Source organism: Hyperolius riggenbachi, chromosome 11 (assembly GCF_040937935.1).
Source record: "Hyperolius riggenbachi isolate aHypRig1 chromosome 11, aHypRig1.pri, whole genome shotgun sequence".
Lineage (NCBI taxonomy): Eukaryota > Metazoa > Chordata > Amphibia > Anura > Hyperoliidae > Hyperolius > Hyperolius riggenbachi.
In genome coordinates, this window is record NC_090656.1 from 63,586,249 (window position 1) to 63,723,345 (window position 137,097).

A 137,097-nucleotide genomic window follows, 5' to 3' on the forward strand; every position below is an offset into this window, starting at 1 on the left:
CAGCTCTGGACAATGGGTGTTATTACAGTTTGGGAGGGGCTAACGTGCACAAAAAGGCAAATCAGCGCATTGAGCAACTGTGTCTGTCTTACCACCAGTTCAAAATTTGCAGCAATCACCTTTTTTTAGAACTGCGGTTTGTGTTTCTTTAATGTTTAATACAGATTTTTCTAAAACAGGATTGGTAAACAGAATCACTATTTTTTTCACTTTTCACCTGATGTTTTTTCATGTAAGACTGTGTACAGAAAGAATAGTTTCTCCTTTAGGCTTTTAGGGTTCAGTAAATCTTACAGCCCAGGTTTACAGGCCATGTGACATGCCTGGCCTGCTAATGGGAGAAGCCATGTGATGTGCTTGGCCTGCTAATGGGAGAAAATCCTTTTATTTGGGGTGTTCAGAGGGCTGAGGAACATAAACAGTGTTCAAAAAGCATGTTATGAACTGCCTGTAAGCCCATAAAACGTAGCTTTGAAGTTAGACAGAGAGGTCTTGGGAAAGACAAGGCCATCCTCTTTGGGGTTAGAGAGACAGTCATGGAAAATAGCTGTGCCAGAACAACCAAAAAAAGAACTCAGTGTCTGGACTCTAGAGATGCAACAGCTGAGGGATGATTTGCATATTCAGGAGTGATGCATTGTGGGACACCCCAGAGCTCACTCCAACCTGAATAATCACAAATACCTTCTGTTTTAAAGGGAGCTTTAATGGAGAGGGATATGGATGTTTCCTTTTAAACAATACTCGTTACCTGGCAGTCCGGCTGATCTATTTAGCTGCAGTAGTGGCTGAATCGCACCTGAAACAAGCATACAGCTAATCCAATCTGACTTCAGTCAGAGCACCTGATCTGCATGCTTGCTGAGGGGCTGTGGCTAAAAGTATTAGAGACACAGGATCAGCAGGAGAGTCAGGCAACTAGTATTATTTTAAAAGGACAAATCCACATCCTTCTCAGTTAAGGTTCTCTTTAACTACTTTCGCCTCCTGAACGTACTAGCTACGTCCAGGAGGCCATGTGCGCGAACTCTCACGGCTGATAGCACGCGCGCTCCCGGCCCGTGGTTCGTTAGCCAGGCAATCAGTGAATCAGGCTATGGTGCTCGATCACTGATTCCTCTCCCCCGCAGAAAAAGTGACAGCTTCTCTTGGAAGCTTTGCTTTTTCTGGCTCTAGCGTCCCCATGCGTCCCTCTAAGCGTACATGTTACGCTTAGAGTGACGTCATGTAAACAAACTCATGGCTGCCATCTTGTGGCCAAAAAGTAAAACTACAACTAAATGTAAAAAAAAAAATCAACACATATATACAGAAAAAAATTACTGTTTACATCCCACCCTCCCAAAAATACCCAAATAAAATGTTTAATATAAATAATAAAAAAATGTAAAAATAAAAACATGTAAATATTTACCTAAGGGTCTAAACTTTTTAAATATCAATGTAAAGATGAAATATAATTCTATTTTTTTTTTTTTTTTAAACTTGTAAATAGTGATGGATGCAAAACGGAAAAAATGCACCTTTATTTCCAAATAAAATATTGTCGCCATACATTGTGATAGGGACATAATTTAAACGGTGTAATAACCGGGACAGATGGGCAAATACAATACGTGGGTTTTAATTATGGAGGCATGTATTATTTTAAAACTATAATGGCTGAAAACTGAGAAATAATGAATTTTTTCCGTTTTTTTTCTTATTCTTCCTGTTAAAATGCATTTACAGTAAAGTGGCTCTTAGCAAAATGTACCCCCCAAAGAAAGCCTTATTGGTGGTGGAAAAAACAAGATATAGATCAGTTCATTGTGATAAGTAGTGATAAAGTTATAGGCTAATGAATGGGAGGTGAACATTGCTCGGATGCATAAAGTGAAAACGGCTGAAGTAGTTAATCTCTATCAAAAGGTAAAGTTCTGTTTTAGGCTGGGTGCACACATAGCAGAAACGCTGCGTTTTATGCAGCAATGTTAGTCAATATGATGCAGAAAAAAAAATGCGGAGAACTGCGTTTTACAGTATGCGTTTCACAAACTGTTTTGTTGCATATTACGCAGAATAGCTGCCAAAATACACATAATGAAAGTCAATGGAAACGCAACGTGCTGTGTTTTGCATGCGTTTTGATTGTTTTTTTTATGCGTTTTTTTTTTTAAATAAAGATTTCTGCTGCGTTTCCACTTTCTGTTGTCCTCCTAGTGATTTGCATAAATATAAAAAGGCATATAAAACACACACGTTTTACATATGCGAACAGCAAATGCATTAAAACACACGCAAAATGCATGAAAAACGCATCTGAGGAAAAAAAACGCAAATGCACCAAAAACTCATTACAAATTCGCACATGCACCTGCATAAAACTCGCCTTTTTCACGATATGTATTATGTGAACCCAGCCTCACACAATATTCACAAGTGAGATTAATTTCTCACCTGTGGGAGCGGTGCTGCTGTGCAGGTACTGGCAATGCAAAGGCTTCTTAAAGAGGAACTGTAGTGAACAAAAACATGCTTATTTATTATAATGCTAATTTATAAATGATTTAGTCAGTGTTTGCCCATTGTAAAAGCTTTCCTTCCCCAGATTTACACACTGAAATTAATCACGGGCAGCGACATCTTTACTCCTGGCAGGTGCAGCTCGGCAGAATGTTGGTTTACTGAGAGTTCTATGCACAGATAGTGTGAGAGACACTGCTTGTTCTTCTTCCTTCTTAGTCGCTTACCTTGCTTTCTGTCGGCGATCACATGTACACATGCTTGCGGACAGCAACTTACAAGCAGTGTGCAAAAATGCTTACTACATACAGAAACGTTTAAAAAAAATGGCACCGCTTTTGGTACAAAAATGGCAGGGAAATGAAGTGGCCACCGAGGAGGTTAAATCTTATCCCCTGCTGATTTCCTAATTACTTCGTCTGGGTGCGTTATTTGGCGTCCTGCTATTGCCGGCAGCCCGGCACCTGAATTACAGTAATTCTAACATGATCCAGGCTGTACCGCTATAGCCATATTTAACATTACGGTCCATGGTTGGCGCCTATACACCGTGTACGCCGAGCAGGTGCCAAAATAACCTGGATCTCTCTGGCTCTGCCAAATCTTTCAGTGACTGGCTGAGGAAACAGAACATCCTCGGAGGTTCTGGCTCTTTAAAACATCAGAAAAATGTTGAGTTCAGACACAATTGAGTCCTAGTTTGCACTTTCCTTTCTCACATTCGCAGTTTGGCAGGACCTGATTAGCCTCATTTTCTGAGGAAGAATTTTTCCTTTTTTTTTTTCTTCACTAGGCTGAATAATCACCACCCGACGAGTCCAGTGACGTCCCCTTGACGACGAGCGTTCAGCGATTCCTCCTCCTGCTTGAGACGTCACACGAAAAACACGACGGCTGCGAAGGGAAGTCAATCGATCGCAGTACTTTGCGCGGAGGCATCGGAGATCTTAAAGATCCGATCTGCTGTGACGGTTATTATCAGCATGCGCCGCTATACGTTGCACACGTGATAACATATTCCCGAGATTACCTAGCACTGGGAGAGACGTCCTTTAGCTCCTCGCTGTGCCAAAATCCCGAGTGGTCGGAACATGCCTATGCGAGCCAGGGCTGGTCAGACTTCCAGAATGGTCCCCGATAAACTCTCTTTATCAATATTTCCAACATTCCGATTGACAAAATTGTGTATTCTAATCAACTGCAGAATCGTTTTAAAATCGATATTCTCCTCTGTGGTTTTTTTTGTACAATTCCATTGTAAAAATCTGAACGAATGATTGCATGCAAAGAAAAAAAAATTGTCCCATGACCTTTAGATTAGACCCTGCCTGACGTGGTTGGCGGTGGGTCCAAACATGGCACTGCTGAGCTGTATAGTGCACCAGAACTCCTGAACACTCAGCTCTAGGACATCACAGGAAATTTTTATGTATCAGTATTTGTTGTGTGAACCTTACAGAGGGGTAAGCAGCTCGGAAGATGTGAATTGCTACGGTATTTCTGCCTTGTCAGAAGTTTATATAATTCAGGCACAGATTCCGCAGGGCAAATTCTGCTGACTTGTCTCTCTAATTTACAGCTTAAAGTACCCCTGACCACATTTTTAGATAAAATGGTTTTTAACGCCTTTTTTATTATCTGTGCTGTGACACAGCACAATCCTCCCCCTTTAGCGCCCAGCCCAGCCCCCCGCTCTGCTGAAATGCAGAGCTCGAGGATGGGCGGGGAGGAAGTGTCAGTACTTCACTACTACACTCACCACTATCAGTTCCTATCTCCACAGCGTGCTGTGGAGCTGCGCTGTGTGCAGTACTGAGGTAATTTAGATCAGAATGATAGTGTACTAATACATACATTTACTTTTAGTACACTATCATTCTGAGCTAAATTACCCCCAAGACTGCACACAGCGCACTGTTCACATAAGAACTAATAGTGGCGAGTGGAGGGGATGTTCCTGATGACGGGCAGAGAGGAGGAAGTACTGACGCTTCCTCCCCGCCCATCATCGATATTCTGCTCAAGTTGAAGATTTCGGCTGAGGCCTGAGCAGAACAGGGGACGGGGGAGCGCTGAAGAGGGAGGAAAGTGCTGTGATTTTATGTCACAGCACAGAAAATAAAATAATAGTGTGCTTTTTTTTAAAGGGAGGTTAGGGTTACTTTAAGTTTTATAACCAGGCCTGGGATGTTTACACTGGGCTAATAAATTTGTGCTTGGATGCAGCCTTTTACTAAAAACGGTTTAGCTGCCCATAAGCAATGACTCTAAGGCCATGTTCACAGCAGTGCGCTGCGCTGAGGCGAAACGGACGCTTTGTAACACAGATTAACGCACTGCCATGCATCACCTATGTGATGTTCATATTGCGGCGGGTGTGTTGCAGTATAGCGTTTGCGGCATTGCAACACACTGCATGCACCGCTCTGCATACCTTTTTGATGCTGTGACTGAACACATTACAACATAAGTTGATGGCGAGGCGCTTGCTCTGTCCCACTCCCATCTCCCTGTGTATGTCTGCACTCCAGCCGAACTGTGCATGAACAGACTGCTCCCACCCCCTGTGTGGCTGCACTCCCGCCCAACTGTGCATGAGCAAACTGCTCCCACCCCCTGTGTGTCTGCACTCCCGCCCAACTGTGCATGAGCAAACTGCTCCCGCCTCCTTTGTGTCTGCACTCCCACCCAACTGTGCATGAGCAAACTGCTCCCGCCCAACTGTGCATGAGCCAACTGCTCCCGCCTCCTGTGTCTGCACTCCCGCCCAACTGTGCATGAGCAGACTGCTCCAGACTCCTGTGTCAGTGTTCCCGCCTAACTGTGTGTAAGACTGTTCCTGCCTCCCTGTAAGTCTTCACTTCCACCCAACTATGCATGACCAGACTGCTCCCGCCCAACTGTGCATGCGATGTGCACTCCAGCCTCCTGTGTGTCTGCCAGAATGCTCCTGCCTCCCTGTGTGTCTGCACTCCCGCCCAACTGTGCATGAGCAGACCACTCCAGCCTCCTGTGTTTCTGTACTCCTGCCCAACTGTGCATGAGCAGACTGCTCCCACCTCCTGTGTGTCTGCACTCCTGCCCAACTGTGCATGAGCAGACTTCTCCCGCCTCTTGTGTGTCTGCACTCCTGCCCAACTGTGGATGAGCAGACTGCTCCCGCCCCCTGTGTGTCTGCACTCCTGCCCAACTGTGCATGAGCAGACTGCTTCCGCCTCCTGTGTGTCTGCACTCCTGCCCAACTGTGCATGAGCAGACTGCTCCCGCCTCCTGTGTGTCTGCACTCCCGCCCAACTGTGCATGAGCAGACTGCTCCCGCCTCTTGTGTGTCTGCACTCCTGCCCAACTGTGGATGAGCAGACTGCTCCCGCCCCCTGTGTGTCTGCACTCCTGCCCAACTGTGCATGAGCAGACTGCTCCCGCCCCGTGTGTCTGCACTCCTGCCCAACTGTGCATGAGGAGACTGCTTCCGCCTCCTGTGTCTCTGCACTCCTGCCCAACTGTGCATGAGCAGACTGCTCCTGCCTCTTCCTGCCCAACTGTGCATGAGCAGACTGCTCCTGCCCCCTGTATGTGTTCACTCCTGCCCAACTGTGCATGAGCAGACTGCTTCCGCCTCCTGTGTGTCTGCAATCCTGGCCAACTGTGCATGAGCAGACTGCTCCCGCCCCGTGTGTCTGCACTCCTGCCCAACTGTACATGAGCAGACTGCTTCCGCCTCCTGTGTGTCTGCACTCCTGCCCAACTGTGCATGAGCAGACTGCTCCCGCCCCCTGTGTGTCTGCACTCCTGCCCGAATGTGCATGAGCAGACTGCTCCCGCCTCTTGTGTCTGCACTCCCGCCCAACTGTGCATGAGCAGACTGCTCCCGCCTCTTGTGTGTCTGCACTCCTGCCCAACTGCGCATGAGCAGACTGCTTCCGCCTCCTGTGTGTCTGCACACCCACCCAACTGTGCATGAGCAGACTGCTTCCGCCTCCTGTGTGTCTGCACTCCTGCCCAACTGTGCATGAGCAGACTGCTCCCGCCTCTTGTGTGTCTGCACTCCTGCCCAACTGCGCATGAGCAGACTGCTTCCGCCTCCTGTGTGTCTGCACACCCACCCAACTGTGCATGAGCAGACTGCTTCCGCCTCCTGTGTGTCTGCACTCCTGCCCAACTGTGCATGAGCAGACTGCTCCCGCCCCCTGTGTGTTTGCATTCCTCCTAACTGTGCACTCCAGCCCCCTGTGTGTCTGAGAGAAACACCATCACAATGTATTTGCTTTATTAATCAGGACACTGGTATAGGCTTCTGTGAAATACAAACAGATTCATTGATTATATTTCATATCGTCAGCTCCTTTCCTCTGCCTGGGAGGCTCTCCGCACAGCTGTAATCCGTTCCCTCTTAGCAGTTTGTAATAATCAGTTGCACATTTTGCAGCAGCTTCCAACAGTCTATTGGCAGCTGCTCCCAAACACCGACAGATTGAAAGATCAGAAGCCACTGAGAGTGATAAACAGGCTTGTCTGTCTATGGATCATGGGCCGGGTCCAAACGGAGCACCGTGTTTCACAATAACCTTCTGTGCAGCAACCTGAGCCTCAGCGCACCATTATGTTCTTAATTAATAGAGTTCATCTGCTCTGGATCCTCTTCTGACCACAGGAAAATCACTAAATTGCAACATTTCTATGAGAGGAGAAAGAGAAGGGGGGGGGGGGGGGGGGGGGGGTGTTCCTGCAGACACGACCGGAACCGGTTTTCAAAAAGAAAATCAAGAAAAAAAACGTCCAGGAGAATGGCAGGCAGATATAAAAGAAACACGCATGAAGTATGGATAACCGTTACTAACCAGGTCAGATATTAAAGACAAATTGTGCTGCCTATTCATTCACAAGAGTGACATCCCTGAGAATGCAGCCTATCCATTCACTAGAGACCAGTGACATCCCTGAGGTTGCAGCCTATCCATTCACAAGAGACCAGTGACATCACTGAGAATGCAGCCTATCCATTCACTAAAGACCAGTGACATCACTGAGAATGCAGCCTATCCATTCATTAGAGACCATTGACCTCACTGAGAATGCAGCCTATCCATTCATTAGAGAGCAGTGACATCCCTGAGGTTGCAGCCTATCCATTCACTAGAGAGCAGTGACATCACTGAGAATGCAGCCTATCCATTCATTAGAGAGCAGTGACATCCCTGAGGTTGCAGCCTATCCATTCACTAGAGACCAGTGACATCACTGAGAATTCAGCCTAGCATTCACTAGAGACCAGTGACATCACTGAGAATGCAGCCTATCCATTCACAAGAGACCAGTGACATCAATGAGAATGCAGCCTATCCATTCACTAGAGACCATTGACATCATAGAGTGCGGCCTATACATTCACTAGAGACCAGTGACATCACTGAGAGTGCGGCCTAACCATTCACTCGAGATCAGTGATATCACTTAGGATACAGCCTATCCATCACTAGAGACCAGAGAATGCAGCCTATCCATTCACTAGAGACCAGTGGCATCACTGAGAATGCAGCCTATCCATTCACTAGAGACCACTGACATTACTGAGGATGCAGCCTATCCATTCACTAGAGACCAGTGGCATCACTGAGAATGCAGCCTATCCATTCACTAGAGACCAGTGACATTACTGAGGATGCAGCCTATCCATTCACTAGAGACCAGTGACGTCACTGAGAATGCAGCCTATCCATTCACTAGAGACCAGTGACATCACTGAGGATGCAGCCTATCCATTCACTAGAGACCAGTGACATCACCGAGGATGCAGCCTATCCATTCACTAGAGACCAGTGACATCACCGAGGATGTAGCCTATCCATTCACTAGAGGCCAGAGAATGCAGCCTATCCATTCACTAGAGGCCAGAGAATGCAGCCTATCCATTCATTAGAGGCCAGTGACATCACTTAGGATACAGCCTATGCATTCACTAGAGACTAGTGACATCACTGAGAATGCAGCCTATCCATTTACTAAAGACCAGTGACATCACAGAGTGCGGCCTATCCATTCACTAGAGACCAGTGACATCACTGAGAGTGTAGCCTAACCATTCACTCGAGATCAGTGATATCACTTAGGATACAGCCTATCCATTCACTAGAGGCCAGTAACATCACTGAGGATGCAGCCTATCCATTCATTAAAGGCCAGTGACATCACTTAGGATACAGCCTATCCATTCACTAGAGACCAGTGGTATCACTGAGAATGCAACTTATCCATTCACTAGAGACCACTGACATCACTGAGGATGCAACCTATCCATTCACTGGAGACCAGTGGCATCACTGAGAATGCAGCCTATCCATTCACTAGAGTCTGGTGACATCACTGAGAATGCAGCCTATCCATTTATTAGAGACCAGTGACATCACTGATAATACAGCCTATCCATTCACTAGAGACTACTGACATCACTGAGAATGCAGCCTATCCATTCACTAGAGACCACTGACATCACTGAGAATGCAGCCTATCCATTCATTAGAGACCAGTGACGTCACTGAGAATGCTGCCTATCCATTCACTAGAGACAAGTGACATCACTGAGAATGCAGCCTATCCATTCACTAGAGACAAGTGACATCACTGAGAATGCAGCCTATCCATTCACTAGAGACCAGTGACGTCACTGAGAATGCTGCCTATCCATTCACTAGAGACCAGTGACATCCCTGAGAATGCAGCCTATCCATTCACTAGAGACCGGTGACATCACTGATAATGCAGCCTATCCATTCACTAGAGGGCAGTGACCTCGTTGAGAATGCAGCCTATCCATTCACTAGAGACCAGTGACATCACTAAGGATGCAGCCTATCCATTCACTAGAGACCAGTGACATCACTGACAGTGTTGTCCATCACCACTCCTCTAGGGCTGAGGTCCTCACACATTCTTGGCACAGCTCACAATAATTGGACCACTCCTCTAGGGCTGAGGTCCTCACACATTCTTGGCACAGCTCACAATAATTGGGACTGAATTAGGAAAGGTGTGGCTCATCCAGTAGAACACATTTCTCAGTCCATGCTAAACACTGGTAAGGATATAGCCTGCAAGGACTGGTGTTGGACAGCCCTGACTAGAGAACAGTGAGCCTCTGCATAGACTATCAATAGGTAGGCGTGGCTTCAGGGGCGTGTAGCGGCTCCCTTCACCTTTGCCTCATGTCCGTGCAGGTGGGTTGAGTTCAAAATGAGTACATGGTAGTTTTGTGTAGGGCTGGGTCACACTGGGGGCGACTGCGCAATGCTAGCCGGGGATTGGCAAAGCGCTAGTGCATTCTTACCCTATGGGTGCATCATTGCAATTTGTATAAAATGGTCTGCATGCAGCATTTTTGACGCAATCACAATGCGAATAAAAATGAAAAGTGCTGTAACCAAAAAAAAAAAGAAAGAAAATCGCAATTGTTAGGTAATTGCATTTTGCAATTATGTAAATCATCCTTTAAAGCGAACCTTAACTATGAAGGGTGAATGGCTGAAAATGTAACTAAGCCGCAGCGGGGGACCGGAGGACACTCGAGATGCTGCGAGGGCACAGCACGGCTGCAGGGGGCTTGGGCAAGCCCCAGGTGAATTAAACTTTTTTCCTTCACAGTTAAGGGCCCCTTTAATGTTTATAACTCGTACCATTAAAGCCGTTCTAACAAAAATAGTTAAAACCGTCAACAGTCAGAAAAAAAGGTTTCTGGAACTGAACTTAAAGGGATGCTTACATAAAAAAACGAATAAATTAGTTTTAGTCACTTGGGGCTTCTACCAGCCCCCTGCAGCCATCCTGTGCCCTCTCAGTCTCAATCGGCACCTCCTGTTCCCCGTCGGCAGCTACTTTCACTTTTGGCGACCGGCCTGGCCACGCGGCTGCTTCTGCGCGTTCCTGTCCACAATAGCGCCCTCTATACTGCTATTGTGGACAGGAACACGAAGAAGCAGACATGTTGCCAGGCCTTTTGCCGAAAGTAAAAGTAGCTAACAGCGGGGGAAAGGAGGATCAGATCGAGACTGCGAGGGCACAGGATGGCTGCAGGGGGCTGGTAGAAGCCCCAGGTTAGTGACTTTTTTTTTTTTACTTAACCGCTTGCTGCCCGCGTCACGCCCGCGGCGGCAGCCCCAGGACCAGCTAACGCCGATTGGCGTAAAGTCCTTGGAGCTCGCAGTACAGGAGATCGCATGCACGCTGCGCATCTCCTTTTAGTGGGCGGAGCAGAGCTCTGCCTTCAGTCTCCGAGCGGCGGTTCCCGCTCGGGAGACTGTTAGACGGCGGAATCGCCATCTAATTACATTGTACAGCGCTGTGATCGGCAGCAGCGCTGTACTGGGAACACCCATGGGACACTAGAGAGCGATCGGCTCTCATAGGCAGAAGCCTATGACAGCTGATTGCTGTTATTGGTTGGCTGTGGGGTGGGAGGGAGGGTAAAACAAAAAGAAAAAAAATAGGCAGTTTTATTGAAAAAGCGACATTTACACAAAACAAACACTGGGGGGGAGGGGGGCGATCAGACCCCACCAACAGAGAGCTCTGTTGGTGGGGAGAAAAGGGGGGAGGAATCACTGGTGTGCTGTGTTGTGCGGCCCTGCAGCTTGGCCTTAAAGCTGCAGTGGCCTTTTTTTTTTTTTACAAAAATAGCCTGGTTTTTAGGGGGGGGGTAAAGCCCATGGTCCTCAAGAGGTTAAAGGAACACTATCGATTTACATATTTTTTTCAATTGAGATGGGAATGGTTTGGGAATTGCTGCTAAGTACTGGTGTATACATTTCACTAGTAACCTCTTTGTTTACTGTTATCAAAATACTTTCAAACTTTACTGACTCCAAAACTGCAGAATGAACCATGAGGGGAGGGTAAATTCCCCTCACATTTGATCAGTTAACCCTGTGTGTAACTGTGTGAGAGAGAGAGAAAGCTCCCAACAGCTGCAGCTTCTGTGTCCTGTGTTTCTGACTGAAGTGTCTGAAGAGAGCAGAGGAAACTTGTTATGAACATTTGTAATTGTCACAGCTTTTCATACTGTTTTTGCTTTCAGAGAAAAATACTCTGTAGTCTGATATGCAACACTGGCTGTGCATTGAAGCAGACACCCCTTTTGCAATTGATTTGTCCCAATATAGCTAAATCCTACACTCAAATTAAAGCTTTTGCCTCTGATATTTAACATGAAAAGTAGGAAAATGTTTACACAGCTACTTAGATATTATTTGTACATTGTCATTTTAGAACACTTGGGTATTAATAGTATTCCTTTAAGTGTCACTTTAAAGCAAACCTGAACTGAAAATAAACATACACAGGTCATACTTGCCTCTTGTGTAGTCTACTTTACTTTTCCTTGTCCTGCATGTACACACTGATCGATGGAATTCTCAGTTCTCAATTTTAGAAATGGCAATGAGCCTGTAACAGCTTCTGGGTCAGCACACTGTTTTATTGTAATATTGTCCACTTGAGCCATTGGGAAACATTGACATTACTTTGCACACTATTTGTCCTTACAGCTAGAAGGACTCTTTTCCACTAGCTAGCGTGGCCGCAAGCACAATCGTGCTGCGTTTGCGATCATGCAAAGTTGTATTTTCCATTATCCGCAACTGCGTCTTGAAGGAAACTAAATGAGATCACGCTGAGAATCGCGCAGGCCAGCGATTATGTGCGGCAAAAGGCTAAATGTACTAATGGAAAATGAGCACCGCGATTTGCAAGTACATCATGGTGCTCTTGCAATCAGTAAAGTGGCTGCGATGCACTTTTTGAAGCAGATTGCAGCTAGTGGAAAAGAGCCCTAACTGACGGCAACCGATATATTTCAGTTCTGCCAAGATCTTGTTCGAAGAAAATATCGAGCTTCTGAGAGGAACCGTTGGCGAGGTAAGTATGCAATATTCATTTGCAGGTACAGCATATGTATTCATTTCAAATAATTTGACTCAGTTCAGGTTCCCTTTAAAGCAAACATGAATCACCTAAGGAGGGAAACCTTCCAGAAGCTTCCCACGCTGTTCTGCCCAGGACCCTCCTGCTGATCGGGGCTGCGTTTCCCTACTGGCACAAGCGAGTCTGTGCTGCAGCCGTGCAAGCACAGCCGCGCCTGCGCAGTAGCCGCTCGTGCAACATCAGCTCCAGCTAACTGTGCAGTACTGCCACACGTGGTTGAAGTGGAGCATGCCCATGATAAAATTGCCGACAAGCCCTCTAAGCAGTGTTCCCCAACCCTGTCCTCAAGGCCTACCAATAGTGCAGGTTTTGTGGAAATCCACACAGGTAGTTAATCCGCTCTGCAGAGAGTGCACGTTTGTGGTTTTCTGCAAAACATGTACTGTTGGTGGGGTTTGAGGACAGGGTTGGGGAACTCTGCTCTATAGCATCCAGACTTCCCTGTTAGCGAAGTATTCTGACCAGAGCTTAGACTTTTGTACAAGTTAAAATGCCTAGTAGTACAGTACAATCTCTTACGTTAAATTTAAAGATACCCGGCCAAGTAGTTTACTACAACAGAATTGGTCATACGTTGTATATCGATACGGGAGCATAGTCGGTACCTGGGGACTGAGTTTATTATAGCCAGAGGTTGAGTATATCAGCATTTAATATGATATTCTACTGTATGTGCCTAAAATACCAAAACAGACTACCGTAATTCCATATTGTATAGAGCCATATTTTAAAGTGGCCATACACTTATGGATTTGCAGCAGATTCGACCGTCAGATTTCTGTCAGATGCCTGTCAAGTCGAATCTGACAGGAATCTGATGTGTGCCACACACTAGGAACATATTTCCAGAAAATGTCAGAATTAAATGTATTGGAAATCTATCTAAATGCATTATTGGACCACAAGATCCAATGCAACTCTATGGCCTGGCAGCAGATCGACCTAGATTTTCCCTCCTGTCAGATAGATCAAATCGATCAATATCAGCCACAGATCGATAGATTTGATAGAATTGATTTGCGATCGATTCCATCGAATCGATCTATGGCTGAAATCGATCAGTGTATGGGCCCCTTAAGCCAGCAGAGGGCTCCATAGATGCCTGGGGCAGTGTTAGGACTTACAGGTGTTGAACTCCAGTTCTGGAGTGCCATATCAATACCAGTGTTTAGTATGGATGGAGAAACATGTTCTACTTGATGAGCCACCTTTCCTAAATCAGTCCCATCAAATAATTTAAGCTGTGCCAAAAATGTGTGAGGACCTCAGCCTGAGAGGAATGAAGTTTGACATCCTAAGTAGCAAATTAGCGGTTAGTAGAGATTGGATCTAGAGGCGTAACAGGCCGGTGTCAGGAGATTCTGTCCCAGTCATGGGGTGAAAAACAGAGTGCGTCACGTAGAACCACCAGCAAGCCATGCCAAACTATGACTCTTACAGTAAGTGGAATTAACTTTATATTTCCTTAAAGAGTCCCTGGCAACTCTCTGCACTGTGGTTGCTGCTCGTCAGCAAGAAAGAAAAGAACCTTTTAGATGGGGTTTCCACTTTTAGCTGTAGAATAACACTGGTGGCATCGGTCTTCTGGAACCCTCTGAATTCTGGAATACAAACAGCCCTACTGGAACAAATACTGTCATGGTCAGCATCCAGGAAAGATTTACTCCTACAATAAATTTGTATCGCCTCCAAGGCCCAACTATTGCTGACCAGTGTTAACGTCTTTTAAAGACTTGCAAGTGTGAATTTGCTGTTAGACATGTGCCAATGCCTCTTTTTGCCTGGCATAAGGCCCATCTCTGCCCTACTACTGCCAAATCAAATAGCCAAGGCCTCTGGTCAACCTGGCTGAGCAGAAATGCAGACTTGATGTCCTGTCATTTGAGCAGTGGTCAAGTGGAACCTATGAGATGGCTCAATGGGACAAACCGGCTGAAAATGCAGATGCTTTTGCCTAGTCTCCCATTTCGCTGCAACACTGAACTTAAAGAGGAACTGTAACCAAGGATTGAACTTCATCCCAATCAGGAGCTGATATCCCCTTTCCCATGAGAAATCTATTCCTTTTCTCAAACAGATCATCAGGGGGCTCTGTATGGCTGATATTGTGATGAAACACCTCCCACAATGGTATGGTCAGCACCTAGGTACTGACACTGTGGGAGCCTTAGCTGTTATTTCCCACAATGCAATGTTTCCAACTGTCAAAAAAAGCAGCATCTCCTTTCACAGAGATCACCTGCCAGCATTAAAATGTCACCATGTGATAAATGTCAGAATGTAAATCAGGGGAAGGAGGATTTTACAATGGGCAAACACTGACTAAATCATTTGTAAATAATAATTGTAAAACTTTTCATTACGTTATTTTCAGTGCAGTTCGTCTTTAAAGGGAGTCCCAGCTGGTAAGGATTCTCATTGGTTGACATCAATGAACCAATGGCTGACCCTGGCTGGGACATTAAAGCGGTATTGTCACCATAAAAATCAGTGCGCTCTACTATTGAGATTTCTGGGCTGTATTGTGGAGAGCACACATCACCAGTCAGGTGACCCCGGAAGCCGCACTGATACCCGCGCAAGCGGCTGAGCGCAATCTGCTTTTCTATTCACAGGAAGACTGCACGATGAGGTAATTTCACCACAGCCTGACACCCGGCCCGCCAACTACTGACGCTACCTCCAGACTGATATTTGGCGTATAAGACGACCCCCCACTTTGCAGAAGATTAAGGGTTAAAAAGTCGTCTTATACGCCGGTATATACGGCTTTTCCGAGGGGTCAATCTATAGGTCAGTGTAAGACTGAATCAGGAAAGGTGTGGTTTAAGTAGAACACATTTCTCAGTCTATCCTAAACACTGGCATGGATTTGGCCATCGGGGACTGGAGTTGAACAGCCCTTGGTCTTTAAAGGGTCTTCTAGAAAGATCTAGTGAGACCATTTGCAAAATACACTTAAAGTGGATCCGAGATGAACTTTTACTCATTGCATAATTGTGTTCCTTACATATAGTTTATAGGGCATTCCTCAAGCCAAATACTTGTTTTGTTTTGTTTTAATACCCTAATTTCCTATAAACTAAATAAGTCACACCCACAGCTTCTCCAGAGTGCCTTGGCGCTTGCAAGGGATTGTGGGATTTCAGTCTGGGCAGGTGAAAAAGGTGTTACTAGCTATAGATTTCAGAGGCAGAGTTTTCACAATCTGAGAGCTGCAGTGCAGATACAAATCAGTTGCCTGTGTAATGGAGGAGATAAGAGTGGAGTTTTCACAGAATATGCAGATTAGCATGCCTAGATACAGATAAGCTTGCCTGTGTGTGTAATTGTGTAATAGTGACAAGCAGAAAAGATGTCTGCTCCCATTGTATCACAGGAGAAAATATTAATATACTGTTGAAGCTGTTTGAAGATAGATTTGCTGTGTAAACTATCTAAACTTTAGATAAGATGTATAGACAAGTCACTTGTTATATTTAGTTTTTCATCTCGGATCCGCTTTAAGATATTCTGCCCTCCTGCAGAAGTTTATCGGTTAACAGTTTTTTGCCCAGTCCTCTAGTACTGCTGCTCTGGCCTCCAACACTGTTTCATGTCATGTGACACAGTCTGATTGGCCAACAGGGTGGAGAAGATATGGGAAGGTAAAACTGCAGTACTGAAGCAGGTAATTATATATGTAGCATAATGCTCCTCGCACGCCCAACGCTGCAGGGAGAAGAGTCCACCTGGCAGGGGGTCAGATCAAGCCCACAGGCATGGCAGTCTCTGCAGGGAGAAGACTCCGCCTGGCAGGGGGTCAGATCCAGCCCACAGGCACGCCCAGTCTCTGCAGGGAGAAAAAGACTCTGCCTGGCAGGTTGTCAGATCCTGCCCACAGGCACGCCAGTCTCTGCGGGGTGAAGAGTCCACCTGACAGGGTGTCAAATTCAGCCCACAGGTATGGCAGTCTCTGCAGGGAGAAGACTCTGCCTGGCAGGTCAGATCCAGCCCACAGGCACGCCCAGTTTCTGCAGGGAGAAGAGTCCACCTGGCAGGGAGTCAGATCCAGCCCACAGGCACGCCCAGTCTCTGCAGGGAGAAAAAGACTGCCTGGCAGGTTGTCAGATCCTGCCCACAGGCACGCCACCTCTGCGGGGTGAAGAGTCCACCTGGCAGGGGGTCAGATCCTGCCCACAGGCACACCAGTCTCTGCAGGGAGGGGTGTCAGCCTGGCAGAGGGTCAGATCCAGCCGACAGGCACGCCAGTCTCTGCAGAGAGAAGACTCCGCCGCCTGGCAGGGGGTCAGATCCTGCCCACAGGCATACCAGTTTCTGCAGGAAGAAGACTCCGCCCGGCAGGGGGTCAGATCCAGCCCACAGGTACACCCAGTCTCTGCAGGGAGAAGACTCTGCCTGACAGGGGGTCAGGCCCAGTCCACAGATACGCCCAGTCTCTCTGCAGGGAGAAGGGGGTCAGATCAAACCCACAGGCATCCCAGTTTCTGCAGGGAGAAGACTGCCTGGCAGGGGGTCAGATCCAGCCCAAAGGCACGAAAGTCTCTGCAGGGTGAAGAGTCCGCCTGGCAGGAGATCAGATCCTGCCCACAGGTATGGCAGTCTCTGCAGGGAGGGGTGTCAGCCTGGCAGAGGTCAGATCATGCCGACAGGCATACCAGTCTCTGCAGGGAGAAGACGCCGCCTGGCAGGGGGTCAGATCTAGCTCACAGGCACGCCCAGTCTCTGCAAGGGCTCAACTGTTTTCTCGGGATGGTATTTGTGAAAGCAAATCTTTAACTGTTCACAACGTATGTTTTCTACCATAAAACGATGCTGGGTGCTCAGATAAATAGTCGATGTACAACTCCTTGTGGATAATGGAGTCACATGATTGAATGTTGGCACACCAATAATATGAAAAAATGTTTCAGCAGGTATCAAGCTGATATTCCAACATTGTAAAAGGTCATACTGGAATCAGCCCTGCATCCATGAAAGTACTCGCCAGTAGGCGATGTTCACGCTAGAAAGGCGTCTGCCTGGGAAAAACTGATGCCTATGTAGCGAGTGCTTTCATGGACACCGGACTGATTCTAGGTCCGACGTTCCAAAACATTGAAATATCAACTTGATGCTTGAATAAACCTGTTTGCGTATTTTTGGTCTGCTGACATCCAATCATGTGACAAGTATCCACGGCTTGTATTTGATTTCCATTTCGTACCAGAAGTTCAGCTGGAGACCCTCTTTGCAAAGAGAAATTTAGGAAATTATATAACTTGACTCAAATTTCACTCAAAAACACATACCACAAAAGTCTCTTTTTAAACCAACTTAGTGACTTTTATTTATTGATGAGCAACAACTTTATACTCCTAAATATCACTAAACTGTGTACGATTAGGAACTGAACATTATAGGAGAGCGAGACCGTGAAATTAAAACAAAGCAGACTGGAAGATAAAGTGATGATCATTGGTTAATCTACCGTCCTCTCTCTCTGAGCTTTTTTTTTAAAATTGGGTGTACACAGAAGCCTTAGTTCTCAGTCGTATGGCAGTTAAAGTTACATCACTCATCTAAACTTACTTTTCAAATTCAGAACCTTTTTTTTTTTAATTTTTATTTTTTTGTAATTTTTTTGTATTTTTTTTGTATTTGCCTGCAATCAGTTTTAAAGCCTCCGGCCACTGGAGGTCGCGGCCGACTTAAAAGGCTGCCGCTGTCCAGCAGGGAAGGAATTAAAACCCATTAATACCTCAATCTTTCTTTACTATGAGGCACCCAGCATTACTGAAAAAAGGAAAAAAAATAAGCCTTATGGATTTTCTTTTTTTAGACAATCTGGTTTTATGCAAGTTAAGTCTTCACTATTTCTAAAAAGCGGAAAGTGACAGATAACTTGGAGAGACGGGGGCGTTAGCCTGTTGGAAGGGACATGTCTATATTTTGCCACGTTTTATTCACATGTAAAAGATTGAATGCTGGTGCACTTTAGTCTTTGGCGAAGCGTGGGAGTGCCCGTAAAAAGGCCACGCAGCCACTTCTAGCCTAGACGCTAAAAAAACAAAAAAATAAAATGTATTCTCTTTATTAATAAGAATCGTCAGACCTCCTCCACGGGGCTGAGTCAAGGTGGTAGCAGCAATTGCCGAACTTTACAAAGTCCTGATTATGGGATCCAGCGGAAAGCTGCTGCTTCAGAATAAACTCAATCGCCTCCAACCCCCTACCCCTAATGAATATAAACCAATACCTGCCCCAGAAGAGGCCATCTAGTGGCAGAACAAGATATAAGCGGTATCATAATGAACCCTGCCCCATCCCTACTGCAGTGACTTAAAAAGGTTCTCCGATTCAATTTATTTACCAGGATGAGACAAAGGATTATTACCTATTAGATTAGGAGGTTATTTATATCTACTTCAAAGCAGAACGTTCACTTTCTCACCCCTGATGCAATAAATTCACATTTGTGACTTTGTAATCCAACTTGTAGAAGTGTGATGCTGTGTAAAGAGAGTCTGAAAAGTTATTAAGGTTATAAAAAAAACGCTTCAGACTCTCTTTAAAGTAAACAAAGTCACACACAAAAAAAAAATTATCTCAGTAGGTGAAAACTCTGTATGGTCCAGAAGCTTCCGCAATCTTCCAACGCCGCTCCGTTCCCGCGCTGGGACCCTTTTTGCCATTAAAGTCAGACTGCTCGCGGCTGTGCTCCCCTCCGTGTGCGAGCGCAGGCACACAGTGGCATGAGTGGCGCCGTGATACTGTGTGGGCTACACAGTATCACGGCGCCACTCATGCATGGATTTTCTCTCTGTCCATGAGTGGCTCTGCACTACTGCAGAGGCACTGCTGTTTGCACACTTGCGTTCATACACGGAGGGGAACAGGAAGAGGGTCTCGGCGGGCAGCAGAGGGGTTGTGGACATCGGGGAGGACTCTGCAGCATGCAGAGATTTCACACGATGAAAGTATGAAACCTTTTTTTAGGTTTACTTTAATAACGTATCTATGGCTTGACACGGAATCTGCAGCCAGGCTAAGCACAAATCTGAGTTCAGTCCGTCAAAGCGGAGAACGTGAACTTTACAAAATCAGCGGGTGAGGGAGGATTAATACATTCAGGTATTGAAGAGGTTTAAAAGACAGGTGCGAGTACGGGAATAATAAAAAAAAAAAGATCTGCTTACCTGGGGCTTAGTCCACAGCCCCTGGCAGCCGATATGTCCCTCGCCGCAGCTCCGGGTTGCAGATGCTGACCTCGCCCGGTCCGCATCTTCTGCGCAGTGCTGCGCTGAATGCTCCAGACCACGTAAGTGCAAGCACCAGCGGTGCGGCTGCGCGCAGAAGATGCAGGCCTGGTGAAGTCAGCATCTGCAATGGAGGAGATCCCAGGACACAAAGGCTGCCAGGGGCTGGAGGAAGGCCCAGGTAAGTAGATCATTTTTTTCCCTGCTCGCACCTGTCCTTTAAAGTCTTACCTACAGTCTGTCTTCACGGAATCCATAAGTGCTTCACAGTCCAATATGGTGGCCCTGCAGTGACATCGGCAGAGCAGTCAGTAACAACGAGTGACGACCTTTGCGGTGTTGGTGCAGAGCCGCCATGGCCTAGTATGGAGCTCTTGTGGATGGTATCAGGGCTGCCTTTCAGCAAATTTTTACACCAGCTAAATACAAGAACGTATTTTGCCTCCCGCACTGTTTAAAGCTAACTAAATCATGACATTTAGGAAGACCAAAGCAAGACTGCGTTGCAATGAAGCTTTCAAAGATTGCAAAGGTAAAACTTTTTGGCTCAAGTTTTGCTCAGCTGAGATAATCCAAGACTCCATTCGCTGATCACCAACCCCACCGCTTTTCAACAGCTCTTCTAGCCCTTTACTGAAAGCCAAAAACTGAAGGCATTTTGTGCATTCAGATGCTCAACGGTAAATTCCATGAGTAACCATCAGAGGGAGCAAAATGCGATGGAATCTATTGGTTTTGCATGGCTTGACTTTGGCATTCAATAAAAGCTGAAAGAAGCTTGGTGTGGGATCATGGTTAGAGAGACGTCCTGGCTGGCAAACTAGAGTAAAGAATCCCAGGAGCAGTAATGTTCTGTTCCTTGGAAAAGCTCCTTGCACCTTAGTATGACAATCCGTGATGTCCTGGATGGTGCGGGCAAGCTTTCCTGCTTCTGATGGCCACACCCCTGGACAGAAAAGTGCCGCTCCATTCAGACCAATGTTGCCATTACCTACGGGATCTCATTCCCCCAGTACTATAAATAAATTCAACTGGAAAACCTCTTTATTGAGAACCTGTCATGCCAGTTCTTGCCTCTCTGATCCAGTGCTGGAGAAGTAATGAAAGCAGTCAGTTTCAGGGTAAGTACGTCATGGGCATGATATGACGTTCCTTATCCCGATCCCACGCTGTAAGACGATGACAGGTTCCCTTCAACTCTTAATTTTTTTAAGTAACATGGTATGCTTTAAAGTTTCAGCATTCCAGGAATGGAACAACAAACCTGATGCTTTGCTGCCCCCAAGTGCCTTCCTCCGAGGAGGACGCCGCAAAGCGAATCCCATTCAACCCTTCCTCCTATTCTACACTAACAACTCAAAAGGAAAAAAAAAAAATCAGAGGAAACAAGTGGAAGCAAAGAGGAAATAGGAAGATCACTCGGAAAAAAAAAAAGTAAAAGGAAGTGAAGAGGTGATCCTTGTGACTATGAAGCAGGAGTCTTGCGCGTGTCGGCGGAGCTCACAGCAGGTCTACGCGGCGGTAATACAGGAGGTAGGCCGTGCGCTCCACAGTTTGTTTTACCACCTGGAACTGGCTAATCACTTTGACTGTTTGGTCGTCGATGCGCAGCCAGCCGTTCAGCCCGATCTGAAATACGTCGGTGGTGTAGTGACCACCAGTGGCGCTGTTCCCGTGGTGGTAAACAACTAAAAGGAGAAACAAAGGAAATGGTAAATGAAGGCAAGAACATAATCAACATAATATATGCAAAACCTGAGACAGTGGCCTCAATTCACGGAGCATTATCAAACACTTTATCAAACGTTTGATAATTTACCTCGTGGGTAAAATCTCATTTTAAATTCACTAAGGTGTTATACATTTATCGAATGTTTTACCGATAAAACGTTCAACAAATATATAACACCAGAGTGAGATTTTACCCATGAGGTAAATTATCAAACGTTTGATAAAGTGTTTGATAAACGTTTGATAATACTCCGTGAATTGAGGCCAATGATAGCAAAAGGATTTTGACCTACCTGGGGCTTCCTCCAGCCCCTGCACTCTGTCTGGTCCCCTCCGTTCTGCCGCTAAGGAGTCTACAATCCAGTTGGGTTGCAGGCCACTGAGCCTGTGCAGTCCTGGCCACACCAACTCGCTGGTCACGCTCCTGTGGTCAGGAGCATTCTGCGCAAGTGCAGTTACAGTCTTGAAGAACTGTGCATGCGCAGAATGCCCATGGCCACGGAAGCGTGATCAGCCTGGACCACGCATGCACAGTAGTACACACCAAGTCACAGACTTTACCATGCGTAAAGCAGCACAACAGAGGGGAGCGGGCGGATGGTGTGGGAGCAGACGGACTACAGGGGGCTTGGAGGAAGCATCAGGTAAGTATAAAGTTTCTATAATTGTCCTTTGAAGTAAACAAAACATCTGGCTTAGCATATGTAGTGCATGCGGCAGCCATGTTGTAAAAAAGGAACAGATTAAAGGGTTGCTTCATTTCGGTACAAAAATCTATGGGAAATATATTATCACTTAAGTCAGTCTGTATCGCATCAGAGTGCCAATACATTATTTCAACTTCTGTCTGCGCCTAACTTTTTACAAACTTGCTGGGAACTATGGCAACAGTACACAGCCTGGTGTAAAGGAAAAAAAAATCCTAAATGGATTAGTTCACAAATCTGCACATAGCAGGAATTAAAATTTACTGTATTGCTTCTCGCGCATACTGTGGCTGGGTTTACTTCAACACTAAAAACACCATCATAGGTTTGAATAATCACAGACCGAACTTCAATCAAAAATGCGTTTTATATGCTCTGTTCAACGCAAGTACAAATTACCCCCAATAGTTTTACAAACCATTCCAAAAGGTGCGACAACCCCCCACAATGACACTGATAGCATGGAGACTCACTTAGCAAACCTCTCCATACTCCCACTTTATTCAATTATGATAGTGGTATAGGCCAAACACCCACTACAGCTCGCTAATCACTATCACGCAGCATTTTTAGTCACAGTCCTTAAAGTGTACCAGAGACCTTGGAAACTAAAGATTTGATACTTACCCGCGGCTTCCTTTAGCAGCAGAAACACGTCTGAGTCACATGCCGTTCTCGCGTGGTCTGCCGTTCAGCCCCAGTAACTGGCTCAGTCGGGTCCAGTGTGGGTCTTCTGCGACTTGACGCGACTGAACCAGTTACCGGGGCTGATTGCGGCTGAACGGAGGCACATGGGAGGCCGGCGTGGGACTCGGACATGTTTATGGGGTGGGAGTAAGCCCCGGGTAAGTATCAAATCTTTAGTTTCCGAGGTCTCTGATTTACTTTAAGGAAATTTGGGGATTTTTTTTTGCCGTTACAGTGTTGCAAGGGTTGTTGCAGTGTTTTTTCTAATCTACTGCAACACTACATTGATTTGTGCTGGGATGCGGGTTCTATGGATGCACCATAGGGATTAATGTTTATCGCCGCTGTGCCAAAGATCTTATTTCCTATTACATTAATAAACACCAAGTCCCCCATTCACAATTTCACGACACTCTTCCCGCTTATGTCAGATTCACTCACCTGCAAATAGACGGTAAGTCCTTTGGCCTTTAAAGATCTTACTTTTTACTCCAGGGGACAAAAGATCTGTAACAGAAGAGACACATACAAGTTAGAGCTTCCTCCATACACCCAAAAGGAGGCAGACTGCACAAACATCTCTAGAGCCTGGCACACACTTTCAATTATGATTGGCCAGTCACTGACCAACTTTAACCACCTCCATTGTTGGATGAGCGGATCAGAGGAGTCTGATCTGGCTTTTCCTTGCCCACAAACACGCTGAAGGCACACACTGAGGAAGCACACAACCAGTGAGCTGATCAGTAGGAGTGGGGAAACAGGCATATGGAAATAGCATGTTGCTGGCAGCAAAACTCAACTTGGCCATTATTTCCTTGGATGTGGTATATTTAGTGAGCAACTTAATACAATATAATTGATAAAATTGCCTCTTTTTTTCCCCCCACAAAATTACTTACTATATATTAGTCAGTGTTTGTTTATTGTAAAAGCTTTCCTCACTCTGATTTACATTTTGAAATATATCACAGTGGTGACATATTTACTGCTGGCAGGTGCATCACTGTGGAATGTTTGGTTACTGAGTGTTCCAATGCCAGTACAAAATATACCTGGTCTCCCCGAATGCTCTGCAGTGCCTCTAGGGAACGGGGATGCCTGGGCAGGAGAGAGCAGATTGGGGGTTTACCTCTGGGGCAGTAGGACAGATGGAGGCAAGGGGCACATGCTGGCAGCAGTGGGGGGGGGGGAGGGGCACATGCTGGCAGCAGTGGGGGGGGGGGGGGCACATGCTGGCAGCAGTGGGGGGGAAGGGCACATGCTGGCAGCAGTGGGGGGGAGGGGCAAATGTTGGCAGCAGGGGGAGGGGCACATGCTGGCAGCAGTAGGGGAGGGGCACATGCTGGCAGCAGTAGGGGAGGGGCACATGCTGGCAGCAGTAGGGGAGGGGCACATGCTGGCAGCAGTAGGGGAGGGGCACATGCTGGCAGCAGTGGGGGGAGGGGCACATGCTGGCAGCAGTGGGGGGAGGGGCACATGCTGGCAGCAGTGGGGGGAGGGGCACATGCTGGCAGCAGTGGGGGGAGGGGCACATGCTGGCAGCAGTGGGGGGAGGGGCACATGCTGGCAGCAGTGGGGGGAGGGGCACATGCTGGCAGCAGTAGGGGAGGGGCACGAGCAGTAGGGGAGGGGCACATGCTGGGAGCAGTAGGGGAGGGGCACATGCTGGGAGCAGTAGGGGAGGGGCACATGCTGGCAGCAGTAGGGGAGGGGCACATGCTGGCAGCAGTGGGGGGAGGGGCACATGCTGGCAGCAGTGGGGGGAGGGGCACATGCTGGCAGGGGCACATGCTGGCAGCAGTGGAGGGAGGGGCACATGCTGGCAGCAGTGGAGGGAGGGGCACATGCTGGCAGCAGTGGAGGGAGGGGCACATGCTGGCAGCAGTAGGGGAGGGGCACATGCTGGCAGCAGTAGGGGAGGGGCACATGCTGGCAGCAGTAGGGGAGGGGCACATGCTGGGAGCAGTAGGGGAGGGGCACATCCTGGGAGCAGTGGGGGAGGGGCACAGGCTGGGAGCAGTGGGGGAGGGGCACATGCTGGGAGCAGTGGTGGAGGGGCACATGCTGGGAGCAGTGGGGGCTTCTGTGGGTTGGTGTGGACACAAACCAGTCAGCGCCTCATCCTCTTCTCCCCCCATAACAGATTGCTGATGTGTAGATATTTCATCTCTGACTCACCTTTGCTAATTTCCAGGTCGACTGGGTAATCGATATTCTTCACCAGCTTCTGGCAGCCGCCAGTCTTCTCGAAGACGAAACGTTTGAGGTGCAGCACAAGGACGGGAGGCAGCTCCTCAAGCGTCACCCTCCGGCTGATCTCCACCTGAAAAGACAGGAGAGGAGTCACTATCAGCTGACCAGTGACATAATACGTTCTTGCTGGGCACCCACTCAACAGATGCAACTATTGGTCTACCCATCCTGATAGTGAGCCTCTGGCAGGGCCCTCCCACAGAGTCTCCAGCTTGATCAGGCACCTGCACTGTCGGACAACCCTCTCTCACATATTAGAACAGACTATGAACTACTGTTAGACATTTCCATGATCTTGTTTTTTGTTGTGAGCGCCTTGTTGTATGTAAACCCATCAATCTATTGTGCAGCAATGTGTAATGTCGACACTTCATAAATACAATAATAAAAGCTCTCCCGCCAAGAGTGTGTGAGGGTCACATGATCAACCCAAGCCCGGCTTGTACCAACATCCCCAGCATGCAATGGGGGAGAACCAGGAGATTGTGTAAAACGGATTATGTAAAGACATGCAGACCAGTTCTGTGCAAAACATATTGGGAACTTTTTTCCTTTTTAATAACTTCAGATTTGCTGTGAAGTTGCCTATTAACGGTGCAATCTCCCAAACTATTCATTGGATTGGATGCAGTTAGTGGTGCTGATCGCCGACAGTCAATCACTCTATCGATCCAAATTTCAGAAAGATTCTTTTTATCTGTTCAGTTTGCTTATTTTCCCCTCCATTTGTGAGCCCATACGGTTGTCTCTGATCAATTGCAACGATTGGACCAGGCAGCAGATCGTTCAGGAAACTGGATCATTAATGGGCACCTTTAATCAAACGTTCAAGAACAGTTTTCTACGTTTTTATAGAACATTATTAGTACTACCTGCATAAAGTTTGGAGGAAAGTTGCTGTTTTTGTAAAATAAAGTAAAATATTGGCACTCCCAATTCTTATATCATCCTCTCCAGCTGCCTGCCCTCTACCTTCAAACACCCGCCACCCCAAACTCAACCGTAAGCCACACCTCCTTACTACAGACTGACAGGCATCAGGCAATCACTAGGGAGGTGTGGCTTTGGGGGGCACCACTTTTTTCCCACCTCATATGCCATGTCACATGTGAGTTTTTCAGACAGTGCTGGGTTACAGAGGATATATGCATCAGTACAGCTGCTATTTTCATTTCTATTTTACAATAAATGCAGTTATGTTTTCACAACTTTTTCATGCAAAAATATTGTAAAATATTTCTGCATTAAATGCACACGAAGCAAAGTTCTGGCTTCAAACAAAGCTCAGAGGAAGGCGGGCCTTAGCTCAATCTGTAAAGAGGCAGAGCTTTCATAAAGGTGGAAGGCAGGGCCTTAGCTCAATCCATAAAGGCAGACAGTTAGTACAGGTGGAGGGCGGGGCCTTAGCGCAATCTGTAAAGAGAGAAAACATTTGTACAGGTAGAGGGCGGGGCCTTAGCTCAATCTGTAAAGAGGCAGAGCTTTCATAAAGGTGGAAGGCAGGGCCTTAGCTCAATCCATAAAGAGGCAGACAGTTAGTACAGGTGGAGGGCGGGGCCTTAGCGCAATCTGTAAAGAGAGAAAACATTTGTACAGGTAGAGGGCGGGGCCTTAGCTCAATCTGTAAAGAGGCAGAGCTTTCATAAAGGTGGAATGCAGGGCCTTAGCTCAATCCGTAAAGAGGCAGACAGTTAGTACAGGTGGAGGGCAGGGCCTAAGCTCAATCGGTAAAGAGGTGGAGCTGTCGGTAACTGACAGCCAGTTAAATGCTATACAGCTTGGACTTTACTGGTCAGTGTAATAAAATAAAATGCTGTCTATAGCAAATCTTTCATTCAATTTTTCTGCACTGCAATAATCCATCAAATACTAAATCATCCCTTACAATACAAAATAAACTACGGGATTTGGTGACAATCTAAAACACCAAATGCGGTATTTTACCAACCCCTTATTTTTTCCCGATCATGTCTTAGTGAATGGAGGGCATAGCAGGGAGGTGAAGTGGTGTGTGCCGTTTATGCAGGCAGTCTCATATCGCACACCGCTGTACAGAGGGCAGCTGCAGACGCTAGGAATGCACAGACCGGCACACAGATCCTGGAGCGTGTTCAGCAGCAGCTTGCGTTCAGCTACAATAATACGAGTTAGTAATTGGGGGTAAGGCTCTCGTCTGCAGCCAGGCCTGAAAGTATTCGCAACACGGCCAATGAAATGACCGGTTTCCTTCTATACAGAAGCTAAGCGGACTTGGTCTTTGGCTGGTAAAAGAACGCTGGTAAGATGCCAGCATGTCAGAGTTACACGGATGGGGCTAGCGGACAGCGATGCATACAAGGTCCCTGTATTCCGGATTTCCTCTCTCTATAAAGTATCCCAGGTCATAGCAATAGAACAGTGCTGCCCCGCCAGGAAGGGAGGAGGAAATTCGATAGCCTTTTATTACTAGAATTGTGTGGTGTTTTTTTTTAACTATATCCTGAAATGCTAATCCTCAGCTTCTGTATGAGTGACTTCTTGTCTCCCCCCAGACACAGATTTCTGCCTTTGTTTTCTGAGGAACAATCATGCCAGGGCAGTAGTTTCAGTTCTGAACCGATTCCGATTTCTTGGCCCGTATCTGCGGTCTGTGAAAAGTTCTTTCATCTTAAGGCTCATACACACATCAGACCATAGTCTTTGAAAAATGAAAGATCACAGACCAATCTTACCACCCTTCATGTAGTATGAGAGCCATACTCTACACAGTCTTTTCTATGGAGCTGAACTCCCCATCAGAAAAAATCTTTGCAAGATGCTGCACACACAGATGCTGTACACACACAAAAGATCAGTATCTGCAAAAGATCCATTCCTGCAAAATGCATTCATAGTCTATGATATCTGCAGATCATCATACACACCTTGTTTAACAGACATTCATCTGCAGATCAGATCCACCAGGATGGATTTTCAGATCTGCAGATGATTGTCTGATCTGCAGATGAATGTCAGTTAAACAAGGTGTGTATGATGATCTGCAGATCTCATAGACTATGAATGCAATTTGCAGGAACGGATTTTTGGCAGGAACAGATCTTTTGCAGATACTGATCTTTTGTGTGTGTACAGCATCTGTGTGTGCAGCATCTTGCAAAGATTTTTTTCTGATGTGGAGTTCAGTTCCATAGAAAAGACTGTGTAGAGTATGGCTCTCATACTACATGAAGGGTGGTAAGATTGGTCTGTGATCTTTCATTTTCCAAAGACTATAGTCTGATGTGTGTATGTGGCCTTAGACACGCAACGAAAGGAAAAATTAAAAGCACGCAACAACAAGTAGGAGTTTGGGAAACTGTCCAAATTCCCCCCTCTTTCAAAACTGGAAATACAAACTGAGCAATAGAACAAAAGTGTGTATGTGTGGTGTATGTGGTGTGGGGGGTGTATGTGGGGGGGGGGGGGTGTATGTGGTGTGGTGTGAGGGGGTGTATGTTGTTGTGGGGGGTGTATGTGGTGTGGGGGGTGTATGTGGTGTGTGTGTGTGTGTGTGTGGGGGGGGGGGGGGGTGTATGTGGTGTGTGTGGGGTGTATGTGGTGTGTGTGGGGTGTATGTGGTGTGTGTGGGGTGTATGTGGTGTGTGTGGGGTGTATGTGGTGTGTGTGGGGTGTATGTGGTGTGTGCGGGGTGTATGTGGTGTGTGTGGGGTGTATGTGGTGTGTGTAGGGTGTATGTGGTGTGTGTGGGGTGTATGTGGTGTGTGTGTGTGTGGGGGTATGTGGTGTGCGTGGGGTGTATGTGGTGTGCGTGGGGTGTATGTGGTGTGCGTGGGGTGTATGTGGTGTGTGTGGGGTGTATGTGGTGTGTGTGTGGGGTGTATGTGGTGTGTGTGTGGGGTGTATGTGGTGTGTGTGTGGGGTGTATGTGGTGTGTGTGTGGGGTGTATGTGGTGTGTGTGTGGGGTGTATGTGCTGTGTGTGTGGTGTATGTGCTGTGTGTGTGTGTGTGGGGGGGGAAGGTGTATGTGGTGTGTGTATGTGGTGTGGGGGGGGGGGGGTGTATGTGGTGTGTGGGGGGGTGTATGTGGTGTGTGTGTGGGGGTGTATGTGGTGTGTGTGTGTGTGTGTGGGGGGGGGGGGTATGTGGTGTGTGGGGGTGTATGTGGTGTGTGGGGGGGTGTATGTGGTGTGTGTGGGGGTGTATGTGGTGTGTGGGGGGGGTATGTGGTGTGTGGGGGGTGTATGTTTGTGGTGTGGGGGGTGTATGTATGTGTGTGGTGTGGGTGTGTGTATGTGGTGTGTGTGTGTGTGGGGGGGGGGGGGGGGTGTATGTGGTGTGTGGGGATGTATGTGGTGTGTGGGATGTATGTGGTGTGGGATGTATGTGGTGTGGGGTGTATGTGGTGTATGTGGTGTGTGGGGTGTATGTGGTGTGTGGGGTGTGTGTGGGGTGTGTGTGGTGTGTGTGTGTATGTGTGTAGTGTATGTGTGTAGTGTATGTGTGTGGTGTGTGCGTGCGTGCGTATTACACGTATGTTACATTTTTCCCCAATTAAAAATTATTATTTTTTTTGAAACCTGGGAAAATTGTTTGGGTGTAAATATTAAGAAATTGACAATCTACCACACACCATTCAATTTTTTATAAAATATGATTAGAAAAAGCTATCACTTTTATTCATATCGAAAAACAGAAATGGGAAATCTGATTTCTTGATCGAATAAAAAAAAAAAAAGCTTTTGATTTTTTGTTTTTACCGAATTGCCATAAAATCGATCATTTAATTGTATAGAGCGGCCAGGTGTATGCAGATAAATGGAATGGGACCGCCCCCTCCAGTGACGGCCTCGTGTGATTGGTGGTCTCACTAGGAAGTGAAGCTCAGCATCTCTGTATTAAGCTTCACTTTGATTTCAGCCATCTGTATCCTGAGGCAAATGTCCACTCAATGGATTCTTGACCACTGCTGAGAGAACCAGACTGAAAGTGACAGTGGTGGGTGTACTGCTCGTGAGACAGCCAGGCGTTTTATCCTGGTACACACATCCAATTTTGATTGGCCAATGTTACCACTTCCGTGATGTACTAGAGCATACCTGTCCAATCTGTTCAGAATATTCAAAATCTGTTGCCTCTCATACTTCATGGAGGTGGTAAAATTGGCCAAACAATCAAAATTGGATGTATGCACCAGGCTTTAGTATGTGTGGCTGGGGGTAGTAAAACATCCTGCCGGCAAAAGCCCATTACCTCCCCTGACCTTACCCATTGGGAGAAGCAATCCCAGAGTCCTCTGGGCTTAGCATGACCCCTTAGTTATGTGGCAGTGATGGTAGCAATTTCTTTTGTGAAGAACCTCTTGAAATGTGATCACTCAGCTTCTCTATACGCCCTCGTTGGACGCATGTGCCGGACAGGCCTCCACAGCAGCTTATCTTTGTTTTCAATACAACAACTACTGTTCCTGAGAACGTGCGCAGAACGCTGGCACCCCGTCCCAGACACGGTGAAAAGGACATGCCGTTTATTTACAGAAGCTGGAACTTTCTGAAAATTCTAACATTCCTGTGATAATTGTGCCTTTCATCTGTTCCGTGTCTCCCGGATCCCGAGGCTGACCACATTACGCAATTCTACAATTACAAACGTAACAGATCAAGAAGCGTCTATCTAAATTCGCCCGATAATTTGGGTTCTGAAAGCTTGGCACATGTGTGTTTTCGGCGCAAGCTGTCAGCACCTGTACCTGCAGCTGTACTTTTACCTCTGGACCTTTCAAATAGCTTTAAAGAGAACCTAAATTAAGAAGGATATGGATTTTTCCTTTTAAAATACTAGTTGCCTGACTCTCCTGCTGATCCTGTCTCTCTAATACTTTTAGCCACAGTCCCTCAACAAGCATGCACGTCAGGTGTTCTGACTATAGTGTGACTGGATTAGCTGCATGCTTGAATCAGGTGCGATTCAGCCACTACTGCAGCCAAAAAGATTAGCAGGACTGCCAGGCAACTGGTATTGTTTAAAAGGTAGCATATTCCTCTCAGTTAAGGTTCCCTTTAACCACTTCATTACTGAAGGGTTTTTCCCCTTTTGTAACAGAGCAATTTTCACCTTTCAACGCTCCTTCCATTAACTTTCCTATAACTTTAATACTACATATCACAACAAAACTATCTATATTTCGTTTTTTCCTCCACCAATTAGGCTTTTTTTGGGTGGTACATTTCGCTTAGAATAAATGCATTTTAAAAAGAAAAAAAAAGGAAAAAAATTTAGCTATTTTTAAAATATGTGTTACCATAATTAAGACCTACACATTTTATTTGCTCATTTGCCTCGATTATTAGAACGTTTAAAATATTTCCCTTGTACAATGTATGGCACCAATGTTTTATTTGGAAATAAAGATTGTTTCTAATTGTGTGTCCATTATTATTTACAAGGCAATATATTCATAAATAACATTAATATAACCCTTTGACATACATATTAAAAAAGTTCAGTCCCTATGGTAACTATATATTTTATTTGTAAAAAATGTTTTGTATATAATTTATTTAGGTAACTATGGGTGAGAGTGGGAAGAAAAGGGTTAATTTTAAATGTAATTGTGGTCTTTTTATTAAAAATAAATAAATAAAGGTGTCATTTTACTATTTGGCCACAAGATGTCCTGGCGCATTATTTCCTATTAGTGAACTATATGTACGTTAAACAGAAAGTAATGCGTGGATGTGTTATTCTGGAATATACGACGCAGGCATCTCATTGATGCTGGCAATCGTTGACACAAGGACTTAGATGAATGAATGGCAGCTGCGTTCCCATTCATTAATCTCCCCTCTGACAGGTGGCGACAAGTACCCGCATGTAAGCGACGGACGTTCGTGGCAATAGACGTGTCTACGCCCATGGGCAGGAACTTAAGTCCTGCGGGGTGTAGATAGTTAAAGGGTACCTTAAAGCAGCAGGGACAGCCATATTATCCCAGGAAAAACAACACGTATATAAGTAGATAAATATTTGTTCTACTTACACAACAGATGTATTGTACTGTCCACGTTTTGATTTCAGTGAATTTTATATACATAGTAAATAAAGAGAATTCTGTTCCTAGCATTTTCGATCTTGATTCCCTCTGACTGAAGCCAATCCTGATGCCATTTCCTCCCTTACTTTTTTCTCCTAGAAACTGCACTGTCATAGCTAGCTTGTGCTACTGCAATTCTGGAGGATCTCATCCTTCCTCAGAGGACAGAACATTCCTGAATAATGACCTTTCAGACTGTCACCTATAACGATCATGGAAGGTAATTTCTAGCAATATGTAGAAAGTCTTAAAGGAAGCATCCAGGCATATTAAAAAAAAAAAATGACATTTACTAACCTGGGGCTTCCTCCAGCCCCTTGCAGCAGCTCCGCCCCCAGCCCGGGGTCCCTGCTGGTGAAGAGACCGACCTCGTAAGGTTGTCCTCTACTGTGCCTGTGCGAGCGCCGCTGTCAGTCACTCGCACGTGGTGTGGAGTGTATGGCGCCTGCGCAGGATGCTCCCAGTGATGTGAGCGAGGACACGCGCGGCCACGGCCCTGCAGTTGCTGTCAACTTGTAAGACAGTAGAAGTGAAAGTGAGCCGCGGCAGGGGACTGGATGAGGCTGGTAGGAGCCTCAGGTAGGTGAAACTTAAAAAAAAAAACACTGAAGACCTACTTTAAAGGAAACCTAAACTGAGGGGGATATGGATGTTTCCTTTTACACCATATCAGTTGCTTGGCAGTCCTGCTGATTTCTCTGGCTGCAATAGTGGCTGAATCACACACCTGAAACAAGCATGAAGCTAATCCAGTCTGACTTCAGTTAGAGCACCTGATCTGCATGCTTGTTCAGGGGCTGTGGCTAAAAGTATTAGAGACACAGAATCAACAGGAGAGTCAGGCAACTGGTATTATTTTAAAAGGAAAAATCCATATCCTCAGTTTAGGTTCCCTTTAAAGCAACACATTTTTCTGCTTACAACAGAGCACTAAAATTCTGAAACATATTTTTGTAGTATTTTACAGACTTTTACCGATTTAAATGTAACTAAAACACCCCCCAAAAATACGATTTTGATTTTAAGCGTTGAATGAGAAAGCGAGGGGGTTATTGATGGCCTGATTTTTAGGCAGAAGGGTGTTTGGAATAAGGATTAAGTGTCAGACCAATAACATTGGGCTCAAAAGATTTTATGACGTCAAAACGAAGTCTGTCTTCACTCTGTTTTCTCTCAGTCTGGCAAACAGTGGTGATATTTATCCAGTATTTTTATCAATACAGCATCATTTTCCTTTTGCCCGCAGAGCGCTCGCAGCAAAGCCATTTGATAAATGGATGAACATGCTCATTTTGTGACCCGTTAGTGAGTTAGGCCTCAGGGCAGTGTACCTCGTAAAAGCGCTCGCTGAAAGTGACCGCTTGTCTAAATGTCATGAACGCAGGTTGCGCAGCGCGCCTCCCACTCTCCGTCATGTCGTCTCAAGCTAAATTATCATGCCTGGCTTTTTTTTATTTCCATCCCAGACATCAAAATAAAAAGCAGACGCGGCCGCTGGTAGATAAACTCAACGCCCATTTCTACTAAACCTGTAATTGAACAGCGGTCTTTCTCCGAGGACCAGAAATGACAGGTTACAAACCAAACCCTTACATGCAGAAATCACAACTTGGCGCTGAAGGTTACGCCCACAGCTGCTCGACCTTCAACCAGCCGAAGACAAATCCACACCGGGACTTATTCCCCTTCTTCTGCGGCTGGGGTTTAACTCACACACTGCCACTGTCTGCATAAAATTATATACAGAGCTGAAAGTGACTGAACTCGGAAAATACGCACAAACACCAAATACACTTACTAAGTAGGCTGAGTGGTCCAGTTTATAAAAACAGAACAAAATAGGCCACTCTTTAGTTTGCGCTTTTCAGAAAAGCACAGAATGCATTAAATAAAATCATTAGCCTGAATTTGATACAATATCTAGCAATGTCTAGGGCAGGGGTGTCAAACTCAAATACAAAGTGGGTCAAAGATTGAACACTGGGACCTTGGGCCAACCTCAATGTCTAATGGCCCTTCCCTCCGTTATAAAGTTCCCTGGTGTCTAATGACTCCTCCCTATACAGTTCCCTGGTGATTAGTAGTCCTCTATCCCCTATACAGTTCTCTAGTGTCTAGCGATTCCCTCCCCCCCATACAGTTCCCTGGTGTTTAGTGCTTTTTACCCTCCCTGATGATCTAAAGTGGGACAAACATAATGCAAAGTAGGGAAACCACATGGGCCAAATTTGATGGCTCTGCGGACAATAGAGGAGACTCTTCCGCAGACAATTATCTGGCCAAAGGCTCTCACCGACTTCTCTGCAGAGAATATATGAAAGTCTGTGGGAACCTTAATGCTGGGGATACATGGTACGTTTCTGTACCGTGTATCGACCAGCTGATAATATTCAGCTGGCCCGATAAAGCCACTGGACCCGCGCCCGCTCAATCCCCGCTGGCGGACAATGACAGGGAATTGAGCGCTGATAAGGAAGCGCCGGCTGGGATGAGCGGCAATCGATCCGCGGGGACGCGGCTGTGGTCGATTAGCCGCCGGATCGACCCGTGTATTCCCAGCATTAGACGGTTTCCTTTCAAGGAGCCATAAAGCAGCCCAGGCACTACGATGGTCTGCTTGAGGCACTTCCGACTTACCTCTTGTTTGGTTTTTGTTGTGTAGCCCTGAACAGACTCCCGGGCCACAAGGCTTTCCAAAGCGTCTTGGACGGTGCGAATCTTCTCCGATTGGATGTCCAGTTGCAGGGTAAAAAATGGCTGTAGAGTCGCTGACTCTTTCGAGCTTTGCTGATAAACGACGGATCTGGAAGAGAAACAGACCGTTTTTAAAGTTCTGTCAAAAACAAAATCCACAGTTACAAAAGAAAACTATTCAACCCAGAAAGGGCAATCAATGACTGGGTGGCGATCTGCCATCAGAGGAAAAAACCATTGGAGGGGTTTCCACAGTACTGAAAGGGTTAACGCAAGCTATTTTGCTTCATTTAGCTGCTAATTCATAAGCTTGCCATTGCCAGCATTTGTTTGAAGTGTACCATGCTACCAGGTAGAAAAGTTTCTGCTGCATCCAGGGGGAAAGCAAAGAACTTTCTCTCCTTTGTTTGCTCACTAATTACTTAGAAGTCTATCTGATAATTTGTCCTTCAGTCAGTAATGATATTAGTTCGCTTCAGTGAGGTGTAAAGAACGTTTAAGATGGACGTCTGCCAGTGTCCATCCTAGCTTAATTGCCAGAATACACATTCCTTCATCCCTGCATTGAGATGAAGGAATGTGTTTAACCGTCCATTGCTCGAGAGCCGCGGTCATGTTTTCCAAGATGCTGTGTGAAGCTTCTAATGTCTTTTGCATTCACAATTCCAAATCACCCTAGGGGCTCAATACAGGAAGTGACAAAGGAATAAGAATAACAGGAACCAATGCTGTTTGAGCACATTAAAACGACCTGCTGGTAGCTTGAACTGGCACCATTAAAATGACATCAGACCAGTCTGTTTCCTATTCATTTTGTACTGTATAAGGTTTTAAATAAAGATGTAATTTTGCGTGTTATCCCCCTTTAAAGGACTTCTGGCATGAAAAATCTTAAAATGTAAACATATACAAATAAGAAGTACATTTCCTCCGGAGTAAAAGGAGCCATAAATTATTTTTCTCCTATGTTGCTGTCACTTACAGTAGGTAGTAGAAATCTGACATTACCGACAGGTTTTGGACTAGCCTATCTCCTCATGAGGGGTTCACAGGGATCTCTTTATTTTCAAAATGCACTTAGTGATTGGCAGTTGCTCCGCCCAACTGCCATGAAAGTGCGCAGCAAGCACAGAGGCTGGCCAGCATCTTAGTATAAATCTTTGTCGGAGTGTTTTAATAAAGAATAAAGGCCATGCTCAGAATCCCCTATGGAGAGATGGACTAGCCCCAAACCTGTCAGATTTGTATTACATAGGAGAAAAGTAATTTATAGCTCCTTTTACTCTGGAAGAAACATACTTCTTATTTGTATGTGTTTTCAATTTTAAGATTTTCACAACAGTTCCTCTTTAAAAATGTATCCTGACCCTTTTCCAAGTCCAGCTCAGACTAAGCAAGCCATAAACATGTACAATGTGAGACATACAAACACAACACTCAGCTCACTCCTGCCTACGTGGAGGCCTCTGTGGTTCACAGTTTACCATCCATTCAGAGTGTGCCAGCAGTGAGGAGCGGCAGCCTACGCACAGCAGCACTATTCATGCAGGAACCGTCAAGTAGAACTCCTCTGATAAATGAGAGGACAAGAACCGTTGTTCCAGACTCGGCCACTGGAGGCAGCAACCAACCTCCCACTTGAAAACCTCTGCAAACATGCAAGCTAGTACTATTAACCCCCTTGGCAGTATGAAAAATACCGCCAGGGGGCAGCGCAGCAGTTTAAAAAAAAAAAAAAAATTTTTTAAATCATGTAGCGAGCCCAGGGCTCAGCGGCATCCCCCCACCCTCTTCGATCGCCTTCGGCGATCTCCGATCAGGAAATCCCGTTCAAAGAACGGGATTTCCTGGAGGGCTTCCCCCGTTGCCATGGCGACGGGGCGGGATGACGTCACCGACGTAGGGACGTCATTGGGAGACCCGATCCACCCCTCGGCGCTACCTGGCACTGATTGGCCAGGCAGCGCACGGGGTCTGGGGGGGGGGGGCGCGCGCCGCACCGGATAGCGGCGATCGGGCGCGCGGCGGCGGCGATCAGGGTGCTGGCGCAGCTAGCAAAGTGCTAGCTGCGTCCAGCAAAAAAAAAATTATTTAAATCGGCCCAGCAGGGCCTGAGCGGCACCCTCCGGCGGCTTACCCCGTGTCACACACAGGGTTACCGCTAAGGAGGTTAAAGTGAACCATTTGTAGCACCCAGGTCATCTCAATAGCACATTTAATATGAATGTCAACAATGTGGCTCATTAAATAAAAAAAATAAAATATGTTACTTCTTTTTACGTGTATACATTTAGCAGAGGGGTGTATTAGCCTACTTCCTCTTATTTCCCAGGCCTGCGCACAGCAGAAATTTCAGGCAGATAAGGACTGCTCTAATTATTTTATTGCACACATTTGCAAGAGCCAACAAAAAGCTTTCATCAACAGGTGGGTAGGTAGATTGTACACTCACATTCAAAGAGTTTACAGAAGTTACAGATGCTATCTTCACACCTTCCCAGTGGATAAAAAAAGGGCAGCTAGAAGGGCAGAACACAGCAGCTCTTATAGCTATTAGAAACCAGGTAACAAAAGTAGTGCTTGGTTCCCTTTAAAGGGACTCCGAGCAGTGCAGAAACTATGGAAAGATGCATATCATTTTAAAGCTCTCTTTCTCCTCTTTCCAATGATATATAAACCGCCGCCCTACGCCTTTTAGTTTTCGCTATTTTCGCAATTGAAATTGCCGCGGCCGCGATTTCAATCGCGAAAATAGAGAAAACTAAAAGCCGTAGGGCGACGATTTAGGTGTCGCCAGAAAGAGGAGAAAGAGAGCTTTAAAATGATATGCATCTTTCCATAGTTACATTGTATTACACAGGGCGACTTTTTCCTAAAGTCAGCAGCTTCATTCTGCTTAATGGAGCTGCTGACACTGGGGAAAGTGTCGTCCTGTGTAATACAAGTAACTATGGAAAGATGGATATCATTTTAAAGCTCTCTTTCTCCTCTTTCTGGCGACACCTAAATCATTGCCCTACGCCTTTTAGTTTTCTCAATTTTCACGATTGAAATTGCGGCCGCGGCAATTTCAATCACAAGTATAGCGAAAACTAAAAGGCGTATGGCGGTGGTTTATATATCATTGGAAAGAGGAGAAAGAGCTTTAAAATGATATGCATTTTTCCATAGTTTCTGCACTGCTCGGAGTCCCTTTAAGTAAAGCTTATAATTCAGTGTCAACATTCTGCTTCTCTCTCTAAGCCCAAACTAAATACCTAAGATTTCACAAAGGCTCCAAAGTTGCTGGGGAAGAAATCTGAAGGCAGCATATTGTGGAAGCAGCCCTAGAGCTTTTGGACAGCTGATATTTGACACCTGAAGTGAGAGGGATATGGGGCTGACATATTTTCTTTTAAACAATGTACATTGCCTGGCTGTCCTGCTGATCCTCTGCATCTAATACATTTTAGCCATAGCCCCTGAACAAGCATGCAGATCAGGTGCTCTAACTAAAGTGTGACTGGATTAGCAGAATGCTTGCTTCAGGTGTGTGATTCAGACACTACTGCAGCCAAGCTGGCCCGCCAGGCTAATGGTAATGTCTAACAAGAAATAAATATGGCAGCGTCCATATACCTCTCACTTCAGGTGTCCTTGAAAAAACAGACACAGCTTTGTGCTGTAAGCTGACTGAACAACGAGGGCCTACTGTCTTCCCACATCTTTTTACAGGAGGGAGAACAAAATGTGAAGAGGACATGAATTACTGAAACGAGGCTCCTAAAATCCACATTATTTCACCCTCACAGGTCAAATAATACAATAATACAATAACATTTCTATAGCGCTTTTCTCCCATAGGACTCAAAGCGCTTAGGCTCTCTCAGATTCAGTAATTAGTAGGATGAAGTATTCACACAACAAAAGTGACCCCTTCAAGACTCCCATAGAATGTAACTAAATCCATTACAATTCATAATGGGTTATTCTGATATAACCTGGCGGGATGCTGTGTGGGCGCTCGGCACGAAGCCCTGACATCCTCACAACTCTTTAGGTGTGAAAACGACTCAAACACTCGATTCTCGGGCTTTTAATAGCCTTGGCTTTATTTCACAAAATTGCCAGCCAAAGGAAAAAACCCAAAGTGGCAAACGCCTTACAGAACAGTGCGCGAATGACAGACGGGGGAACAGGGAGTCCGGGCTCCCAGCACACGACACAGAGAATGAGTGGCTGTGGTGAGTGGATTAGATTACACCACTCCTCACCCACCCACAGATGTCTAACAAAACCCTGCGCACTGTGCTGTTTGTGGAGAGAGCGATACTCCAACCACATCCACACAGATAACCACACACACCGGAAGCTGCCACCTGGACCGCTGGGAACGAGAAACTGGTGAATAACGCCACTTATAACCCTGCGGTTGTCTGCATCCGTAGCATATCACACTCCTACACATTTCCCTCAATGTGTCTGTACAGCTCTCTTTCTCTGAACTGATCCTCTAATGATCTGCTAACAATCATGAATGAGTGTGTATACATAGCCTTAAAGAGGAGCTGTTAGGTATAAGGTCTCAGAGAAAATAAACACATATATCAGTAGCTAAAGATTGGCTGTACTTACATTACATATGCATTTCACTGTCCACGTTTGGATTTCACAGAATTTGTATATAGTATATGCAGAGATAGATGCTCCTGACAGCTCATGGCAGGCTCCATGTTTTTCTGTCAAATGTGTCGTCATGTCCTGCCTGCTTCCTGATCACAGATAAGCTGGTACTAAATAACACAGTGTGCAGTGAATATTAATGAGCCATGTGGCTAGGAACAATAGCTGACTCCTGCAGTGTACTCTGCCCAAGATTTATCAGTGCTAAGCGATTACAAGCTGCTGTAACGTCTCATTAGCAGCCGAGGGGAGAGCCCCAGAATGCTTTGCAGTATGGTATGCGGCTTGCGTCTTCTTAAGAATAACAGACTTGCTGATAAGCACACATCAAAGGTAACTGAGATTTTTATCTTCACTAATTGCTTTTGAGCTTCCTTCTAAACTGTTTAACACAGGAGAATAGAGGTTTAAATTAGCTTCTGCAGCCTGACAGTTACTCTTTAAAGAGAACCTGAAGTGAGAAGAATATGCCGGCTGATATATTATTAAACAACGCAGATTGCCTGGCTGTCCTGCTGATCCTCTGCCTCTAATACATTTAGCCATAGCCCCTGAACAAGCATATAGATCTGGTGCTCTGACTGAAGCTGCATGCCTGTTTTAGGTGTTATACAGACACTACTGCAGCCAAAGAGATCAGCAGGGCTTCCAGGAAACGGGTATTGTTTAAACGGAAATAAGCATGGCAGCCTCCATATAGCTCTCACTTCATCTTCTGGGCGGACTATGCATACACAATCAGGCAGAGGAGAGTAAGGGAGGAAATTACATCAGGATTGGCTTCAAGATAGACACCTAGAATCCTAAGAAGAATTTTCTCTGTTTTTACTATAGAAAAATCACTAAATCAAACCGTGGACAATGCAATACATATGTTATGTAAGTAGAGCAAGTATTTATCGACATGTGTGGTTTTTTTTCTGAGATAGTATGGCTGACAGCTCCTCTTTACATAATTTAAACATTAAAGTCACCTCATGTGTCCTCCGAAGATATCGGTGATGGAGGTCTGAACAAAGTCTGCTTGTCTGGTGACGGAGCTGCGGTTGCGCGGTCCCACCTGCTCCCATTCCTCATCACTTCCTTCCTGTTCTTCGTGGTTCGTTTCATCCTCTTTGTGTTCTGACTGAGTCTCTGGACCATTCGACACAGAAACATCTTTGTGGAAATAAAAAAATAGGAAAAAGAAAATAAAGATTACATCAAAGTGAATATAAGCAACAATTAAATGATTTCAGTAGTGGTGAAAATCTGGCAACTTCTCAACACAAGTGCGTCCTCTCCTGGCTCCACCCCCCGGCCAGAGAAATCGGGTGTGGGCCCCCCCGCCTCTGCTAGCAAAGATCAGCATTTTGTGATCCGATTCCAATCGCTTTAGGATCGCAACGTGCTAGGTACCTGAAAACCAACTGAATCTGAGGCTGTGCAGGAAAGGACATGCCTGCAGAGGAAGGTGAGGCCGCGTGACCCCGAGAGGCTCCGTGCTCAGGTGTCTTGGCCAGCGGCGCTGGGGTGGAGGAACACACGAGAAGCCTCTGGAGTGGGGGTGTCAGCCTCAATCATGTAAGGGGCCACTTTGTTAAAATTTAACAGGAGGGGGTTTCTGGTGGGTACCCTAAAAGGTCAAGTGAAATACTTGAATTTGGCCCCTGCACTGCCGTGGCTCCTCTGAGTGGGAGGCAGCGTGGTATCAGGTACAATACCTTAAAGAGAAACTCCGACCAAGAATTGAACTTTATACCAATCAGTAGCAGATACCCCCTTTTACATGAGAAATCTATTCCTTTTTACAAACATACAGTGGAGGAAATAATTATAAGACTCCTCACTGATTTTGTAATTTTGTCCAATGACAAAGAAATTAAGTCTCAGAACAGTATCATTTCAATGGTAGGTTTATTTTAACAGTGGCAGATAGCACATCAAAAGGAAAATCGAAAAAATAACCTTAAATAAAAGATAGCAACTGATTTGCATTTCATTGAGTGAAATAAGTTTTTGAACCCCTACCAACCATTAAGAGTTCTGGCTCCCACAGAGTGGTTAGACACTTCTACAAAATTAGTCACCCTCATTAAGGACACCTGTCTTAACTAGTCACCTGTATAAAAGACACCTGTCCACAGAATCAATCAAGCAGACTCCAAACTCTCCAACATGGGAAAGACCAAAGAGCTGTCCAAGGATGTCAGAGACAAAATTGTAGACCTGCACAAGGCTGGAATGGGCTACAAAACCATTAGGAAGAAGCTGGGAGAGAAGGTGACAACTGTTCGTGCAATTGTTCGAAAATGGAAGGAGCACAAAATGACCATCAATCGACCTCGCTCTGGGGCTCCACACAAGATCTCACCTCCTGGGGTGTCAATGGTTCTGAGAAAGGTGAAAAAGCATCCTAGAACTACACGGGAGGAGTTAGTGAATGACCTCAAATTAGCAGGGACCACAGTCACCAAGAAAACCATTGGAAACACTACACCGCAATGGATTAAAATCCTGCAGGGCTCGCAAGGTCCCCCTGCTCAAGAAGGCACATGTGCAGGCCCGTCTGAAGTTTGCCAATGAACACCTGAATGATTCTGTGAGTGACTGGGAGAAGGTGCTGTGGTCTGATGAGACCAAAATAGAGCTCTTTGGCATTAACTCAACTCGCTGTGTTTGGAGGAAGAAAAATGCTGCCTATGACCCCCAAAACACCGTCCCCACCGTCAAGCATGGGGGTGGAAACATTTTGCTTTGGGGGTGTTTTTCTGCTAAGGGCATAGGTCAACTTAATCGCATTAACAGGAAAATGGACGGAGCCATGTATCGTGAAATCCTGAACAACAACCTCCTTCCCTCTGCCAGGAAACTGAAAATGGGTCGTGGATGGGTGTTCCAGCACGACAATGACCCAAAACATACAGCAAAGGCAACAAAGGAGTGGCTCAAGAAGAAGCACATTAAGGTCATGGAGTGGCCTAGTCAGTCTCCGGACCTTAATCCAATAGAAAACCTATGGAGGGAGCTCAAGCTCAGAGTTGCACAGAGACAGCCTCGAAACATTAGGGAATTAGAGATGATCTGCAAAGAGGAGTGGACCAACATTCCTCCTAAAATGTGCGCAAACTTGGTCATCAATTACAAGAAACGTTTGACCTCTGTGCTTGCAAACAAGGGTTTTTCCACCAAGTATTAAGTCTTTTATTGTTAGAGGGTTCAAAAACTTATTTCACTCAATGAAATGCAAATCAGTTGCTATCTTTTATTTAAGGTTATTTTTTCGATTTTCCTTTTGATGTGCTATATGCCACTGTTAAAATAAACCTACCATTGAAATGATACTGTTCTGAGACTTCATTTCTTTGTCATTGGACAAACTTACAAAATCAGTGAGGGGTCAAATAATTATTTCCTCCACTGTATCAGGGGGCGCTGTATGACTGATATTGTGGTGAAACCCCTCCCACAAGAAAAGTACGTACTCTTGGCAGTTTCCTGTATGGGAACCTTGCTGCATTGTGGGAAATGGCTGTTTACAGCGGTTTCCAACTTTCAAAAAAGCATGCAGCAGCTACATCACCTGCCAACAGTAAAAATGTCACCATGTAATAAATGTTAGATTGTAAATCAGGGATTTAAAAAGAATTTGCAATGGGCAAACACTGACTAAATCATTTATACATAATTATTGAAAAAATGAAGCACTTTTTTATTACATTATTTTCACTGGAGTTCCTCTTTAACCTATTTTGGTTCCTGGACGTAGAAACTACGTCCAGGAACCATGCGCGCTACCGCGGCCGCGGTAGCCACGGAATCAATGTATCGGGCTATCATGCCCGATCACCGATTCCTCTCCCCTGCTGAAAAAGCGACAGCTTCTCTCTGAAGCTGTGCTTTTTCTGGCTGTTCCCTCCCCGATGCGTCACTCTAAGCGTGTGCTACGCTTAGAGTGACGTCATGTAAACAAACTCATGGCCGCCATCTTGTGGCCAAAAAGTAATACTACAACTGTATGTAAAAAAAAAACTTAACACACATTTACATTATAAATCTATTGTTTACCTCCCACCCTCCCAAAACTACCCAAATAAAATGTTTACTATAAAAAAAAACAAAAAACATGTAAATATTTACCTAAGGGTCTAAACTTTTTAAATATAGATGAAATATTTCAATATTTTTTTTTATTTTAAACTTGTTAAAGAGACTCCGTAACAAAAATTGCATCCTGTTTTTTATCATCCTACAAGTTCCAAAAGCTATTCTAATGTGTTCTGGCTTACTGCAGCACTTTGTACTATCACAGTCTCTGTAATAAATCAATGTATCTTTCCCTTGTCAGACTTGTCAGCCTGTGTCTGGAAGGCTGCCAAGTTCTTCAGTGTTGTGGTTCTGCTATGAACTCCCCCCTCAGGGGGGAAAGAAACACACAAATGATCTTGAGATTCAAAAGGAAGGCTGTATACAGCCTGCTTGTGTATGGATGTATTTTCTATGTGTGGACATACTGTACATCAACCTACTTCCTGTTTTGGTGGCCATTTTGTTTGTTTATAAACAGACTTTTTAAAACTGTTTTTAACCACTTTTAATGCGGCGGGGAGCGGCGAAATTGTGTCAGAGGGTAATAGGAGATGTCCCCTAACGCACTGGTATGTTTACTTTTGTGCGATTTTAACAATACAGATTCTCTTTAATAGTGATAGATGCAAAATGGAAAAAATGCAACTTTATTTCCAAATAAAATATTGTCGCCATACATTGTGATAGGGACATAATTTTAACGGTGTAATAACCGGGACATATGGGAAAATACAATACGTGAGTTTTAATTATGGAGGCATGTATTATTTTAAAACTATAATGGCTGAAAACTGAGAAATAATGAATTTTTCCATTTTTTTCTTATTCTTCCTGTTAAAATGCATTTACAGTAAAGTGGCTCTTAGCAAAATGTACCCCTCAAAGAAAGCCTAATTGGTGGCGGAAAAAACAAGATATAGATCAGTTCATTGTGATAAGTAGTGATAAAGTTATAGGCTAATGAATGGGAGGTGAACATTTCTCACGTGAAAACGACGGAACCTGAATGGGTTAATGTGATCAAAGGTCAGGTATACCGAATACCGGTATACTGCAGTTTGATTGTGCATGGTAATCATACGCACAAACAGCGGCAAGGGTAATCAGATACATTGCCGGGATACAATCGCCACATGTACCCCTAGGCGCCGTTACAGTGAGATGGAATGCAGGAACAGGAAGTAGTAAGTAGTACATGCGGCAAAAGGATCCCAGCAATGTGAGTATCTTGATTACCCCTTGTGCTGCTTCCTCCACCTATACTGAGACACCTATTCCTGGCTACCTATACTGGAGAACCTATTCCTGGCTACCTATACTGGGGGCACTTATTCCTGGCTACCTATACTGGGGGCACCTATTCCTGGCTACCTATACTGGGGGCTCCTATTCCTGGCTACCTATACCTGGCTACCTATACTGGAGAACCTATTCCTGGTTACCTACACTGAGGGCCATCCATTACTGGCTACCTATACTGGGGGCACCTATACCTAGCTTCCATAAAGGCAGCGCCGGGAAATTTGGGCACAGCCGGCGCCGCCACAGGCAGTAATAGCAATTGAGGAATTACGGCTATAGTGCTTCTCAGTAAGTATTTTGGGCTAAACTACTATAAAAACACGAATTCGCCCGCCAGGAATAGCCAGAAACTTAATTACATCTTTCCCCCACTATCCACAGCGACCTGGAGGGGAAATAGTAGTTAATGCCACCAGGACTTTTGCAGGAGCAGGGTGAGCCCTTTTTATGGCCCTTAATCTCCCGGCAGCTTTATCATATGTATGCGAGGGAAAGGGGCACATCTGGTTACCATACTGGGGTGGGGGCACATTACTTAGGCTGCTTTCACAGTAAGACGTTACAGGAGCACGTTAGTGCAGCCTGTAACGCAGCCTAACTCACAGCAATGAAAACTAAATGGGCTGTTCACAGTGCCCACGTTGTGTTACACTGTAACACTGCACGTTCTGAGAAAGTGCAGCATACTGTGCGAGACTGGTTGCCCATGCGCAGTAATTAGCCACATGCTGACGTGCAGTGTTTTCTTCCTGGAGCGGCCGCTTTGTGCGCTGATTGGCTGGCGGGACCACGTGATGCGGAGTGGAACACTCCGCATCACGTGGTCCCGCCAGCCAATCAGTGCCACGGAGACACACAGACACATGGAGCGCACAAAGAGCTGCATAACGCGGCTCACTCTGGCGTCCTGCTTCAACACCACCAGGGGTGCGTTGGGGGCACGTTATGCGACCATGACGTCCCCTAAACCGCAAAGTCTTGGTGTGAAAGTAGCCTTAATGTAAGGGGGGTAAGCTGTCCAAATAATCGTGTACTACCAAATACCATGGCATTTTTTTTAGATGTTTATCATACCGTAAATATTCCATACCGTTGCAACCCTAGTCAGGTGCAATACCTGGATGTGGGCCCTGCACTGGTGTGATCCTCTGAATGAGAGGCAGCATGCTGTCAAGTGCAATAAAAAGAAAATTGAGAGCAGCAACCTGTGCTGTATACTGTATTCCACAAATCTGCTCACAGCAAACCTAAAGTTACAGGCCGGTGGATGGGGTTGAAGTGGAGCAGGTGGCAGCTCCTTTCTCGCTTAAAAAGAACGCTTGCTCCCAGCTTTGTGTAGTATGGCCGGGAAGGGTAAAGACGCCATGCTTTTTAAATGCATGCTGCCATCAGGCACAAACAGTAGGCCCATACAACAAATCACAACAGTAGATGGGGAGGGTGCATGTATTTACTTAAAAAAGATTGCAGACGAGTATAAAGCACAGATTAATTTCATCCTGTCTTAGGTCTGGTGCACATAAGAGCGGTTCTGGAGCGTTTTTTAAACCGATTGCAGGGGGAAAACCGCTTGGCTAATGAAAGTGAATGGGATGGTGCACACCAGAGCGGCTCGTTTTTTCCACAAACGCAAACCCGGGGGCTGCAGCATTTTCTACATTTCTAAGCCGTTTCTGCCTCAATGTTAAAGTATAGGAAAGTGGAAAACTGCTCTGAAAAACTCTAGATCAGAGCGGTTTTCCAGGCGTTTTTGTTACAGAAGCTTTTAGTAACAGCTTTTACTGTAACAATATTTGAAACTAGCCAACCCGCGTCGTAGCATACGCCGCATCTATCTAATACAGAAAGTGCCTCAACCTTGAAGCAAGAAGAAGAAGTAGGCTTTCCATGAGAAAATGTATGCGTGCTCAAACACCAAGTTTAACCCTAGCAAGTCTAGCTTTGCAAATCCGGCCTAATTGGCTATTTATGAGGCAATGCTCATGCAAATATGCATTTGCTTTCGCATGCCAAACTATGCAGGGTCCAAAAACCAATACCGCAAAGCGAACGCCCTGCGGGAATTAGTTCATGCTACATTAGCACTATCCAGGAGCGCCACGGGGAGGCTTCCCAATGCCCCCATACAACCGAGGGGACCGCGGGGTCCCAGGCTCTCTCACTGCCTGGGAACCACAGCGGCACCCCGGAGGGGGAGGGCGCGCAGCCGCCCCCACCCCCCGAGTGTGGTCAGCGTCGGGGAGAGCCGTCCGCACCCACCTCCCACTATTAAAAATAGGCACTCCCCTTAACGTCCATTGCGTTCTGCTACATGCACATTAACTTCGGGGCACCACATTAGAAAGGAGTGAAGCATGGGTCACCCCAAGCTTTAGAGCTCAGGGCTAGCTCACATGCATACAACACTCCAAGGGGGGGGGGGGTGGACAGGCGCAGCCAACTCACTCCAGGGCTCACACCACCAGAGCAAGCCATCCACCACCTGCCTCCAAAGGATCCAACTGGGGGGGAAGGGAAGGAGGGGGTTGGAGGACAGGCGCAGACAACTCACTCCAGGGCTCACACCACCAGAGCAAGCCATCCACCACCTGCCTCCAAAGGATACAACTGCAAAAGATGCTTTCCATGAGAAAAATTATGCGTGCTCAAACACCAAGTTTAACCCTAGCAAGTCTGGCTTTGCAAATCCGGCCTAATTGGCTATTCATGAGGCAATGCTCATGCAAATATGCATTTGCTTTCGCATGCCAAACTATGCAGGGTCCAAAAACCAATACCGCAAAGCGATCGCCCTGCGGGAATTAGTTCGTGCTACATTAGCACTATCCAGGAGCGCCACGGGGAGGATTCCCAATGCCCCCTTTTTATACAACCGGGGGGCCAGCGGGGTCCCAGGCTGTCTCACTGCCTGGGAACCACAGCGGCACCCTGGAGGGGGAGGCTGGGTGGCGCAGCCGACCCCCCCCCCCCCCCCCCCCAAGCGTGGCCAGCACCCACCTCCTAATATTAAAAACAGGCACTTACCTTAACGTCCATTGCGTTCTGCTACATTATTATTATTTAGTATTTATATAGCGCCGACATATTACATATTACGCAGTGCTGTACAGTATATATATATATATATATCTTGTCGCTAACTGTCCCTCAAAGGAGCCCACAATCTAATCCCTACCATTGCCATATGTCTGTATTATGTACATGCGCATTAATTTTCTCATGGAAAGCATTTTGTGCAGTTTGTATCCTTTGGAGGCAGGTGGTGGATGGCTTGCGCCGGTGGAGTTGTCTGCGCCTGTCCATACCCCCTCCCCCCCCCCCCGGAGTGCTGTATGTGAGCCAGCCCTGAGCTCTAAAGCTCGGGGTGACCCATGCTTCTCACCTTTCTCATGTGGTGCCCCCAAGTTAATGCGCATGTAGCAGAACGCAATGGACGTTAAAGTACCTGTTTTTAATATTGGGAGGTGGGTGCGGGCGGCTCTCCCCGGCGCTGACCACACTCGGGGGGTGGGTCGTCTGTGCCACCCAGCCTCCCCCAGCTGTGGTTCCCAGGTAGTGAAAGAGCGTGGGACCCTGCAGTCCCCCCAGTGTATAAAAAGGGGGCATTGGGAATGCTTCCCGTGGCGCTCCAGGATAGTGCTAATGTAGCATGTAGCAGGGTGACCGCTTTGCAGGATTGGTTTGTACATGCATTTGCATGAGCATTGCCTCATGAATAGCCAATTAGGCCAGATTTGCAAAGCCAGACTTGCTAGGGTAAGGCCTCTTTTCCATAGACTGTTGATAGGCAGTGAAATGCCTCTCAAACTCTCACAACTGCTCACTGCTGCCTGGTAACTGCTTGCTAGGCACACAGCTCAACAGTCCGTGGAAAAGAGGCTTTAAACTTGGTGTTTGAGCACGCATACATTTTCTCATGCAAAGTACTTCTTCCTCTTGCTTGAAGGTTGAGGCACTTACTCTTTAATATATATAGATATGCTACACAAAAACGCTCCAAAAATGCTAGGCATGTTTCGAAAACCTCTCTAAACATGCCTAGAATCACTCTGAAATCTGCTTCAAAAACCTCTAGCGTTTTGCAGATCTGCTAGAGGTTTTTGGTGTGCACTGGGCCTGATTAATGTTTACAATCATGCAAATGTGAAGCTCTTTAGGGCCACATAAAATGGTGTGAGGGATACAGCATGGTAAAATAGATGAGCAGTGCTGAAACTGCCTAAACCTCCACCTTGCTCTCCTTACAGGGGACCTGTTTGGGACTCACTGAAATATTTTTATAATCAACCAACACAGAAGAGTAAGTTGGGTCACACCACTTATGTAGCCTACTGAAAATAGCATTGGCTAACTTTCAAAAGAGATTTGGGAAAGTCCAGGGGGGAGGTTGGAAAATGACATGATTGCCAATATGGAGTCAAACATTCAAGCAGAGCCATCACCTTAGCCCAGCCTGACCCAGAAACCAGGTCACAGAATTAGGTCAAGCCACGGACTCTATTGACAGCAGTATTTTTGTCGATTTAACCCAGTTTCCTAAAACTGCTTGGTGTGGGCTTGTTGACTCAGGATGTCTACTGGAATGTGGAGAAGATCCAAGTCTTCCAGGTCCCCGACAGGATTACGGCAGAGCTGCTCTATAAAATGGACGGAACTGAAGAACAGTCAGGAGAAAAGCTGGCCACAATGGAGGGCCTAACTAAACAAAGCCCATCAACTGGGCAGCTCAATGTTCCTCAGATTTCTCAGTATTCTGAGTAAGAGAACATACGCATAACTGTACCCGGAACAACAATTACATTCAATTCTGAAGAACATTTCCATAGTCAACATAGAGAACAAACAAGAACTAATCAGAGTACTGTATACAGAGCATTTCTTTTTAGTCACCAACATATTGAGTCAAATACCGTACATCTTCCTTAACCTATTTTGGTTCCTGGACGTAGTTTCTACGTCCAGGAACCATGCGCGCAACCGCGCGCTCCCGCGGCCGATCGTGCGCGTGCATGCGCACTCCCGGCCACGGATTCGGTAGCCAAGGAATCAATGTATCGGGCTATGGAGCCCGATCACTGATTCCTCTCCCCCGCTGAAAAAGCGACAGCTTCTCTCGGAAGCTGCGCTTTTTCTGGCCGTTCCCTTCCCGATGTGTCACTCTAAGCGCGTGCTACGCTTAAAGTGACGTCATGTAAACAAACTCATGGCCGCCATCTTGTGGCCAAAAAGTAATACTACACCTGAAAAAAAAAAAAAAAAAAAAAAGAATTATCACACATTTACATTATAAATCTATTGTTTACCTCCCACCCTCCCAAAAGTACCCAAATAAAATGTTTACTATAAAAAAAAAAAATCCCTTACAATAAAAAAAAAAAAACATGTAAATATTTACCTAAGGGTCTAAACTTTTTAAATATCAATGTAAAGATGAAATATTTCTATATTTTTTTTATTTTAAACTTGTAAATAGTGATAGATGCAAAATGGAAAAAATGCACCTTTATTTCCAAATAAAATATTGTCGCCATACATTGTGATAGGGACATAATTTTAACGGTGTAATATCCGGGACATATGGGCAAATACAATACGTGAGTTTTAATTGTGGAGGCATGTATTATTTTAAAACTATAATGGCTGAAAACTGAGAAATAATGAATTTTTCCATTTTTTTCTTATTCTTCCTGTTTAAATGCATTTACAGTAAAGTGGCTCTTAGCAAAAGGTACCCCCCAAAGAAAGCCTAATTGGTGGCGGAAAAAACAAGATATAGATCAGTGCATTGTGATAAGTAGTGATAAAGTTATAGGCTAATGAATGGGAAGTGAACATTTCTCACGTGAAAACGACGGAACCTGAATGGGTTAAAGTAACCATGCAGCCATGATTCTTCCTAATAGTTATGCCTCTTGCATAAAGTGGACCTGACACGTTGTAGAAACTAGAAACACAGTGAAGAGTAGTGCCTTAAAGGACATCAGAGGTGAAAATAAACTGATGAGAAAAACAATTGTATCTATCCTCCTCCTCCTCCTAAAATGACTTTTTTTTTTTAGATATCCCAGTTTTATAATTAAATCTAGCTTTTAAGTTTTTACTGTTTCATTGTCTCTGCTCAATGACACCTTCATTGAAGTATGCCAGAGAACAAATCTATGAATTATTGACCTTTTTATCTCTTTCCTGCTCAAGGAAGCCATTTACTGACAGGAAAGTATTTTATGGCTGTAATTACTAATCAGGGAGGGTTATGCTATAGTCTGACCCAGTCCAACCCAGTCAGAAACTGTCACTTGCATAACCGATTAACTCTTTCAGGCGCAGAGAGAAAAACACAGCCTAGTTATTTGTGTGCTAGGCACTATACATACACAAGTCTAGCTCATCATGTCACCTCAGTTGTCCTTTAAACAGAGTTCCCCAACCCTGTCCTCAGGGCCCACCAAAAGTGCAGGTTTTGCACAAAACCACAAACATGCACAGGTGAGGTAATTAGTGTCTCAGCAGAGTTGATTAACTACCTCTCTGGATTTCCACAAAAAATGCAGCGTTGGTGGGCCTTGAGGACAGGGTTGGGGAACATTGCAAAAAGACAACTGAAGACAGAGGTATATGGAGGCTGACATTTATTTCCTGTTAAACAATACCAACTGCCAGCCGGCTGTCCTGCTGGTCTATTTGGCTGCAGTAGTGTCTGAACAACAACAGAAACAAGCATGCAGCTAATCTTGTCAGATCTGACAGTGTCAGAAGCACCTAAGGCTTTTTTCTAAAAGATACATTTTTTTATCTTCAATTAAGAATAACTTTGGAAAAAGTATCAAAAAGTAGGCGTGAAAGTACTATTAAAAATTTTGAGGACTTATTGCTTCCTGGAGGTTTAAAATGCATTTTATTGACAAGTTTGAATTTATCACCTAGGAGAAAACTCCAGAGAAAACGTCAATTGCATACAGGCCCTGACCTGCTGCATGTTCAGGGTCTATGGCTCAAGGTATTAGAGGCAGAGGATCAGTAGGGTTGCCAGGCAAATTGTATTGTTTAAAAGGAAATAAATATGGCAGCCTCCATATCCCTCTCACTTCAGCGGGGTGGAGGAAGAATTCTGCAGCAAGTTAGCCTGCATTATTGCGTAAAGTGTACCATCATGAGGAGAGGGAGAAGACTTATACGCCCTGGGTGTCTTGTTCCCATTCCGCTGCTGTCTGCTCCAGTAAGGCTCGCATCTCGGCTCAGACACGGATTACTGCGCATGTGCGGTCTCGGACGCCCCCCGATCCCGCTTCTGCGGCTAGGACTATTCTGTCCCTGCGCAGTAAACATACCTAACTGTGCAGACGCATCGAGGAAGCGAGTACTGGGGAGGAAGACGGGAGAACGGAGGGGGGACCGGGAGGACGGCGGAAGAACGGAGGGGGGGACCGGGAGGACGGCGGAAGAACGGAGGGGGGGACCGGGAGGACGGCGGAAGAACGGAGGGGGGGACCGGGAGGACGGCGGAAGAACGGAGGGGGGGACCGGGAGGACGGCGGAAGAACGGAGGGGGGGACCGGGAGGACGGCGGAAGAACGGAGGGGTGAACGGGAGGACGGCGGGAGAACGGGAGGACGGCGGGAGAACGGAGGGGGGACCGGGAGGACGGCGGGAGAACGGAGGGGGGACCGGGAGGACGGCGGGAGAACCGGGAGGACGGCGGGAGAACGGAGGGGGGACCGGGAGGACGGCGGGAGAACGGAGGGGGGACCGGGAGGACGGCGGGAGAACGGAGGGGGGACCGGGAGGACGGCGGGAGAACGGAGGGGGGACCGGGAGGACGGCGGGAGAACGGAGGGGGGACCGGGAGGACGGCGGGAGAACGGAGGGGGGACCGGGAGGACGGCGGGAGAACGGAGGGGGGACCGGGAGGACGGCGGGAGAGCGGAGGGGGGACCGGGAGGACGGCGGGAGAACGGAGGGGGGACCGGGAGGACGGCGGGAGAACGGAGGGGGGACCGGGAGGACGGCGGGAGAACGGAGGGGGGACCGGGAGGACGGCGGGAGAACGGAGGGGGGACCGGGAGGACGGCGGGAGAACGGAGGGGGGACCGGGAGGACGGCGGGAGAACGGAGGGGGGACCGGGAGGACGGCGGGAGAACGGAGGGGGGACCGGGAGGACGGCGGGAGAACGGAGGGGGGACCGGGAGGACGGCGGGAGAACGGAGGGGGGACCGGAAGGACGGCGGGAGAACGGAGGGAGGACGTCGGGAGAACGGAGGGGGGACCGGGAGGACGTCGGGAGAACGGAGGGGGGACCGGGAGGACGGCGGGAGAACGGAGGGGGGACCGGGAGGACGGCGGGAGAACGGAGGGGGGACCGGGAGGACGGCGGGAGAACGGAGGGGGGACCGGGAGGACGGCGGGAGAACGGAGGGGGGACCGGGAGGACGGCGGGAGAACGGAGGGGGGACCGGGAGGACGGCGGGAGAACGGAGGGGGGACCGGGAGGACGGCGGGAGAACGGAGGGGGGACCGGGAGGACGGCGGGAGAACGGAGGGGGGACCGGGAGGACGGCGGGAGAACGGAGGGGGGACCGGGAGGACGGCGGGAGAACGGAGGGGGGACCGGGAGGACGGCGGGAGAACGGAGGGGGGACCGGGAGGACGGCGGGAGAACGGAGGGGGGACCGGGAGGACGGCGGGAGAACGGAGGGAGGACGGCGGGAGAACGGAGGGGGGACCGGGAGGACGGCGGGAGAACGGAGGGGGGACCGGGAGGACGGCGGGAGAACGGAGGGGGGACCGGGAGGACGGCGGGAGAACGGAGGAGGGACCGGGAAGACGGCGGGAGAACGGAGTGGGGACCGGGAGGACGGTGGGGGGACCGGGAGGACGGTGGGGGGACCGGGAGGACGGCGGGGGGACCGGGAGGACGGCGGGGGGACCGGGAGGACGGCGGGAGAACAGAGTGGGGACCGGGAGGACGGCGGGGGGACCGGGAGGACGGCAGGGGGACCGGAGGAGGGACCGGGAAGACGGCGGGAGAACGGAGTGGGGACCGGGAGGACGGTGGGGGGACCGGTAGGACGGTGGGGGGACCGGGAGGACGGCGGGGGGACCGGGAGGACGGCGGGGGGACCGGAGGGGGGACCGGGAGGACGGCGGGGGGACCGGGAGGACGGCGGGGGGACCGGAGGGGGGACCGGGAGGACGGCGGGGGGACCGGGAGGACGGCGGGAGAACGGAGGGGGGACCGGGAGGACGGCGGGAGAACGGAGGGGGGACCGGGAGGACGGCGGGAGAACGGAGGGGGGACCGGGAGGACGGCGGGAGAACGGAGGGGGGACCGGGAGGACGGCGGGAGAACGGAGGGGGGACCGGGAGGACGGCGGGAGAACGGAGGGGGGACCGGGAGGACGGCGGGAGAACGGAGGGGGGACCGGGAGGACGGCGGGAGAACGGAGGGGGGACAGGGAGTGGGGACCGGGAGCACGGAGGGGGGACCGGGAGGACGGAGGGGAAACCGGGAGGACAGCGGGAGGACGGAGGGGAAACCGGGAGGACGGTGGGAGAACGGAGGGGGGATCGGGAGGACGGCGGGAGAACGGAGGGGGGATCGGGAGGACGGCGGGAGAACGGAGGGGGGACCGGGAGGACGGCGGGAGGACCGGGAGGACGGCGGGGGGACCGGGAGGACGGAGGGGGGACCGGGAGGACGGAGGGGGGACCGGGAGGACGGCGGGAGGACGGAGGGGGGACCGGGAGGACGGAGGGGGGACCGGGAGGACCGGGAGGACGGAGGGGGGACCGGGAGGACGGAGGGGGGACCGGGAGGACGGAGGGGGGGACCGGGAGGACGGAGGGGGGACCGGGAGGACGGAGGGGGGACCGGGAGGACGGAGGGGGGACGGACGGCGGGAGGACGGAGGGGGGACCGGGAGGACGGCGGGGGGACCGGGAGGACGGCGGGAGGACGGAGGGGGGACCGGGAGGACGGAGGGGGGACCGGGAGGACGGCGGGAGGACGGAGGGGGGACCGGGAGGACGGCGGGAGAACGGAGGGGGGACCGGGAGGACGGCGGGAGAACGGAGGGGGGACCGGGAGGACGGCGGGAGAACGGAGGGGGGACCGGGAGGACGGCGGGAGGACGGAGGGGGGACCGGGAGGACGGCGGGGGGACCGGGAGGATGGCGGGAGAACAGGGGGGGACCGGGAGGACGGAGGGGCGGCCGGGAGGACGGCGGGAGAACAGAGGGGGGACCGGGAGGACGGCGGGAGAACGGAGGGGGGGACCGGGAGGACGGCGGGGGGACCGGGAGGATGGCAGGGGGACCGGGAGGATGGCAGGGGGACCGGGAGGATGGCAGGGGGACCGGGAGGATGGCGGGAGAACGGAGGGGGGACCGGGAGGACGGCAGGAGAACGGAGGGGGGACCGGGAGGACGGCAGGAGAACGGAGGCGGGACTGGGAGGACAGCAGGAGAACGGAGGGGGGACCGGGAGGACGGCAGGAGAACAGAGGGGGGACCGGGAGGATGGCGGGGGGACCGGGAGGATGGCGGGAGAACGGAGGGGGGACCGGGAGGATGGCGGGAGAACGGAGGGGGGACCGGGAGGACGGCAGGAGAACGGAGGGGGGACCGGGAGGACGGCAGGAGAACGGAGGGGGGACCGGGAGGACAATGGGATAACGGAGGGGACCGGGAGGACAGCAGTATAATGGAGTAGACCGGGAAGAAAGCGAGGGAGCTGAAGGACTCTACAGTAGGCTGGAAGACGACCCAGGTATGTAAAAATCCTCTTGTCCTTGTCCTGTCTCTTTACTTTAAACCTCACACAGCCTCTGGCATCCACACACTGTTCTGTAACTGAACATTTAGAAGTTAAGAACTGTGATTGGCTCAAAGCAAAAACAGGACGGCGGGAGGACGGAGGGGGGACCGGGAGGACGGCGGGAGGACGGAGGGGGGACCGGGAGGACGGCGGGAGGACGGAGGGGGGACCGGGAGGACGGCGGGAGGACGGAGGGGGGACCGGGAGGACGGAGGGGGGACCGGGAGGACGGAGGGGGGACGGAGGGGGGACCGGGAGGACGGCGGGAGGACCGGGAGGACGGCGGGAGGACGGAGGGGGGACCGGGAGGACGGAGGGGGGACCGGGAGGACGGAGGGGGGACCGGGAGGACGGAGGGGGGACCGGGAGGACGGAGGGGGGACCGGGAGGACGGAGGGGGGACCGGGAGGACGGCGGGAGGACGGAGGGGGGACCGGGAGGACGGAGGGGGGACCGGGAGGACGGAGGGGGGACCGGGAGGACGGCGGGAGGACGGAGGGGGGACCGGGAGGACGGCGGGAGGACGGCGGGAGGACGGAGGGGGGACCGGGAGGACGGAGGGGGGACCGGGAGGACGGAGGGGGGACCGGGAGGACGGCGGGAGGACGGAGGGGGGACCGGGAGGACGGCGGGAGGACCGGGAGGACGGCGGGAGGACGGAGGGGGGACCGGGAGGACGGCGGGAGAACGGAGGGGGGACCGGGAGGACGGCGGGAGAACGGAGGGGGGACCGGGAGGACGGCGGGAGAACGGAGGGAGGACCGGGAGGACGGCGGGAGAACGGAGGGGGGACCGGGAGGACGGCGGGAGAACGGCGGGGGGACCGGGAGGACGGCGGGGGGACCGGGAGGACGGCGGGGGGACCGGGAGGACGGCGGGGGGACCGGGAGGACGGCGGGGGGACCGGGAGGACGGCGGGAGAACAGGGGGGGACCGGGAGGACGGAGGGGCGGCCGGGAGGACGGCGGGAGAACAGAGGGGGGACCGGGAGGACGGCGGGAGAACGGAGGGGGGACCGGGAGGACGGCAGGAGAACAGAGGGGGGACCGGGAGGATGGCGGGGGGACCGGGAGGATGGCGGGAGAACGGAGGGGGGACCGGGAGGATGGCGGGAGAACGGAGGGGGGACCGGGAGGACGGCAGGAGAACGGAGGGGGGACCGGGAGGACAATGGGATAACGGAGGGGACCGGGAGGACAGCAGTATAATGGAGTAGACCGGGAAGAAAGCGAGGGAGCTGAAGGACTCTACAGTAGGCTGGAAGACGACCCAGGTATGTAAAAATCCTCTTGTCCTTGTCCTGTCTCTTTACTTTAAACCTCACACAGCCTCTGGCATCCACACACTGTTCTGTAACTGAACATTTAGAAGTTAAGAACTGTGATTGGCTCAAAGCAAAAACAGGACGGCGGGAGGACGGAGGGGGGACCGGGAGGACGGCGGGAGGACGGAGGGGGGACCGGGAGGACGGAGGGGGGACCGGGAGGACGGAGGGGGGACCGGGAGGACGGCGGGAGGACGGAGGGGGGACCGGGAGGACGGCGGGAGGACCGGGAGGACGGCGGGAGGACGGAGGGGGGACCGGGAGGACGGCGGGAGGACGGAGGGGGGACCGGGAGGACGGAGGGGGGACCGGGAGGACGGAGGGGGGACCGGGAGGACGGAGGGGGGACCGGGAGGACGGAGGGGGGACCGGGAGGACGGAGGGGGGACCGGGAGGACGGCGGGAGGACGGAGGGGGGACCGGGAGGACGGCGGGAGAACGGAGGGGGGACCGGGAGGACGGCGGGAGAACGGAGGGGGGACCGGGAGGACGGCGGGAGAACGGAGGGGGGACCGGGAGGACGGCGGGGGGACCGGGAGGACGGCGGGGGGACCGGGAGGACGGCGGGAGAACAGGGGGGGACCGGGAGGACGGAGGGGCGGCCGGGAGGACGGCGGGAGAACAGAGGGGGGACCGGGAGGACGGCGGGAGAACGGAGGGGGGACCGGGAGGACGGCGGGAGAACGGAGGGGGGACCGGGAGGACGGCGGGGGGACCGGGAGCCGGGAGGATGGCGGGGGGACCGGGAGGATGGCGGGAGAACGGAGGGGGGACCGGGAGGACGGCAGGAGAACGGAGGGGGGACCGGGAGGACGGCAGGAGAACGGAGGGGGGACCGGGAGGACGGCAGGAGAACGGAGGGGGGACCGGGAGGACGGCAGGAGAACGGAGGGGGGACCGGGAGGACGGCAGGAGAACGGAGGGGGGACCGGGAGGACGGCAGGAGAACGGAGGGGGGACCGGGAGGATGGCGGGGGGACCGGGAGGATGGCGGGAGAACGGAGGGGGGACCGGGAGGACGGCAGGAGAACGGAGGGGGGACCGGGAGGACAATGGGATAACGGAGGGGACCGGGAGGACAGCAGTATAATGGAGTAGACCGGGAAGAAAGCGAGGGAGCTGAAGGACTCTACAGTAGGCTGGAAGACGACCCAGGTATGTAAAAATCCTCTTGTCCTTGTCCTGTCTCTTTACTTTAAACCTCACACAGCCTCTGGCATCCACACACTGTTCTGTAACTGAACATTTAGAAGTTAAGAACTGTGATTGGCTCAAAGCAAAAACAGGACGGCGGGAGGACGGAGGGGGGACCGGGAGGACGGCGGGAGAACAGAGGGGGGGGCGGGAGAACGGCGGGAGAACAGAGGGGGGGGGGCGGGAGAACGGCGGGAGAACAGAGGGGGGACCGGGAGGACGGCGGGAGAACAGAGGGGGGACCGGGAGGACGGCGGGAGAACGGAGGGGGGACCGGGAGGACGGCGGGAGAACGGAGGGGGGACCGGGAGGACAGAGGGGCGGCCGGGAGGACGGCGGGAGAACAGAGGGGGGACCGGGAGGACGGCGGGAGAACGGAGGGGGGACCGGGAGGACGGCGGGGGGACCGGGAGGACGGCAGGAGAACGGAGGGGGGACCGGGAGGACGGCGGGAGAACGGAGGGGGGACCGGGAGGACGGCGGGAGAACGGAGGGGGGACCGGGAGGACGGCGGGAGAACGGAGGGGGGACCGGGAGGACGGCGGGAGAGCGGAGGGGGGACCGGGAGGACGGCGGGAGAACGGAGGGGGGACCGGGAGGACGGCGGGAGAACGGAGGGGGGACCGGGAGGACGGCGGGAGAACGGAGGGGGGACCGGGAGGACGGCGGGAGAACGGAGGGGGGACCGGGAGGACGGCGGGAGAACGGAGGGGGGACCGGGAGGACGGCGGGAGAACGGAGGGGGGACCGGGAGGACGGCGGGAGAACGGAGGGGGGACCGGGAGGACGGCGGGAGAACGGAGGGGGGACCGGGAGGACGGCGGGAGAACGGAGGGGGGACCGGGAGGACGGCGGGAGAACGGAGGGGGGACCGGGAGGACGGCGGGAGAACGGAGGGGGGACCGGGAGGACGGCGGGAGAGCGGAGGGGGGACCGGGAGGACGGCGGGAGAACGGAGGGGGGACCGGGAGGACGGCGGGAGAACGGAGGGGGGACCGGGAGGACGGCGGGAGAACGGAGGGGGGACCGGGAGGACGGCGGGAGAACGGAGGGGGGACCGGGAGGACGGCGGGAGAACGGAGGGGGGACCGGGAGGACGGCGGGAGAACGGAGGGGGGACCGGGAGGACGGCGGGAGAACGGAGGGGGGACCGGGAGGACGGCGGGAGAACGGAGGGGGGACCGGGAGGACGGCGGGAGAACGGAGGGGGGACCGGGAGGACGGCGGGAGAACGGAGGGAGGACGGCGGGAGAACGGAGGGGGGACCGGGAGGACGGCGGGAGAACGGAGGGGGGACCGGGAGGACGGCGGGAGAACCGGGAAGACGGCGGGAGAACCGGGAAGACGGCGGGAGCACGGAGGAGGGACCGGGAAGACGGCGGGAGAACGGAGTGGGGACCGGGAGGACGGCGGGGGGACCGGGAGGACGGCAGGAGAACGGAGGGGGGACCGGGAGGACAATGGGATAACGGAGGGGACCGGGAGGACAGCAGTATAATGGAGTAGACCGGGAAGAAAGCGAGGGAGCTGAAGGACTCTACCATAGGCTGGAAGACGACCCAGGTATGTAAAAATCCTCTTGTCCTTGTCCTGTCTCTTTACTTTAAACCTCACACAGCCTCTGGCATCCACACACTGTTCTGTAACTGAACATTTAGAAGTTAAGAACTGTAATTGGCTCAAAGCAAAAACAGGACGGCGGGAGGACGGAGGGGGGACCGGGAGGACGGCGGGAGGACGGAGGGGGGACCGGGAGGACGGAGGGGGGACCGGGAGGACGGCGGGAGGACGGAGGGGGGACCGGGAGGACGGCGGGAGGACCGGGAGGACGGCGGGAGGACGGAGGGGGGACCGGGAGGACGGAGGGGGGACCGGGAGGACGGAGGGGGGACCGGGAGGACGGAGGGGGGACCGGGAGGACGGAGGGGGGACCGGGAGGACGGAGGGGGGACCGGGAGGACGGAGGGGGGACCGGGGGGACGGAGGGGGGACCGGGGGGACGGCGGGAGGACGGAGGGGGGACCGGGAGGACGGAGGGGGGACCGGGAGGACGGCGGGAGAACGGAGGGGGGACCGGGAGGACGGCGGGAGAACGGAGGGGGGACCGGGAGGACGGCGGGAGAACGGAGGGGGGACCGGGAGGACGGCGGGGGGACCGGGAGGACGGCGGGGGGACCGGGAGGACGGCGGGGGGACCGGGAGGACGGCGGGAGAACAGGGGGGGACCGGGAGGACGGAGGGGCGGCCGGGAGGACGGCGGGAGAACAGAGGGGGGACCGGGAGGACGGCGGGAGAACGGAGGGGGGACCGGGAGGACGGCGGGGGGACCGGGAGCCGGGAGGATGGCGGGGGGACCGGGAGGATGGCGGGAGAACGGAGGGGGGACCGGGAGGACGGCAGGAGAACGGAGGGGGGACCGGGAGGACGGCAGGAGAACGGAGGGGGGACCGGGAGGACGGCAGGAGAACGGAGGGGGGACCGGGAGGACAGCAGGAGAACGGAGGGGGGACCGGGAGGACGGCAAGAGAACGGAGGGGGGACCGGGAGGATGGCGGGGGGACCGGGAGGATGGCGGGAGAACGGAGGGGGGACCGGGAGGACGGCAGGAGAACGGAGGGGGGACCGGGAGGACAATGGGATAACGGAGGGGACCGGGAGGACAATGGGATAACGGAGGGGACCGGGAGGACAGCAGTATAATGGAGTAGACTGGGAAGAAAGCGAGGGAGCTGAAGGACTCTACAGTAGGCTGGAAGACGACCCAGGTATGTAAAAATCCTCTTGTCCTTGTCCTGTCTCTTTACTTTAAACCTCACACAGCCTCTGGCATCCACACACTGTTCTGTAACTGAACATTTAGAAGTTAAGAACTGTGATTGGCTCAAAGCAAAAACAGGACGGCGGGAGGACGGAGGGGGGACCGGGAGGACGGCGGGAGAACGGCGGGAGAACAGAGGGGGGGGCGGGAGAACGGCGGGAGAACAGAGGGGGGGGCGGGAGAACGGCGGGAGAACAGAGGGGGGACCGGGAGGACGGCGGGAGAACAGAGGGGGGACCGGGAGGACGGCGGGAGAACGGAGGGGGGACCGGGAGGACGGCGGGAGAACGGAGGGGGGACCGGGAGGACAGAGGGGCGGCCGGGAGGACGGCGGGAGAACAGAGGGGGGACCGGGAGGACGGCGGGAGAACGGAGGGGGGACCGGGAGGACGGCGGGGGGACCGGGAGGACGGCGGGAGAACGGAGGGGGGACCGGGAGGACGGCGGGAGAACGGAGGGGGGACCGGGAGGACGGCGGGAGAACGGAGGGGGGACCGGGAGGACGGCGGGAGAACGGAGGGGGGACCGGGAGGACGGCGGGAGAGCGGAGGGGGGACCGGGAGGACGGCGGGAGAACGGAGGGGGGACCGGGAGGACGGCGGGAGAACGGAGGGGGGACCGGGAGGACGGCGGGAGAACGGAGGGGGGACCGGGAGGACGGCGGGAGAACGGAGGGGGGACCGGGAGGACGGCGGGAGAACGGAGGGGGGACCGGGAGGACGGCGGGAGAACGGAGGGGGGACCGGGAGGACGGCGGGAGAACGGAGGGGGGACCGGGAGGACGGCGGGAGAACGGAGGGAGGACGGCGGGAGAACGGAGGGGGGACCGGGAGGACGGCGGGAGAACGGAGGGGGGACCGGGAGGACGGCGGGAGAACCGGGAAGACGGCGGGAGAACGGAGGGGGGACCGGGAGGACGGCGGGAGAACCGGGAAGACGGCGGGAGAACGGAGGAGGGACCGGGAAGACGGCGGGAGAACGGAGTGGGGACCGGGAGGACGGCGGGGGGACCGGGAGGACGGCGGGGGGACCGGGAGGACGGCGGGGGGACCGGGAGGACGGACCGGGAGGACGGCGGGAGAACAGAGTGGGGACCGGGAGGACGGCGGGGGGACCGGGAGGACGGCGGGGGGACCGGGAGGACGGCAGGGGGACCGGAGGAGGGACCGGGAAGACGGCGGGAGAACGGAGTGGGGACCGGGAGGACGGTGGGGGGACCGGGAGGACGGTGGGGGGACCGGTAGGACGGCGGGGGGACCGGTAGGACGGCGGGGGGACCGGTAGGACGGCGGGGGGACCGGGAGGACGGCGGGGGGACCGGGAGGACGGCGGGAGAACGGAGGGGGGACCGGGAGGACGGCGGGAGAACGGAGGGGGGACCGGGAGGACGGCGGGAGAACGGAGGGGGGACCGGGAGGACGGCGGGAGAACGGAGGGGGGACCGGGAGGACGGCGGGAGAACGGAGGGGGGACCGGGAGGACGGCGGGAGAACGGAGGGGGGACCGGGAGGACGGCGGGAGAACGGAGGGGGGACCGGGAGGACGGCGGGAGAACGGAGGGGGGACCGGGAGGACGGCGGGAGAACGGAGGGGGGACAGGGAGTGGGGACCGGGAGGACGGAGGGGGGACCGGGAGGACGGAGGGGAAACCGGGAGGACGGCGGGAGGACGAAGGGGGGACCGGGAGGACGGCAGGAGAACGGAGGGGGGACCGGGAGGACGGCAGGAGAACGGAGGGGGGACCGGGAGGACGGCAGGAGAACGGAGGGGGGACCGGGAGGACAATGGGATAACGGAGGGTACCGGGAGGACAGCAGTATAATGGAGTAGACCGGGAAGAAAGCGAGGGAGCTGAAGGACTCTACAGTAGGCTGGAAGACGACCCAGGTATGTAAAAATCCTCTTGTCCTTGTCCTGTCTCTTTACTTTAACCCTCCTGGCGGTTTGCAAAAAAATCGCCAGGGGGCAGCAAATCTTTTTTTTAAATTTTTTTTTTTTTTTTTCATGTAGCGAGACAAAGTCTCGCTACATGATAGCCGCTGCTCAGCGGCATCCCCCCAGCCCCTCCGATCGCCGCCGGCGATCGGAGATCCGGAGATCCCGTTCAAAGAACGGGATCTCCTGGAGGGCTTCCCCCGTCGCCATGGCGACGGGCGGGATGACGTCACCGACGTCATCGACGTCGTGACGTCAGAGGGGACTCCGATCTGCCCCATAGCGCTGCCTGGCACTGATTGGCCAGGCAGCGCACGGGGTCTGGGGGGGGGGGCGGCCGCGGCGAGAGGAATTGCGGCGGATCGGCGGGTAGCGGCGGCGATCGGGCACTGCACGCAGCTAGCAAAGTGCTAGCTGCGTGCAGCAAAAAAAAAATTATGCAAATCGGCCCAGCGGGGCCTGAGCGGTGCCTTCCGGCGGCATAGCCCGAACTCAGTTCGGGCTTACCGCCAGGAAGGTTAAACCTCACACAGCCTCTGGCATCCACACACTGTTCTGTAACTGAACATTTAGAAGTTAAGAACTGTGATTGGCTCAAAGCAAAAACAGGGTCAGGATCCAATGAAATTTGTCAATGTGACAGCAAAGCGAGCGGGTGCAACGACGCGGACACTGACGGGAACGGTGATAACGCGCAGGGAATGATGGAGATCTCCATCCTGGCAGGTATATCAGCTCACAAACAGGGTGTAGATTTCAATCATCAACGTCCAGAAGCGGTTAAAGTTCCAATGTCATGAAAAATCATGAAATTTAAACTTGTGAACTCATACAGCTATGATGTACATTTCTCCCAGACTAAAATGCATTATGAATTGCTTTTCTCGTGTCAACGTCACTCACAGTAAGTAGAAAAAAAATCTGACAGGTTTTGGACTAGACCATCTTCCTCATGGGGGATTCTTAGCATTTCCCTTATGCTTTACAAAAGCACTCCCTGTAAAAGATAAATCGAAAGATGCCAAGCTCTACTCACACACTTTTCTGCCAGTTGGACTGGGCAACTGCCATTCAGTAAGTGCTTTTGAATATAAAGAAAACACTGAGAATCCCCCCCATGAGGATATGGACTGCTCCAAAAGTGTATACACATGCATGCATATACATGTAGTTTACATATTATAATTTTTCATGATAGTAGCCCTTTAAAGCCGGTGTCATCAGCACGCTATAGCAGCACAGAAGAGGAATGGCTGAACAGCAGCAGAAAGCAAAACACCCCCTGCCACATCAGCTTAGGCCAGTGATGGCTAACCTTGGCACTCCAGCTATGGTGGAACTACAAGTCCCATGAAGCAATGCAATACTCTGACAGCTCTAAGCATAACTCGGGGAGGTACAGGCATGATGGGATTTGTAGTTTTGTCACAGCTGGAGCGCCAAGGTTAGCCATCACTGGCTTAGGCACATTAGTCGGTCAACTTCTGTGTGTCAGAGGTCAGTATGACAATTATCTAAAGCAGAATAGGCCTTGGTTGAAAACCAGCACCATACACAGCTAGGGCACTGATCACACTAGCCCAGAGATCAACATAACCAGCAGAGGAGAAGCAGCACAGCATGCTGGGAAGGAAAAGTACTTACTATCATTCTGCGGGTGAAGGAGTTTTTTCAGTGCCAACATTTCCTCATGTAATCCATTCAGAACAAATCCGAGGTACTCCTCCGCATCCTCCTGGCGACCCTGCTGGCAGAATACACACTCTGCGTCAATCACAATTGATACTGTACAGCTGTGACCCCATACTTCACACAGAAGGACCCCAGCACATAAACTGCTCAACCAGTTCTGCAATATCAGAGTGATACAGTTCTACCCACACCTGTACTGTGTACCTCAGGTATGAGCAGCATATTCTGCATGCGTAGGGCCCAATTCACACCGGAGCGTTTTGTCAGCGCTTTGCTGATGGCTGGTGATTAGCATAGCGTTGTGGCAATATATTTCATCAAAACTTTTCACACTGTAGTATTGCAATTTGGATAAACCGGCAATCGGTATGTTGCATTTTTGGAGAAATTGTGATGCAAATCTCCTTCCCTGAACAAAATCACAATCGCAGAAGTCACACAAAAAAAGCACTTCAAAACCGCAAGTGTGAAAAGGCCCAAATTCCATTTTTGTAGCTAGGATGTACATTCACATTAACAAGATAAATATGCAGAGAGCACCGATGACACCAGATGTACACATCTCTAGTGTTCTCAAGTATATAGCAGCACGGTGGGGTAGTGGGCAGCACAGTGGCATAGTGGTTAGCACTCTCGCCTTGCAGCGCTGGGTCCACGGTTCAAGTTACAGCCTGGGCACTATCTGTACGGAGTTTGTATGTTCTCCCCGTGTCTGCGTGGGTTTCCTCCGGGCTCTCCGGATTCCTCCCACATCCCAAAAACATACAGATAAGTTAATTGGCCTCCCCCAAATTGGCCCTAGACCAGCCTTCTTTACCTTTTTACCCTGGAGGAAGCCTGCTGATAACTTTTGGATCTCAAAGTACCCCTGCAAAGTTTTTTAATCTCGAGGAACTCCACTGCCACTCATTATACTGCGCTCATTATTATTCTGACTCCCAATTTAGGGGTGTATATTGTTTCAGCGCCGCTCAGTTCGGCACGGTGAGAGCCGGATGATGGCGTTAAAAAACGATTCCCCCTCAGAGTTGTCGCAACTCGGAGGGAGATGTAATTCGGGGTCTGGCATTGCTGCTAATGGGCGCCCAGTTTCCACGCTCGGCTCTGAGAGCCAAGCGACAAAATAAGCTGATCCGCCAATTTAGTGCTTCTTTTTAAAGTACCCCCTATTATTAATATGCTCTATTATATTTCCCTCACAATGGAACCCCTGCAGAGTCCTCAAGGAACCCTGGTTGAGAAAGCCTGCCCTAGACTGACACACACATTACACGATACATACGGCTATGGTAAGGATTACATTGTGAGCCCCTCTGAGGGAGTTCGTGACAAGACGAGCTATATAAATACTAAATATATATATATATATATATACATATACATATATATACATATATATATATATATATATACATATATATATATATATACATATATATATATACATATATATATATATATATACATATATACATATATATATATATACATATATATATATATATATATATATATATATATATATATATATATATATACATACATACATACATACACACACACACACATATACACACACACACACACATATACACACACATATACACACACATATACACACACACACACACATATATATATACACACACACAAACAGAGAGACTGACTAAGGGCTTATTCCCATTGGGAGCCATGGCTGTATCCGATTCAATCGTGGCTCCGGGCCGCATAAATCTGCAGCATGCCATTCAGAGTTACACTGAGAAATGATCCGTATGGCAAGCCATATTACAGATAGGCAGGGATTCCCATGCAGGTCACATACCGGGAAACGCTGCAAATCTCTATATCGGGCTTTCTCAACCAGAACCTCAGGGTTCCTTAAGTACTCTGCAGGGGTTCCTTGGCATTTTCCCCCATCGTGGGGGAAGTATAATAGAGCACATTATAATAGGTGGTACTATAACAAGAAGCACTAAATTGGGGCAACAGGAGACGGTATAATGAGTGGCAGTGTAATGGGGTAGTGAAATAAACAGCCAAAATAAATAGCCACACATACTGTTAAAGACCACGCCTCCTGCAAAATAAATGCGGGGGTTCCTTGAGACCAAAAAATTGTTTGCAGGGGTTCCTTGAGATCCAAAAGCTATTTACAGGGTTCCTCCATGGTAGAAAGGTTGAGAAAGGCTGCTCTATATAATGGAAACAAGCCGTTAGAGGTACAGACAGCCTCAATTACAAAAAAACTCAAGTTACAACATTTTAGAGATACAAAACTGTCTTCCGTACAAAATATACAATGTATTTTTTGTATTACATATTTTTCTTGCTAAATGTTACAGTATTGCATAAACTGTTATAAATACTTAAAAACACTTTAAAGGACAACTGCAATGAGAACACGGAGGCTGCCATATATATTTTCTGTTTAACAATAAAAGTTGCCTGGCAGCCCTGCAGATCTCTCTGGCTGCAGTAGTGTCTGAATAACACCTGAAACAAGCATGCATCTAATCCAGTCAAATCTGATCTGACAATAATCGGAGACACCTGATCTGCTGCATGCTTGTTCAGAGTCTATGGCTAAAAGTATTAGAGGCAGAGGAACCGCAGCACAGCCAGGCATCTGGTATTGCTTAAAAGGAAATTATGGCAGCCTCTATATCCCTCTCGCTTTAGTTGCCCTTTAAAAGCACATTAAGAAAAGCCAAGATACATTGCATTACAAAACTCCACTTAAAAACTAGATTTACAATCTGCAAGAACAGAACCTGTAAATAGGGGTCATCCTGTACTTTCTACTACATTGCCTGATACAGCTTGAGAAAGGTCTGCGGTTCGAAACAGCGCTGCTGTCGCTGTAATGCCTGTTACATCCTTTTATCAATAAAAGAGCTTTATTACTACTGGATGGTGCTGACTTGACTGCTGATACAAGACGTTGGAGTGTCGGAGTATGCAGAGACACTGCGGGTCTTAGCACATCCTTTTTCCTTCCATGGGTGCTTGCTTCACACTGTTTTACTTCTGTACTTTCTACTACATACAGCATAGTCCCTGGTAACCAGCACTAGCATGCTGGTTGCTTGAGCAACTAGCTGAAAAAGCACAATGACCCAGCCCTTGACAGGACAGGACCTTTATAAAGTCCGTGTCTCTGGAGACCTTGGCAGGAGAGGGCAGAGGCTTATAAGATCCATCTCTCTGGAGACCTTGGCTGGACAGGCAAGATCTTGGTAGGAGAGGGCCTTTATAAGGTTAGGAGAGGGAAGGCGCTTTTTAAGGTCCACCTCTCTGTAGACCTTGGCAGGTGCTTTATAAAGTCTACCTCTCTAGAGACCTTGACATGGGCCTTTATAAGGTCCATCTCTCTGGAGACCTTGACTGGACAGGGCAGGGGCTTTATAAGATCCATCTTTCTGCAGACCACAGGCTGGTTGGGCAGAGCTGAGCTCGGGGCTATACAAGTCACAGAACATCTCTTACCTTCTCTGACAAAGGCGATTTAGAAACAGTCAGCATGCGGTAGATATAGGTGGGCTCAAATGGCGTTCCTGGCCGAATGTCTCGGGCAACTTTATCACCAGGAGCTGAGGGGGGAGAAAATTTACAAGGTTCACAGAAAGCAGAAATTTACTTGCAACACATGAGATACTTAAGCCTATCTACATACATACATCCAGTGTAGTTGTGGAGAGTACACCACCAGTTTGTTACTAAATGAGGCATATGTGGTATTTTAACCGTGAAGAGTTGTAGAACACATTTTGGTGTGTCTTAAAGAGAATCTGTATTGTTAAAATCGCACAAAAGTAAACATACCAGTGCGTTAGGGGACATCTCCTATTACCCTCTGACACAATTTCGCCGCTCCTCGCCGCATTAAAAGTGGTTAAAAACAGTTTTAAAAAGTTTGTTTATAAACAAACAAAACGGCCACCAAAACAGGAAGTAGGTTGATGTACAGTATGTCCACACATAGAAAATACATCCATACACAAGCAGGCTGTATACAGCCTTCCTTTTGAATCTCAAGAGATCATTTGTGTGTTTCTTTCCCCCTGCAGTTCTCATGCACTGAAGTTTCAGGCTGCTCTTTTCTTCCTGCAAACAGCTTTGCCCTTGTCTGTAAATCTTCAGTATGTGAAAGCCCAGCCAGCTCAGAGGATGATTTATCCAGCTTGTAAAAGATAAGAGAAGAGAGAAGCTGCTCTAATCCTAAATAACACACAGGCAGTGTGCATAGAGGGGCCTGGAAGGGAGAGTTCATAGCAGAACCACAACACTGAAGAACTTGGCAGCCTTCCAGACACAGGCCGACAAGTCTGACAGGGGAAAGATACATTGATTTATTACAGAGACAGTGATAGTATAAAGTGCTGCAGTAAGCCAGAACACATTAGAATAGCTTTTTGAACTTGTAGGATGATAAAAAACAGGATGCAATTTTTGTTACGGAGTCTCTTTAAAGCTTGGGGACATGTCACATAAAAAATGGGTAGGGACAAACAAACATAAAAAAAGTATTTTTTGAAATTATGATCACATTTGGAAAATTCTTAGCAAAACTATAAGACATATGTGGTAACAATTTAGCCCTGATAAGTTGTAGAATGGAGTTTAGAAAGTTTTAGGGTTGAGGCCCATGTCTTGTGTATACTTTTTAGACACAAACTGAATCAAAAGCAATTCCATTTTTTGCATATTCTCCACCAAAATAAAAAGGCCTGTAAAATGAAAACAAAGTGACAGAATATAAGAGAAAAAAACATGTACTGTTACATTAGGAACTTGGCTTTTTAAATATGTATACCATGAGGGTATATTACTGTTATTTTTGCAAATAAGGGCTTGTAATCATCGATGGTGTACAACGAGAAAGCAAAAAAACACCTTTATTTCAAGATACAATATTGTCACCATACATTGTGCTAGGAACATAAGCTAAATGTTGTAATAACCAGGATGGATAATCAAACAAAATTTGTGGGTTTAAAGAGACACTGAAGCGAAAAAAAAAATATGATATAGTGAATTGGTTGTGTACTATGAATATTTACTAGAAGATTAGCAGCAAAGAAAATATTCTCATATTTTTATTTTCAGGTATATAGTGTTTTTTCTAACATTGCATCATTCTATAATATGTGCAGATTACACAACACTCAGCATTCAAAATGAGTCTTTCAGAGCAGTCTGTGCACTAATGACCTCTCCTCTGGCAGAGGAAAAGAAACCAGTTGAGATAATAAAAGTCAGATAACAGCCCTCTCCATGACTTAAGCTGGCCATACACTGGCCCGATTTGCGCCCGTTTCGACAGCAGATTCGATCACTGGGATCGAATCTGCTGCCAATCGTTCACGCTACACGCCGAATTTCGATCCATTTCGTCCGATCCCGTCGATCGTGCCGTGCGGAAAATAACCGTCGATCGCCCGCGGGTAAAGAGCGCATCGCTAGCGGCGTTCGAGTGCCCGACGACCGACGCAATAGAGCCCGCATACATTACCTGCTCCGCCGGCGCGACTCCAGTCTCCCGGTCACCGCTGCTCTGTCTGCGCTCTGGTCTCCAGGTCCGGCATGCCTCACTTCTTCTAGCCCGGCAGGAAGTTTAAACAGTAGAGCGCCCTCTACTGTTTAAACTTCCTGCCGGGCTAGAAGAAGTGAGGCATGCCGGACCTGGAGACCAGAGCGCAGACAGAGCAGCGGTGACCGGGAGACTGGAGTCACGCCGGCGGAGCAGGTAATGTATGCGGGCATGCGGGCGGGGGCAGCAGCAGCAGTACCACCACAACAGATTGTGAACGGTTTCAGGCTGAAATCGGTTCACAATCTGTTTGCTGTAAAGGTAGCCATACGATCCCTCTCTGATCAGATTCGATCAGAGAGGGATCTATCTGTTGGTCGAATCTGATGGCAAATCGACCAGTGTATGGCCACCTTAAACTTATTGGGAGAGTTAATGGCTTGTTTGCATAGAGATAACAACTGAAGTTTAACTCTTCCTGTACTGGAAACAATTAGACTGATGTATCTGATCTTAATGTTTTATTTCTTAGCTGTACTACACATACAAATCATAATATCATTTTTTTTTCGCTTCAGTGTCTCTTTAACTTATACTTAGCACTGTTTATTGGAAAGTTATAATGGATGTAAATGGTAAAAGTGTTTTTTTTTCTGTTTTTTACCTTACTTTCCTTTTAAAATGCATAGAAAATAAGGTATTTACTAAACAAAATTTTCACACACTAAAAGCCTAATTTATCCTGAAAAAAAGAATATATAGATAATTTAGCTGTGATAAGGAGTAATCACATTATTGGCGAATGAATGGGAGCAGCGTTGATATGCTCTCGTCCTGAAGTGGTTAACCACTTGACTACTGCAGTGTTGACCCCCCCCTAACGACCAGGCTGTTTTTTGCTGTACTGGGCTGTGCAGGCTTTTCAGCCTCCTGCACATCCCAGCTATGGAGCCCAGCGATCGGACTCACCTTGTTTTGTCCCTAAGATGACATGCCGCCTGAGGTGTCCGATCGCTGTAGCCAGGTGGTTGTTTTGTTTTTCCTAGCCTCTATGAGGCTCTCCCTCCCTCCCACCGTCTTGTGAATTGGAACAGGACCGCAATCCGTCCTGTTCCGCCTCTCATAGGCTGACGGCGATCCCCAGCCAATCAGAGGTCCCTGGCAGTGCTTTACGGATGTAAACAAAGGGGATTTATTTCCCCTTTTGTTTACAAATAGCCTGCTAGCCGCTATCGACGGCTAGCAGGCTAATCACGGAACTCAGTTCCGTGAAGTGGCAGGGAACGATCGCGCATGCGTGCCGCCGTTCCCTGGGACACTGCGGCCCCAGGACTTGTCGTTGGGCGGTCCTGGGGCTGCCACCACGGCCACACTATCGGCGTTAGGCGGTCCCCAAGAAGATAAAGGGAGTCTGAAGTGAAGAAAAAAACAACAAAAAACAGATACCTAAGGGGAAGGAAGGCTCTGGGTCCTATAGAGTCTTTCCTTCTGGTCCCGTCATTCCTGCGCTGGCTCCCCCATTATAGAAGTCTCCAACTGATCGGTGACTGCTCTCTGCTGCTGTGTGATGCTTAGGTGGTATTTGGGAGCCTGAGTGCTTCCGAAGACAGGCCTCTCTTTACTGTGCATGCACAGTATGGAGCCACCCATTTTCGGGTGAACTGAAACTCCTAAAGACTTCCGAAGCCTCCCGCGGTGGGTGATTTGAAACTGGGATCCAACGCTGGAATGCAGGGACTGTGAGAGGAACGAAAAGGCTCATTAGGTCCCAGATCCATCCCTCTCAAGTATGTTTTTTTCTTTTATAATCGCTTCAGATTTACTTTAAAATTTCTGTGTTAATGCAAATTATATGTAGATGTACGCATGATGTTGCGAAAAACAACAACCAAAAGCTGCATAAACGTGCAGAATCTCAGAATTATTTGCATTACTGCTTAGAATTTTCAGTATCAATTTGCAACCAAAGTCTTCAGACCACAGCAGCTTTTATTTATAAAAAAAAGTTTTTATTGCTTAGAATTTTTTAGCGTGCATGAAAAAAGGGCACCTGGAAAAAAGAGCCAAAGGGCCCGGTTGGATAACGAAATGGCGCCGGTGGACAAAGAAATCTTATACAGATAAACATCATTGTCAAACTTGGTTAATGATAAATACCGTTTTAAAAACAGACAGGAAATAACGAAAAGATATTAACATTAAAAGTCGTTACGTAATTCAACAATACAGCTTAACACAACCCTACTCTCTCACAGAACCCTCCTCCTGGTGGTGCCTAACCCTAACCTCCCCCAGTGGTGCCTAACCCTAACCTCCCCCAGTGGTGCCTAACCCTAACCCCCTCTCCCCCCACAGTGTTGCCTAAAACGGCCGCCCAGGTGGAGCCTAACCCTAACCACTCCCTCTGCAGACGCACCCTTTTACATATAGAAACGATAATCTTTAATAACGTAAAAGCTGCACATACAAACAAGATATGTCAAAAACTACGAGGTATAATGTTGCAAGCTTCGAAAACTATAACATTCTTCAAAAACTTTAATGTTCTTTTGTTAACAATATTTATTGGGCACCCTTTTTTCTCCGTATTAACGATAACTGCATTTGAGTCTATGGCGGCATCCTTTATTCTTGCTAACAATTTTTTTATTGGATACAATACAGATGTTTGTATTGAATCCAATACAACAAAATTTAAATTTTCCATGATGCTGCATATGGCCGACACCAGAAGGGACACACAGCGTCAGAGGGGCGTGATTGCCGAGGGACAGGAAACGACGAAGGAGGAAGAATAGATTGCCGCCGGGGATTGCCGACAAGAAGACGGGAACATACAGCCATCAAAACTGCAGGTATTTGTAATTACTGGACAAGCCGGCTCGTCCTTCCTATTCTAGCTATTTTTTTTTTTTTTTTTAGGACGAGTCAGGCTCACCTTCCACGCTGGGAAGGTTAGGAACTCTGACAAATCCATGCTAATGAATCTCATTTTAGGGTCACCAGTATCCACTCATGTGCTCTATACACAACTGCAACGTGCTGTGGTATTTCTGACCTCACATTAGGCGCAGATTGCTCTGCAAGGTGTTACACAGGGGAATCCTGGGAAAAGACTGAGAAGTTTAAACAGCACTAGGGAAACCTGAAGGGGTTCCTAGCGCAATATTTGAGCAGCTTCATAGGGGAAAGAAGGTTTACGAGACTGAGGAATTCTCCAACCTTCTGCAGCAGTGCGTGAAATAAGAGAAGCATGTAACAAGGAAGAGTGCAGAGTACCAGGAGGGGGTTCGGTCATACCTTGCTTTGGCTTGGGTACAGCCGGCATGCTGGTGAATTCGTTCATCAGTCTCACGCTGGAAGACAGGAAAGGACAGAGTTAGTCATGCATTGTGCAGCTTTTCCAGCCGCTCATTTTCCCCCAATCCTGTAAAATTAGAAGCCGCAACTGAACGAGTCTCCAGAGCCAAAGTTCCTCCAAAACTGCAGCTGAAAACTGAGTTTCTCTAACCACTGGCAGTGCAGCTTTTCAGTGCAGCAACCTTAACCCCCACTCTGTACTGCTCCTGTCTGAAAACAGGAACACGTGAGGTATGAGCGGATGTGACGCTACCCAGGGCCGCTATTATCCGAACAACCTCCCATATTTACTACCAACGGGAACCTTAGCAGAGAGCCTTGAGGTGCTCGTTAACAGTAAAATATTTAGACCCTCTGAGGTAACTTTTCAACAATGACTTACAATGCACCAGTGACATCAAAGAGGATGCAGCCTATCTATTTACTAGAAACCAGTGAAAGTACTGAGAATGCAGCCTATCCATTTACTAGAGACCAGTGACATCACAGAGAATGCACTCTAGCTATTCACTAGAGAGCAGCAGGGCTGTGGAGTCGGTACAAAAATCATCGGACTCCTCTGTTTATGAAACCACTGACTCCAGGTACTCAAAATTGCTACAACTCCTTAGTCTAATTTTTACAAAGGTTGTGGATTTGGTTAAAAACAGGGCTGTGGAGTCGGAGTCGTGGAGTCGTGCAATTTTGGGTGCCTAGAGTCGGAGTCGGGAAAAAATGCACCGACTCCGACGCCTAATGAATTTGTAACTGTAATTAAAATAGAAAATATGATAAAATGTTCTATTTCTCAGATAATAGTCATTAAAAATAATGTATATATACAGTATATATACAGTAATAGCTGTGCTTAGTCCACAAAAATGAAATAAACCAATCAAAATTAGTTACTTGTGCTGCTTCAATAAAGCAGTCCCCGTATTTTTAAGGTCAGATATACAGATCTGATTGTGACTGTATATATGATGTGTACAGGAATCTCTTATATATACTAAATAACATCTATGCTGTAAGAATAAAGCCTGATGTGTAGCCGTGTCACTAATAGAGATGGTCAATGAGATGGAAATAATTCTGCACTGATGCTGATTTATGCAAATGTATGCACTCCCTTTGCTGATGAATTTAAATAATTTGATATGTTAAAATTTGGTTTGGTGACGACAAATTAAAGGGTACCTGAGACGGATGAAAAGTAAAGTTTTATACATACATGGGGCTTCCTCCAGCCCCCTTCAGGCTAATCAGTCTCTCGCTGTCCTCCACCACCCAGATCTTCTGCTATGAGTCCTGGTAATTCAGCCAGTCAGCGCTGTCCGGCCGCATGCCGCTCCCACAGCCAGGAACATTCTGCACCTGCGCAATAGTGCTGCACAGGTGTAGTATGCTCCTGGCGGTGGAGTGTGTGCATGTGCACTATGCCCGACTGGCTCAAGTACCTGGACTCATAGCAGAAGATCCAGGTGGTGGAGGAGGACAACGAGGGACTGATTATCCTGAAGATGGCTGGAGGAAGCCCCAGGTCTGTATAAAACTTTAATTTCATCTGTCTCAGGTTTACTTTGTAACACAGTAGTACTATACTCTACATATGCACTCCCCACAGAGCTGCAGGGAATCCACTGAGAATGCTGTGCACATTGAACACAGAGGTGTTGTCTGTCACCCATAAACCTTGTTCAGATTGTGCATGAAGAATGTGTAATAGAGGAAGAATCTCCTCATTCCCCTGCAGAGTACCTGCACATCATTCTTACATGCACCCACACTTACATTGCCTAGGGCCTGATAGATGTTCTTTGTTCCGGTTTGTACCTTTTACAAGTACTCTTACCAAGGAGTAGTTTTAGTCTAAAGGGAATAAATATAGTAGTCTACATATCCTTCTCACTTCAGTTGTCTTGTAAAATTCCTAAGTGTTGGCAGTTAAGAGACGAATTTCATGTTACATACTTAATCAACAAAATTGTAATATGCAAATTAGAGGAGTCGGAGTCGAGGAGTCGGTGGAATCCTAAACTGAGCAGTCGGAGTCGGTGGATTTTTGGACCGACTCCACAGCCCTGGTTAAAAATATCATCCGACTTAGACTCCTCCATTTATTGAAACACTATCTCTGACTCCAGGTACCCAAAATTGCTCCGACTTCACATCCTTGCACTAGAGGCCAGTGACAACACTGATAATGCAGCCTATCCATTCACTAGAGACCAGTGATATCACAAAATACAGTAGTCCCAGCTGTGATTAAAAAAATAAATAAAAAAATAGGGGTTTGCAGTTTATGCTGAGTCACACAAAGTGTACTTACAAGCTGTCAATCATAGGTGTTGATGTACACGGCCTCTCTGCTTTGCTATACAATGGAATGCATCGCATCAGATGGTACATGGGGGGACATGCTACTAGAGCCTGCAGTGTCTACAAAGCACATGTTAAGGAACTTAACCAGACAAAAGCACACACAAAACCTGTAAACAAAGGCCAGATTAAATTTAGTTTAAGCAAAGTAAGGATGTAATGTGTATTAATCCCCTTGGCTTGCATGAATAAAGGATACAGCGTTGATATAGCACCAGTTTCCTTTGTTAATTAATCCTCTGGGCTGTAAAGACAGTGGTTTATGTACTAGTTTCACCTTCTCCAACGCCTCTGTAAAAATAAAAACACAGCAATAGGTTAAAGAGGAACTCCAGTGAAAATAATGTAATAAAAAAAAAGTGCTTAATTTTTACAATAATTATGTATAAATGATTTAGTCAGTGTTTGCCCATTGTAAAAGCTTTCCTCCACCTGATATACATTCAGACATTTATCACATGGTGACTGGAAGGATGCTGCTTGCTTTTTTTGGCAGTTGGAAACAGCTGTTATTTCCCACAATGCAACAAGGCTCCCACAGTGTGATGTCAGGACCTCAGTGCTGTGAGGCGCTGACATCACACCGTGGGAGGAGTTTCACCACTAAATCAGCCATACAGAGCGGCTTGATGATCCGTTTGAAAAAAGGAATAGATTTCTCATGGGAAAAGGGGTATCAGCTACTGATTGGGATGAAGTTCAATTATTGGTTATGGTTTCTCTTTAAAACAAAGGTCTCAAGAGGCCGCACACCTCAGCACACAAGTGATTCTTGCCTCATTTTCTTCCACTAAGAGAGCCTTCTGTTGGTGGGGTTTGATCGTTCCCGTTTGTTTTTTTTATAAATATTTATTAATCTTTAAATAAATTTACCTTTTTTTTTTAAATTTATTTTATATTCCCACTCCCACACCCCACCAGCCAATCAGGGTGATTGGTTGTCAAAGGCTTAAGCCTATGACAGCCAGTCACTTCTCTGCCTACCGAGGGAACAGCCGTGTCACACAGCTGTCCCCAGTACATCGCTGCCTTAGATCACAGCACTGTACAGGGTTATTAGACGACTGTTTCGCCGTCTTACAGTCTCCGAACGTCTGGGAAGCTCCGCCTTCCAAGTGAAGATGCACACGCATTAGCGCACACGATCCCCTGCTAGCCCCATTGAAAGCCATTCACGCCGAACGTGGTGGAGCGGTCCTGAGGCTGCTGCCGCGTTCACACCAATCGGCAAGCAGTTAAAATATTTAAACAGAGCAGAGCTAATGGCCCTTCAAACTCCCCTGCAGTAAAACCTTTTCTGAAGCTGCCTTTCACTGTTTCTTTGATGTATAAGTGCTTCAGAAAATAGGACCATTTCTGTCCTGAGCGGTTTTGCATAGATCACTGAAGTTTCTTTACTCTGCCTGTACTGGAAACAATATGAGACTCATATTTGTGCTACTAATGTTCTATTACTTAGCCGTACTACACATACAATTTATTATATCATACGTTTATTTCCGCTTCAGATTCCGTTTAAAGGATCACTATCGCAAATTAGACACTTAAAAACTGACAGAACCAACAGGTTTTGGGCCAGTCCATTTCCTCATGAGGGATTCTCAGGGTTGTCTATTTTCAACAGCATTTCCTGAACAGCAGTTGCACAGTCTGACAAAATAGTGTGCGAGTGAGTAGGGAGGCTGGCTGGTATCTTACTATTTAGGAAGTTAGCCTCCCTGGCGGTCTATTAAAACCTTAAATGGTATGCAGTTAAATGGTATAAGAACAAAGCCCTTGAAAAATAGCACCTCCCACAGCAAAATTTGAAAAAGTATAACAAAAATCTTTATTCAACATTAGGTATAATAATATTCACAATATTGATGATTCAATAAAGAATAAAACCATTTAAAAACCAAGCAAATATTGCAACATGATCCCTGCTTCATATGAAACAACCACTCTAAATGCAATATATTGTATAATGACATAATGCTGCTGTCAGATATAATACCCAATATTGATGGCGGCGCAGCACTTTAATTTTTTTTTTTTTTTTTTTTAAACCATGTAGCTAGCCTAGCGCTAGTTACACGATGGCCGCTGTGCAGCGGGCATCCCCCCGCCCCTTCCGATCGCCTCCAGCGATCAGAGCAAACAGGAAATCCCGTTCAGAACGGGATTTCCTGTTTGGCTTCCCCCGTCGCCAAGGTGACGATCGGGATGACGTCATCAACGTCGTCCATGTCATGGTGTCTGGGGGAGTCCCGATCCACCCCCTTAGCGCAGCCTGGCTATGATTGGCCAGGCTGCGCAAGGGGTCTGGGGGGGCGGCCCTCTAACGCGGCGGGTAGCGGCAGCGATCGGCTAGTAAACAAAATAAGGAAAAAGTGTGCAAATCGGCCCACCAGGGGCTGAGAAATCCTCCGCGGCGGCACACCCCGAGCTTAGCTCAGGCTTACCGCTGAGGAGGTTAAACTGCTGTTCAGGAATTGCTGGGGATAAAAATATAAATAAAATAAGCATATTTAAAAAGTAATCAAATATTTGTAAAAAACAAAACAAACTGCACCACCAATCAAAGACCGCCAAGAGAGAGCTCTGTTGGTGGACAGAAAAGGGGGAGGGGAATCACTTGCGTGCTGAGGTGTACGGCCCTGCAGCGAGGCCTTAAAGTGACTCTGTAACAAAAATTACAACGTTTTTTCTACCATCCTACAAGTTCCTAAACCTATTCTAATGTGTTGTGGCTTACTGCAGCACTTTATACTATGACAGTCTCTGTAATAAATCAATGTATCTTTCCCCTGTCAGACTTGTCGGCCTGTGTCTGGAAGGCTGCCAACTCTTCCGTGCAGATCTGTTCCTCTATGCACACTCCAGTGTGTGTTTTATTTACATAAGCCAGCAGCTTCTCTGCTATCTTATCAGTGATAGAAGAGAGCTGGATAAAAATCCTAGGCTGTGAAAGGAGCTGGAAGGTCACATACTGAGGAATTAACCACATAGGCAGAGCTGTCTGCAGGAAGCCTGTCACTTCAGTGGGTGAGAGCTGAAGGGGTCAGAAGGTAAACACACACAAGTGATCTCTAGAGATTCAGAAGTAAGGCTGTATACAGCCTGCTTGTGTATGGATGTAATTTCTATGTGTGGACATACTGTATATCAACCTACTTCCTGTTTTGGTGGCCATTTTGTTTGTTTATAAACAAACTTTTTAAAACTGTTTTTAACTACTTTTAATGTGGCGGGGAGCGGCGAAATTGTGACAGAGGGTAATAGGAGATGTCCCCTAACGCACTGGTATGTTTACTTTTGTGCGATTTTAACAATACAGATTCTCTTTAAAGAGGAACTCCAGTGAAAATAATGTAATAAAAAGTGCTTCATTTTTACAATAATTCTGTATAAATGATTTAGTCAGTGTTTGATCATTGTAAAATATTTTAAATCCCTGATTCACATTTTGACATTTATCACATGGTGACATTTTTACTGTTGGCAGGTGATGCAGTTGCTGCATGCTTTTTTGGCAGTTGGAAACAGCTGTAAACAGCTATTTCCCACAATTCAACAGGGTTCACAGACAGGAAACTGCCAGAAGTACCACGGTACTCAGAGCTTCTTGTGGGAGGGGTTTCACCACAATATCAGCCATACAGCTCCCCCTTATACTTGGTTTGTGAAAAGGAATAGATTTCTCATGTAAAAGAAGGTACCAGCTACTGATTGGGATAAAGTTCAATTTACGGTCGGAGTTTCTCTTTAAAGCTGCAGTGGCCCTTTTTGTGAAAAATGGCCTGGTCTTTAGGGGGGGTTTAAGCCCGTGGTCCTCAAGTGGTTAAGCAATCAACTTTGTGTGGATGAATGCTTTCTTAACACCCCAGAATTACCAGAATAAATTCTAAAATCTATTCACAATTTATTTTCTAACACTGACGATTTCTTCCACTTACAATAAGCAGAAATATCTGTGAAATGCAGCTGAATCCCCTCCGGGTACAAGTCCTGCATGAGCCTCTGAGAGGAATCATGCAGGAAATCATTCTATGCAAGACAATGCAGCATGAATCTGCATTGTGGGCACTCAGCACCACCTAGTGGTTAACTTCCAAACTGCTTTGTATGAGATTTACAGTACGTTTTACACAGCTTTAATTTCACCTAGCTTGCTTCATGGGACAATTTATAAAACACCCAAGTAAACAAATCTGTGCTTTACTACCCCTAAAAGCTATTGTATTTTGTTGTTTTTACTTAACATTTTGCTTCTATCCATATGAACACCAAATTATAAAATGGATTTTTTTTCCAGAATATTTTTAAAATTCAGATGCAAGGACATCTATAAGCTTTACAGCAACTCTAGTGGGCTTAGCCTACAATAGGAACACATGGTAGGACTGGATTGTGAGCTCTGTTGATGTGACAGGACTATATTACTCTAAAGCGCTGCAGGAGATGTCAGTGCTACATAAATACATAATAATAATGTGATAAGACATTATACTAGGACTATGGTAGGATTAGATTGTGAGCTCCTCTGAGGACAGTCAGTGACATGACTATGTAACTCAGTAAAGTGCTCCAAAACATGTCAGTGCTATATAAATATATAATAATAATATGGTAGGACATTAAGACTACCACTGTGGTAGGATTAGAGTAAGCTTCTCTGAGGACAGTCAGTGACATGACTGTAATCGGTTAAGTGCTGCAGATGTCAGGACTATATAAACATCTAACAGTAATAAGGTGATAATACAACTCCTATAATATTAGTAGTTATTTTCCCCTGCAAAGTAGTAAGAAAGCCAGAGGTATCCTTTCCAACTCAAAATACACCTTCCCAAAAAACCTACCAACTGCATGAAGTGTAGTGCGGCAGCCTCACTTCTCACAGATTTAAGCCTGGTATACTTTCAATTATGACTGGCCAATCACTGACGAATTTTCACCACCTCCATGTAGTAAGCTGTTTATCTACACAATCTGCTAATAGTATTCAACATCTGTTGACCCTCATAATAATGGTAAAAGTCAGTAATTGGCCACTCGTAATTGAAAGTGTCCTAGGCTTTACCCTGAGATAGCTGCAAGAAGCATCTCATATGTAGTGGTATTGAACCCGCAATACTTACAGGAGGGTGTAACATCCAAAGATAGTGACCCAAAAATATATGTAGACCCCTTTTTCTAAAATAGGTTCCCCATTTTTTTTCCTCGTTTGGGAGCCTTTGCCTAACTGCAGGAACTGTTCAAAGAAAGCAGGATTGTGGTACAGTAGGTTTTTTTTTAGCTATAGTAACAAGCTTATCAGCATGCAAATAACAGAAAGCTTCCTATTTCGGGGAAGATAAGGACACTATGACCAGAAGGTAATTGAAACCCCTCAAGAGTTTACACGGTGATGCAAGCCAGTTGTAGAGGTGATACCTGCTGTTGGGACAGTAAACTGTGGCAAAGGGAGGAAAAAGTAACACTGAGCTGAGTTGAAAAAAAAAAAGGGCAGAAGTGATGTCACTTTTGGCATCAGAGAAACAAAGATGGAAACCCAACAAATATTTTCTTCATATCACATTTCTTCTAAATCTGACAAACACTAAAAACAACATAAATAAGCAATCTTTATTGATTTTTTTTCTTCTTAGTTAATATGGAGCTTTGTCCCACTTTAAGGCGGAAACGCAATACAATGAAATATTTTATTTTCACATTTTTTTCATAAATAAAAACCATCAGTTTTGGAACCAGAACAATGGTTTTACTTTTTTTCTCCAATCAAAAAATGTGAACTCCTTCCCATGTTTTTAATCAGGCGCGTTGCAGAATTCAGATACATTTTCCAGTATGTTGAACAGCATAATATAGCTTGTAAATTTCTTGATTAATACACCCAAGTCATTTTCTGGGAGTGATCATTTATTTTTCATAACTGGGGAAAAGCACAAGACACATTGGGAACACCAATGTAATACATTGGTCAGAGTTTTCACAAGTTACCATCGGAAAAGTTGAGAATTCTCAAATCGAAAAAATAAAATAAAATGTAAAAATGGTGTCGTGTGTGCCCACTTTTAGGGCTCATTTACATGGAAGGCTGAACAAGCGCAATTACATGCAGCCGAATAGCAGCGCTTGGTAACTCCGTGTGTCATTTCTGAGACACGGCAACTTTACCAGGCGTCTAAGGACAGCAACCGGTATGCTGAGATGCAACTCCATGGGTGGACCACCTGCGCACCGCCCAAGCGCTAACATGCACTTGGTTGGTGACTGGAAGCAGCTGACAGGTGATGAAGCCTAACAGATCTGCTGGGGTATAGCAATGAGAGGGGGACAAGGTTTACATCTGTTAATTGGTTGAAGAAGAAATGGTCACTCCCCTTGCCCACCCCCCCCCCCCATTGGAGCAGAAGGCGCAGCTGGCAGTACTGGTACTAGCACGTGTTTGCGCAATTTCAGTAAGGGGGAGGGGAGACAGTAAAGATGGGCACATGCTCCAGCAGGCATGGAGAGTAGTGCGGAGGATGATGATACAAAGTCTAATGCTGGGCATACATGGGTCGATCTGGCGGCCGATTAGCCGCCGGACCGATCCCCGCAGGTGCTCCTAATCAGCCGCTTGATTCCCTGCTATTGTCCGCCGGCGGGGATCGAGCGGGGAATCTATCCGGCAGGTCATCGGACCTGTCGGATATTATCAATCGAGCCATCAGGCTCGATTGATAAGCCTGCCCAGTATGCCGTGTATGACCAGCATAACGGTAGGTTTCCACAAGCTCCGGCCGAATTCAGTGCTTCAGAATTTTTTCATGAGCATAAATCAGAAAAATCCAATGGATTTCAATAGGCTGGGATTCCGGATCAGCACGTGTGAAATCGGGCACAAACAGCCAGAGTGGAAATGGGCCCTTACTGTAAAAAAAAAAAAAAAAAAAAAAAATGTTTGTAAATGCTTTTCTAGACCAATTCAAGCCGCTGGCAAGGAGTGACTCACCACTTATATGTCATTATTAAAAACTGGCGAAGCAAAGCAGAGATCTTACATTTAATGACAGTATTTATTCTCCTAATATTGGACGTGTGCTGGGCATTGTGAAATTGGTTCTGCAGGCCCCAGGTGTCACACAAAGTCTTACAGGGCCCATCAGCGGACTGGGGAATTATGAGATGCAATAGCAGCAGCCTCAGCAGTTTCATATGAGACTCCACTAAATTCATGGAGAGCAGGAGACGGTCAGAGCCGGCGGCTGCAGAGAGTGGACATTGCGTACCAGCCCTACACCCTGCTCTGCTATAACTCTGCTCAGTCCTCTCACTTCTCAAAGTTATACAAACACTATTCCTACACAGATCTAACCCCGGGGAAATATTCAGCATGTCCAATATCCAGCTAAGCCACAAGGAGGGGGGATTCACAGCTATAAAACATCTACTCCTAACGTGCTGCAGCTTATGACTATAAAGCCTTGTACACAAGATACACGAGCATGTATATACAGAGGAGTACAGTACAAAGGAAGTCCGAGACAGGTAAAAAGGAGCGTCGGACATTTGGGTGCAGCCATACCTTAGTATGAATTACAGCTAATGGCGCTCAGTATGTAATTTGGGTGCAAGCAAAAGTCGGAGCCCAAATTACAGGAAAAAACAAAACTGTCTAGAGGAGGAATCTTCGCAGCCGGGAAATTTGCAATAGTAGGATGAGCAGTTTTTCAGCTTCACCCTGCGCCCTTTTTATGTATGCTGCCTAACAGCACTGTACAAGTGCACAGGATATGCTATACTGCACTCAATGTGAAGACACCATAGGAATGTCATTGCAACGCGTGGATACTGTGTGCTACAATGGAACGCCACAGGCCTGATGTGAAAGGAGCCTAGGGGACCATTCACACTTGCAATAGTTTTGCGCGGGTGATTTTACCGCGATTAATGTGGTAAAAATCACTGACCACTCACGCAATTCAGAGTGATCGCGCCCAGCGCTTTGTTAAGCACTGTATTGCGATCGCTCTAGAATCGCAGCAAAATGCTGCAGGGACATTTTGCGATTGCCACTAATCGCAAAACACTCGCGATCGGCGGCAATGAGATCACTGCCATAAGGTTAATGTTGCGCTAGCGCTTTAAACAGCGTTAGCGCTTCGGCGATTAGCGGGAATCACCCACTAATTGCCCAAGTGAGAACAGGCCTAAGGAAATTATTTCACCCCCTGGCTTTCCTTAAAGTGTCCCTGAAGGAAAAAAAAAAGGTGCCCCAAATGGGTACTTATCTCCAGTGAAGGGAAGCTGCTGGATAATCTAGTAGCTTCCACCCGCCTCTTCCGATCCACCAGTGCTGGGGCCCCCAAGCAATTGCTGCTATTCTGGAGGGGAAGGGAGGAGAGGGATTTCCTGCTTAAACGCCCACTAGGGGCGATCCTGCAGGCCTTCCAAAGCTACCATTGGGAAGCTCTCCCTAGCCGCTGCTCTATGAGAGGTCCAGGGCTCACCTGTATCTCCCTCTAGGTATCGCCTGGTGGTTTAGGGGTCTCGGTCTGTGGCAGATTCCGGGACCCGACTGTCGTGTGAACCAGTGTTTTGTGGTTTTACATTTCGCTGCTCTTCCAGCGTCATGACCCCAGGGGCCAGGAAAGTGAAACTAAAGGACTGCAGGCAAACGGAGCAGCCGAAAGCGGTGTGGATGGTGGCGGCCTCTTCATCTTTTCATTTTTAAGTGAAGACAATATGACATTTACAGATAACAGTTTTCACCGTATTACTTTGGATGACTGCGTCCAGCACATCCAGCATACAGAAACAGTCCTCACTGGCTGTAATACTGTAACTGGAATCTGCTCAGAATGATAGAAAGCAGAAATATAGCTTCAAATAGTGTATACATAACTTATCAGCTGCAGCTCTGTGTGTGTGTGTGTCTCTCTCTCTGCCTGGCAGTGCAAAGTAAACAGAGCCAGGAAGAGCTCATTTTGAATGGGGGGGGGGGGGGCATCCAAGAACAGGAATAAAGTAAGCCTCCTTCTCTTCAGATCCTTCTCGGTATTTAAAAAATACCTCAGCTGTTCCCATATGATCTGTCAGAAAGCAGTGTGTGTGTGTAAGCATGGTAGAAACAGTAAATCATTCCTCTGAAGTGACGGACAAGTGGAACCCATTTACATGGTAAAAGCTCTAGCCCGATGCGGACACAGATTGTTACAAACAGCTGGTAAACAAAGCATTTTTTTCCACACAGGTTGTGCTGAGAGACTTCTGAAAAGCTTTTTAGTGTTGCTGGCTAAAAACTCTATAGGTATGTGGGGCTTACCGAAGAACAGTTTATTTGATAGTAGTTTAATGTTTCATCAAGTGACAAAGCAGAAAAAAATGCTGATATAATGACTTGTATGTAGTACGGGAAATAGAAATTAGTAGCAAAGAAAATTTAGTCTCATTTTTTTTTTTAATAACTTTACATCATTCTCTAATATTTGCAATTTACACACTGCACTCAGCATTCTAAATGATTTCACAGAGCAGGCTAGTGAACTTTTGAGCTTTACTCTGCAGAAAAAGCAAAATACAGTGACAGACACTTGAGATAATAAGCTTCAGAAGACAGAGCTCTCTGTGACTTTGAAAGTCGTGGAGCTCAGATAAGTTTTTTTGCTTAGATAACAACTGGAGTTTCTTTACTTTTCCTGTACTGGAAACAATATTAGACTCATATCTCTGTTGCTTATGTTTTATTTCTTAGCTGTATTACACACACAAATCATATCATAAGTTTATTTTCACTTCAGATTCACTTTCAGCTCCGATACAGACAAATATTGAACTACTAACATTCCCTCTGTTCCCTGCACCCAAAAGTGTTCCTAGCCATGCAGGAGTTTATTTACCTTTAATTAGTTATGAGCTACACTATGGACTGACTGCAGAGAAACTCATTCTGAGCCCCGAACTCTTACAGCAATAACACAAGCGGGCTCTATGTGGGACTGTGGCTGTACACACACGTACGTTCCTCTCATGCTATTTGCCACGTCAGGTACCCTTTAAAAAAGACCTGAACTCAGAACGTCCTCTCTACTCTAAAAGATAAGCAACAGTATAATAACCTTTACTTCCTGCTTTCATGGAAGCAAACAAACAAAACATCTTGTGTTTACATAATAAATGTGTCTGCTGAGGAGTGCCAAATTTCTGTGCTGACATAATTGAACGATCAAATTACTTTTGTGATTAGTTGAAGATGAGGGGGAATTAAGACAGGCTTTTCTCTCTAAAAACAGAAGGTGCACTTCTCCGTTTTCCTTTTGTCTTCTGCAATAGTTTAGGTCCACTTTAGCACTTAACAGAAACTTTTCCCCCCATAATTACAAGTATAAATAGCTCTCCACGATGTACACAAGGTAAGGTAGGTGAACTGCCATTAATTCTTACAATATGTAGGACTAAACTGAAGGATTGATTTTTTTTTCTTGAGAGAAGCTTCACTTGATTTTGATGAAAGTTAGGGATGGTGAATAAGATGCACAGAATTCCAAGTCGAAATGAAATTTTTATGCTAATCCTATGCAGATTTATGCAGTTTGAAAACAGGCTAAAATGCCACAGCCGCATAATACGCCTCCTACTTCTGCTGCACAGCCGGATAAGACGCCTCCTACTTCTGCTGCACATCCGGATAAGCTGCCTCCTACTTCTGCTGCACAGCCGGAAAAGATCGATTTTCAAGCTGCATCAAGTAGGAATTATTTGCATCTCATCGACCATCCCTAATGATAGTCAGTGTGGCTGTACTTCTGTGCTGGATTCAGCAACAAGGTCTCTGAGGATTGTGAGAGGGATTCTGGCTGTCAGAGGTTCCTGATAAGCAGCCGAGCGTGGCAGCATCACGTGACCACAATGATCATCAACAAAAACCAAACGCGTACACATGCCTGATTCATTAAACCAACGGGTCGTCACACTGCGGGGCAGCCCTTCTAGCGACAGTTTGTGTGTGTACAGTCTGTTGCAGGCTGATAAGGCTGGTTTTGACGGATCCGCAGAGCGTTCGCCGGAATCCGGCGTGTGTACGTGCCTTTAGGCAACTTTTAGTAACTTACAGCAAGTGATGTGGGGGAGGGGTTACTAAAGAACATTTTAAAGTATACCCAGAGCAAATAAAATGAAACTAGACACCTAAGAAGAGGGAAGCCTCTGGATCCTGCAGAGGCTTCCCATATCCTCCTAGTCTCCACCACTGTATGCAAGCAGACCCTGGGAACATTTCCGACAACAGCTTGCCAGAAATGTGATTGTGACCACGCTCCTCCTCTTGCACAAGTGTGACCATGGCCAGGCCTGCACAGTAAGCTGGAGCTGCTCATACACACAGCCGCTCCTCCTCTTGCACAAGAGTGACCATGGCCAGGCCTGCACAGTAAGCTGGAGCCGCTCATACACACAGCAGCTTCTCTTACACAAGAGTGACTATGGCCAGGGCTGCACAGTAAGCTGGAGCCGCTCATACACACAGCCGCTTCTCTTACACAAGAGTGACTATGGCCAGGGCTGCACAGTAAGCTGGAGCCGCTCATACACACAGCCGCTTCTCTTACACAAGAGTGACTGGCCAGGCCTGCACAGTAAGCTGGAGCCGCTCACACACAGCTGCTCCTCTTGCACAAGAGTGACCATGGCCAGGCCTGCACAGTAAGCTGGAGCCGCTCATACACGCAGCCGCTCCACCTCATGCACAAGAGTGACCATGGCCAGGCCTGCACAGTAAGCTAAAGCTGCTCATACACGCAGCCGCTCCTCTTGCACAAGAGTGACCATGGCCAGGCCTGCACGGTAATCTGGAGCCACTCATACACCCAGCCGCTCATACACCCAGCCGCTCAGGCACAGTATTGCCACGCTTGTGCAAAAAGGGGTGTGTCTGCATCTTCCAAAGTGTCCGAGGCAAAGGCAGAAAGGGCGAGGTGGACAAGAAATCTCTGGAGGTTTCTTGTGTCCACACAAGACACTCTTCCTAGGCAAGAATCTCTTTTTGGTTTAGTTTTTCTTCGGGTACAATTTAAAAACAATTGAAAAACATACTTATGGACAGGGAAGGCTCTGGGTCCTATAGAGCCTTCCCGTTCCTCTCAGGGTCCCCTCGTTCCAGCGCTGTCACCCGTTTGAATCTGCTGCCATGGGAGGCTTTGGGACCCTGAGTGCTTCCCAAGATGGGCGGTTTCATACTGCACAAGTGCTCATGCATGCGCAGTACAGAGCAGCCTGTCTTCAGGAGTACTCATGCCTCTAAAGCCTTCCATGGCAGCCCAGACCAGTGTTCGACTTATTGGACGAATACTGCTAACGGGAGTGACAGCGGTGGAACGAAGGGACCGTGGGAGGAACGGGAAGGCTCTATAGAGCTCAGACCCTCCCCTCTCCTTAGGTGAGTATCTGTTTTTTTTTTTTGTTTTGTTTTTTAACTTCAGTATTGCTTTAAGTGTAAAGGCTCTTCAACTTTAAGAATAACCATTAGACCATCAGTGCTAAACATGGATTAAAAAAACTGAGAAATGTACGTACTACAGTGTAATACTGACACTTCAGAATCAGCCTATATACCTGCTATCACTATGGCTAATGGATCTTCAGACACGGGAACCGCCCCCTCCTTCTCTTCACATGGTTTCTCCACTGGCTGAGGACTGGTGGCGGGAGGGGAATACTTGGTCTCCACATAGGCCACCAGCGGAGATGTAGAGGGCTTAGAGTTGTGGAAAAGACTAGCCCATGACTTAGCTGGTGGGTTGAGGGAAGGAGGAGGAGCGGTGGCCTGAGGAGCAGGCTGAGGCGGTACGAGGTCCTCCGGCTTGGCTGGCTCAGGGGGAGAGGCAGCCTCGACATGGTCATCCACCCCGTTTGAGGTGGGCACTTCCTCTGTAGTTTCAAGTGTTTGTCCGTTACTTACTCCAAGGGTTTCAGTAGTAGTAATAATAATATCGGAGTCAGCCTGTGGCTGCTCCCCAGCTGTCCTTACTGGGCTCTCCCTTCCGGCCTCCGATGGGCTGCAAGGTGGCAGTAATTCAACAACACTGCATGTCTCAGGCTGGCCAGCAGTCCTGTCATTGTCTAGTGCACTAGGAAGGGGAGACACCTCGTCATTGGCGGTCTCGCTATTATAGTCCACAGAGTGATCTGGGCTGTTACAAGTCCTAGGAGATGGGGATGATAACGGTGCATCCTCTGCCGCCTCAGGCTCATCATTGGCTATACTATTAAATCCTGTCACGCTGGCATGGCCATTTAGTAAGGTCTCTGACTGGGCGTTGCCATCAGCAACCCCTTCTAAGTAATTATAATATCCAGGTGGCCTTTTTTTCTTCTTTTTGCGCTCTCTCTGGCCTAATCCGCTGTTCCCGTCACTGTCCGCGTTCCCGCTGCCGTCGGGAAGGGCGGCCTCGGGGCACTGCCCATCCACGTTGTCACAGTTGTTTGTGTGAAGATCATCTTCAGAACTCTGGGCTGTAGCGCAGGCAAGTATAAACTCCGGGGCCTGAGGGTTCAAAGTGCTTGAAATACTGTAGTCGGAATTGTTGAGGAAGCCCGCATCCGGATCGATCACTTCGCTTACGCCAAACTCTATGCGCTGATAGTCGTCACCTGAAAGATTAATAAGAAGTCAGTTACTGGTAGCCGTGTGCGTTTCAAGATACCACTGTGCTACACATAGCGGAGAAGTCCACAGAGTTGTGAGGAAGATCAGATGCAAAAATCACAACCTGACTGTCCATAACAAAAAAACAAAACAAAAAAAAACCCTACGTCTGCTAGACCTACATGCTCGCCACTTACAAGACTTCTCCTGATCATTTCCCCTCCTCTGGAACTCCCTTCCTGAACACATCCGCCACTCAACCTCTTCAGGCACAACCTGAAAACTCACCTCTTCAGGCAAGCGTACTCTCACTTGGGACATTTTGGCCACTGACCACCACTTTACCATCTCATAAGGCAGAATTCCACTGTTGAGCACTTTGACATCAGTCTACGATGCATTAGCGGTTTGAAAAACATACTCCCATTAACTTGAATTGGAATCACGGTGAAATTGAAACCTCACTACAATTTAGATGTGATTCTAATACAAGTCAACGGAAGTGCGTATTTCAAAACACAAACGCAGTGCGGACGGGTCACAAAGAGCTCAGTAGTATGGCTCAGCCCATACACAGCTTCCATTCACCTACTGTCCTATCCCTGAACCCATGAGACAGTGGCCTCAATTCACGGAGCATTATCAAACGTTTATCAGACACTTTATCAAACATTTGATAATTTACCTTATGGGTAAAATCTCATTTTAAATTCACTAAGGTGTTATACATTTATCAAATGTTTTACCGATAAAACGTTCAACAAATATATAACACCTTAGTGATATTTTACCCATGAGGTAAATTATCAAACGTTTGATGAAGTGTTTGATAAATTACTTGAGAACAATTTATAGCCAGCGCAACTAGTACTGTTGTTTATAAGTGTTTGATAAACGTTTGATAATGCTCCGTGAATTGAGGCCTAAGACTGATTGGCCAGGGCTGTCTTCACCTTCTGTCTCTCAATGTGGTGTGATGGGTGTACATATCTTACACCTCTATATAAATATCTGTAGTTGATTTGTTCACTGCATCAGCGATAATCCAACATTGTCCTGTATTGTTTATATCGTACCATCATACCTTGTATTCTGTTGTAAAGCACCATGGAAGATGTTGGCTGTGTATAACTTAAAGAGAACCCGAGGTGTGTTTAAAGAATGTTATCTGCATACAGAGGCTGGATCTGCCTATACAGCCCAGCCTCTGTTGCTATCCCAAACCCCACTAAGGTCCCCCTGCACTCTGCAATCCCTCATAAATCACAGCCGTGCTGTGAGGCTGTGTTTACATCTGTAGTGTCAGTCTCAGCTGCTCCCCCGCATCCTGCATAGCTCCGGTCCCTGCCCCCGTCCCTAACCTCCAATCAGCAGGGAGGGAAGGGATGCAGGCGGGGACTGGAGTTCTGCATGAGGCGGGGAGAGCAGCAGACTGACACTATAGAGATAAACACAGCCAGCTCTGACAAGCTGTTTGTCAGCAGCGTGGCTGTGATTTATGAGGGATTGCAGAGTGCAGGGGGACCTTAGGGGAGTTTGGGATAGCAACAGAGGCTGGGCTGTATAGGCAGATCCAGCCTCTGTATGCAGATAATATTCTTCAAACCCACCTCGGGTTCTCTTTAATATCCTCAACAAGAGATGCCCAACAAGATGGTAATAACCGTAGCTTGCACACAAATTTGATTTTAACCATCATCTGTGCACTTCTGAAGACTAGCACAACCGTACTGCGCACGCAAAGGCTTCCGAAGGCCCCCTGGACACCACTGAAGCACTAAACCACCTAGCCGGTTAGAGGAGTTTAATCAAGCACGGGGCAGGAACGGGAAGGCACTATAGTATCCAGAGCCTACGCTCTTCCTAGGTAACCAAATCTGAAGGAAGTTACCTCACTTTTGTTTCACTAAATTTAATGACATTGTGCAATGATATTGCGGCCTGATAATACTCAATTTCAAATAGACAGGTTCTCTTGCCTTATGCTTTAGAATGGTCTAAAATAAACGTTCTGTCTGTAATGAGGGTTTTCTTTTCGTATGCTAAATTAGGAGCGAGACTTTGGCAGCCATGGGATGAAAGGATGGGTGTACTCATATCATGACACATTGGCAGGTTACCAAATCTGGAATTTACATCTATTAAAAATTTAGAAGCCTTTCATTTATTTCCACCCCCTATTGTGTTAACACTGATAAACAGCCTCTTCAGTGATTATATTCAGCCCTTTCTCGCCGCATGCACTTTAAAATGTAAATGCTCATATACACACACACACAAAAAAAAAAGCCGTAATTCAAATGAGACGCCGAGCTGTAGCGTGCGTCTGCTCGGCAACTCGTTCGAACGACATAGCTTTCTTTAATCAACGCCAGCCAGTGCCACAGCATAATCTGAGGAAGGCGTACAGTGTTCTCCCCAGAAATATTTTGTAGCCGGGTGGCACGAAAAAGTAGCCGGGTGGGGAAGTAAGGTCACGCTGGGTGCTGCTGGAGAGGGAGGGTCACACTAGATGGGGAGATTTCTAGATCGTGCTGGTTTGGGGGAAAGGGGGGGGAATAACTTGTTTGAGAAAAAAAAAAATCACATTGCGAGCGCTTCCAAAATGCTGTATATGTATGATATTTTCATACAAATTGCAACTGTAGTGTAAATGCTACCACAGGGCAACTTTGTCATAGTACCTCTGTTTGCTGGCATTCGGTAAAGCTCTGGACATTCCCTGAAAAGCACCCCAGTGTGAAAGGGGCCTTAGTGCCATAGCCCCCATCATCACATATATGACCAGACATCATTAACCACTCCCAGCATGCAATGTATGTGACTCCTGCTGCTGTATAGGAGTGCTGACTAAAATCACACAGGCAGGTGACAATCATGGTGAGAACTCCAGAGAAGACTGTAAAAACCATGCTACAATGATTTAGTATTCTGGCTGAACTGGATGGCTGTAAATCTTCTGTTCAACCTAAAACTGTAACTGCTGAGCAAAGATACGTTAAACATGCTGTACTGAACGTTTTGCCATTCATTTGCCCATACTGGAAGCTGGATATCTCAGTGATTTGACTGAACACTTGGGGGTCAGTTTGTGATGAAGTGCAGGAACACAGTAGGCAGAGTGAATGCAGCACCAGGTTCAGGTTACAGATCCTGTAAACAGCTTGTTATCTGTATTATCAGTAGAAAAAAGGAAATGTGTTGATTAGCCAGTATTTGAGGTTTCTGGACATTGCAGGGAAAGGAGAGTGTCTGTGCACTGTAGTAGCTGGGGGAGATCAGGTGACTCACCAAAAGGAAAGCAATCAAGCTGCAGATTCTATTCTGTGCCTGAAGTCTGGACTGCAGCTGAAAGCTCCCGCGGTCTGACTCATCTCTGCTCTGTGCTAGGAGCTTTCCCCGCCCCTCCACGCTGCTGATAGGAAGGAGCTGAGGAGGAGGAGGGCGGAGATTCTAGGAGGAGGAGGGCTAGTGATTCAAAACTCCGTGCAGAGGAATGAATCGAAACTCTGCACAGGGGAATGATTCAAAACTGCAGAGAATTGATTCAAAACTCCGTGCAGAGGAATGAGTCTCTGCTTTAGATCCTAATCCTGATCCTTTAGAGCCTAATCACAGCAGCCGGGCGGGAACAGAGACCCAGGTGGGCGCTCCGCCCGGCTAATAGGCTCTGGGGAGAACACTGGCGTAGTGATGCTGAAACGGGCAATAACGCGGCAGGCACATTCGGAGTAGGACCCGCCCACCGCCAGTCTTGCCAAAATCCAGACACCAGCGCTGCTGGCCACAGTGTGAGGAGACAAGAAGCAAAGATGTGTGAGAGGGGCTCTGACTCCACCGTTTTTAACAATGATCCTGTAAGTAGAATTATTTTATTGCGGTTACATAAATGGAAGTTAATGCACTATAGAGGGCCCGTTTTTCACATACAGATTCTACTTGCCCAGAAGTTGCATTTGGATACTTTTCTTTCTTGTTTGAGCGCATGAACTATCTTGAAACTTTGCTACACCTGATCTGCATGCTTGTTCTGGGGCTATGGCTAAAAGAATTAGAGGCAGAGGATCAGCAAGACAGCCAGGCAATGTGCATTGTTTAAAAAGAAACAATATCACTCACTTAAAGCCTCATCTACACAGGTAGATGAGGCAGCGATTAGGCGGCTCGATTAGCCGCCAGATTGCCTCTTCCACGTCCCCGCTCGTGCGCCGCATTCGATTCCCCGCTCGTCCCCGCTTCTCTTCCGCTAGATTCCCTGCCATTGTCCCCTCGCGGGGAGCGAGCAGGGAATCGGCGGAAGCAAGATCCGTCCTGTCGGATCTTATCAATCGAGCCGCATCAGCGGCTCAATTGATAAGAAACATCGCGGCCGCATCTACGCGTGTAGATGCGGCTTTGGTTGTCCTTTTAACACACTTCTGCCGCAATCTGAGCACAATAGAGGAGCAGAAGCAATGACTGCTTCCATCTGTTCAGTGAAATTATCTGTCTTCCAATTGGGCAATCATCAAAGCCAACTTCTACAGCTAGTAAATCTTGAAGGAAAAAAAAAAAAAAAAGTCAAATTTTGAAGGACAAGTGACCTGGGAACGAAATGGACGCTGGCAACAATACCAGTTGCCTGGCAGCCCTGCTGATCTTTCTGGCATCAGAAGTGTCTATCATATACCTGAAACAAGCATGCAGCAAAGGCAGTCACACTTCAGTCAGAGCACCTGATCTGCTTTCTTGTTCAGGGTATATGGCTAAAAGTATTAGAGGCAGAAGGTCAGCAAGACAGCCAGGCAATGTGCATTGTTTAAAAGGAAATATATATGGCAGTCTCCATATCACTCTTACATCAGGTGCCCTTTAAAAACCTAGACCAATGGCACTTCACGGAGTTCCCCTTTAAAGGCTCCAGAAGCATTTCCAGGAAGAGTTTACTGCTTTCATTTATGAAGTAACTGTCATTAAGTAGCCCAGAGTAAAACATTGTTACCATGCAACTCATGCAGCCGTAAGATTCCAGTGTATACATTCCCCTCAGCAAAGCTCCCATAGTAACCCATCACAGCATGCCTCTGTCCATTGTGTAACGCTGGATTACAAGCTACAGTGCCGCGTACATCAATCATCAGCCCTTCTCTCAGTCCAAACAAGCCAGAGCAGTCATCATTCACACACTGCAGGAACCGTTCACACACTGGATCCTTACCATCTTGTAGATCGCTTGAAGACTGAGGCGCGTATAAAACGTTTTCATTAAAAGGTGGTAACTACAGAGAAAGAAAAAAGGTTTTATAGCATTAGTGGGAGATTCATTACTGAAGAGCTGAAACATCACATGGAACAGAGCAACATTGGCAGGCTATGGTCAATGTAAAGCAGGTGGAACACCTTCAATGAAACATCCACATGGAACACAGCAGCACTGGCAGGCTACTGCCAATTTAATACAGGTAGAACACTGACAAAGACACAGAACATTTACTCAAAGTGGCAGAGCTGCAGCCCAATATATAGGCCTTAGCAGTGTTAGGGAGACTTGCCCAATGTCTCCTTACTGAATAAGTGCTGGCTTACTGAACAGGAAGAGCTGAGATTTGAACCCAGGACTCCTGTGTCAGAGGCCGAGCCATTAACCAGTACACTATCCAACACTTTCAATGAATATCAGTCTAATGTTAGCCATACAATGATTTTTTTTTTTGCCCAATTAGACATTTGCTTAAACAAAAATATTTGATTGATTGTATATTGAAACAGAGTTTAGTATTTACAATTGTAATTACAATTTATATTAAAAGGTCCTCTGTCACGAAAATCTTAAAGTACATGTAAATATATACAAATAAGTATGTTTCTTTCAGAATAAAATGAGTTATAAATTACTTTTCTCCTATGTTGCTGTCACTTACAGTAAGTAGTAGAAATCTGACAGAAGCGACAGGTTATGGACTAGCCCATCTTCTCATGGGGGGGGAGGGGGAGTGTTCTCAGAGTTTTCTTTATTTTTAAAAGCGCTTAGTATATGGCAGCTGCTCCCTCCAACCGCCAAAAAGTGTGCAGCGAGCAGGGAGGCTGGCCAGCATCTTTGTATACATTTTTTTTCAGAGAATATCTTTATAAAGAATAAAGAACATGCCGAGAATGCCCCATGAAAAGATGGACTAGCCCAAAACCTGTCGGTACTGTCAGATTTCTACTACCTACTGTAAGTGACAGGAACACAGGAGAAAAGTAATGTTTGGCTCATTTTACTCTGGAGGAAATGTACTTCTTATTTGTATGTTTTAAATTTTAAAGAGAACCCGAGGTGTGTTTAAAGAATGTTCTCTGCATACAGAGGCTGGATCTGCCTATACAGCCCAGCCTCTGTTGCTATCCCAAACCCCACTAAGGTCCCCCTGCACTCTGCAATCCCTCATAAATCACAGCCCTGCTGTGAGGCTGTGTTTACATCTGTAGTGTCAGTCTCAGATGCTCCCCCGCCTCCTGCATAGCTCCGGTCCCTGCCCCTGTCCCTTCCCTCCAATCAGCAGGGAGGGAAGGGATGCAGGCGGTGACTGGAGTTCTGCAGGAGGCGGGGAGAGCAGCAGACTGACACTATAGAGATAAACACAGCCAGCTCTGACAAGCTGTTTGTCAGCAGCGTGGCTGTGATTTATGAGGGATTGCAGAGTGCAGGGGGACCTTAGGGGGGTTTGGGATAGCAACAGAGGCTGGGCTGTATAGGCAGATCCAGCCTCTGTATGCAGATAATATTCTTCAAACCCACCTCGGGTTCTCTTTAAGACTTTCATGACAGTGCCTCTTCAAGGTTGAAACACTAAACCACAATATTGGTTTGTGACCAGTCAGTCATAACATTGATCGTAATAGCTGGATATGGAGGCTGCCATATTTATTTCCTTTTAAACAATACCAGTTACCTGGCAGTCCTGCTGATCCTTCATGCACCAATAGTGTAAATCAAACACCTGATAAAAACCATGTGGATAATCCAGTCAAACATTTGACTTCCATGCTTTTTCCGGGTCTACGGCAGAAGATCAGCAGGACAGCCAGGCAACTGGTATTGTTTAAAAAGAAATAAATATGGCAGCCTCCATATTCCTCACTTCAAGTGTCCTTTAAAGTAAACCTAAGACGAGGGCTGTAAGAGAATTTTTATTTACCTGGGGCTTCTTCCAGCTCCCCCCTGTAGTCTGTCAACAAACTGAATCCTCCTAGTTTGATCCGCAGTACTGCTGATTTAAGTCCACAACCTGGCCAGGGCACGGGCTACTGGGCATGCACTGTTCCATCTCCCATGCACAGAACACTCACAGGGAGCACGATTGTGGTGAGGGCTGGGATAGCGCATATGCAGTAGCACGCGACTCAGCTACCCACAGACTAATACGGACTGAACATGGAAGACACAAAGGGAGCTGACAAACTACGGGGGCTGGAAGAAGCCAAAGTGAGTAATAAACGTCTTGTCCCCTTCGTCTCAGGTACACTTGAAGGTGTCTAACCATTCCCCAGTTTACCCTGGTTGTGAAATAGAGTAAATAGAGTTGTGTAGGCACAGCGTACAGATGGTGTACTCACTGTGTGAGCACTGTCAGCTACATGAAATGACTCCCGGGCAAAAGTGAGACTAAGGCCTCGTTCACATCTGCTGCGCTGAAAAACGAGTTAAAGCGCATGGTAAAAAACGCATGCGCTTGTGCGCGCTTTAGTCCGCGTTTCTGTGCGTTGCGCTGCGCTTCTTTAAAGCACGTTTTGCTTACTGTAGCAGCAGCAGTTGTCAATAAAACTTTGTTTTTGTATGTAAATGTATTTTTTTCTCCAATTAGGGGTAAAAAACGCATGCGCTTCTATGCGCTTGTACGCGCTTCTATGCGCTAAAAAAGCGGACCCATTCACTTGCATTGCTGTGCGCTTTCCAGCTCAACGCACAGAAATGCCTGCAACACTACGTTTCTGTAACGCTGCTCAGCGCAGCGCATAGATGTGAACCAGCTACATTTAGTTACATGGGAAAATGAATACCTTGCTGATCGCACAGGGCAGTGCGCTGTGGAAAGCGCACAGAAACGGCCCTGATGTGAACGAGGCCTAAGTCTTATTAACCATTTCGGGCACTTCTCTTTCTGATTACACCAGTGTGGAAAATTGTTAGATAAAAGGAAGCAATGTGACAGCAATTCTGCTGGAAACTCTGCTAAACATTTTCACAATTACAGACCACTAGCTTTAACAAATAGAATTACATTTCACAATTTGCAAAGAGAGGTACAGAGACTAACCAGCAAGCTCATGGTGAACCAGAACTCATTGGAGTGTGTGAGGGGCTACAATGGTCCTAAAAGCCCCCTTAAATGGCATAATTAATCCATGCCATGCACGGATGAGGATCAAACAATCCGAAACAGTCTGTATGCATATTGGATTATTATGGCTCTGTACAAATTAACAAGCTCACACATCATTGCATTCCAGCGGTTCTGGAGGTGTGTTTAGCTTCTAAGGACAACAATGGTTAATTTGGATATATTCAGCAGTGATGCACTGGGAGACATCTCGGAGCTCACTCCAACCTGAATTATCGCAAATTCTTTCTGTTTTAAGAAAGCAAACTCTTGCTTTCCTTAGTATTTTAGTAAGGGGGCTTTTAGGACCATTGAAGCCCCTCACACACTCCAATGAGTTCTGGGTCACCATGAGCTTTCTGGATAGTCTGTACCTCTCTGTGTTACAAGCCCTACTTCACAGAGCCAAATTAATCCATGCCATGCACTGATGAGGATCAAACAATCCGAAACAGTTTGTATGCATGTTGGATTATCACAGCTCTGTACAAATTAACAAGTTGACACATTGCATTCCAGCGGTTCTAGAGGTGTGTTTAGCTTCTAAGGGCAACAATGGTTAATTTGCATATATTCAGCAGTGGTGCACTGGGAGACATCTCAAGCTCACTCCAACCTGAATTATCGTAAATTCTTTCTGTTTTAGGAAAGCAAACTCTTGTTTTCCACAATTTGCAAAGATTTCGCATTTTCCCTCCAGGTGTTTTATACACCAAAACTTTCAGGCAGGGTGTACATATGGCTGTGTGTGAAAGGGCAAGTTTTCTGCCATTTTTGTGTGCAGGTTTTTAGTGCGTTTGCCGGGTTCTTTTTACCGCATATGCATTTTTCAAGCATTCTGCGGGCGTTTTTATGAGTTTGCGGTTCACATATACAAACCGCTTATGCGTTTTACAATTACGTTTTATGCAAATCTCTAGGAAGACAACGGGAAGCAGAAATACATCAGAAAATAAAAAACCCATATAAAAGCACATGAAAAAGGCATACCATTGACTTTCATTGTGAGGTTTTGAAAACTATGCAACAAAACCAGAGTTTTTAAAAACGCATATGCGTTTTTTGATGCGGCCCATTGACTTGAATTAGCGGCAAAAACGCAGCATTTTCCACAACGCTAGCATTTCTGCTGTGTGTGTTCCTAGCCTCAAGTCAGTTTTCAGGATGCGCGCTCTAGAGCCTGTGACTGGCAACTGACACTTAGGGACTGAACACACTGCTGCACTTACGCTGCGCTTTCAAAATCGCATGCGTTTTTTAAATGCAAGGTCTTTTGAGAAATCATGAAAATTGTGAAGACCTGTACACACTGGTGTGATGCGTCTTCTATTCTCATTAAGGCTTTGCGATTTAAAAACGCAGCGCAAGCGCAGCAGTGTGTACAGGCCCTAGTAGTCCGAATGATGACAGCCTTGTTTTATTTCATCTAGAGAGGCTGTAAGCCTGCAGGAACGCAACCTCTTGTTGGAAAGGCTGACAAACATTCATGAATCTGAATACTTACCTCCACTGTACATCGAGCACTCACGAAAAACTGCTTAAATTCATCATCCGTAAACTCCCCAAAAATATACTGCAAAAGACAGAAAAAAAGAACATAAGGAAATGCACAGTGTAAGGCATCAGTTAAACAGTCACTCACTGCAGGCATTTGCTCATAACTGCTTATAACATATCAAACACAGACAAACAAACACAGAACATTTATATCGCGCTTTTCTCCTGGCGGACTCAAAGCGCCAGAGCTGCAGCCACTAGGACGCGCTCTATAGGCAGTAGCAGTGTTAGGGAGTCTTGCCCAAGGTCTCCTACTGAATAGGTGCTGGCTTACTTAACAGGCAGAGCCGAGATTCGAACTCAGGTCTCCTGTGTCAGAGGCAGAGCCCTTAACCATTACACTATCCAGCCACCACATATGCAGTCTCTGCTTCAAAATCTTCCCTTATGTAATCCAAGATTATCTACATCCCGCACGACTTCAGTTCCTGTTCAGGGACGCAGATAATCGTCTATTGCGGCAGATGGCCGTCGCTTGCTCCCACGCAGGTACTCGAGAGGAGATGAATGAATGGGAACACAGTTCCCATTCATTAATCTAAGCCCCCGTGTCAATGATCGCCAGCATCAATGTGATGCCTGCGGTCATTGTAACAAACAACATTAGACATCCACTCCTAACTTCCTTTTATGTGCGAGGACATCTTGTGGCCAAATAGTAAAATTACACCCACTTTTATTTTTGTTTTTTTTGTAAAAAGACCTACACAACCCACACGTGTACCATTAAAATTAACCCCTTACATCCCACACTCTCCCATAGTTACCCAAATAAAGTAATTTCATTAAAAAAAAAAAATCAATAATTACTTTAGGGAGTGAACTTTTTTTAATATGTATGTCAATAAGTTGTATGATGAGTAGTAATAAAGTTATAGGTATACGCTGGGAGCGTCCTGTGCAAATGCAGCACAGGTAGTCCCTGACTTACGAACGCCCCTCCGATACAAACAGCATGGATTCTCTGTTTCCATGGGAACAAGCCAAAAAAAAAATTTCAAATTGGACTTGTTTTTGAGAAAATGGTTTAAAAAAAAAAATCAAAGAAAAAATGGCTTTTAAACTTGTATAAACAGGTACAAAGGGCAGAGGTGACACTGGAGGCACAGAGGAGGTGTACAGGAGACAGAGATGGCACACTGTTCCGACTTAAGAACAGATTCAGGTTAAGAACAAACCTAGAGTCCTTATCTCATTTGTTAACCGAGGACTACCTGTACGGGAAAATCGCTATTGCGCCGGACACTCAGCGACAGGAGTGCGTAGAGGACTTGCACAGACGCAGTGGACAGCGACTGCAGCAGGGGACTGGAGGATCATATGGTAACGGCATGGGCACAGGGCAGCTTCAAGGGGCTGGCAGAAGCCAAAGGTAAAGGATTTTTTTTTTCATACTTCAGGTTTCCTTTAAAAGATACCAGAGCCACAGGACTCAGGTTAAATAGGCATATGTTATGGGCAGGGTGGTAAATGTTCATACTTCTTCCTTCTGTCAATTCGCCAATCTCCTGCAGTAATCCCCCTTTCTTTTGGTCGACCCGCAAAACCTAGGACCAGAACATACAGCACAACACATGCAAAGCATGCCCTTTTTTCTCCCCTGTGTCACCATACAGAAGCTTGTGTACATGTAGCCAGACGGCAAGCAACCAATCCAGCTGGATCAATTCACACTACTTTGATATTGAGCAGTCAGCCAGTGTGTACGTCATTCAAATGACATTGTTCCAGAGCATGCGCACAAATAGCTTAATATGTCACTTGCCACCTGCACGCGCGCCATTTGGAATATTGATGTTTGGGGACAACACAGTTTAAAATACTTGGTTGTTCTAGCTGGAGTAATGTTGTTGGGGTGACAATAGTCGTCCGTCTGCTGCAATTCTTATTCAGCATGTGTACGGAACCTTTAGGTCTATGGATTAGAGCTCTTTCAGCAGCGCTTTGGGATCGCCGGTGATTCCAAAAATCGATATGCCAATGAAAGTGTGACGTTTGGCCAAATCACAATTGCGGGCCCTGCAGCATTTTGCAATCACAACTCAATACAAAGTATAGGATCACTGAAAAATCTCTTTTGAATCGCTATACAAAATTATTTTTCAGCACTTGTACTACCCCAGAAACAACCAGCTTATCTCAAATCTTTTGTAGAACCTGATAACCTAAACCACTAGCACCAAAATAAAATCGCTACAAAAACCGCTTTACAAAATGCCAGCAAAAACGCTGAGCGATTGTGACTACTACCAGAGCTGAACTCAGTTGGAACAACGAGGGGAGCAGGCATGTATACTGCTGTCCTGATACCCAACCCCCCCCCCCCCTTTCCCCCTTCGCTACCTAAATGCCTCCCGGCAGCATATTCCAAGTCGGGCATTAATGCACAGTTACTGGCCCGACTGCGCACGTCCTACGTTGCATGCTCGCAAACACACTGCGCATGTCGTCACAATTAAGTCATGCGTACACGCAGAGAGTTCCTGTCCGCAGACACACGATGTGGGACGCATGCAGCCAGCCCAGCGCACTTCCACCTGACCCACAAAGTAGGGAAACTGAGATCAGGGAGAGTGGTGGGCATGAGAACAGCTTCCCATACATGCATGTTCCCCCCTGTTTTTCTGACTTCAGTTCTGGTATCCTGAAGGGCTAGTTCCCATAAGAGCCGATTTCGGGTTTTTTAGCGCTGAGTTTCGCCTTAAAAGCGATTGTGCAATGTTAGCTTATGTAAGTGCTTGCAAACATGGCTCCTGCACCATTTTCAGAGCGTTTGCGATTCAATAGAAAGGACAGGGAAATCGCTAAGCACTTGAAAAAGTGCTTTGAAAAGCAATTTCCCGAATGCCTTTAATGAATAAATACATTGTATTTATTCATTTCCGAGGCAAAGAGTTCACTTCCTGACTGATGTCAGGAAGTGAAAAGAAACTACACTAAAGTGCTTTTCTATGCAAAAATTGCTCTGAAAGTGCTTTAAAAAGCGCTTTCAAAATCACTCAGTGCTTACAATAGCGCTGGCGATTTATAATATGAATAAGGCCTTAACCGCTTGCCGACCGCGTCACGTCGATGGGCGTGGCTGCGGCAGCAGCCCCAGGACCGCCTAACGCCGATTGGCGTAAAGTCCTTGGGGCTCGCAGTGCAGGAGATCACGCGCAGGGTGCGCGCGCATCTCCTGTTTGAGGGGCGGAGCTCCGCCCCTCCTTCAGTCTCCGAGCGGCGGTTGCCGCTTGGGAGACTTTTAGACGGCGGAATCGCCGTCTAAATACATTGTACAGCGCTGCGATCAGCAGCAGTGCTGTACTGTGGACAGCCGTGTGACACGGCTGTCCCCCGGGACACTGGAGAGCGATCGGCTCTCATAGGCAGAAGCCTATGACAGCCGACCGCCATGATTGGCCGGCTGTTGGGAGGGAGGGAGGGAATTTAAAGAAGAAGCAGGTTTTTTTAACAAAAACAAAAATATTTATGTAAAAAAAAAAAAATAAACACAGAGGGGGCGATCAGACCCCACCAACAGAGAGCTCTGTTGGTGGGGAGAAAAGGGGGGGGGGGGGGAAATCACTTGTGTGCTGTGTTGTGCGGTCCTGCAGCTTGTGTTAAAGTTGCAGTGGCCTATTTCATTAAAAATGGCCTGGTCACTGGGGGGGGGGGGGGGGGGTTAGCACTGCTGTCCTCAAGAGGTTAAGGGGTCCTCATACACATCAATTTTCCCATTGATTTCTCAAAATGTCAGATTGATTAAATTTTAATAAAAAAATCGAAGTAACCTATTGATCGAAGAGGACGGAAGATTTAGGTTGATGGGGGCTGGACGATAACTCTGCAGTTCAACCGAATTTCAATAGATTCCCTGCTGGAATCACTAATGTGCAGTGTGTGATAGGAAGTGATTCTTTTCAGAAAGGAATCGATCCTTTTGAATCATTGGGTAGAGATCTATAAGTGTATGGCCAGCTTTAAGCCTCGTAGACACGCATGACTAAAGTCGGCCGAGTCGGCCAATAACCACCTCAGCCGATAGCTAGGCTTGTGTCCAATGGCCCTCTGAACGCTGCTCCGCAAGTGATCTACCCAGTGGAACAACTTATACGAGTTATGCTGCACGCCGCTCCACCGTGTGATGTCACATACATGCCGCTCAGTCGTCCCTCCGCATAGAAACAGAACGCGTTGTCAGCTGACCCGTGTCTGTACAGGCTGGCCCAAGGGTAACAGCTCCCGATCCCCAACGGGTGACATCAGTCAAAGGTATGGACGCAACTTTAGAGTAACCTTGCAAGTGTAACATGAATTGACACCTACAGCTGAATAGAGGTAACAGCACTATAAATCCTCATTCAGAGAGTAAATCCACCCATACTGCCAGCTCAACCCAAGTAGGCCTGTGTGCGAAAGGTAAAAGAGTCACAAACAGCTTCACCTTTATCCCCCCTTCCCAATTTAATAGTGGAGTAAAGCTCAAAGCACAGAGCAAAGGTCTCAAAGCAAAAGGTATGACCCCTCCCCCTTAGCGGGTTCCCATCTCCACAGCCCGTGCAGCGCTGCTTCTGTTCTGCACAATGTGACTTAATCCTGAGGCAGCGGCTCGCTCCGAATGGTCAGAGAAAAGTGCAGGCCCAGCATGTGGAATTCTTTGTACGGGAACAGGGAGATTGCTGAAATGGCATTAGTCTGACAAATGGCAGTAATCCCCGGGCCCTACACCAACAAATCCTATTACAACACACACACACAGCTTCCTCACTGCTGAACCACGGGGCAGCAATATGGACCTGCCTGAAGCGATGCAGACCATCTTCAGGAAGCACAACGCAAGAGGGGGTCAACCCAGCAAAGACTTCACAGTTTAGGGTTTACCCTGACTGGTTGTGCTCGTCTCCATGGAAACGTAACTGTAGTAACTGAGGAAACAAAGACAATTGCCAAGTAAACCAGAGCGTTTGCTCAGAGAAACAAGCCAGGATGCGGCCCGTTAGGCCGACCATACACAAATTGATGTTTCCAGCCAATCCCGTTGATAGACTCTGCCGCTCATCTATTGCTCTAACGCATCCAATCGATCCACTTTTGATTGATTTGGTGCAGTTCATTGATTAAAAGTGTAATGAGACATGGCGGAAAATTTCTGCATGGCACGGAGGGGGAGGAGCAGTAGGGGACGGAGGGCTGTATAGAGACGCTTTTACACGATTGGCTGAGCTGCACATTTGTCGGGCAGTTCAGCCTCCTGACCACGAGCACCATTTGGCAGTAAATACCTGCAGCTGAATGGCAGTGTTTGGTGTGCGTCACATTTGACATGCGGCGGCGTTTGCCGGGGTAAAAATAGTTTCATGTCCCATCTGAGGACGGCAGCAGCCATGCTCAGATGCAACTACTACATGGGGCACCAAACCGGTGAATACGCGCACCTGACAAGCAGTGAATTTACCAACTTGAGCGGCCCATGGAAAAAGGTGCCATAAGCCGCACTTCACAGTACAACACTTCCACTTTGACGGATGCTTAATACATGTTTGCTATAATCTACAGAGACTGAGCGTGCCATGAAAGGCAGACATCTATTGGAATTTCATCGATTGGCCTGGCTCAATAAGAAGTGTGTGGCTAGCTTAAAGAGGAACTTCAGCCTAAACAAACATACTGTCATTAAGTTATATTAGTTATGTTAATTAAAACAGATGGGTAATATAATCTCTTACCCACCCTGTTTTAAAAGAACAGGCAAATGTTTGTGATTTCATGGGGGCAGCCATCTTTTTGGTTGAAAGGAGGAGACAGGGAGCATGAGACAGTTCCAACTGTCCTGTGTCCTGATCACCCCTCCCAGTTGCTAGGCAACAAGAACAAAGGAAATCCCATCATGCTTTGCACAGCATCAGGGGGAAAATGCCCGGGCAGTTTTCTTTGGTGGGGTGGAGCTTAGCTTCTGTGAAGCTAAAAACGAGAAGAAAAACAAAGTTCTGATGCTGTGAAACTGTTAAAAGAAACACCAAGCCTTTTCAGTGCTGCTGAGTAGATTTTTAGTCTGGAGGTTCACTTGAACATGAAATAGATTGTGACTGCTTGCTAACGGGTGGGTGCCCTATTTTTACAGCATCTTGATAAATTGTGCTGCATGAACTCAAGGTAATAAAATATGGCAGCCTCAGCATCCCTCTTGCTACAGTTGTCCTTTAAATGGAACATGAAGTGAGGAGGATATATGGAGGCTGACATTTATTGTGTTATCCTGTTACCAGCAGTCAGGAGAAGGAGCCCTGCTATGGATAACCTAGAACTGACCAGACCTCACAACTAACAGATCACAGATATAGGAGTCAGATTACAAATACAGAAGTAATAAGATTGCAGCCAGGAGACTAGTAGGAGGCTGCCCAACCAGCCGGCAACAGCCCTGCTACATGTGTCACAGGCAGCTTTTGGGTTACTGGAGTGAGTTGTAAAGTAATGACACCTGATAAATTGTGTATGCTAAGCAACCCCCAAAAAATGTATGATGTCTCCTTTATTCCGGGCTAATTTGTCCAGCCCTGATTTAACAAGTTTTAGGCTAGCTTCACGCTGTGGAGTTGTGTTGGGTTCCCAGTAAAAAGATTGCGACATTGAAGAGAGGAAAAATTCACACTATGCATAAGGTCTGTGGAGTTGGTACAAGAATCATCAGACGCCAACTCCTCATTTTATGAAACCACCAACTCTGACTGCAGGTACCCAAAATGGCTCCAACTCCTCGACTCCGACTTCTTAGTCTAACGCTTACCAAGGCAGTGGATTTGGTCCAAAAATCATCCGACTCCTTTGTTTACGAAACCTCCAACTACAGTTACCCAAAATTGCTCTGACTCCACAGCCCTGCTATGCATTACACGTACAGTGCGATGCATATGGTTAATGAATAGTATGTTTCATCACAACTATGCACATGCACATTATGTGCTACTGCGCAGCACACCTCACTCCACAGCACTGCTTATACACCAATGAGAATGTACTGCTCTATTCTCCTTCCTATTTTCTAATTTACTCCCGACTACCTAAACTTTGTATCTGCCTGCATAATTCTGGCTCTGGTTATTGCCGCTGCCCAAATCTGTCAGAGTTCCACTATATCCGTTATTTCCATTATGCCTAGGGCAGTGCCCAAATCCAAGCCCCGTTGCTGTTCCCACTTTTGCTGTTGCCTAAGGATTCGGTATAGAGGATGGGGCCCAGCAGCTCTACCAGAGCAAGTCACCCAAGTGGGGAACCGATTGGGGGGGGGGGGCCTACTTAAGAGAGTGTTTGAGCGCGTACTTAACCCTTAGACTGCCAGTTATTTATTTTTAAAGTTACCTGCCAGTGCCAGCTAGGGCTGCACGATTAATGGTTTAAAAAAAAAAACAAAAAACGAAATGACGATGTGGGGCACGACAATTTCAAAATCGCAATATAATGTATATTTTTCCCGCCACGTTCTATGCATATAACTATAGCGCAACTCACCTTCCGGTCCGATCCCCTGCAGCCTCTTCCTACTTCCTCTCCCAGGCGTTATCGCGTTGGTAAATGTGCCCCGTGTTGACATAACCGCATGTTAACACAGGGGGTGTTGGTAATAACGCGAGGGAAAGCTGGGAGAGGACGAAGATGGCGGTGTCATCCCAGAATGTAAGTTGTTACTATACCCGCTCTCTCCCGCCACTACACCTACACTGCCTGGCTACCTACACTAGGCACCTACCTAGCTAGCCTTTACTAGTAGCAACGATACTGGCTACCTATAGTGGAGACACACACCTAGCTAACCATATAGTGCAACTAAATTGGCGGCACCTACCTAGCTAGCTAACCTTTACTAGTAAGCATCTATACTGGCTACCTATACAGGAGACACCTACCTAGCTAACCTATACTAAGGGCAACTATACTGGCGGCACCTACATAGCTAACCTTTACTAGGGGCAACTAAAGTATTACTGGCTACCTATACTGGATACACCTACCTAGCTAACCTATACTGGCGGCATTGTGAATTTAGTGCTAAAGCTTGATTTGAAGAAAATTGTGAAGAAAACGAAAACCGCAATTTTTGACGGGGGAAATAAAATTTAAAAAAAAATAAAAATCGCACATTTTTTTCCTAAAATTGTGCAAGCCTAGTGGCAGCTATGCTTGTTTTATGTTTATTAGAGGTCTCGCTCAAATTTATAAGTACCAAAGTCCACAATAGTCAGTAGGGATGTCACTGAGGAGCAAAAAAAGTTTGAGATGATTGAGAAATATGCTACAAAACTATATCAATTATGAAAATCTAGTGTAAAATGGACTAATCAAATCTTGCAGTGAAAGCATTTCATTGGTTCATTTTCAAGCTGCATAGATTTTCAGTAACGTGCCTAATTCTGCATCAACTTACAATTAGTTGCATATTTCAAGCCAAGTGGAAATTTGGTACAGAGCCAGCACAACGTACTTATCTGCTTTTAGACGTCCGTGGCACCACCTATAGACGTCCGTGGCACCACCTATAGACGTCCGTGGCACCACCTATAGACGTCCGTGGCACCACCTATAGACGTCCGTGGCACCACCTATAGACGTCCGTGGCAGGCGGAAGTCATTTTGCACTAAAATGCCTTTAGACGTTCATGGCGAATGAATGCGAAAACCGAGAAATGCCTAAAGACGTCCACAGTAGTCTCAGGGCCCTTTCACACCGAGGTGGTGCGGTATTTTTACAGCACCCTGCTGCCGGGCAATGAAAGTCTATGGAGACTTTCATACTTCCACAGTATGGTGCGACGGAAGTGACATTTTCGTTGCATCCTCAACGCAGGTCCAAAACTACACTAACGATGTGGTGATGCGTCAACTTGCAGCGATCTGCGTCGGCCCGGAAGTCATGTCAGTCTACGGCGACACATGGATTTAGAAAAAATTACCTCTGCGACATGTATCCGCATTTTAACAATATGCTTCCGCATACCCGAAACAGGAAGAGACGGCAAGCGTGTCACGTGCACGTCACTTCTTGCTTGGCCGGTGGCAATAGTACAGTGTTCCCTGAAGGCCTGTTTTTGACGGTGCGATGAACCGCATCACCAACACTGGTTTATAGTGTGAAACCTGCCTCAAGGTTAATACTCATGGTTGGGACAAACACAGCCTTATGCAATCAAGTGGATGGGACTCAGCAGTTCAATGTGCCTACATGCAGCCCAGCTCCTTCACTCAATAGAACTGGGCGAGACTCAGCATTCTAAGCAATGTGGAATACTGCACGTTTGCAGTAAGAAAGAGCTCTTTACTACATGGATTAACACTGAATAGTGGGGGATTAGGAGGTGAATGATACAACAAATACTGTCCAACGGTGCTCACACACCCTCACAGCGCATGCTTCTCACATGACGAGTCCATCCTCCCTGGCATGTACACAGAGCACCACAAAAGCAGAGGTATACACCTGTACTCACACACCCTCACAGCGCATGCTTCTCACATGACGAGTCCATCCTCCCTGGCATGTACACAGAGCACCACAAAAGCAGAGGGCTACACCTGTACTCACACACCCTCACAGCACATGCTTCTCACATGACGAGTCCATCCTCCCTGGCATGTACACAGAGCACCACAAAAGCAGAGGTATACACCTGTACTCACACACCCTCACAGCGCATGCTTCTCACATGACGAGTCCATCCTCCCTGGCATGTACACAGAGCACCACAAAAGCAGAGGGCTACAACTGTACTCACACATCCTCACAGCACATGCTTCTCACATGACGAGTCCATCCTCCCCGGCATGTACACAGAGCACCACAAAAGCAGAGGGCTACAACTGTACTCACACACCCTCACAGCACATGCTTCTCACATGACGAGTCCATCCTCCCCGGCATGTACACAGAGCACCACAAAAGCAGAGGGCTACAACTGTACTCACACACCCTCACAGCGCATGCTTCTCACATGACCAGTCCATCCTCCCAGGCATGTACACAGAGCACCACAAAAGCAGAGGGCTACAACTGTACTCACACACCCTCACGTGACAAGGCAATCCACCGAGCACTACAAGACAAGACACTACAAGCACCACTGGGGGGGTCCTTTGGATTTGGCGCCACCGGGGTGCCAGAATATTGTAGCAATATTCTACTAGCAGCAATCACCTGTGCCCTTTTTTTCCAGGTGCCTTTGTTACATGTATAACCCTGCGGCTACCTAAAAATGGATATCCATCTATTTTTTTTAGGTTTTCTCCAATTGTGGCCATACACATTTGCCCACGCGACATAAAAACAACATAACAGACTAATGGATAGTAACAAGGTCTCTATACATCAATCCCTCTCTGATACTAAAGCCGTCAAACTAAATTTTACTGGATCTCCATTTTAATATTGCTAAAATGTCTCATAAAAAATAACTTGCTGCACTCTAACAACTCTGGAAAAAGTAAACTGACGTTCAGGACTTTTTATAAGTCTCAGTCTCCCTGCTAGTGTAACTACTTCTCTAGTTTTCCCAGACAACTGCATACAGCAGGTAAAAAGTTCAGAAACATCAAGCAGAACATCAATGAGTTCATCTGCATGGCGGTTTATAAATAAAAAATGGTGCGTTCCTCTGCCTAGGCACAAGTGCACTGATGTCAGTGAGATATATGAACATCGTTTGTAGCAATATCACAGCTCACAGGCAGCGACCGGAGGGGAACGGATCTCTGATTTCTCCCGCTTTCCATGAGTCACTGTGACTTGCAATAATCTGCCTCTATATTACTCTGCTGACATCAGGTTACTTCACCCAAAACACTACTGCAAAGGCCAAGTGACCTTATAGAACAAACAATCAGTCGCATCGTCCTGATAAATAAGGCTAGTAAAGCACTTGAGTTTTTTTGCTGATGACTAAGGATGCCACAATCCCCTATTCTGAGGAGACCCGAGGACCCTGTGTGATCGCTGACACAAGGCTTCCCTGCACTAGCAGAAATAAGATGCCTGTAGCTGCACAAGACAAAAGGTGCCCATACACTGGCAGATGGGCCACCAGATAGATCCCTATGATCTAATCTGATCAGAGAGGGATCTATTGCTACTAATGTAGTGCACACAGATTTCAGCATTGTGTAACCCCCCACAAGTGTTGTAGGCCCCCACCTGTTCGCCGGCACACCTCCTCCTGTGTCCCGCAACTTTTGCCATGGCTGCCAGACAGCTGTACCACATGTCCTCGTCACATGAACATGATCAGTAGATGCGGTGGTGTCACATGGTACAGACACCCCAATGGCAATGGAGTCGGTCAGGAAGTTGAACGCTGCTCACACAACCAAGCCCTTTAGAGACAGATCTATCCAGCATGTTTGATCGATTTCAGACAGAAATTGCTCAAAATGACGATCAGGTGGCCAAGTTGCAGAAATGACAGGCGCATCCCCCTGCATCTCTTGAAACAGCGGCATACCCGCTGCGATACCAGAGCTCCCTCCTCCTCTCCACTTGGATCCGCTTCTGGGTATAGTATTGCCTCTTCCTCTTGTACACTCTGTTAGTGACTCTGGTATCATAGTCGCCTACTTAACAGCACTTGGCCACTTTACTGTGATTTTTTTTGCACATCCTTGTTCATGGTTGATATTATATGCACTGTACACATGAACAGGTTGTTTGGTCTGCTAGGACCCTCCTCACTCTACAGTATAACGTTGCACAATTTGGTACAATACTATAGAACCCGGATTCTCCACCTGATGCTACCATCTATATGAGCACCTCAGGTGATTGCAATATCCTTGCTATATCTATTCTTTATATGATCATTATTTATGAATGACATGATATTATATGACATTCTATTATGGTTCTGGTGGAGAGGACAATTTTAAGTGTTTTTACCTATAGTGATTATTGGAATATATTAATAAAATTGTGAATATATATAGATAGATAGATAGATAGATAGATAGATAGATAGATAGATAGTGTAGTGCTATTTTGGGGCTATATAGTTTTACTTCCAGTGATTGTTATTGGCTCTAGCACACGCTGATTGCTGGGCACCGAGATTTGTTACTTGCATGTTGCAGCAATGATCATTATGATCGATTTGGATACAAATCAGGTAATTTGCGGACACCCTTAGAAGAACACAAGTATGATGTGGCTGCCTTTCCACTTGCACTCTAGCAAGCAGGTGCCACGAGGTCCTCACCCAGGGCTCAACTCGTTACTTCCTGGTCTGAGGTTCACCAACGTATTGAGATAGACACATGAAAGATCAGCTTAATCTTATCAGCGTGGCAGCGCTCTAAAACATGGCTGTGTGTAATTTGTAATTATAAATTTACCTAGAAGTAGCAGGGATAGCCAACTGCTTATGCAGCCGTATTCAGAACTGTGCCATTTATCTCACCTACTGATGCTTTTATCGCATAGATAGGGTGTATCTGAATGGGATTAAAAAACGAATAATCACATTGCAGCTGTCCTTCAAAGACCTCCTCACGTGACAATCTTTCAGCTAACGAAGCATGAATCAACAAGAAGTGATCGCTCGGGGAGCAGCAGATCTATGTCCTATCACCAGTCTATTTCCATCACATTTCAACAAATACCTGATCTTATGGATGGAATTGGTGCACTTACTATTGAGGGTATGACTTACTGCAGTACAAAGCTATGCAACTGCTCCTTCCTCGCTGCTCCTCCACCTCCTGCTCTGTTAAGCCCCATCTACACCATGCCATATTGCAGCGATCCGGCGGCTCGATTAGCCGCCGGATCGCCTCTTCCGCGTGCCCGCCGCATTCGATTCCTCGCTCGTGCCCGCTTGTCCCCGCCGGCGCCGCTTATCTCCCGCACGATTCCCTGCCATTGTCCCCTTGCGGGGAGCGAGCAGGGAATCGGCGTTGCGGAGATCCGTCCTGTCGGATCTTATCAATCGAGCCGCATCAGCGGCTCGATTGATAAGGAGCATCGGGGCCGCATCTACTCGTGTAGATGCGGCTTTAAAGATGCACTCTTCCAATCGAACTAAGCATCAAATATATCAGTTACATTCTGCTCAACAGATTTGATCTAAGGTGCCCAAACACTGGCAGATGGTCTGCAGATTACTCAATGAATCTGATCAGAATGGGATCTATTGCTGCCACACACTGCAGCTTCCTCCGCCAGCCAGGACCCCCAGGCATTGTGTACCCCCCGCACTTCATGCATCTTTCTCCATGGTGGCCTGTACTCTGTAACCCTGCCACATGTACTAACGTCACATACATGCAGCAGTGTGACGGTGTACATAAACCCCCCCCCGTGACAATGGAGGAAGACAGGGGACAGCCCAGGAGGTTCACATTTTTACATAGGGAAGTGAGGGAATGGCTGGAAGTCAATTGGGAAATTGAACGTCACTGCCGCCACAAACCCAAACGAGCCCTTATGAGCGAGATCTTTTCACCGCGCCATATTGTTTTGATTGACTGTGGGCGGAAATCAATTGAAATGACTACCGCCAGGTGGATTCATCGCTTTGTTCTCCCGTTCACCCCGCCAGCCATTAGACCAGACAAACGCTTTTCTCCTGGCGGACTCAAAGCGCCAGAGCTGCAGCCACTAGGACGCGCTCTATAGGCAGTAGCAGTGTTAGGGAGACTTGCCTAAGGTCTCCTTCTGAATAGGTGCTGGCTTACTGAACAGGCAGAGCCGAGATTCGAACCCTGGTTTCCTGTGTCAGAGGCAGAGCCCTTAACCATTACACCATCCAGCCACTGTTACATCTGTGCTGCCCTGTCACACTGAGACAAAACGTGTTACAATACAGGCTAACTATGCATCTGCACAACCTCGGGACCAGCGTTGTCACCCGAGGGATCCGGTCCTGATCCCCGTCAGGCAACATCCATCTATCGTATATGGGCATTAACTTCCTAGCAAACTTGCAGAAACTACTGACAGCAGTATATGGTCTTGGGTATATTAAATACAATGAATTCTCTTATTTCTAAGTCACTGGCTTAAAAGTCCTTGTCCACAAATTATTTCTGATCAACGGCATCTGCAAACAATGTGTCTCTCTACTTCCTGTCTTAACAGGAAGTGATGGAAATTCTCAAAGAAGGTAAGCAGCTAAAATCCCAAAAGGTTCACGACTGATGCACGAAAAATCAGCAGGGCTGCCAGGCAACTGGTATTGTTTAAAAGGAAATAAATAGGTCAGCCTACATACCCCTAAGCTCTGTACATGCTCTATCACCAAGAAAAATAGTGAACCCCAATGGGTGGTGAAGAACAGACAGTGGAGCACGGGTGAATTCAATGATGGCACAACGATGGTTCACTGATTATTAGTAGAAGCAAGGAGAGGTTGCGAAGGATCAGGGAAGCCACTGGTGGATCCAGAGGCTCCCCCTACTGGGGTAACTTTTCTTACAACACAAAGAACGAGAAACTTAAAATGGCAGGCTGTCAATTAGGCCTGAACAATTTTAGGAAAAGATTGAATTGTACGATTTCTGTCAGAAATTGTGATTTCGATTGGATTTATGCCGCAGTACAGGTTAGCCAGTGTATAGATGCCGCAGTACGGGTTAGCCAGTGTATAGATGCCGCAGTACGGGTTAGCCAGTGTATAGATGCCGCAGTACAGGTTAGCCAGTGTATAGATGCCGCAGTACGGGTTAGCCGGTGTATAGGTGCCGCAGTACGGGTTAGCCAGTGTATAGGTGCCGCAGTACGGGTTAGCCAGTGTATAGGTGCCGCAGTACGGGTTAGCCAGTGTATAGGTGCCGCAGTACAGGTTAGCCAGTGTATAGGTGCCACAGTACAGGTTAGCCAGTGTATAGGTGCCGCAGTACGGGTTAGCCAGTGTATAGATGCCGCAGTACAGGTTAGCCAATGTATAGGTGCCGCAGTACAGGTTAGCCAGTGTATAGGTGCCGCAGTACAGGTTAGCCAGTGTATAGGTGCCGCAGTACAGGTTAGCCAGTGTATAGGTGCCGCAGTACAGGTTAGCCAGTGTATAGGTGCCGCAGTACAGGTTAGCCAGTGTATAGGTGCCGCAGTACAGGTTAGCCAGTGTATAGGTGCCGCAGTACAGGTTAGCCAGTGTATAGGTGCCGCAGTACAGGTTAGCCAGTGTATAGGTGCCGCAGTACAGGTTAGCCAGTGTATAAGACTGGAAAAATGTTGCCTGGTCTGATGAGTATCGATAGAGTCAGAATTTGGCATAAACAGAATGAGAACATGGATCCATCATGCCTTGTTACACTGTGCAGGCTGGTGGTGGTGGTGTAATGGTGTGGGGGATGTTTTCTTGGCACACTTTAGGCCCCTTAGTGCCAATTGGGCATCATTTAAATTCCACACGCTTCCTGAGCATTGTTTCTGACCATGTCCATCCCTGCATGACCACCATGTACCCATCCTCTGATGGCTACTTCCAGCAGGATAATGCACCATGTCACAAAGCTTGAAACATTTCAAATTGGTTTCTTGAACATGACAATGAGTTCACTGTACTAAAATGGCCCCCATAGTCACCAGATCTAAATCCAATAGAGCATCTTTGGGATGTGATGGAACGGGAGCTTCGTGCCCTGGATGTGCATCCCATAAATCTCCACCAACTGCAAGATGCTATCCTATCAATATGGGCCAACAATTCTAAAGAATGCTTTCATCACCTTGTTGAATAAATGCCACATAGAATTAAGGCAGTTCTGAAGGTGAAAGGGGGGGGGGGGGGGGGAGAGGGGGTCACACACTATTAGTATGGTGTTCCTAATAATCCTTTAGGTGAGTGGGTGCCGCGGTACAGGTTAGGTGCCGAATTTTGAGGCGGTTGACTGCATGCCTCCCTTTGGTAGCCATTAACAATACAGCAATTCCTTAATTTTCACAAATTGCATTGCTGCTGACAGCCAATGTTTTAGGTAGCCCAGACCCCTTCTTCAGGGCAAAACAAGTCTGTCATGTCAGTACAAAAGCACTAGTTAGACCAACGCAGTATCTGCCGCTGCACTCGCTGACAAGTCAAGAGAATGAAGTGAAAAAAATTCCAACGAGTATTTGGCAATGTTCCTAAGTAAAAAAAAAAAATTTAATCTTGCCAACTACTCAGCAAACTGGTTTTCCTCTACACATACATTTCTGTTTTTTGTTTGTATTATGTCACTAGAAAGAAAGGGGCGCATACCAATGCTGTACTAACTATCAGAGGGAGAGATTGCGAGAGCTGCCATGTGCACAGAGCAGTTAGCTGCAGAGCCTGGAACTTCCGGATGTTACAGCAGCATAAAACGACTCCTCCGACCACGTGATGCGCAGCGCACATGAATGAAACTGATTCTACAACTTGCTGCCTCCATGCAGCTATCACCAGGATTCAGGATGCAAATACACATCAACATTTACAGAAGACACCTGACTTCTCTGAGCCTCTGCCAGGGAGAAACACACGTCCCATACGCTCCTCACACTCTACAGCAGGGCTGTGGAGTCGGTACAAAAATCTTCCAACTCCTCAGTTTCTGAAACAACGACTCCAACTCCGGGTACCCAAAATTGCTCAGACTCCGACTCCTTAGTCTAATACTTAACAGGGCTGTGGATTTTGTACAAAAATCATGTGACTCCCGACTCCTCAGTTTCTGAAACCACGACTCCAACTCCGACTCCGGGTGTCCAAAATTGCCCCGACTCCTCGACTCCACAGCCCTGCTCTACAGCACACAACTGCTGCAGGCTTAAAAGTACCACTATGGTGAAAAAAGTAGGCAGTTAAAATCTGACAGAACCGACAGGTTTTGAACCACTCCATCTACTCGTGGGGCTTGTCTGGCAGGGAACACACTTGTCTTTCAGTTTTCTGTGCGCGTTTTCCTGCACATCAAGTGTGTGTCTATGCAGGAAAACGTGCGCATTTTTTTCACAGCAGCTGATGTAGTTGATAGAGAACACTGACAAAATGTGCAGAATCAGGAAGCAGAATGTCAGTTTTTTTTTCTGCGTGCGAACAACATATTAAGTGTGTACTAGCCCATTGATTAACATGAGTTCTCAGTTTTTCTGTGCAGAAAACGCGCACGAAAACAGACAAGTGTGTTCCCTGGGTTTTCAACAGCATTTTCTGAGCAACAGTTGCACAGTCTAACTGACAAAATAGTGTGCAAGTGATTAGGGAGGCTGGCTGGCATCTTACTATTTTGGCAGTTAAACTGCTGTTCAAGAAATGTTGAAAACAAAGAAAACTCTGAGAATCCCCCATTAAGATATGGACTGGCCCAAAACCTGTTAGTTCTGTCAGATTTTAACTGCCTACTTTTTCCACAATTAGGGCCTGTACACTGCTGCGCTTGCGTTGCGTTTTTAAAACTACATGCACTTTAAAAACGCATGCACTTGCGTTTTTGCCTGCGTTTTTCAGTGTGTACAGGCCCTAATGGTCCTTTAAAGCAAACCTGAACTGAAGATTAAAAATCAGAATAAAGTAAACATACACGTCATACTTGCCTCCCGTACAGTCTACTCATTAATCTTTCTCATGTCCTCTGTTAAGTTTATAAACTGATCGATAGAATTGTGTCCTCCATTTTGAAAAAGGCCATTACCCCATCACAGCTTACTGGTCAGCACAACTGTAACATGCTCCAAACCTGGACATCTTCAAACGCACTCTTAAAACACACCTTTTCAGACAAGCTTATAACATTCTATAGCCCTTATTTACTTCTCTGTCACAATGTAATCAGAGGCAAAGAATCACTGCCTCATCCATCCTCCACCCCCTTACCTAGTGTGTCCCCCACAACCCATTAGATTGTAAGCTCGCAAGGGCAGGGTCATCCTCCTAATGTTTACTGTTCTTTAACAATATTTGTGCTGCTTGTAACTCTGCTGTACATTTGTTAGTTATATCTATGTTCCCCTTGTCGTCTTATTGTGCTTTGTAAAGCGCTGCGGAATATGTTGGCGCTATATAAATAAATAATAATAATAACAACAACATAGCCTACTTGAGCCATAGGCAAACATGGACATTACCTGGCACGTCAGTTGTCCTCTCAGCTATAACTGACAGAAACTGATATATTTCAGTTCTGACAAAATGTTGTCATAACTGGAAGGAATCCTTGTAAGAAGAAAATGAGGAACTTCTGAGAGGAACCGATGGTGAGGTAGGTATGTAATATTCATATATAGGTACATCATGTGTTTATTTTAAATTTTACTCAGTTCAGGTTCACTTTAAAGCCAGCCTCCCTACTCACTTGCACACTATTTTGTCAGTTAAACTTTCCATTGCAGTTCAGGATGAAGTAGCCCAAAACCTGTCTGTTCTGTAAGATGTAACTGCATACTTTTTCGTGATAGTTGTCCTTTAAGGGGAACCTTAAAGTGACATTAGACAAGTATATGTACAGTACCAATCCCACAAATATGCTGTGTTGCTTTTCTTTTTTTTTCTCTGCCTAAAAGAGTTGTGACCATACATCTGTAGACTTTGCAACCAATCGACCATCAGTTTCAATAATTACTGAATCTGATGAAAATCGGTGCCACCAAGACCATGCCCAATGAACAATTCAACCAATTTCAGTCCAAAATTGGTTGTATGGATCAAACGGACATGCTAGAAAATCTTGGTCCAATCTACTCAATCGGGCGCACAACGATATAGCAATTTGCGCTGAGCGTCCGTGCCCTACTTCCACATTCGGGCCCCACGTGACTACCAACATATAGAACATGGGGTATGTGTAATGTCATACACGTGCTATAAAGCAGGCAACCCCGTGGCGGGCGCAAATGCGTAAGTACGTGGAAACTGGGCGTGGACAAGTAAAGTATAACTGCACGGGGGACAAAAAACACATTAAGGGGACAGCAGTTGGGAGCGACACCACAAGGCCGATTTCCTGCAAGAGTTTATGCTGAATCGGCCTGCAGATTATGGCAGCCAACAGATCTCTCTCCGATCAGATGTGTCTCTCAGTGATCACACTCAGACAGGGGACAGAAGGTTTCAATGAATTGAGATCTAATGACAGTGCGCATGATGCACACACTACTCATAGCCCGTCACTTCCCCGCCTATATAATTTCCGTCCTTGGCGCCAGCTCTGTACAGAGGCGCCTGGCCTTGACTCCACTTATTACAGGTATGTGCTCTTCTTATATAGCTTCACTTCAGCACCCTTCTCTGTATACACTGGCGCAGCATACCACAGGTATACCCCTTTTTCTGCACGCTTAATTACTCCTGGAACTTACAAGGTATCATATGTATACGTGTGTGTGTTTATATGGTGCTTATCCGTTAGCTGGGCGCATCCGGCAGGTGGCGCTAATTACTATTCCCCCTCCAGGCCGACATAGTAGGGAAAGATGTAACTCTGGTGGAGTTTTGTCGCCACCTAGAGGATGCGCCCGGCTAACGGATAAGTACCGTTTATATTTATGCACAATAGTTCTTCAATCTTGCTATTTATAGGTGTATATGTGGATGTGTATGTATATTCGCATAGGTGCGTTCCGGGCGTACGATATGCCTAGTGTATTATGTTTTTACTGTTACTCCATGTTTTAATCAGGGCTGTGGAGTCGGAGCAGAAGCAATTTTGGGCACCCGGAGTCGTTGATTTCATAAACTGAGGAATCGGAGTCGGCTGATTTTTGCACAAAACCCACATCCGTTAAGTGTTAGACTAAGGAGTCGGAGTCATTTTGGGTACCCAGAGTAGTGATTTTATAAACTGAGGAGTCTGAGTATTTTTGTACCGACTCCACCGCCCTGGTTTTAATTGCCTGATGAAGCGGGCCAAAGACCCATGAAACGCGTCAGTGTTCTCAGAATTTTTTTCCCATATGAGTGGGACGGAACAGGGAAATACAGTGGCCGTCGCTTTCATGGGTGCAAAGTATCAGATAAAAACTAGTATTTATCAATCACTCCAAAAATGCTAAAACGCGTCATTGGCCTACAGTCCACTTCATCAAGCAATTACGTAGTGTAGTGTAAGGCCCTCCTCCTGTAGCTTGCGGACAAAAAAGGGGACAATCGGGAGCCCACCATAGTGTAGCATCTTTGGGTACAGAGTCAATTGAAAGTGTAAAATGGTTACTTCTAGGCAACCACTACATGCGCTGATGGGGAAATGGACCTGTCCCCACCCAGGTTAAGAAGTTGCTCACTGTAGGCACCCCACCACCACCACGATGGATAGCTGAAGTATTATCAGAATGAGGCAACAGTGTAGATTAAAATGTATTAAAACAGTTTAATAAGGGAGACAGTGGTGGAGTTGCCTCCCCATTGAAGACTCCACATATCAGATAAGAATGAGTATTTACATTCACTCCAAATATACGCTGCAACGCATTTCACAGGTCTACAGCCCACTTCATCAGGCCATTATGCAGTGTTAGGCCCCTTTCTTGTAGTATTAGGCCCCTTCCTGTAGTGTGAGATCCACTGCAAGTCCCTCATGTAGTACGAGGTTTATCTTCCTGGATGGAGGGCCTGCCTCCTAAGGCTGTGGAGTCAGAGGAATTGTTGGGTACCTGGAGTCGGTGGTTTCATAAACTGGGGAGTCGAATGATTTTTGTACCGACTCCACAGCCCTGCTGATGCCTATAGTAACAGGCCCCCTCCTTTAGAAAGAGGTCTCCTCCCCCCCCTCCCTGTAGTAACAGGCCCCCTCCTGATGTATGAGGTCTCCCCTCCAGTAGTGACCCCCCTTCCTGTAGAATGAGGTCTCCCCTCCAGTAGTGACCCCCCTTCCTGTAGAATGAGGTCTCCCCTCCAGTAGTGTGACCCCCTTCCTGTAGTAACAGGCCCCCTCCTGTAGAATGAGGTCTCCCCTCCAGTAGTGTGACCCCCTTCCTGTAGTAACAGGCCCCCTCCTGTAGTATCAGGCCCCATTTTGTAGTATGAGGTCTCCCCTCCAGTAGTGTGACCACCCTCCTGTAGTATGAGGCCCCCGGATGTCCCCTCAGCTCACACCTCGGTCTCGTGGCCCGGTGTGGGGGATGGGAGGGGCCCCACGTGCGCTCCGGATACTCGTAAGGAGGCAATAAGGCAACGCTAACAAGGCCGACCTCCCCCACAGGAGCTCCGGGCTTCCCCTCCGCCTCCCCCTTACCTGCGCGCTCGGGGAAGCCATGGTGGAGACTTTCAATGAGTGAGGCCGATCATGCCGCTTCCCCCGCCGCCGCCATCTTCTCTGCTGCGCGCTCACCGCTCCACGCATGCGCAGAAGCCCGCCCCCTGGCCGGGGAGGCACGCCGAGCACGTGACCGCACAGAGGACAGGGGAGGAGGAGAGAAGCCTCAGCACGTGACCCCCCCCTGAAAGAGGGGGCGTGCCCCTAAGCCAAACGAGGAAGATAAAGGCTAGTGCGAGCACGTGACCTCCTCCAGCCAGCAGCGTGGGGTTTATTCACAGGGGGCGAGGCTGAAACAGGAAGAAGTTCACGTTGCTGTGCGTGTAGCCGGGGGAGGGCGGGGCTGACGTGCGTGTAGCCGGAGAAAGGGCGGGACTGACGAGCGTGTGTAGCCGGAGGGCGGGGCCATAAGTGTGCTGGGTAATTACCATAAATCGTTACAGTGTATTGCTTTTCCTATTCTTCTGCACATACGTGTCAGAGATTGAGTAAGATGTAATGGGGCACTAGGCAAGGTAGTAATAACTGCTTGTGGTCCTTTTGGTAAGCTGAAGAAAGGTCAGAGAAGGCGGCAGGTGCTCCTCTCCACTCCCTTTAAGCCCCAGGCACCTGCATAGGTTGCCTGGTAGGTGATCCTGCTTGGCATACATTAGTTGATTTTTGGCATCGATACCTGCGCAATTCAGTTAATAATGGAATCTGGCAGAGATTGTTGCGATACAGTGGCCACTCTTTCGTTTTTTCTGGCTGGATTAGTCCCCCATTTACCATACTACTCCGCCCACAGTTTTTTGGGTTCATACACCAAACTTTTCACACTTCCTTGCCCTATAGCGAAGTAAGTCGTCTATGCTTTTATAAGCGATCCCACCTTTCCTACCCTTGCAGTGGCCCTTTTTCGCCGTTGACTGTTACAGGAAAAATGTTCTAATTACTTCCAGTCGTACAGTTTTGAAGCTACAATTGCTAAACTTGGACCAATTATTCTCGATGTCAACCCAAATTAAAATGTGAATTTTTGGGGATGCCCAAGAAGTGGATGGAGCTAAAACTATGCATCTATTTTCTAATTGATGTCACAAGTAGAGTTTTGAACATACAGTCACCAAACTTGGACCACCTCTTCTTAAAGACAGCCCAAATTAAATTTTTGAGGCATGCCTCAAAGTGAGTGAGCAGAGCTAAAAACTGCCACTCATACAGTTTTGAAGCTACATTCACCAAAACTTGGAGCAACTATTCTTGATATTAACCCAAATAATGGCATAGTGATTGGGGTTAAAACTCAGGAAAAGTGGGTGGAGCCTACCACTTCCAATCAATTTTCATACCATTAATTTTAAATGGGAAAATTTAAACTGCAGAAGTTTTTAGACTGTTAATGATAGGGTCCTCAAACTGCTGCCCCCCAATGTATAAATGTGCCCCCCCAGTGTGTGCATTTATACATAACCTGTCCTGTAGCAGTCTCCACGCGGTGACAGTCCATCTTGTCGGCAACAGCCGCATACATGCGTACACCCTAGCGGCACATAGCCTCTGACGTCAGACACTATGCGCCACTAGTGTGTATGAGTGAATGTGGAACCCAGCGAGATGGATGGACACCGCGTTGAGGTTGACACCGGACAGGTAATGTATAGATGTACACACTGGGGGGAGGGGGGGCATTTTTACATTGCGTCGGCACACCCGGCCAACCAACTTCAACCTGACATCTTGCAGCATGTGCGATCAACAATGCGACCAATTTCCACCCCGAAATGGGTCGCTTTGTCGGGCGTGCACTTGGCCACCTTTAAGGCTGCCATACGCTGGTCGATTGCCACCAGATCGACTAACAGATAGATCCCTCTCTGCTTGAATCTGATCAGAGAGGGATCTATTGGCTGCCCATACACTGCACACAGATTTTGAATAGATTTCAGCATTAAATCGATTTACAACCTGTGGAACTGCCGGAGCCGCCTGCCTTGCCACCCCCAAGCCTTCCTGTTTTTGTGTTCCCCCGGCTAACAGCAATGATATTACCTGTCCGCCGGCGCGAGTCCTCAGTCCATGCTGTCCCTTCTTCCAGAGTCCTCCTCTGTCGCCTCTTCACTTCCTGTCCCGTCCTGTGACAAGTGGAAGTTCAAACAGTAGAGGGCCCTCTACTGTTAGAACTTCGCCTTTACTGTCAGAACTTCGCCTTCTCACAGGACGGGACAGGAAGTGAAGAAGAGATGGAGAAGGCGGCCAGCTGGAAGAAGGGACTGCACGGACCGAGGACTTACGCCGGCGGACAGGTGATATTATTGCTGCATGGTTGCGGGCAAATCAAACGCCGCTGACATCATGCTCCTGACCCGGCAGCGATCAAGCGAAATTTTCCGCCTCAGCAGATCGACTGAATCAACCGATTTCGTGTAGAAATTGGTCGATTGGACAAAATTTGCAGTAACGATTTTACAGCAGATCCGATCACAGTGATTGGATCTGGTTTATATCGATGGGAAAATCAATGTAGTGTATGGGTATCTTAGCCTCCTTAGCGTTACGGACGAGCACAGCTCATCCAGTAACGCCGAGGTGGATTGCTCAGGCCCTTATGGGCCGATTTGAATATTTTTTTTTTAAACACGCAACTAGCATTTTGCTAGCTGTGTGTTTCTCCGATCGCCGCCGATCCGCAGCTACCCGACGCGAAAAAGCCCCCCCACAGACCCCGTGCGCAGCCTGGCCGATTGCCGCCAGGCTGCGCTATGGGGTGGATCGGGACTCCCTGTGACGTCACGACGTCGATGACGTCATTCCGTTCATCGCCATGGTGACGGGGGGAGCCCTGCAGAAATTCCCATTCTGAACAGGATTTCCTGATGGATCGCCGGCGGCGATCGAAGAAGGTAGGGGGATGCCACAGGGAGAGGGGAATCGTGTAGCTAGCGCTAAAAAAAAAATTAGGTTAAAAAAACCGTGAGGTCGCGGGAATCAAAGCCAGGGAGGTTAAGGGCTTGTTTCCACTACACGCGGTGTGGTGCGATCATTGCACCTCAACTAAACTATCGCCTATGTAAGTTGTTAGAACTGCTTCCATTCATTCGAATTACCCGATGCGATGTGGTGCGATCCGACACGGTTTTCTGCAGCTCGCATCCAATTCCCCATAGCCGCCGACAGCAAGCCACATGACGTCGCATCCGGTTGTTCAGAAGACACCCGGAAGTGGCGGCGCCTCGCATCCCTCCGCTTGCTCCAGACTCCCTCCACTGCCCATACACGCGTGTCGCACGTGGTTGCCTAGTAACATTGGCGCATGTGTGATGTCAGGCATCACAGACGCGCCCTTACTAGGTACCCAACGTAGGGCGTGCGTGCATGGACAACAGATGGAGCCCGGAGCAAGCGGAGACCACAGACAGGTAAAGTATAGCTTGCCCTGGGTACCGGGGGGGACAGCGTCGGGGCAGTCGGATGCAGCGTCACAAGGCCAATTCCTGATCAATGTCATGCTGAAATTGATCAGGAATCTGCCTTTGGTGTATGGGCAGCCAACAGATCTCTCTCTAATCAGGTTTGATTAGAGAGAGATTTGGCCCTTTGGTCAAATCTGCCCATCATCCCTAGATGTATGGCTACCACAAGTCTCTGAACAGGGCATGACTCTGGGGGGAGACAATCGATTATTCCCGACAAGTCAAATCTGGTTTTGCATCGTTTTTCTGATTGATTTTCCGTTCACTTCTATAGAAAATCGATCAGAAAAATGAAATCAGATCGGACCTGTCGGAAATAATTTGACCATCAATCTGATGGAAAATTGCATCGTGTGTACCAGGCATTAGGTCTGTGAACTGAGATACAGTGTAGAGGGAATGTAAACAGAGAGGCGGGCCCTATCATTATTCTTTCCTGAAAAGTGCCACATTAGAATATAAATGTCTTCTCCAGAGTCAATGCCCTGTTCTGAGGCTGAATGGGCATTGTATACAGAGCATTCTATTCTACTTTGCCCATAAACATTGCAGATTGTTTCCTATAGAAACTGAGCCTGGGGCAAAGTTAACAAACATAAGTTAATTCGCATCCCACATTCACAGATACCAAATCTGTGAATGTGGGATGCGAGTTAACTTATGTTTGTCAACAAGTGATATGTTAATTGGCTCATCTGTTTACAAACAGCATGTATTTGCCATGCACAGTCCAATGGAAAGGAGTGATTTTCGGTACTTTCATCATTTTGATTAAATCTGCTAAAAAACAATTAAACGCACTAAATAGAAGCAGGAATTTTTCATTTGTGTTGTGGTGGATTGGCGATGGGAGAGGGGGTTGCGGTTAAGGTAGGATATCGAGGTGGTCGAGACATGAAAGTAAAAACGTTATACAAAAACACAGTGCACACAAAATCGCTTTTGAACAGCAATCAATCAAAAAATGTGTTTTCAAAGGTCTAAAATCACATTCGAATTTGCACTGAATCAATAATTTTGTATTGCAATGTACAGTATCCACAGATGTAGTGTAGTCAGTTTGATTTCATTCTATTAAATTAACCTATGAGGGCTGGGGCTCCCTACAGCGTTTCCTGCAGTGCTTTCCAATCAGCCAAGCGCTGGAATGCTATGGGGGTGGATCCACTTGCTGCACTGTGATTGCAGAGTGCTGCATGCAGTATATTTGCAGCGACCGCATTCAATGGCTGCAGGGCCACATCGTAATCGCACTAGGAATCGAGTTTAAAATCGTAGGATATCCGCAATTGCAAAATTGAGAAACTACCCATTGTGGGCCCCTGGCCTAAATCACACTGGAATGGTACAAACTGATCCAGCTCTGTATCATGCCTGAAGAAGGAACTTACATTTTGAAATCATGCACAGTTAAGGTAGCCGTACATCTAGCGATTTGGCTGAGCGATCGACTATTCGATTCGATCATTTTATAGACTCAAGAAGGAATCAAGTGTGTTCCAGTATTCCCAATGGATGAAAAGTGGCTGATTTCATGTCGAATCGACCAGCTTAGTCGATCAAGCAGAATGCAAGATATCGGTCGATCGCACAGGAGTCGGCTACCGTTCACGTGTCATTCGATCGACTCTGAATCGATTTTTGCATTCAGAGCATGGAGACACATCAGTCAGATCGAATGTGAAGGTGAATTGCATAGGATATTGTTTGTAGTGTGTGGGTCACTAGTTGATCTTTCGATCATCCACACTGAAGTTGATTCCTTAATAAAGTCGATCGCTTTGTCGATTGAATCAGAATCGCTAGATGTATGGCTACCTTTACTTGGTAGATGTATCATCTGAATCAACTTTTGTTTGTTTGACGCCGGCAGATTAAAATCATAAAAATCGTGGTGGCCGGGGGCATGCACTATCCACAAAGAGAAGTGTTTTATAACAAACCCAAGACAATTTGATGATTTACCTCACGGGAGCCTATAGGCACAGATGTCCTGGCATCTTAGACTTCACCCTCATGAACCCACAAACCACCAAACTGCACTGCAAGTGTGCTGGCTTTCCCAGCTCCTCCCTCACCCATCATACGTAGCTACAGGTGCCCCTTAGTATTGAGGGTATGTCTGGCTACCTAATACTAGGTAGCTAGAGGAACCTCAGTATTCAGTAGCTAGAAGTGCCCCTGATTGAAGGGAGATCTCATCAGTGGAATGCCGAGAGCTGGGTGAGCAACCTAATTTATATTAATCAGGACTCTGTATAGGGAAGGAGGAAGGCACTTACGAGTGAGCCGCCTTTCCATCATCAGGCGCCTGTAGGCACGTGCCTATAGTGTCTTATGGTTAATCCGGTCCTGATTGTGCTTATTAAAAAAAACTAAAAACTTCTCTCTACAGATGCTTGCATGAGACTGCATCACTTCGCTAATAATTTGATATTCTTTCAGCAGCCCTCACTATCTACCAATATGACTCAGACTAGAGCAGCAATCTTTCAACACGTAATAGCAGACAAAAAGTGCTGACCCTTCTGGAATCCCCAATGGAAATGCTTGGAGATCTCTGGAGATGGCTTGGTGGGTCAGGTCATGTAAGCCATCCATATAGGACCCATACAGAGGTGGGGGCACTAGACAGCACAAGTCATCAGCAAAGCTAGTCTGTATTCTTTACATTGTCTGCCACTATCTGGCAGAAGTGCTCCTTTCATTACACTTTAGTTGGGAGAACATGATACATTCTCGGGAGAGCCCATTTAAAGGAAATCTGAAGTGTAAATAAACTTATGATATAATGTATTGTGTGTGTAGTACAGCTAAGAAATAGATTATTAGTAGCACAGATATGAGTCTCATATTGTTTCCAGTACAGGAAGAGTTAAGAAACTTCAGTTATCAGTTGTTATCTATGTAAAAGAGCTTCTCTGAGCTCCCAGACCAACTTGGGTCAGTTACAGTGCTATTTTCTGAAGCACTCATCTCAGCCTGCCTCTCACTGTTTCTCGTTTGTTTACAGTTTTTCTGCCAGGAAGTTCAAAGGGTCGTTAGCTCTGCTCTGTTTCAACAACAGATATTAGAGAATGAGGAAATGTTATAGAAAAAAGCTATATAACTGAAAATAAAAATATGAGACTCTTTTCTTTGCTACTAATGTTCAATCAATTATTCGTACAACACATACATATCATACGTTTTTTTTTACGCTTCAGTGTCACATAAGAGTTCATAAACAAAAGTTAGATATTCATGTGCTTCTAGATGTCTATCAGGATCAAAAACTGTAAGTGCGTTTCAAATAAGGCTTTCTTAAAGGGGAACTTCAGCCTAAACAAACATACTGTCATTAAGTTCCATTAGTTATGTTAATTAACATAGATAGGTAATATAACCTCTTACCCACCCTGTTTTAAAAGAACAGGCAAATGTTTGTGATTTCATGGGGGGAGCCATATTTTTCATGGAGGCAGCCATATTTTTGGTTGAAAGGAGGTGACAGGGAGCAGGAGACACAGTTCTAACTGTCCTGTGTCCTGATAACCCCTCCCAGCTGCATGCACTAGGCTTCAAATCTCAAATTCAAAATTAAAAAAATAAATTGCACCAAAACAGCAGAACGAGAACAACAACATCAGAAATCCCATCATGCTTTGCACAGCATCAGGGGAAAATGCCCGGGCAGTTTTCTTCTGTTCAGCTGAAAATGAGGCTTGGGTAAGAAAAACTAGGTTCTGATGCTGTGAAACTGTTAAAGAAACACCAAGCCTTTTCAGTGCTGCGGAGTAGATTTTTAGTCTGGAGGTTAACTTTAAGCTTTTGCCACCATTTTTGGCCATGATTTGCGGCATGATTTCTGGGTGTTCTCAAGCGCTGTATACAGGGCATGTGATTTGCCTTTTATAGTTTGAATCAAGTTGTTACAAACAAACATACCGGGTCCATATGTCGGCTTCTGGCCGGACTACGGGGGGGCTGGACTACGCTCCGGAAGTTGTCACATGGACCCGGTATGTAAGTAAAAACTTTATTCAAAAAACACAAAGTGCACACCAAATTGCTTTTGAACAGCGATTCAAAAGCAATTTTGCAGCACTCCTATAATTTGTATTTGTATCACGCCAAAAAAGCTGCAGGACCTGCGATTTCCCTAATCCCTAATAAGACTATTCCATTGACTTTCATTAGCCTAGCGCTTTTTGAATCGCCTGCAATGGCCCCCATAGCCCATGGACAGTTGATAGGCAGTGAAATGCCTCTCAAACTCTCACAACTGCTTGCTGCTGCCTGGCAACTGTTTGCTGCTTCCTGGTAACTGCTTGCTGAGCGCACAGTTCAACTGTCCGTGGGAAAGAGGCCTCATAGAGTTTGGACATACAGTTTATAGACCAATGGTTCTTAAACTTGTTGCTGGTATGGAACCCTGCAAGTTTCATTTGTGCATTCACCAAACCCTATGTAGTCCCAAGCCTTCGTAGTTGGAAAAATATAATATATATATATTATTATTTTTTTATTCAAAACACAGAGATATGTATTAGTGCACAAAATGAACTATAATGCATCAGTTGCACATAAAATCACTGTGTTCAAAGAACAAAACCAATAAAACATGAATGTCACAGGAAAATGAATGATTACAGAAGCATGCACCAATGCCCAGGCACCTCTGCCGAACCCCCGAGACTGACTCAACGAACCCCAAGGGTTCCATCCAACCAACAATTTAGACAGTTTTAGTAGCATATGTATTTATAGTGGTGTAACTACAAAGCCATAGACCTGCAGATTTTACACTAGCCCCCCTCCCAGGACCCTACATACAATAGTCGCATGATAAAAGCCACCAAAACCAGCTTTCCAAGTACAGCCACTGTGTGGGAGAGGTGTGAACGGGAATGGTTTATAATGATTACCACCAGTCACTCAAATAAACAAACATTAGTAGTACAGCACCAGTAAGAAGCTAATGCAGCGACTGGAGGGGGGCCCTTGTGGGCATTTCATGTCCAGGGGGGCCCTGGTTCTGTCAGATCCTCTGCATCCCCTAATGCTACAGCCCAGCATATTAAAAGCTGAAACACAACGCAATTTTATTTCAGGTTCTATGTCCAATTGAGAAAGAGAAAGGTATATATGTATATATGTATATATATATATATATATATATATATATATATATATATATATATATATATATATATATATATATATATATATATATATATATATATATATATACACACACACACACACACACCCTACTGACTGCCATCGACTGATCCCAAGCCCAAAATCAATCTCTTTCTCAATCGGGAGCTGAAGATTATCAATCAAAATACTAACTATTGTTCCATTTGTATGTCTAAAATTATAAAAAAATCTGACTATAATTTTAAAACAATCACATATGTGTGATCAATGTTAGATCTGAATATTGATCTGATCACTCGCTCAAATTGGATCTTAAGTAAAAATTGCCTGGTGTGTACCAGACTTTACACGGTTCTATCTCCAGCCGGGGCACATAAAAGAGAAACAACTGAAAAACATCTCTGGCTGTGCCCCAAAAAAAACCCCTAATCTTTACGTAACTGCAATATGTCTATAATAATTGGCATTAGCAGAAAAAAAGCACAAACATTCAAAGTGCATGGACATACTGGATATAACTTTTAGCAATTAAAAAGCACATACATTTACACAGATCTACGCCCAAAATCTAAAAGAATAACTCAACATAGAAACTGACCCAAAAAGGGATAAATTAGACCTATAAAAACTGATTGTGGCCATAAAAAATTAGCAGAAGTTCTTCTAATCATTTCCCATCCAAAACTTCTCACAGAGAGATCTCCATCGCTCGACACCCCTTAATAAATACACCAAAAAAAGATATATTTCAGTACCTGGATGAAGGGCCCTTCTGCCATTATGGGGGTTGGCAAGCAAGACCTCCAGAGCTGTAGTCTGCAGTGTATCCAAATAAATGTGTCTGAGCCCCACCCCTAACCTTCTGGTCATATACTGATGAGCAGCCAATGAGCTGCCGTCCCACCCACACAGCCTGAGGTAAAGTTGTGGAGAAACTGACCAGTAAGAATGAAAATGCAAATTGCTTAGTAGTGATGGCCCGAGCAGTTCGCTGGCGGATAGTTCCCGGCGAACTTGTGCAGTTCGCTGTTCACATTTAATGTGACCTTTTTTTCAAAAATTTGCTTTCGTATTTTATACATTAAAGTCAATGGCCGCCGACTTTAGCGATTAATAGCAAGTCCCCGTACATGTTAGAAAGACCACATTTGCAGGGCAGCGTAAACAAAAGGCAAACAAATATAGAAAGACCTTGTAGTTTTGGAGATAATCGATTTTAAAGTTGATGCTCAGAGTGTGGGAAAGTGGGGTAAACGTACTTTAGCAGTTAATAGCTGGTGCTATGGTAGAAACACCAAATTCTAAAGGTTTGTTAACGAGGACAGGGGAAAAAGAGGAAACACGATTTCTTTTTTTCAAAAAGACCTTGCAGTTTTTGAGAAAGTCGATGTTAAAGTTAGAGGAAAAAAGTCTATTTTTAAATGCAGTAAAATGTATTAACATGTATATAAATGTATTTTTTTTCTTTTACATGTTCAGAGTGTGGGAAATAAAAAAAAAATAGATGACATGGGGTCCCCCCTCCTGATCCTCTTTAACCCCTTGTTGCCATGCAGACTGGGATAGCCAGCATGTGGAGCGTGGGGTTTAGCACCATTAGCGATACCAGCCCACATGGTCCATGGTATGTGGGGGGCTCTGGAGGAGAGGGGCGGCCAAGCCTCCCCCTCTCCCCCAGAGCCCTTGTCCAATTCATGGACAAAAGGCACTTCCTCACCTCCGGTGCCCCAGGAGGAGATGGGGGCCGATGATGCCCTGGGGGGTTCATGGTGGTATATGGGAGTCCTCTTTAAAGGATACCACAACTGAAATGTGACATAATGAGATAGACATGTGTATGTACAGTGCCTAGCACACAGATAACTATGCTGTGTTCCTTTTTTTCTTTCTCTGCCTGAAAGAGTTAAATATCAGGTATGTAAGTGGCTGACTCAGTCCTGACTCAGACAGGAAGTGACTACAGTGTGACCCTCACTGATAAGAAATTCCCCTTTTTTACCTCTTTCTTGCTCTCAGAAGCCATTTTCTGCTAGGAAAGTGTTTTATAGTTGGAATTTCTTATCAGTGAGGGTCACACTGTAGTCACTTCCTGTCTGAGTCAGGACTGAGTCAGCCACTTACATACCTGATATTTAACTATTTCAGGCAGAGAAAGAAAAAAAGGAACACAGCATAGTTATCTGTGTGCTAGGTACTGTACATACACATGTCTATCTCATTATGTCACATTTCAGTTGTGGTATCCTTTAAGAAGGGGACCCCCCAAAACACAAGACCGAAAAAAAGTCCTTTAATATACTTAATTAACCATGAATACTTACCGTTAATTAATGTTCCCACACCAATATCCTTGGAAATCATCACACGCCAATGATTTCTGGATGATTGAAGATCTCCACACACTCGTCACCACACAACGCTGATCCCCTCTCTGCTCTAGCTATACTAATTATAGCTGGATGGGCCAATCTGGAGTATTCCCATTGGTCCGTTAATAGACCAATGGGGAGCCCTGGAGGGAAATTAAAAAACGCTTTTGCTCTAGCTATACTTAAAGGGAAGGTTCAGGGACGCTGTGAAAAAAATAAAAATCCAAATCCACTTACCTGGGGCTTCCTCCAGCCCGTGGCAGGCAGGAGGTGCCCTCGTCGCGGCTCCGCAGGCTCCCGGTCTCCTCCGGTGGCGCGCCCGACCTGGCCAGGCCGGCTGCCAGGTCGGGCTCTTCTGCGCTCCAATGTGCGGCTCACTGGTGCGCGCTGACGTCATCAGACGTCCTCCGGGCTGTACTGCGCAGGCTCAGAACTACTGAGCCTGCGCAGAACAGCCCGGAGGACGTCCGATGACGTCAGCGCGCACCAGTGAGCCGCACATTGGAGCGCAGAAGAGCCCGACCTGGCAGCCGGCCTGGCCAGGTCGGGCGCGCCACCGGAGGAAACCGGGAGCCTGCGGAGCCGCGACGAGGGCACCTCCTGCCTGCCACGGGCTGGAGGAAGCCCCAGGTAAGTGGATTTGGATTTTTGTTTTTTTCACAGCGTCCCTGAACCTTCCCTTTAATATAGCTAGAACAAAAGCTATAGCTAGAGCTCAGTCTTTGCGGAGCTCCCGCTCTCCTCCCCACCCTCCGCACCTATCGTGCCCACCCACACTGAAACCCTGGAGAACCCACAGCACCTGATGGAAGGTGCCGGGAGGGGAGACCCCACATCATTTTTTTATATTTCCCACACTCTGAACAAATAAATGTATATACATGTTAATACATTATCTGTCATTTTACCTCATTTAAATATATGCGGTATATAACTTGAACATCGATTTTCTCAAAAACTACAGGGTCTTTTTGAAAAATGTTTTCCTTCTATTCCCACTGTCCTCCATGCAAATTTGGCATTTCTAGCACATACAGGGGCTTTGCTATTAACTGCTAAAGTCAGCGGCCCATAGTCTTTAAGGGGAGTGCGGCAGCTGAAAAGAGGGATGACGCCCTTTCTGCAGTATTCAACAAGGAAGAAAGCACATCCAAAATCAATCTTTATTGGTTACATGTAAAATGATGGCCAACGTTTCGGAGCCACATAGGACCCCTTTATCAAGGCAATGATTTGCTCTGAGGCAAAGATCTGTCTGCTGCTGTGCAATACTTCCTGCATAGGAAGTTGGGAGTCTGGCTCCTCTAACACTCGCTGACAGTGATGTGCATTCAATGGGATCAGCAGCATTTTGGATGTGCCATCTTTCTTCCTTGTTGAATCTTCCACAGCACCTCACACAGTACATAGTCATGTCACTGACTGTCCTCAGAAGACATCACAATCTAATCCTACCATAGTCTAATGTCGTTCCATATTATTATTATCTTCCATATTATTATTATGTATTTATATAGCACTGACATCTTCTGCAGCACTTCACAGAGTACATAGTCATGTCACTGACTGTCCTCAGAGGAGCTCACAATCTAATCCTACCATAGTCATAGTCTAATGTCCTACCATGAAATTATAAGGTATTTATATAGCACTGACATCTTCTGCAGCACTTCACAGAGTACATAGTCATGTCACGAGCTCACAATCTAATAACTACCACGGTCATATATCCATCACAGTCTAGGGCCAATTTAGGCGTACGTATTGCTACCACTGAAACTCTGGGGATATGGTGTTGCAACTCAGGGGAGACACATAATTTGGGGTCTGGCTATCGCAGGCACCGGATTACAGGGATTTGAGAAATCCCAGTGCGTCTCCACAACTGTATTAAGCATTATGGACTATTGCTGCAACAAGGCGCAGTTCAAACTCTAAGATGGCCTGATCTGCAATTTAGAGGGAATACAATAAAGGGAACCTAAACTGAGAGGGATATGGATGTTTCCTTTTAAAGGGGAACTGAAAAGAGAGGTATATGGAGGCTGTCATGTTTATTTCCTTTTAGACAACACCAGTTGCCTGGCAGCCCTGCTGATCCTCTGCCTCTAATACGATTAGCCATAGCCCCTGAACAAGCATGCAGCAGATCAGGTGTTTCAGTGGTTCAGACTTATAAGTCTGATCTGACAAGACTAGCTGCATGCTTGTTTCTGGTTTTCATCAGATACTACTGCAGAGAAATAGACCAGCAGGGCTGCCAGGCAACTGGTATTGATTAAAAGGAAATAAACATGACAGCCTCCATAGACCTCTCTCTTCAGTTCCCCTTTAAACAGTACCAGTTGCCTGACAGTCCTGCTGATCTCTTTAGCTGCAGTAGTGGCTGAATCACACATATGAAACAAGCACGCAGCTAATCCAGTCTGACTTCAGTCAGAGCACCTAATCTGCATGCTTGTTCAGGGGCTGTGGCTAAAAGTATTAGAGACACAGGATCAGCAGGAGAGTCAGGCAACTGGTATTATTTCAAAAGGAAAAATCCATATCCTTCTCAGTTTAAATTCCCTGTATGTTTTGGGGATGTGGGAGGCAGACATGGGGTGAACATACAAACTCCAAGCAGATAGTGCCCTGGCTGGGATTGGAACCGGTGACCCAGTGCTGCAAGGCAAGAGTGCTATCCACTACACCATTATGGTGTTCATGTTTCAGTCAGGCACATTTGCACGCAAACACCGCTGTGCCATGAACATTATGCACAGTGATGGGGGTTTGCATGCAGGATGCGTAAAAATGCCACCGATCGTCCGTTTTTTTCCTTGGATGTAAATTTGGAATTGACTGTGATTCTCTGTCTGCATTGACGCGTGGGAAATCATTCTGAATTGCCCCTAGTGGAAACGAGCCCTAAAGTTTCCCATACACAGGTCAATAAGGCCTCTTTCAGACGGGAGGCTGAACTGCGCATTTGCTGAACAGTTCAGCCTCCCGTTTGTCGACCTCCAGTGCAATTCAGGTGCCATTTAAAATGCAGTGCAGTGGATGTAACACCACACGTGTCAAGTGCTGACACACGGTGGTGTTACCGTGCAGCAGAGAACCGCGACATGTCGAGTCTGAGCGCGGCTACGGCAGCGCTCAGATCTCACGCCCTAGGGGGGCTGCCTGTACAGTGCTGGTCCCGGGCATTAACAAGAGCCCAGCCAGTGCAGGAGAGCAGCTGATAGGCAGTGACTTCACCACTTGTCAGCTGCCCGTGTGAAAGGGGCCTAGCAGGCAATGTCGATTAGCGGCCATCTGACGCTGATCGCTGAATCACCGGCGATCTCTAGCGCTTTTAAATGCGCTAGTGTAATAATACGTATATGGCAGTGATGTCGCTACTGTGATTGCTGGCGATTTGCGGTAAATGCAGAAGCGGTGCATGCAACGCTTTTTCGCAATTTTAGAGTGACCGTGATTGCAAGTTAAAAACCGCCTATTGCAGTCTCTCAAAAATTGCAAGAATGTACAATACACATAAATCATGAAAAAATCACCACTGCAAAACGCTAACGTTTAGCGATCACTAGTGTGAATAGGCCCCAACAGGCTAACATAGCCAGCAAACAGGTAGCAGTGATCAGACAGACAATATAATCGCCATGCGATGCATTTATATTCCAATGGCACATCTGCGCTGGTGCGTTTGCAGGGCGATGATCTCCACTGCAGTAACACGTCGTACAGCATGGTGCGAGTTCCCAGCAGACGTGCGTAGTAACGGCTGAGGTGTAAGTATCACTCTATGGACTGAATGCTCCACTGTATGCATCGCATGCCACCATTGCAATGCGCTCCTGTTTTCCAGGAAGTGGGCCGCAGCAGTTGTAGTGTGAAAGTACCTTTAGGGCCCTTTCTCACTGTGTGTAAATTGCCACACTGTTACCGCAGTATAATGAAAATCTATGGGGGAGTTTATACTCCGCACGTTGCGGTATCTTGCGCTGGAAGTGCCCTATCCAACGCGCTTCAATACCTACGTTAACGCGCGGCTCCTGTGGCGTCCTGCGGCGATCTGCGTCAGGCCCGAAGTCATGTAAGTTTATGGTAACGCACGCACTTTTAAAAAACCCGCCGCGATTATTTGCGTTGTGCATGCGTGGAAGCGCGTTTTAGAAATACACTTTCGCGCACGTCATAGATTGCCGAACAGGAAGGGAGCGTCACTTCCTGCTTGGCCAGATGGAGAATACTGCATAGTAACCTGGTATTTCCCGAAGGCCTGTTTCTGGCGGTGTGGCTGCCGCACCGCCAATATGCAATGTGAAGCTGGCCTTAAAGTGTACCTGTAGTGGAAAAAAGTTCTCAGTTGGGTACTAACCTCAGTAGTACCCCCATCCCCCTCCATATCGCCGTTTCAGCGCTCAGACCCCAAAAGGGCTTGTCAACCAAGCGTGACCGCACTGCGCCGATGGCTCGCGCCTGCGCACTGGCATGGTCGTTCTCATCATACAGCAGCATGTCTGTACAGTTTGACTGCCAATCAAAACAATTACTAACGACTGGTAGGTGATTGGACAGAAATACATGTACAATAGTACTTTTGTGTGATGTTCCGCAGGCTAGCGATACGCTTGTACGGTCTTGGCCCTGCAATGTCTTCTGTGGGGTCGCATCCCGATCCCTTCCAGGCTGTATGTCCCATAGGAGTGTATGAGGCTTATGCCAAATAAGTAAGTTAGCATATTGAGAGTTGGTAAACAGACACCATTCACATGTCAAATGCACCTCTGCCAGCTACTCCTCCCCCCACAGGCTCTACTATACAAGAGACAGACTGCTAAATGTATGCAATGTTTAGGGTGATAGAGACAGTCAGTGAATGTGAATTGCTTACAATGGCCATTCAATGCTAAAACAGAGAAAACAGGGCACACTGCAGGGGAAGAGCAGCCTTCATAAAAATGCATCCGCCCCCTTCCCCCTCCTTCCTTTCACTATATGGCTTCTCTGAAAAGGTTTACAGCCAGTTCTCACTACAAAGTAGCAAAACGGTAGCGCTCAGCGCTACCATTTTGTGCGGATGATTTTACCGCGATTAGCACAGTAAAATCACTGTACACTCCAGACGATCACGATCAGCGTTTGTTCAAGCACTGTACCGCAATTGCTCGAGAATCGCGGCAAAATGCTGCAGGGAACACGTTTTGCAATTGCCCTTAATCGTGGAACGCCCGCGTTAGGCGACAATCGCGAAAGTGAGATCGTTGCCATATAGTTATAATTGTGCTAGACCTTTAAAAAGCACTGGCGCTTCGGCAATTAGTGGGAATCACCTGCTAATCGCCCTAGTGAGAATGGGTCCTTAAGCTTTCCAATGCATCTTTTTATTATTTTATTATTATTTATAAGTTAAAAGGCTTGCCCGTTAAAAAACGGGCTCTAGGTCACAGCCGCTACCCCCCGCAATGCGCGCACATACGCGTCCCGCTTGCTTGTTCCCCACCAATGTCTGAAGTATATGCACAGTTGCACACAGGGTGCTGCTTGCTT

General features: G+C 47.6%; 1 protein-coding gene across 2 annotated transcripts; it reads right to left on the bottom strand.

Annotated features, from left to right (window-relative positions):
- Nucleotides 1–17,777: 17,777 nt before the first annotated feature.
- On the bottom strand, nucleotides 17,778–120,796 carry USP10 (ubiquitin specific peptidase 10). Of its 2 annotated transcripts, none has more exons than XM_068260180.1 (14): nucleotides 120,573–120,796; nucleotides 99,376–99,444; nucleotides 94,727–94,787; nucleotides 88,497–89,534; nucleotides 76,117–76,208; nucleotides 75,868–75,977; nucleotides 73,500–73,555; nucleotides 68,156–68,259; nucleotides 64,619–64,718; nucleotides 40,494–40,677; nucleotides 34,801–34,966; nucleotides 25,019–25,163; nucleotides 23,279–23,344; nucleotides 17,778–21,400 (listed from the first exon to the last, which is right to left on the bottom strand). In XM_068260180.1, exons 1-14 carry the CDS (start codon nucleotides 120,678–120,680, stop codon nucleotides 21,213–21,215), a joined length of 2,487 nt encoding a protein of 828 aa, XP_068116281.1. In that variant the 5' UTR covers nucleotides 120,681–120,796; the 3' UTR covers nucleotides 17,778–21,212. The 2 variants fall into 2 exon arrangements, with proteins under 2 accessions (XP_068116281.1, XP_068116280.1); XM_068260179.1 differs by having other exon boundaries at nucleotides 64,619–64,721; nucleotides 120,573–120,794.
- Between the last annotated feature and the right edge of the window lie 16,301 nt (nucleotides 120,797–137,097).

What these genes read in the sequence shown, in the direction of transcription:
- USP10 (XM_068260179.1), bottom strand. Translation starts at nt 120,680, where the DNA reads ATGCGTGGAGCGGTGAGCGCGCAGCAGAGAAGATGGCGGCGGCGGGGG. An exon ending in TGGCTTCCCCGAGCGCGCAG is followed by an intron (nt 99,445 to 120,572) that starts GTAAGGGGGAGG and finishes TGTCTTTTGCAG; the next exon opens with TATATTTTTGGGGAGTTTAC. An exon ending in TTCAAGCGATCTACAAGATG is followed by an intron (nt 89,535 to 94,726) that starts GTAAGGATCCAG and finishes TTAATCTTTCAG; the next exon opens with GTGACGACTATCAGCGCATA.